Raw genomic sequence first — 144,179 nt, 5'->3', positions numbered from 1 at the left:
TATGTGATGTTTATTCAGTTAGCAATTTTTTATGCTGAAACTGGTCTGATCTTGCCTGATAGAGTTTTGACTGCAGGCACCTCTCTAGATTAAAAAAGTTGTGACTTGGTCTGTTGTAGAAAAACATGCAAACTAGGGAAATTTTTTTCTAAATGGCAACATAAATGCTGGAATGAACTTATTTGCAACCTAGTTGATTTTTTAAAAAATTCATTCATGGGATGTGGACTTCACTGGCTAGGCCAGTATTTATTGCCCATCCCTAATTACCATTGAGGAGGTAGTGGTGAGCTGCCTTCTTGAACCGCTGCAGTCCATGTGGTGTAGGCACACCCACAGTGGTGTTGCTGTTACAGAAGTAGTTCCAGGATGTTAATCCAATGAAAGTGAAGGAATGGCGATACATTTCCAAGTCAGGGTTGTGAGTGGCTTGGAGAGGAACTTCCAGGTGGTGATATTCCCATGTATCTGTTGCCCTTGTCCTTCTAGCTGGTAGTGGTCGTGGGTTTGGAAGGTGCTGCCTCAGGAGCCTTGGTGAGTTTCTGTAGTGCATCTTGTGGCTGGTACACACTGCTGCCACTATTCATTGATGATGGAAGGAGAGAAAGTTTGTGGAAGGAATGCCAATCAAGCAGGCTACTTTGGCCTGGATGGTATCAAGCTTCTTGAGTGTTGTTGCAGCTGCATTCATCCAAGCAATGGGAGAGTATTCCATCACACTCCTGACTTGTGCCTTGTAGATGATGGACAGGCTTTGGGGAGACAGGTGGTGAGTTACTCACTGTAGAATTTCTAGTCTCTGACCTGCTTTTGTAGCCACAGTATTTATATGGCTAGTCCAGTTGAGTTTCTGGTCAATGGTAACTCCCAGGAAGTTGATAGTGGGGGATTCAGCAATGGTAATGCTGCTGAATGTCAAGAGGCAATATTTAGATTCTCTCTTGTTGGAGATCATCATTGCCTAGCACTTGTGTGGTGAAAATGTTACTTGCCACTTGTCTGGATATTGTCCAGGTCTTGCTGCATTTGGACATGGACTGCTTCAGTATCTGAGGAATTGTAAATGGTGGGCTGAACGTTGTGTAATCATCAGTGAACATCCCCACTTCTGCCCTTATGATGGAATGAAGGTCATTAATGAAGCAGCTGAAGATGGTTGGACCAAGGACACTACCCTGAGGAACTCCTGCAATGATGTCCTGGAACTGAGATGATTGACCTCCAACAACCACAACCATCTTCCTTTGTGCTAGGCATCATTCCAACCAGCAGAGTTTCCCCTGATTCCTATTGACTCCAGTTTTGCTAGGGCTCCTTGATGCCACATTCGATCAAGTGCTGCCTTAACATCAAGGGCAGTCATTCTCACCTCACCTTGGGAATTCAGATCTTTTGCCAATGTTTGACCCAAGGCTGTAATGAGGTCAGGAGCTGAGTGGCATTGGCGGAACCCAAACTGAGTGTCAGTAAGCAGGTTATTGCTAAGAAAGTGCCACTTGATAGCACTGTTGATGACCCCTTCCATTACTTTACTGATGATCAAGAGTAGACTGATGGGGCGGTAATTGGTGGGGTTGGATTTGTTCTGCTTTTTGTGTACAGGACATCCCTGGGCAATTTTCCACATTGCCGGGTAGATGCCAGTGTTGTAGCTGCACTGGAACAGCTTAGTTAGGAGTGTGGCAAGTTCTGGAGCACAAGTCTTCAATACTATTGTTGGAATATTGTCAGGGCCCATAGCCTTTGCAGTATCCAGTACCTTCAGCCATTTAAGAACACAAGAACTTAAAGCAGCAGTAGGCAATTCAGCCTCTCAAGCCTGCCCCGCCATTCAATATGATCATGGCTGATCTCATTTCGGCCTCAACACCAATTTCCCACCCTCTCCCCATAACCTTTCAACCCATTACTAATTAAAAATCTGTGTCTCTCCTTAAATTTATTCAGCGTCCCGGCAACCACTGCACTCTGAGGTAGTGAGTTCCACAGATTCACTATCCTTTGAGAAAAGTAATTCCTCCTCATCTCTGATTTAAATCTACCATCACTTAGCCTAAAACTATGGCCTCTCGTTCTAGAATGCCCCACAAGGTGAAACATCTGCTCCACCTCTACTTTGTCTATCCCCTTTAGCATCTTATATACCTCAATTACATCTCCTCTCATCCTTCTAAACTCTAGCGAATATAGGCCTAAACTGCTCAATCTCTCTTCATAAGACAAGCCCCACATCTCTGGAATCAATCTAGTGAACCTCCTCTGAACCACCTCCAATGCAACTACATCTTTCCTCAAATAAGGGGAACAAAACTGTGCGCAGTACTCCAGGTGCCGTCTCACCAATGCCTTGTACAGTTGGAACAACACTTCCCTATTTTTATACTCTATTCCTTTAGCAATAAATGCCAAAATTCCATTTACCTTCCTTATTACCTGCTGTACTTACATACTAGCTTTCAGTGATTCATGCACAAGGACACCCAGATCCCTCTGCACTGAAGCATTCTGAAGTTTCTCTCCATTTAAATAATAAGTTGCCTTTTTATTCTTCTGACCAAAATGGATAACTTCACACTTATCCACGTTAAATTCCATCTGCCAAATTTTGGCCCATTCACCTAACCTTTCCATATCCATTTGTAAATGTATTTCTTCATTGCAACTTACTTTCCCAACTGTTTTAGTGTCATCTGCAAATTTAGCTATAGTACCTTCTATCCCTGAATCCAATTTCTTGATATCACGTGGAGTCAACAGAATTGGCTGAAGACTAGCACCTATGATGCTGGGGACCTCTGGAGGGGGCCAAGATGGATCATTCTAGCTGAAGATTGTTGGAAATGCTTCAGCCTTATCTTTTGCACTGATGTGCTGAGCTCCCCCATCGTGGAGTATGGAGACATTTGTGAAGCATCCTCCTCCAGTGAGTTGTTTAATTGTCTACCACCATTCACGACTGGATGTGGCAGAACTGCAGAGCTTAGATCTGACCTGGCTGCTGTAGAATCGCTAGCTCTATCACTTGCTGCCTATGCTATTTGGTAGGCAAGTAGTCCTGTGTTATAACTTCACCAGATTGATCCCCCATTTTAGTACCATGCCTGGTACTGCTCCTGGCATGCCCTCCTGCACTTTTCATTGAATCTGGGTTGATCCACTGGTTTAGTGGTAATGGGAGTGGGGTGGGGGGGGGGGGAGGGGATGCTGTGGTGGGCGGTGGATATTCCAAGCCATGAGGTTACAGGTTGCGGTTGAGTACAATTCTGCTGCTATTGATGGCCCACAGCACCTCATGGATACCTAGTCTTGAATTATTAAATCTGTTCAAAATCTATCCCACTTAGCATGGTGGCAGTGCCACACAACACAGTGGAGGGTATCCTCAATATGAAGGCATGACTTCGTCTCAATGTGAAGATGGGTTTCGTCTCCACAAGGACTGGGCAGTGGTCACTCCTACTGGTACCATCATGGACAGATACATCTGTGGCAGGCAGGTTGGTAAGGATGAGATCAAGTATGTTTTTCCCTCATCAACTGCGGCCAGTATAGCAGTTATGTCCTTTAGGACTCGGCCAGCTCGGTCTGTGGTGGTGCTACCAAGCTACTTTTGGTACTGAACATTGGGGTCTCCCAGAGTACATTCTGCACCCTTGCCACCCTCAGTGCTTCCTCCAAATGGTGTTCAACATGGAGGAGCACTGACCCATCAGCTGAGGGGGTGCAGAATGTGGTAATCAGCAGGAGGTTTCCTTTCCCATGTTTGACCTGATGGCTTGGGAGCCAAAGTTGCTGGTGAGGACTCCCAGGGCAACTCCCTCTCGACTGTGCAACTCCCTACCATTGGTGCTCTGGGGACCCAGGTTCAAATCAGCTCTAATGGGTCTGTCCTGCCGGTGGGACAGGACACACCCAGGGATAATCATGGTGGTGTCTGGGACATGATCTATATGGTATGATTTCATGAGTATGACTATGTCAGGCTGGACTGGTCTGTGAGACAGTTCTCACAATATTGGCACAAGCCCCCAGATGTTAGTGAGGGAGACTTTGCAGGGTCGATAGGGCTGGGTTTCCATTGCCTTGGTCAATGCCAGGTGGTTTGTCCAGTTTCATTCCTTTTTATTGACTTTTTAGCAGTTTGATACATTTTGCAGTTTGGCATTTAAGAGTCAACCGCATTGCCGTGGAGTAACATGTAAGCCAGACCAGGTGAGGATGGCAGATTTCCTTCCATCAAGAGCATTAGCAAGCCAGATGGGTTTTTACAACAATCAACAATGGTTTCATGGTCATCATTAGACTCTTAATTCCAAACAGTATCCAATTATGACACTTGAATTTGGCAGGAGCTTTTAAACATACCGGCCAAAAGATTCCTGACTCCACAGCAGGCTTCCCTCAAGGTTCACAAACTGAATTACCTGGGTTCTCACAACCTCCACACCCACCTCCAGGAACACACCCACCTCCAGGAAAATAGTAACCTAAGGGAGCATTTAAATAGCAAACCCCACATCACTAAATGAGCCAAAATAGCAAACGCTGGAAAAACTCAGCAGGTCTAACAGTATCTGTGGAGAAAAAAAATAGTTAACGTTTCGAGTCTGTATGACTCTGAAAGAGAGTCATATGGACTCCAAACTTTAACTTTTTTTTTCTCTCCATAGATGCTGTTGGATCAGCTGAGTTTTTCCAGCATTTGCTGTTTTTGTTTCAGATTTCCAGCATCCACAGTATTTTGCTTTTATTGCTAAGTGAGCGTCAGGTCGGGACCCATCACATTTCCCGACTCAGGGAAATTGGCGAGTAGAGCGAATCTGATAAGTATGAAAATGCGGCCTCACACACCTCCCGTTTGATCCTCCCAACATGGATTTGCTCAGTGCTGGGAGACGAAAATTCAGCCAATAATCATTTCCATGTCCATTTGTACGATGTGCACAATTGTACACAGATTCCATTGTCACATAAAACAGTTGGCAGGCCTGCCAGATACCATGAGGAACTGGAGATGAAAAGATGGCGGCAGCAAAATTCTCAGAAATGAGCAGATGGTAGTGTAGTGGTAATGTCACTGGACTAGAAATCTAGAGGCCCAGGCTGATGCTCTGGGGACCCAGGTTCAAGTCCCCCTGCAGCTGCTGGTGGAATTTAAATTCAATTATTAAATCTGAAATTGGAAGCCGGTCTCCGTAATGATGACCATGAAACCAACAGGCTCACCGGTATCCTTTAGGGGAGGAAATCTGCCATCCTTACTTGGTCTGGGCTACATGTGACTCCAAACCCACAACTTTATGGTTAACTCTCAGTTGCCACAGAATCATAGAATTGTTATGGCGCAGGAGGCCATTCGGTCCATCGTGTTTGCACTGGCTCTCCAAATGAGCATTATGACTCAGTGCCATTTTCCTGCTTTTTTCCCTGTAACCCTGCACATTGTTTCTATTTAAATAATCATCCGATGCCCTCTTGAATGTTTCAATTGAACCTGCCTCCACCTCACTTCCAGGCAGTGCATTGCAGAGTTGAACTACTCACTGTGTGAAAGTTTTTTTTCTCTCTCACATTGCATTTGCTTCTTTTGCAAAACACTTTAAATCTGTGCCCTCTCATTTTCCCATCTACTCTGTCCATCCCCCTTATGATTTTGAGCACTTTGATGAAATTTCCTCTTAGCCTTCTCCTCTGCCAGGAGAACACAGTCTCAACTTCTCCAATCTATCTTCATAACTGCAGTTGCTCATCCCTGGAACAATTTTTATAAACCTCTTCTGCACTCTCTCCAATATGTTCACATCCTTCCTAAAGTTTTGTGCCCAGAACTGTTCACAATACTCCAGCTGAGGTCTAACTTGTGTCCTATTCAAGTTCAGCATAAACTCCTTGCTCTTGTACTCTATGCCCCTGTTAATAAAGCCCGGATACTTAAATAAAAGCAAAGTACTGTGGATGCTGGAAATCTGAAAAAAAAAATCAAAAATCAAAATAAAAATAGCTGGAATGTCTCGGATACTTAATGTTTTATTAACTGCTCACTCCACCTGTCCTGCCACCTTCAATGATCTGTGCACATTTCCACCCAGGTCCCTCTGCTCCTGCACACCCTTTAGAGTTGTACCCCTTATTTTATATTGTCTCTCCATGTTTTCCTACCAAAATGAATCACCTCACACCTTTCTGCATTGAACTTCATCCACCACCTATCTGTCCACTCCACCAACTTATCTATGTCCTTTTGAAGTTCTACACTATCCTTCTCTCAGTTTACAATTCTTCTAAGTTTTGTATCATTCTTGAAATTCCTCATTGCAAACCATGATCGAGATCATCAATACATATCAGGAAAAGCAATGTTCCCAATACCAATGCCTGGGGAACTCCGCTACAAACCTTCCCCTAGCCCTAAAAATATCCATGAACCATTACGCACTCTTTCCTATTACTCAGCCAGTTTTGTATCTACGTTGCTACTGTCCCTTTTATTTCACAAGCCATAACTTATCTCAAGTCTGTTGTGCAGCACTGTACAAATGCATTTTGGAAGTCCATGTACACCACATCAACAGCATTACTCTCATCAACCCTCTGTTACCTCTTCAGCAAACTTCAAGTTACTTAAACATGATTTTCCAATAAGAAATCCATGCTGGCTCTTCCGAATCAACCCATTTTCCATGTGACTATTATTTCTGTCCTGAATAATTGTTCCTTGAAGCTTCCCCACCACCGAAGTTAAACTGACTCATCTGTAGTTGCTGGGCTTATCCTTATAACCTTTTTTAAATAAGGACATAATGTTTGAAATTCTCCAGTTCTCTGGCACCTCCCCTGAGTCTAGGGGAGTCTGAAAGGTTATGGCCAGCGGCCCTGCAATTTCCACTCTCATTTCCTTCAATATCCTTGGATGCATCTCATCCGGTCCCTTGTCAACTTTAAGTACCGATAGTTTACCCAATACCTCCTCCTCATCAATTTTGAACTCTTCTAGTGACAGAGTTTCCTCCCATCGCCATGGCCTTGGTAAAGACAGATGCAAAGTATTTATTTAATACCTTGGCAATGCACACTTCCTCCATCTGTAAATCCACTTTTTAGTCCCAAATCAGCCCTCCTTTTTTTAACCACCCTTTTACTACATGTGTCTATAGAAGATTTTGGGATTCTCCTTTATGTTGGCTACCAGTCTTTTTTCATAATCTCTATTTCTTCTCTTATTTGCTTCTTCACTTCTCTGAACCTTCTGTATTCAGCTTGGTTCTCAATTGTATTTTCTACCCAACACCATTGATAAGCATACTTTTTCTTCTTTATCTTAATTTCTATCTTCTTTTTCATGCAGGGAGCTCTGGATCTGTTTGCCCTACCTTTCCCTTTCAATGGAATATGCCTGGACTGTGCCCGAACCATTTCTTCTTGATAGCCTATTGTTACGCTACAGTTTTTTCTGCCAACCTTTGGTTCCGGTCTATTTGACTCAGCTCCATTCTTGCCGCATTGAAATTGGCTCTCCCCCAGTTACTCGTTCTTACTCTGGATTGCCCATTGTCCTTTTCTAACACCATCCTCAACCTTATGATACAATGATCACTGTCTCCTAAATGTTTCCCCATTGACACTTGATTTACTTACCACACCTCATTTCTAAGAACCAAGTCTAGCAGTGCCTCCTTTCTCATTGGACTGGGCACACTGCTGTAGAAAATTCTCTTGAACACCCTCTCAGAACTCTTGCCCCTCTGTCCTTTACACTACCACTATCCCAGTCTATATTTGGGTAATTAAGTCCCCAATGTAACTATTCTATAATGTTTGCAACACTCTAAATTCACTGCAGATTTGTTCCTCTACATCCTTCCCATTATTTGGTGGCCTATATACTACACCAAACAATGTAATTGCACCCTTTTTGTTCCTTAGCTCTAGCCAAATTGATTCTGTCCTTGAACTCTCAGGGGCATCCTCTTTCTCCAGCACTGCAATACTCTCCTTAACCAATATAGCCACCACCACCTCCTTTTCTTTCTGCCCTATCTTTCCTGAACACATTGTACCCAGGAATACTTAACACCCAGTCCTGCCCTTGCTTGAGCGAGGTCTATGTTATAACCACATCATCATAATTCCACATGGCAATCTGAGCCTGTAACTCACTAAACTTATTTACTGTACTCTGTGCATTCATATATGTAGAAAACAGGAGGAGTAGATCATTCAACTCTTCTGGGCCTGCTCCACCATTCACTCCACCATTCATTATGATCGTGGCTGATCCTCTATCTCAACACTATACTCCTGCTCTCTCTCCCCACACCCCTTGGCACCTTTAGAGTCTAAAAATCTATTTCCTCTTTAAATATATTCAGTGACTTGGCCTCCACAGCCTTCTGTGGTACAGAATATCACAGGTTCACCACCCTCTGAGTGAAGAAATTTCTCATCTCAGTCTTAAATGGCCTACCCCATATCCTGAGACTGTAGCCCCTTGTTCTAGACCCCCCAGCTAGAGGAAACATCATCCTTGCATCCAGTCTGTCCAGCCCAGTCAGAATTTTATATGTTTCAATTAGATCCCCTCTCATTCTTCTAAACTCTGGTGAATACAGGCCTAGTCGGCCCATTCTCTCCTCACACAATAATCCTGCTATCTCAGTAATCAGTCTGGTGAACCTTCGCTGCACTCCCTCTATGGTAAGTATATCCTTTCTTAGGTTAGGAGACCAAAATCATACAATACTCTAGGTGTGGTCTCACCAAGGCCCTGTACAGCTGCAGTAAGAAATCCTTGCTCTTGTACTCAAGTCCTCTTGTAATGAAGGCCAACATGCCATTTGCCTTCTGAACTGCTTGCTGCACCTGCATGCTTGCTTTCAGTGATTGATGTACAAGGACACCTAGGTCCCTTTGTACAACAAGATTTCCCAATCTATCACCATTTAAATAATACTCTGCCATTGTTTTTCCTACCAAATTGGATAACTTCACACTTATCCACATTATACTGCATCTGCCATAGATTTGCCCACTCACTCAACCTGTCCAAATCGCCTTGAAGCCTCTTAAAACCCTCCTCAACACTCTCATTCCCACCAAATTTCGTGTCATCAGCAAATTTGGAAATATTACATTTGGTTCCCTTATCCAAACCATTCATATATATTGTGAATAGCTAGGGCCAAAGCACTGATCCCTGCAATACCCCACTAGTCACTGCCTCCCACTCTGAAAAAGACCCGTTTACTCCTACCCTGTTTCCTATCGGCTAACCAATTCTCAATTCATGCCAACATTTTACCTCCAATCCCATGTGCTTTAATATTGCACACTAACCTCTTTTATGGGAATTTATCAAAAGCTCTCTGAAGATCCAAATACATCACATCCACTGGTTCTCCTTTATCTGTTCTACTAGATACGTTCTCAAAAAAACCTCCAATAAGTTTGTCAAACATGATTTCCCTTTCATAAATCCAGATTTACTTTGTCTAATCCCGTTGATATTTTCTAAGTGTCCTGTTATCACATCCTTTTTAATACACTCTATGTCAGATATAAGATATAATAATTCTCATAAGGTTATTGGAATTTATTGTAAAATAGTGGTATCAGTATGTGAGAGACTTAATTGGATTAAAGGCAGCTGGTCTGAAGGCTTTGATGTAAACATGGGGGAAGTTTAGAATGTAAGATGTAAAAGGACATTTGCATTTTTAAATAAACCAGACTAGATTGTTTCCGAAGGAGGAGTGAAATGTGTCACCTAGCCAAGTGAAGTTTAGAAACAGTAGGTTTATTTTCCAAAAGATCACTGGTAAAACTTATCAAAAAGATAAAGTCCAAAGGCATGGTGAAACAATGGCAATTTGCATTCAAAGAGGAAAATATAGACTCAGACATTTACAGCACAGGAAGAGGCCATTCAGCCCATCGTGTCCATGCTGGTCACCAAAAATCTGACTACACTAATTCCATTTTCCAGCGCTTAGCCCATAGCCCTGGAGGCTATGGCAACACAAGTGAATGTCTAAATGCTTCTTAAATGTTACCAGAGTTTCTGACTCAACCACTCTTTCAGGCAGTGAGTTCCAGACTCCCACGACCCTCTGGGAGAAAAAATTTCTCCCAACTCCCCTCTTACCTTAAATCTATGCCCCTGGGTATTGACCCCTCTACTAATGGAAAAGTGCCTTCATATCCACCCTATCTATGCCGCTTATAATATTATACACCTCTACCAGATCCCCTCTCAGCCTTCACTGCTCCAAGGAAAACAACCCCAGCCTGTCCAATCTTTCCTCATAGCTCAGACTCCCCCTGCTCTTGTATTCTATGCCTTGGCCAATAAAAGCAAGTATCCCATAGGCCTTCTTCACCACCTTATCTACCAGCCTTGCTACCTTCAGGGATCTGTGGATATGCACACCAAGGTCCCTCTGATCTTCAGTACTTTCCAGGGTCCTACCATTCATAGTGTAACCCCTTGCCTTGTTAGCCCTCCACAAATGCATCACCTCACACTTTTCCAGGTTGAATTCCATATGCCACTGCTCTGCCCACCTGACCAGTTCATTGATATCCTCCTGCAGTTTACAGTTATCCTCCTCACTATTTATCACCCTACTAATTTTTGTGTCATCCACAAACCTCTTGATCATACCCCCTCATTCAAGTCTAAATCATTTATGTGCACCACAAACAGCAAGGGCCCCAGCACCAAGCCCTGCAGAACCCCACTGGAAACATTTCCAGTCACAGAAACATCCCTCTACCATCACCCTCTGCTTCCTGCCTCTTAGCCAATTTTCAATCCAACATGCCACTTTGCCTTGGATCCCCTGGGCTCTTACTTTCTTGATCAGTCTGCCATGAGGGACCTTATCAAAAGCCTTGCTAGAGTGCATGCAGGCTACATCAAATGCATTACCCTCAACCCTCCTGGTTACCTCTTCAAAAACTTCAATCAAATTTGTCAAAGATGAATTTCCCTTGACAAATCTATGCTGACTATCCCTGATTAATTCATGTCTCTCCAAGTGCAGATAAATTCTGTCTCTCAGAAATCTTTTTAGTAACTTCGCCACCACTGAGGTTAGACGGACTGGCCTGTAATTTCCTGGTCTATCCCTTCCTCAGGATGTTAGCAGTCTTCTAGCATCTCACCTGTGGCCAGGGAAGATTTGAAAATTACTGGCAGGGCCGCTGATATATCTTCCCTTGCCTCCTTCAACAGCCTGGGATACATCTCATCCTGGCCTGTGAATTTATCCACTTTTAAGTTCACTAACCCGCTAGTAGCTCCTCTCTCTATGTTAATTTCCTCTAATATTTTACAGTCCTCCACCTTGATATCTATACCTGTGCCGCCCTTTACCATTGTGAAGACCGATGCAAATTATTAATTGAGAACTGTACCCATGTCTTCTGGGTCCACACAAAGATTACCTCTATGATCCCTAATTGGCCCTACTCTTTCCCTAGTAATTCTCTTGTTCTTTATATATTAAAAAAACCCCTCTGGGTTTTCCTTTATTCTACCCACCAATGCTTTCTCATGCACTCTCCTAGCTTTCCTAATTTCCTTTTTAAGTTCCCCTCTGCACTTTTTATACTCCTCTAAGGGCTTTGCTGTATTGAGCCTTCACTATCTGCCATAAGCTTCTCTTTTCTTATGTATAGAGGAGCAAAGGCTGTGTGTAAGGGCAGGCATTTTTAAGATCTACCAAGTGTGAAAAGCCTTCAGCATTTATGCCTCAAGTTGCTGTTTTCAAAGAACTGAAATTAAGAAAACTGACTTGGAATTCGACTGGTTCAGGATATTGTGTCTCACTTTCCCTGGGTCTTTTAAAATCTTACTGTTGCCTTAACAAAAGTGTAACTGGGCGTCAGATTAAGTAGGGGATTTAGAAGTTATCATAGCAGTAATTCATAGGTCTATATATGTGATTAAAATTATTTCTCACATTAATAAATGTTTAATCTAGTTTTGTAAAAACCTGTAAGACTTGGTAGTCTTATTACTATTGAATTCAAGGCACGCATCCTGAAATTTATACAAATTGCAAAACAAGTTGTGGCAGTTATTTCAAGTTTCTCTTTGGGATTTCAACAACTCAGCATTTACCATTGGCTGTGCCATAACTCTAGTATTTTCCCTACTACTGATGTTAGTCTAACCGGTTTGTGATTCTCCATTTTCTCCCTCCCTCCTTTTTTAAATGGTGGGGTTACATTTGCCACCCTTCAATCTGCCTGGACTGTACCAGAATCTACAGAATTTTGGAAAATGACAACCGACGCATCCACTATTTCCATGGCCACCTCCTTTAGTATCCTGGGATGTAAATCATCAGGCCCTGTGGATTTATCAGCTTTCAGCCCCATTCATTTCTCCACCAATTCCTCTGTCTCACTAGACCCTTGGTTCCCTAGCATTTCTGGGAAGTTATTTGTGTCTTCCTCCATGAAGACAAAACTAAAGTAGTTGTTTAATTGGAAAAACTCAGCAGGTCTGGCAGCATCGGCGGAGAAGAAAAGAGTTGACCTTTCGAGTCCTCATGACCCTTCGACAGAACTTGCGTTCGAGTCCAAGAAAGAGTTGAAATATAAGCTGGTTTAAGGTGTGTGTGTGGGGGGCGGAGAGATAGAGAGACAAAGAGGTGGAGGGGGGGGTGGTGGGGGTGTGTGGTTGTAGGGACAAACAAGCAGTGATAGAAGCAGATCATCAAAAGATGTCAACGACAATAGTACAATAGAACACATAGGTGTTAAAATTAAAGTTGGTGATATTATCTAAACGAATGTGCTAATTAAGAATGGATGGTAGGGCACTCAAGGTATAGCTCTAGTGGGTTTTTTTTTTATATATAATGGAAATAGGTGGGAAAAGGAAAATCTTTATAATTTATTGGAAAAAAAAGGGAAGGGGGAAACAGAAAGGGGGTGGGGATGGGGGAGGGAGCTTACGACCTAAAGTTGTTGATGCTGCCAGACCTGCTGAGTTTTTCCAGGTAATTCTGTTTTTGTTTTGGATTTCCAGCATCCGCAGTTTTTTTGTTTTTATATAGTTGTTTAATTGCTCTCCCATTTCCTTGTTCTCTATTATAAATACTCCTGTTTCCGACTGTAAGGATCTACAATTGTTTTTACTAATCCTTTTCTTTTTACATACTTATAGAAGCTTTTACAGTCCACTTTTATGTTCCTTGCAAGTTTACTCTCATACGCTTTATTTTTCCCTTCTTAATCAATCTCTTGGTCCTCCTTTACCGAATCCTAAACTGCTCTTAATCCTCAGGCTTGCTACTTTCTCCAGCACATTTGTATGACTCCTCTTTGGATCTAACACTGTCTTTAATTTATTTTGGGCCACTTTTCCTGTTGTATTTTTGCACCAGAGAGGAATGTACAACTGTTGCAATACATGCATTTATTCCTTAAATATTAGCCATTACCTATCCATCATCATGCCTTTTAATGAAGCTCCCCAATCTATCTTAGCCAACTTATGCCTTGTACCTTCATAGTTTCCTTTGTTTAGATTTAGGACCCTAGTTTCAGATCGGACTAATTCACTTTCCATCGAATGAAAAATTTTGTATTATGGTCACTGTTCCCTAAAGGACCCCACACAAGATTATTATTCTCATTGCACAATACCAAATCTAGGATAGCCTGTTCCCTGGTTGGTTCCTTGACATACTGGTCTAAAAAAAGTCATTTCATACACACTCCAGGAACTCACCCGCCACAGTATTATTGCTAATTTGGTTTGTCCAGTCTATATATAGGTTAAATTCACCCATGATTACAGTAGCGTCCCGTTACATGCATCTCTAATTTCCAGTTTAATGCCATCCCCAAATTTACCATTACTCTTTGGAGGCCTATAGACAACTCCCACTAACGTTTTCCATCGTTTTTTTAAATTAATTCATGTAATGTGGGCTTCACCGGCTAGGACAGCATTTATTGCCCATCCCTAGTTACCCTTGAAAAGGTGGTGGTGAACTGCCTTCTTGAACTGCTGCAGTCCATATGGTGTATGTACACCCACAGTGCTGTTAGGAATGGAGTTCCATGATTTTGACCCAGCAATAGTGAAGAAAAGGCAATATATTTCCAAGTCAGAATGGTGAATAACTTGGAGAGGAACTTCCAGGTGGAGGTGTTCTCATCTATCTGTTGCCCTTGTCCTTCTAGACAGTAAAGGTCATAGGTTTTGAAGGTGCTGTGCAAGGAGCCTTGGTGAATTCCTTCAGTGCATCTTTAGATTGTTCACACTGCTGCTACTGTGCGTCAATGGTGGAGGGAGTGAATGTTTGTGGATGTGGTGCCAATCAAGTGTCTAATTTGTCCTGGATGGTGTCAAGCTTCTTGGGTGTGATGGGAGCTGCACTCATCCAAGCAAGTGGGGAGTATTTCATCACACTCCTGACTTGTGCCTTGTAGAAGGTGGATAGGTTCTGAGGAATCAGGAGATGAGTTACTCGGCACAGGATTCCTAGCCTCTGACCTGCTCCTGTTGCTTGTTAGCTCTAACTAGGCTGATTTCACATCTAGATTTTCTGAGCCAATGGGCGACGGGCGTGATAGGTGGCGTGAGTGGACAATATGGCGCAATTGGTTTCGCGACTGCAGGAAGACAGGTCGCTGATGGTGGGCACTGTTTCCTGCCATCAGTCGTTGGGAACCTCATTGTAAAACATCAGCATATGCTTTTGCACCACCGCTGGGTCGTCCATCCACGTCGGCGTGCTTTCCTGCTGATGTATTTCACAACAGCACACAGGCGGACGTGCACTCAGCGGCCTACATTTTGAGTGAACAGGTGGTGAGGGCACAGCAACTGGAGAGACCAGGGTCGCCTATTACTTTGCAGGTTTCAGGGGCGTTTGTTGGGGGGAGAGGGGGGGGATGGAGTTGAATGCTGCCCTGCCTCAGAGGCGACTTTTAAGGGGGAGCGGTGGGGGCAAGTGCAACCTTGCCATTGAGGCAACTCGTGGTGGGGGGAGTCAGGGCAACCCTGCCATTGAATATAGTGCACAAGCATTGGGGCGGGGAGGGTAAAGTGGGTGACAGAAGTGGTCACACATTCAGGAAACCTGTAGAAAGTGACCATTCCTCTGCAACTGAGGCAGTTCAGGCACAGCCACATTGATATGATTGGGATCAGGCTCCTCGGTTATCTGCCCACTCATGCAACACTGAGGTATAAAAGTGCCACCAAGTGCTCCAGAGCTCCCCCTACCCAGCACAGACTGCAAATTCATGAGCACTTTAGTGGACTGCAGAGCAGCTGGACTGCAAACGTTGTATAATCTCCTCGCTAAAGCTAACCATGGAGCATTCACTGCTGGAGGCGCTCACAGCTCCTTGCAATATCAGCATCTCGGTTTGGACCAGTCTCCCCCATGGTTCAAGCTAACAGGGCAGCCATGTAGCGCACTAATCTCTGGCCATCCAAGTGGTGGCCAGCACTCTCCGGGAAGCGTTATGAGGTCATCAAACTTAATCAGGGCAGGTTCTTAGTGTATCCGCGCTAACCATGTGTCTCTTTCATCCTGCAGGAGTACAACACCAGGATCATGGGGCCTGGTGAACTAGCTGTATGCCTATGGCTTACAGAGCACGAAGATGATGGAGGGGAGAGACCGAGACTCCAGGTTGTGCAGAGGCAGAAGCAGCAACCTCAGGAGGAAGGGGCAGCTGGGGCTCCCACATACGCCGCCCAAGAGCCATAGCGAGCCGTCACTGGTCAGTGCCTAGTGACACCCAGGGTCTATAGGCGCCGCCTTTCATTCCCGCAGATGACCAAGAACCAGTGTTACCAAAGACTGCGAATGTCTAGGGAACTGGTTCACTCACATCTGCCAGCCGCTGCAGGATTTGGCACTACCAGGATATGGAGGGCATCCACTGCCAGTGGCTGTGAAAGTGACCACGGTGTTCAATTTCTATGCCAGTGGCTCCTTTCAGAGCTCACAGGTGACCTCAGTGGGATCTCTCAAGCCTCCATCCACAAATGCATCCATAAGGTTACAGATGCCATCTTTGCAAGGGCACACAGCTTTGTGCATTTCACCCTGGACCAGGACAGTCAGAATGCAAGAGCGATTGGATTCACCCAGATCTCGGGTTTCCCAAAGGTGCAGGGTGCGATTGACTGCACTCATGTGGCGCTCAGGTCTCCATCGCAAAATAAGGTGGGCTACATCAACCGCAAGGGTTTCCATTCGTTGAATATGGAGCTGGTGTGCATTCTGCAGGTGTGTGCACGGTTTCCAGGGAGTGTGCATGATGCCTACATCCTCAGTCAGTCACAGATCCCTGCAGCCTTCCAGGGTCCACAGAAGCTACAGTGATGGTTCCTCAGGAACAAGGAGTACCTGCAGAGGCCATGGATGATGACACCCATGAGGCTGCCTCAGACTGCAGCACAGCAATGGTATAACGAGGTTCATGCTGCAACTGGTACCTTTATGGAGCAGACCATCAGGATGAAGATGAGGTTCTGGTGCCTGAACCAGTCTGATGGAGCCCTGCAATACAGTCCGCAGAGGGTGTCACGCATTGTCATAATCTGCTGTGCCCTTTACAACTTGCCACTCCAACAGGGAGATGAGCTGGCTGAGGGGGAGTTGGATGAGCTGCACATCTCTTCCGATGAGGATGCCAATGGGGATGAGGGTGAGGAGGCCCTCAGAGGCAACGACGACGGGGATGAGGCCCATGCACTGGCTAGACGAGGCAGGTGCACTTGGGAGGATCTCAATGCTGCTGGATTTGTGGAGGATGATGATGACATGCAGTGAGGTGACCCCATAGTTCCTCACATTGCATTTGTGAATATTTGATACCATTCTGGCTTATGGCAGCGCCAATATCCTGCGAGAATGCTCCTGTCATGGAGACACAGTGGAGGCCCTAATAGTCACTCAATTGCATGAGGATAATGATGATGTGCTGTGAGGACACTCCATAGATCTTCACACAGCCCTGAGAATGTCTGACTCCTGTCTGGCCGAGGGCAGCCCGCTTGCCCCCTTGATCAGGGTCACATCATAGAGATGCAGCCATGAAACTTTAGAAGCATCTTTGCCCGCCTTCAGCACCTGAGCCCTTCAGGAGCGGTGGTGAGCTGGTAGCGATGAGTGCGGGGCTGGCGGCTAACATGATGCAAAGACGGGGTGATGGTAGGTGGGCGAAAGATAGTCCGCCCACCATGGAAATGGTGTGTTTCCCAGGAATGAATAAGAAATGGGACAATGCGGCGTGAAAACCTGTCATCGCCATCAGCAGCTGGAATGCCGCATTTTTCCCACCCACTGCCGCACTTAGTGCAAATTTGGGAAAATTCTGCCCAACATCCCCTCTCACTATTGATTTCATCCTTAACTAACAACTCCACACCACCACCTTTTCTTTTTTGCCTGTCCACCCTAAATACAAAGCACCCCTGGATATTCAGTTCTCAGCCTTGGTCACACTGCAGCCATGTCTCCATAATCGGAATCATATTATACCCGTTTACATCTATTTGCACTGTTAATTTGTCTACCTTATTATGAATGCTCTGTGCATTCAGGTACAGTGCCTTTAGACTTGCCTTTTCAATATTTTTATAAATTTTTTTTGTACTATGGCCCTATTTGCTACTAGACCATTTCCTCTGCCTTCCCCTTTTGACTTCTACTTATGTCTTGCAATCTTTGTGTCCTTTCATGTGTTCCCCGCACAGCCACCCCACCAACCACCCCCCCTCAGGTTCCCAATCTCCCTGCCAGTCTAGTTTAAACCCTTCCCCCTCACAGTATTAGCAAATACCCCTGCGAGGATATTGGTCCCGGTTCTGCTGTGTGTAACCTGTCCACTTTGTACAGGTCCCATTCTTGCCTAGAATCAGTCCCAATGCCTCAGGGATCCAAATTCCTCCTTCGTACACCATCTCTCCAGCCCCACATTCATCTGGTCTATTCTCCTCTTCCTTCTCTCGCTAGCTTGTAGCACTGGGAGTAATCCTGAAATTGCTACCTTTGAGGTCCTGCTTTTTAATTTATTTCCTAGCTCCCTATATTATGCTTTCAGGGCCTCATCCCTCTTTACCTTTGTTGTTAGTACTGGTATGGACGACGACCACAACCTGTTCATCCCCCACCCTTCATAATGTCCTGCAGCTGCTCAGTGGCATCCTTGGCCCTGGCACCAGGGAGGCAACATACCATCCTGGAGTCATGTCTGCGGCCATAGGAACGTCTACCTGTTCCCCTTACAATAGAATCCCCTAACACTGCCACTCTCCCACTCATTTTTCATGGCCCCCTCCCAAGCATCCCACCGCCCCCCCCCCCCCACCCCCCCCACCCCCCACACTCTTTACCTGCAGTTTGACCACTTCACTGTAAGTGCTATCCACAAGGATCTTAGCCCTGCAGATGCTCCACTGCGACTCCAGCCGCAGCTCCAGCTCCAAAACGCAGATTTTGAATAGCTGCAGCTGGAGACACTTCCTGCACACATGGTCACCCTGGACACTGGAAATGTCCCTGACTTCACACATCGCACAGGAGCATTCCACTTGGCTAAGCTGCCCTGTCATGACGTACCCTTAAGTTACTTCTTTCACTTTTACTTCCTCTAGTTTAGAGATTAAGGACGGAAGAAATACTCACCAAGTCCTACTTACCAAGGCCACCACTGTTCTTACTGAGAAAAGGTAGAAAACGAAAGTATCCCTTCTTCCCTCTTCACCAAACTCCCTCTCTCACCAATCTCCAACTGAAGTACTCTAATGCAGCCCAGAGCAGTGCTCTAGCGCAGACAAACTCAGCACTGTTGATGGCTTCCTTTTATGATGCCTGAATCTAGCTACTGAAAACCTGTTTAAGCCAGTTAACTAATTAACTAGCTGGAAGTGGAGCCTGAATAACTCCTATTTTTAAAATGGAGTAAAAATTCACTTCCTCCCAATCTGAAAAACAACTTTTGGTTAGTTGCTAAATTAAAGATTAGACTTTAGATAGAAATTAACCCTTAAAAGTCCCTCTCTCACTAAACTCCACCTGAAGTGCTCTAATGCAGCCCAAAGAAGCAGTGCAGTATACATGCAGGATAACCCTGATTTAGATTTCATTACTTTCTCCATTACTCTGACTCCACCTATTAGCTTATTTTTTTTATTCTAGTGCTATCTGTCTCTCTCAGTATTCTGTACCCCTTGTTATTAGTCTCCAATAATCTCTTCTGCTTTCTAAACCCCTGCTGAGTTAGTTTAAAGCCCCTCCAGCAGCAGTAGCAAAACACTCAAGGAACTCAGTCTCAGCTCTGTTCAGGTGCAACCCATCCAACTTAAAAAGGTGCCATCTCCCCTAGAGCATAACCCAGTGTCCCAGGAATCTAAAGCCCTCCATCCTACACCATCTTTCCAGCCATGCATTCATCTGCCTTATCCTTCTACTTCTCTACTCGCTAGCACGTGGCACGGAAGTAATCCGGAGATTATTACTTTTGAGGTCCTGCTCGTTAATTTTCAAACTAGCTCCCTAAATTCTGTCTGCAGGACAACATCCTCCTTCCTATCCAAGTCATTGGTACCAACGTGGACCACAACCTCTGTCTGTTAACCCAGAAGAATGCCCTGCAGCCACTCGGTGACATCATTGACTCTGGCACCAGGGAGGCAACATAGGCAACATACATTTACTGGAGTCACGTCTATGGCTGCAGAAACACCTGCCTGTTCCCCTAACTAACAAATCCCCTATCACTATTGCTGTTAATTTCTTCTTCCTCCCCTCCCGTACAGCCAAGCTGCTCATGGTGCCGCAAGCTTGGCTCTCACTGCGCTCCTCTGAGGAACCAATGCCCTCACCAGAACGGAAAACCAATTAGCAAGCAGGATCCAAGGGGACTCCTGCACCGCCTGCTTGGTTCTCTTGGGACTACCTGGCAGTCACTCATTCCCTTTCTGCCTCCATGCTCCTAACCTGTGGTGTGACCACCTCTCTGAACATGTGGTCCACATAGCTCTCAGCTTCTCTGGTACACCACAGTGCTCCAGCTGCCACTCTAGCTCTAAAACCCGGAGCTGAAGTTTGTGCAGCTGGCAGTACTTCCTGCACATGTGGTCATCTAGGTGACCAGTAGTCTCCAAAACTTCCCACATATTACAGGACACACATTCCACATGACCGAGCTGCCCTGCCATGTCTTAATTTTACTTCTCTTAGTTAACTTTATTTTACTTCAGTTTATTTATATTACTTTACGTTACTGGCCCTGACTTCCCCTTATTCCTCATGTTTCTTACTTAAATCCAAGAAAATACCTCTTTAAAAATATGCTTTTCTAATTTACAGCCATTTAAAATGACTCCCTAACAACAGTTTCTTACCAACCAATGAACTTAAGGTTTTCCTATGATATCAGTGTTTGATTTTTTTTTTCCAAACTCAGCTCCAAAGGTGAGGTATACACCCACGCCCATTTCTGCTCAGCTGCTCCTGTTCCTGACATAGGAATTATTATATGTATATGACATCTCTTCCCCTGTACACCGAATTCCCACATGAGCCTAATTCATTACTCACTTGGTCTCCGTCTCACTCTGGCATAGTCGCCTGTCTCCTTGCACTTCCCTTACTGACATGTCCTCTGAAACATCCTAGCAAGCCATTCAATTCAAGGACAACATATGTTGACCTTGCCAGTGACACCCACATCCCATGAAAGAATAATCTTTTTTTAAAAAGTCCACAGTATAGTATATGGACATTGATTGTTCAAAGGCAGCCAGCAGCAAAATACAGACTGAGCATCTGCAAGCTTTGGGCACCTACCAAATCTACTGAAATTACTAATAGTAAAGTGCAGCTCCTAGTTCTGAGGATAAAAAGGACTTCAAGGTGTACTCAGAAATCCTTCAACCAGTGGGCGGCTTTAAGTATAAATGGTAGGGCCAAAAAATGTTTTCATGTGTCTTTTTGAAGCTAAAAAGAACTCAAAATAAAGTAAAAAGAGTCAATTGGTTACAATTAATGAGTTCTATAGCTGCCATTATTGGTAGTTAAATTTTACTTAGCCACAAAGTTCTGTGGAACATACTCTATTTCACTCCAGGCTATGCTTGTGTAAGACTTTACAGCCTTCTGGACTGAATATTGAATTCAACAACTTTAGGTCGTAAGCTCCCTCCCCCATCCCCACCCCCTTTCTGTTTCCCCCTTCCCCTTTTTTTTTCCAATAAATTATAAAGATTTTCCTTTTCCCACCTATTTCCATTATATATAAAAAAAACCCACTAGAGCTATACCTTGAGTGCCCTACCATCCATTCTTAATTAGCACATTCGTTTAGATAATATCACCAACTTTAATTTTAACACCTATGTGTTCTATTGTACTATTGTCGTTGACATCTTTTGATGATCTGCTTCTATCACTGCTTGTTTGTCCCTACAACCACATCGCCCCACCCCCCCCCCCACCTCTTTGTCTCTCTATCTCTCCGCCCCCCACACACACACCTTAAACCAGCTTATATTTCAACTCTTTCTTGGATTCGAACGCAAGTTCTGTCGAAGGGTCATGAGGACTCGAAACGTCAACTCTTTTCTTCTCCGTCGATGCTGCCAGACCTGCTGAGTTTTTCCAGGTAATTCTGTTTTTGTTATGCTTGTTCCTTGGTGTTTATACTAAGGAAAGATTCATGCACCTAAATTAAACAGGATGGATTTTTTCCCCCGTCAGTAGGGTTACGTTAAATTATCTGCACAGAAAATCATTCCATCCTTTAACCACTCATAGGATGCTTTGTGTGTCCAATTCCTTATACTTTTAACAAACTTTAGGCAGGACCTACTTGGAAGTCACTCAAACACATAGCGAAGGTATCATATTGCAGTACCCTAATGTGAAACATCAGCAATTACCTTCAACATCACTATACAGGCATAAATGCTGCTCAGTTAACCTCTGGTTCAGAAAATCCCTTGCCTGGGCTTGAACAAATGAGAACTGGAATTCTAACTGCACCTAATTGTGGAGAGGGGCAGATCTGCAGAAAGGGTTTAGTACAGTATGTGGAGGGGATCCTCATTCTACCGGTTTTAAATCTGGTCTTAAATTTTGGAATCTAGGATGGGAATTTAAATTCTGGCAAGTGGACAGAAAGTTCTTGGATCAAAGAGACGTAACTAGGTAAGTTGCAGTGATTCCCTTCCAGGGATGTTAAAGATTTCATACAATATTTGAATAAGAGCAGAAAGTTCTCCATATATCCAAGTTAATAAAACTGCTTTAACCAATACAACCTAAAAGTCAGCAGCACCTGATTATTTGTGGGGAATTATTTATTGATGCAGAATAGTTTCTGTATTTGTCTATATATCAAATTAGCCACTTCAGAATATAATTCACTGTGTGTAGTGTGTTGAAACATTTTGATGCATTTTGAATGAAGCATTATGTGGTGGAGGTCTCTTTGGTGCAGCTGCTTGAGGGACATTTACCTCCACAAGATACTCAAATGCTAGTGAAAGTTTACTATATTTTTCATAGCTTAATTTTCTGTGACTGGTAAATTGGTATTTACGTGACTGACCAATTATGCTGAGCAGTTTAAATTGAAAATTAGGTAACTAGTCTCTACTAACTCGAAATGGTACATGCTTGATGTCAATCAAAACAAAGCAAATAAGATCTAAAGATTTTATATTAGATAAAATCCTCATTCTACCTGGATTCCACCCAGTTTTAAATCTGGTCTTAAATTTTGGATGGGAATTTAAATTCTGGCGAGTGGACATAAAGTGTCCACTTCATGAAGTGAGAAATTAAATTCATCATAGAAAGATGGAGTCTATTTTGGAAATCACAACTGGAAAAGGCGGCTGCATAACCAAACACCATCAGTCATTGTAATCTGAAAGGAATAAAGAATGTGCACTATGTAAATGAAACTACCAAAGGAAGTGTAATAGCAGAATCACAGCATGGTTACAGCACAGGAGGCAGCCATTTGGCCTCTCGTGTCTGCGCTGGCTAATTTACCTAGCACCACTCTTCAGCCTTCTCCCTAGCCCTGCACATTCTTCCTTTTCAGATAATAATCCAATTCCTTCTTAAGTGCCTTCATTGAGCCTACCTCTACCACACTCTAAGGCAGTGCATTCCAGATACCAACCACTCGCTGCATGAAAAAGCTTTTCCTCATGATTCCATTGCTTCTTTCGCCAATTACCTTAAATCTGTGGCCTGTTGTTCTCGATCCTTCCACCAATGAAATCAGTTTTTTCCTGCTACTACTGTCCAGAACCCTCATTATTTTGAATACCTCTATCAAACCTCCTCTCAATCAAAACAGAAAATGCTGAAAAAACTCAGGTCTAGCAGCATCTGCAGAGAGAGAAACAGAGTTAACATTTCAAATCCATACGACCCCTCTTCAAAGCTGAAGAGAAGTGGAAATGTGATGAAATTCATACTGTTTAAGGGGGTTGGAGCAGGTGAAGCTGGATAGAAGGCCACCTCTTCTCAACCATCTCTTCTCCAAGGAAAACAATCCCAACCTCTTCAATCTATCTGCATAATTGAACTTCCTCATCCCCGGAAACATTTTTGAGAATCTTTTCTGCACTTGCTCTAATGCTCAGAACTGAACGCAACACTCCTGTTGAGGCCAGCCATTGTTACAGACAAGTTTAACATAACCTCCTTGCTTTTGTACTCTATGCCCCTATCAATAAATCCTACGATGCTGTATGCTTTATCCACCGTACTTTCAATTGGTTCTGCCACCTTCAGTGTTTTATGCTCCTGTATCACCTTTAAAATTGTGCCCCTTGTTTTATATTGTCCCTCTGCGTTCTTCCTACCAAAATGATTCACTTCATGCTTCTCTGCGTTAAATTTCATCTGCCACTTGTCTGCCCATTCTACCAACCTGTCTATATCTTTCTGAAATAAAAACAGAAAATGCTGGAAAAACTCAGATCTAGCAACATCTGTGGAGAGAGAAACAGAGTTAACATCAAATCTGTATGACTCTTCTTTAGAGCCTTTTGAAGTCCTATGCTATTCTCCACAATGCTCATAATACTTACAAGTTTTGTATTGTCCATAAATTTGAAATTGCATCCTGCAAATCAAGATCTAGGTCATTAATATATATCTGGAAGAGCAAGGGTCCTAAAATCAACACCTGGGGAATTCCACTACAAACTTTCCTCCAGTCCGAAAAACAACCATTAACCACTGCATTCTGTTTCCTGTCATTTAGCCAATTTCATATCCACATTGCAACTGTCCCATTTATTCCATGAGCTAAAACTTTGCTCACAAGTCTGTTGTGCAGCACTTTATAAATGTCTTTTGGAAGTCCACATACATCAACAACATTACCCTCATCAACCCTCTCTGTTACCTCATCAAAAAGCTCGAGCAAGTTAATTAAACACGATTTTCCCTGAACAAATCCAAGCTGGCTTTTCTTAATGAATCTGCATTTTCCCAAGTGATTATTAATTTTGTCCCAAGTTATCTTTTCTAGAAGCTTCCTCACCACCAAGTTTAAACATTGACCTGCAGTTACTGGGTTTATCTCTATAACTTTTTTTTGAACAAGGGTGCAACAGTTGCACTTCTCCAGTCCTCTGACACCATCCCTGAGTGTAAGGAAGACTGGAAAATTATGGCCAGTGACTCTGCAATTTCTGCTGTCACTTCCCTCAGTGTTCTTGAATTAAGTTCATCCAGCCCCATTCGATAACATTCAAAGGCAAAGTCAGATGCAGATTTATCCTTCAAAGAACTGCAAGGAATAAAGGATTTCTTAGCTGGAGACAAAGGACATAGTATGTACTTATTCTGCAGGCTCAGTACTAAGGACAAGTAAGCACAGACTAAACATGGACAAGACAACACAAAATGAAATAACAGGAATCCATCTCTACAAACTCTGTAGGAAGATAGATGAAGGAAGTCACTGGGAAGAATGCCAAAACATACAAAACCATAATTAAGGCTTCACATAGGCAAGAATGGAACTAGAAACAAGCATAACTATGCAAATTACGTGCCATTGCAATATTGTAATAGTAAGAGGGTTAACAAAAATCCATTAACGATGAAGATTTTGTTGAAACTAAGGATGAACTAATAACTAAGTTAGATAGTTAGTCCCTGGAAGGATTCAGTGGAGAGGCACTGCTAATACGTCCCCCAGCATTGGAAGTTCTACAAGTAAATTTAACAGATATTACATACAAAGTGGTGCTAAGTAACATTAAAGATGAACGGCCTATTTGATCATTCTGCAGCACTAGCTTTTCACTTGAAATTGTTATAAACCTTGGCCAGGCTCCCAAGTTGTTGGTGAGGTCTGGTTAGGCACCAATAACATTTTGTTTCAAGTAGACCAAGTTCGTGATTCAAGACACTTGCTCAGTGAAGAAAGCTACAAGATTCCAGGGGTTTTGAACACACAAAAATAAAGTTTACTATACAAAGTTAGAAAGATAAAACAATTTACAATATCTATCTTATACTCTAACATTCAGGGTTATTATGAGATACATATGCATTATAGGCAAACTGTAGACAAGTGAGAGATGTGATCTAAACAGATATCATGGATTTCTCAACAATCCACCCAGATGTTAGTCACACTGAGAGTGAACTAATCTCACAGACTCAGTATCTCTCACATGGGTTTCCAACCTTCAACTTCAAAGCTCTCGCTTTGGAATTCCCTCAAAGTCGTTCCAGTTTGGATGGCTTCAACCTCAGCACACCTCACACGGTTTCGTTTCAATCCCACTTTCTGAGACTCCATTTCCCTGGATTCAAGCATCAACTTACAAGCGCAATTTCAGCTCTTCAGCCGCACCAAGCAGAACACTACTGCTCCAAAGGAGTACCTGAGCCCTAATGCCCTGCAGCACAGAGTCGCCAACCTTCTGCTGCCTTCTCAGATCTTCAAGGCTACCTCTCAGCCCTCTAAGATTACCAGGGTTTCTCCCGAGCCCACTTCAAATAAAGTCTGCTCCCTGCAGCTCGTTTCACTAATTTGAAATTTGTTTCTCTGCTCCTTCCTTTTAGGTGGCCTGCGCATGCGCAGAAAGTCTTAGGTCTGTAGGGAACTAAAGTTCCCAACCTCCAAGCTCAACCAGATAAGCATGAGTGTCATAAAATATACAGCAATGCTATACTGACAAGATCTTACCACTTATATATTCTTTTTGGGGTTGCTTCAGCACTTCAACCGAAGTTAAAGCAGACTAACAAGAGAACATCTGTGGAAATTTAGACCTTAAAATGCAACTGCTGTAACAGGAGCTTCCTCTATGCATAGAACCACAGCTGCTGAGACTTCACCTGGGTAGCAGAGTAGAAACTTTGCCCAGCTATTGCCTAGATGATATCCAAATTAAGTTACTGATATGAGATCAGCAGTTTAAAATCACATGGCAGCTTTCCAAAGTCTGAATGGGCCGCAAATCTGGATAATGAAATGATGCATTTATAACAAATAACAGGAGTAGGTGGAACGTGACATGTGGATGAAGAGTAGACTGTTCGGCCCCTCAAGCCTACTCCACCATTGGATAAGATCAAGGCTGATCTGTTTGTGGTTCTTTCCTGCCCAATGAGTTTTTTTTAGGATTAAGATTCTAAGATAAAGGTATTAAAATTACATTATAAAAGTCCAATTTTATAGGAAATAAAAGAGGATAAAATGTTGTGGTACCAAATTGACCTTTTCACTGCCTGCTTTAGTAAAAGGGTCTTGTGGAAAAGCTCTCATTTTTACACAAAAAAATACGTAAATTCCTCACAGAATAAAATACTTCACCACTTGCATAGTCAGGAGCATGCATTCCACCAAACGACTGCCTCACCACTCTGTCTGCAGTATTTCCAGTGATAGGAATTAACATTTTGCTGTTTCCCCAAAAACCAAATCTCCCATTTAATGAAATAGAAGCTTCTTCAATACAAAGTTGATACCATTTTATGTCTTGTTTGTATAATCCTTGTACTAAATTCATACTTCAGGAGTTGGTTTATGCAAATGCATAACTTGCAATTATCTTCAGCTATTGATTTTTTAATTTAATATCTTGGGGCCAAAGCTCCATATCAGATGCCTACCTGAAGCCTCCACTGTTAACTCTGCTAAGTTCATGGGTCAAATGGATGCCCCTAATTTGCACAGGTCAGGATGACAACTGATCGAGGATTAGAGTTCTAGGTCCTCCAATATTTGGTGGCCTGAAAGGTGACACAGGGAAACCAGGGAATTATAGACTATTTATCCTAATATCTGCTGTTGGAAATTGCTGGAATCCATAATTTCGGATAGGGTGACAGAACACCTTGAAACTTTTCAACTAATCCAGCATGGATTTGTAACTCCCTTCCAAAGGGAGTTGGACTCAAGACATTAACTCTGTTTCTCTCTCTACAGATGCTTAGGATTGCCAACCGTGATTAAAAATATTCCTGAAGGTTTCAGCACATGACATGCCCCCACTCTCCAGCTATTAATCATCTGACACATCCATCCTTGTGCCACACAACCTTCATAGACCAACTGGAAAGCAAAAAGACTTATTACCCATTTGGATGATGCTTGACTGTCAACCAAACAGCCTTTCTTTCCTCTCATTTTCAATATTTTATATCTGGTAAAGAGAAATGTTCAAAGAAAATGACAAAAAAAAGTTATACGCAGCAATGTGCCGGAGCTTGATCTTCAATTCCTGGAGGCTCCAGGCCAACCTTGGAGGGTTGGCAACCCTACAGATGCTGCCAGACCTGCTGCGTTCTTCCAGCACTTGCTGTTATTTATTTTAGCATCTGCAGTATTTCATTATTATTATTATGGATTTGTACAGGGTAGATAATGCCTTGTAAATCTGATTAAGTTTACTTTGAAGCGGTAACTAAAGAAGTGGACAAGGGAATGGCTATAAATGTTATTTATATAGACCTCCAGAAGGCACTTTATATAGTTCCTCATAAGAGACTGTTAGCTAAAGTTGAAGCCCATGAAATTGAAGGCAAATTATTGACCTGGTTAGGAAATTGGCTGAGAGGAAGGAAACAGGATAGGGATAACTCAGATTGGTAGGATGTTACTAGTGGTGTCCCTCAAAGATCTGTAATTTCTTTTCAGAAAATGCTAGAAATAGTGAACGTGTGGTAAAATCGATAGAGATAAAAAGCAAAGTTAATGTTTCAGGTCTATGACCTATCATCAGGTCTGAAATGTTAACCTTGTTTCTCTCTCCACAGATGCTGCCAAGACTTGCAGAATATCTCCAGCATTTTGTTTTTATTTCAGATTTCCAGCATCTGCAATGTTTTGCTTTTGCGCAATTATGTATTGGGGCCTGAGCTATTCACCATATTAACAACTTGGATGTTGGGATAGAAAGCTACATAACCAAATTTGCCAATGACACAAAAATAGGCAGCTTTGTAAGCAGTTTAGATGGAAGCCTAACATTATTCACAGATTAGCCTGATGGGCAAAACTGTGACAAATGGATTTCAATGTAGTCAAATGGGAGGTCATCTACTTTGGATTTAAAAAGCATAGAACAGCGCACTAATTGCCAAGAAGTTAGAAACAGTAGAAGACCAGAGAAGCTTGGAGGTCAAATACACAGATCATGACAATATAAGATGCAGGAAAAAAAATCAAAGGATAATGGGATTTATTAAATATGAGACCTAGAATATACAAGTTAGTCATATTGCAGCTATACAAAGCCCTGGTTAGAACGCACTTGAAGTACTGCGAGCAGATCTACTTAGGACGGAAGCATTGGCTTCGGAGAGAGTGCAGCACAGGTTTACTAGAATGATATCTTGATCCCAAGGGTTAAGCCATGGGCAGAGCTTAAACAAACTAGGACCGAATGCTCTGGAATTTAGATGGCTCAGGGGTGACTTGATTTAAGTTTTCAATTTATTAAGAACATATAGGGTAGATTGAGAAAAACTATTTCTGCTAGTTGACGAGTTCAGTACTGGGGTGCATAAGTCTAAAAACTAGAGCCAGACCTCTCAGGAGTGAAATTAAGACAATACTCTTCACAAAAAGGACGATTGAAGTTTGGAACTGTCTTCCACAAACAGCAATTGTGCTAGGTTAATTGTTCATTTTAAAGCTGAGATAGATTGATTTTTGTTAGCCAAAGGCATAAAGAGAAATGAAGAAAATGTGGGTATATGAGGTTAGGTCATGATATCATTGAATGGCAGAGCAATCTTGAGGGCCTGAATGGCCTATTCCTGTTCTCATGTTCTTATAATGTCTAGTCTCACCAGACTATGCCAAACACAAATTCCCTATCCATCTACGCAACAACAGCCTTGTTTATGACAGGTGAAGACTCCACTCTCAGACAACTGGAGAAATTTAAATGCTTCGATGGAACCAACATAGCTGAGTCCCATCAAAATTTCCTTCCCTTCTGGTGCAAGCCTGCCAGGATTAAGTAGTGTATCAGGAGGATTACTGATTTTCAGCCACCCTTAACATTACCATTCCCAACAGTGCCATTAACATACCTCAAACAAATATGTATTTCTCTAATTAAAGTGATTTATGAAGGAAGAACTTACATGCATGCAGTGCCTCAGCACATGTCAAAGTGCTTCATTGGCAATGGGTGACTTTTGTAGTCACTAGTCATGTCAACAAATGTGGCTGTTTGTACATAAAAAAGTCCTGTGAACCAGCTTTGAGTACTGTTGCATGAAAGAAGAACATTAGGCAAGACAGCAGGATCTTTTGATTCTAGCTGAAAGGCAGACAGGGTACTGATTTAGCATTTTATGGGGAAGTCAACAGCTGTCAATGCACTACTCCCTCAGTACTGCACTGATAGCCTACATAGTGCTTAAATTTTGTGAAGCTTGAATCACAAGGAAGTGCTACCATTGAACTAAGCTGACATGAAAGAATGGGTGGTTTCTGCTTCCAATCACAATGTATTTGGTCAACTTGGTATTGGTGCCAACACTACTACCTGAAAAGCAGAGTTTAAGCAGTCTGTTCAATCATCTGAAATTGATGGGCATGGTTTCATTATCCATTGAAACAAAAGTGCATGCAGAAAGTTAGAAACTAAGAGGAGTTGGCCATTTAGCCCTTCGAGCCTGCTCTGCCATTCAATATGATCATGGCTGATCCTCTATCTCAATACCATATTCCTTCTTTCTCTCCATACCCCAAATGCCCCTAATATCCAAATATTTATCAATTTCTTTCTTGAATATACTCAGTGACCCAGCCTCCACAGCCTTCTGTAGTAGAGAATTGTACAGGTTAACCACCCTCTGAGTGAAGAAATTTTTCTTTATCAATCCTAAAGGGCTTGCCCCATATCCTGAGACTGTGGCCCCTACTTCTAGACTCCCCAACCAGGTGAAACATCCTCCCTTCATCCAGCCTGTCCAGCCCTGTTAGAATTTTATACTTTTCAATCAGATCCCCTCTCATTCTTCGAAACTCTAGTGAATACAGGCCCAGTCGAACCAATCTCTCCTCATACAACAGTCCGGCCATCCACAGTATCAGCCTAGTGAACCTTCGCTGCACTCCCTCTATGGCAAGTATATTCTTAGGTAGGGAGACCAAAACTGCACGTAATATTCCAGGTGTGGTCTCATCAAGGCCCCGTTTAACCGCAGTAAGACATCCCCACTTCTGAAGTCAAATCCTCTTGCGATGAAGGCCAACATACCATTTGCCTTCCTAATTGCTTGCTGCACCTGCCTATTTACTTTCATTGACAGGTGTACAAGGACACCCAGATCCCTTTTTATATTCATATTTTCCAATATAGCACCATTTAACTAATACCCTGCCTTTCGATTTTTCACACCAAAGTGTACAACTTCATATTTATCCACGTTATACTGCATTTGCCACATGTTTGCCCACGCACACTTGTCTAAACCACCCTGAAGCCTTCTTGCATCCTCCTCAACTCACAACCCCGCCCAGCTTTGTGTCATCATATATACACACGGAAAAAGACCCATTTATTCCCACTCTCTGTTTCCAATCGGTCAATCAATTCGCAATCCATGCCAGTACATTACCCCCAAACCCATGTGCTTTAATTTTCCCCACTAGCCTCTTATGTGGGACCTTATCAAAAGCTTATCAAAAATTCTTGAAATCCAAACACACCAAATTCACTAGTTCTCCCTTATCTATTCTACTAGTTACATCCTTAAAAAACTCCAGTAGATAAGTTAAGCACGATTTCCCTTTCATAACCCCATGCTGACTTTGTCTAATCCCATTAATGCTTGCTTTCCAAGTATTCTGTTACTGCGTCTTTTATAATAGGCTCTAGCATTTTCCCCACTACTGATGTTAGACTTAATAGTCTGTAATTCTGTTTTATCTCACCCCTTTTTTAAATAGTGGGGTTACATTTGCCACCCTCCAATCTGTAGGAACTGCTCCAGAGTCTATAGAATTTTGTAGTGAATAAAACAAAGATAGCTACATCCAACTATGAAGTAGAACAAGTCTTCAGCAGTCTTATAAATCACAACCAAATGGCCACATTTGAATTTCCTGTTGGCAGTACACGAATAAAGGTTGCTCCACTGTATTTCAAAGGCCAATAATAGTTAGTTTATATTGCAAACAAAAGATGACTATATAGGTACAAGTTTAAAAGGCATAAATTGTTAAATAATAATCCAGTCTAGTTAGCAGTAAGAACTGGTAACATTATACCATAATGATTTTATACATATTTTGTGAATAGTTTTGCTCAGGCACTAATAATGTTTGTTTAAAATATCAGTTTAAATGGCAGTAATTCTCCAACACAGGGCTAGCTACCCAACTACCAGTGTTTAACATTGCTACCAAAAATCATTTGGCAAAATCTTATAATGTTGCAAATATTATGTAACAGATACCAATCCTACTGTTTATAACACAGTAATACTCTACTTCAGTCATATTAACATAGACTTTGCTCATTTTTGAGTGGGTTTATACAGGACCACTTCAGGTTTCAATGGATACTTAAATGATAAATCCCAATATGTCTCATAATAGTTATATCCAAATAGATACATTTTTGATTTTAGTCGTGTCTTCCATATGATTTAATAGCTTGTCCAAATTAGAAAATATTTGAATTAGTATTCCAATCCCAACCTCTGTTGCTAGAATTTAAGGAGAAGACAATGTACTAAGAGCTGTGCGATGCAAACATAATTGAAAAAAATAAGGAATAATCAAGTCAAAGTTAAGATGTTCCTTGTCTAACCACACGATGTCACTGCTGCTTACTTTTAACACTAAGTGCTGCAAGGACAAACCAAACATGCAATCGATACATCCATTTTAATTTCAACCCATGGCTTGGTGCATCTTTACTGTTCATTTTTAACACCTTAACACTTGAATCATTACTCATCTTGCGTTTTAAAAACAGCTGAAAATACCCTCAATGCAGAACTGACTTGGTGCAAGTTTCTGAAACTATAGAAGGCAACAGAACATAAATATCAGCAGGTCTGGCAGCATCGGCGGAGAAGAAAAGAGTTGACGTTTATATGTCTTTTCTTCTCCGCCGATGCTGCCAGATCTGCTGAGTTTTTCCAGGTAATTCTGTTTTTGTTTTGGATTTCCAGCATCCGCAGTTTTTTGTTTTTATTTAGAACATAAATATGATGTATGTGGTAAGAATGCCAATAGGCCTATTGGGCAACCTCTCCCCACAGACCATGCACAATTTATACTGCTGCTGAGGAAGTAAAAATACATGCCAACAAAGAACACTATCAAAAATTGAACTTAGGTAAAAAGAGAGCTTGTATGCAAAACAACAATGGCTGTGCACAGTTCTTCAAATAGAACATTAATGCCATAGTTGATGAACTTGCAAGTAATTAAGGCACAAGTGAAAAGTACACTCACCTTTGCTTTTTCCCTAATACCTTCAAACCTCTTCATTTGTATCCAGTTAAGGACCTGGTTATATCATTGACTCAAGTCAATGACTTGCCTCCATTCAGCTAAAACCTGTGCTTTTATTGGAGTGGTCTTCAGTTCCAAATCCTCCAATACACCTCCAGCAACAAAATCTCCACATCATCTTCAAAGGGAGTAGTGTTGCCCGTGTCTCTGCTATGCCATTATGATTAACTACTGCACCTTTTTGCCCTCATGGCTTGAATTTTAGAGTGAGCTGCAGCTTTTAAGAGATGATGCCTCACTGGATTGGCTCTCTCCAAACTGTGTGCCACAGGTTGATCTTTTAGGCAAGCTTTTACTGTCAGTAACCTCCTTAAAATTAAAAGGAAGAATTCCCTTTGCAAAATTCAGCATTGACCGCCATCCCTGCTGTACTGACAAGTTACAGATGTGAACTGGACATGCGCAGACTTAATGTTCTGAAGATGACAAAATCAGTGCCATGGATCCAAGCTTACCCTAACTTAAGTTTGATGCATACCTGACAATCCGTTACTTTTACTCCAGAAAGAAGCCAAGGGTACATGGAAACCCAAAAGACGATGCTACTAAAGGTAAAAATTTATTTTCTAGGGTATGTCATCATCCTCCCTTATAAAACCTAAGACTATTGCTCGGTCCCCTATTATTTGTCATTTATATAAATGACATAAATGACTATGTGGGGGGTGGGATTAATAAGTTTGTGGATGACGCAAAGATTGGCCGGATGGTTAACAGTGAGGTTGAGTGTCTTGGGCTATAGGAACATAGAGACGGGATGGTCAGATGGAATTTTTAACACTGAAAAGTGTCAGGTGATATACTTTGGAAGGAGTAATTTGACAAGGAAGTATTCAATGAAAGGCATGACACTAGGAAGTTCTGAGGAACAAAGGGACCTTGGCATGTGTGTCCATAGATCTCTGAAGGCAGAGGGGCATGTTGGTGGGGTGGTGAAAAAGGCATATGCGACGCTTGCCTTTATCAATCGAGGCATAGATTACAAAAGTAGGGAGGTCATGTTGGAGTTGCATAGAACCTTAGTGAAGCCACAGCTGGAATAGTGTGTGCAGTTCTGGTTACCACATTATAGGAAGATATGATTGCACTGGAGGGGGTGCAGAGGAGATTCACCAGAATGTTGCCTGGGATGAAACATTTAAGTTATGAAGAGAGGTTGGATAGACTTGGGCTGTTTTTATTGGAGCAGAGAAGACCAAGGGGCAACCTGATCGAGGTGTACAAGATTATGAGGGGCATGGACAGGGTGGATTGGGAGCAGCTTTTCCCCTTAGTTCAAGGGTCAGTCACAAGGGGGCATAAGTTCAAGGTGAGGGGCAGGAAGTTTAGGGGGGGGTGTGAGGGAAAATATTTTTACCCAGAGGTGCCTGGGGAGGGTGGTGGAGGCCGGTGCCTCACATCCTTTAAAAAGTACTTGGACGGGCACGTGGTACGTCATAACATTCAAGGCTATGGGCTAAGTGCTGGTAAATGAGATTAGGTAGGTAGATCAGGTATTTCTCATGTGTCGGTGCAGACTCAATGGGCCGAAGGGCCTCTTCTGCTCTGATTCTGTGATATTGGAACTATTTGGTACATTTTGGAGTCTACTTTAATTCTGCTTTTCAAGCTAAAGCTTATTTAGATTAAATATGAAAATAGTTATCTAGGCTTCAGTTTCCTTACTACAATTTAGCACTAGTTTTGCAACGATAACTTTTATAAATGTTTTAATTATTAACTTAATTAACATTATCGTTATTTTTCAAGTCGATTCTAAGCTCCTGTTTTATTCATCTTGATCTGTTGAACACAGCAGAGTTCTCTTTAATTCCATTTATCAACAATAAGTATCTGTGTATTGATTAAAAAGGTCAAAAAATTTCAACCAGTAGCTGAAAAATCCATCTTGATGTGGGACAGATTTGTGCAGACTGTCATTATACTCAGCAGTTCACATTGTGGGGAGAAAGCTGCTGCCGTGCAACACAGACAAGCTGTGGTCTATTGCAGTAGACCATATGCCAAGTTGACAGTAAATATCACTTATTCAGAAACTTGCCTCTAGCTTCCATTATTGGTTTGACTATATTCTACCTCCAAATGACAAGCTTGAAACTCAGACTGTGATACCGATTTACTGAGATTCCTTGAATATTTCTCACTCTATGGTTAAGCTTCTTAACGTATCACTGTGCTTCACCTAATAATTTACATGGCATGCGTGCATATTGTAAGATCAGTTTTTGAATAATATGCATTTGCCCCACAAGAACTGAAGACTAGCTGTTAGTTTTTTCAAAAACCACATTCTTAGTACAACATATAGATAGATGGCACCTCAATCTTCATTCTAGTTTCATATGAAATCACACTACATGCTTCATTGCACCAGTTCAATTTGACCTAAATTAATAGATTAGTGAAGTTACAGGGCCTGCACAAATAGTTGGATGGGACCGTGGTGTGGGGAACATAATTCCCCAGGTAACACAGGAGCAAACCAAAGTGGTAGAATTTAGGGAGGGGTAGGTTCCTGCAGGGGGAGTCCTAACACCATCGGCCAGACATATCTGCCAAAGATTTAATAATTTGCTGCAGTCAAATCTAGGCAATAATGAATGGAGGCTTAATACCACCAACTAAAATCTGATTAAGAAATGTCCTGGCTGCAGGCATGGAACAGGTGATATGCTATGTAATCAGTTGTTGGGTTTCTTCCTTGTGGAATGCGCCCAACCATTCACTTAACCTTCTAATTTCTCTTTGCAGCACAGGGGACAAATAATCGAGGAGCCTTCTGAAAATGGGCTGTATGAATATCATCCACTCGATATGCTCAATTTCACTACATATTTGTACATTAATAAATGGTTTTCAAAAAAAAAAGGCAAAATTTTCAACATTCCTAGCTGGAACAAATGGGAAGGGCGGGGAATTAATACTATTATCTCAAACTTCAAATAGGTGGCAAGGTAAATGATACTTTGCAGCTCTTAAATCAGTGCCAAAAATGTGTCTCATTGTGACAAATCATGCATCTATACCCTGCAACATATGGGCTTTAGATATAAATAGAATGATTAACTGCTAAGTAATTTCCAATGCCTGGTTTAGAAAGACAACAAGGATATAAAAATCATCACATAGTTCTTTATTGTCTAGATGAACAAACATCATTCAGGACAGTCTTTACATAACCTTCAAAAATAATTTAAACATTTTTATAGAATTATATAAAAAGTTCAGCAAAGATAAATAAAAGCTTCTGTTAGCAGACTAATACACATTTTTCCAACTCGACAAATTAGATATTTTCAGTTCACCAGTAGTTGAATATAGTCCCCCACAATAGTGTAAATGCAAAACAAGACTTTCACCCAATTCATATATTTGTAAAGAATATTTTCAAGTACACAGCAGTAGCACATGCGATTTCAAAAGCAGTACCAGTGCCAATAAGCTTAGCAAATTTACAATTACAAAAATAAAATATTGAACTAAATATATCAAGATTTTACAAGTTCTACAGGTAATTTCTCCCACAGGTTTTTCAAATAGTTCTAATTACTAATACACAATAAACATCCTTAATGTGGAAAGAAAATCAGATAAGAAATCACATAGCTTTTCTTTCTATTTAATTTTGTTCCTTTTTGGTGAAAAATTGGGATTTAAAAATTACTTGATTTCAGTGTCACAGTGAAAAGACATAGGAGAAAGAGACTTTAGTGTATTCAAAAGATAATGTTAGGAGTGTTTTCATTCTCAGTTTTAAAAAATCTGCGAAATTCAAACTGTGCAACAAGTTTTGATGACTCTTATTAACAAAACAATTATTTGCAGTTGAGTTATTTATTCAGCAACACAAACTACAAATGACCATGAACAGAAAATATTTGCTACTACTATACAGACAAAACTACACAGTCTGATTGATATTCAAGCCAAAGCTTGCATCAAATGTTTTTTTTGCAAAACGAACTTTAAGACAAGCAAACTGCCAAACTAAAGCATGAAAAACCCAATATATAATTAGGCAAACAAAATAAAGCTGCTGCATTTGAAACTATCCATGTCAGTATTTTTTTCCTCAAGTGTCGTAACATCACAGTTATCAAAACAATTAAATCAGCTGTTTGAATTAGGCAAAACCTAACATTCTATAGAAATCCTCCATTATTAATGGCCCTCTACATAAACCTTTTAAACAATTTAATTCTATTATGTACTTTGTTTAAAAACTATAGTAACTAAATGCAGCCAATTATGGTATTAAAATTATTCAAGTTACCATTATTATCAAAATACACTAGAAAGTTACTTGATTGATTTTAAGGGAACATTGTAGAATAAGTCCATCAATGCCTTATCTTCAAGAACTTGTAACATAGAAAGTACCCTCCATAAACTGTAATCATTTTTTTTATATCAAAAGTTACAATTAGTCAGCCTTCCACCAGGGCTGCCACCTTCCCAATTTCCAGGCTGGATTCTTGAAAAATAATGTTTCTTAGTTCAGCCTTGGCATCCAGGAGTTCACTCGCTTCTCACAGCAAGTGGTGGTAGTGGAAGGCAAATTAGAAAATAATCACATTTCAGCACCCAAGCCTCAACAATGGTGACCCCAAATTGAACACAAGCTATTTTACACAAGTGCACAAGAGTATGACATTGGAGGATCATGCAAAGGAGGGACAGCTGTGCTATCCAAAGGACATTAGGTTCAACTGATTCATAAACAGGTTGCTCATCAATATTAGGCACAAATAAGCAAACTGGTAAGAAACAGATGCAAGTGTAGAAAAAAGCTACCAATACAAAAACAAAGCTAATTTTCCATAGAAAATAATGAAAATTAATGCCAACTTTTAAAAAGTATGAATATGTATACAATATTTGTGAAATAAATATTTTAAACCAAATATATTGATGGAAATTATGTTAAGTATATCCTATAAAGGTAAAAACTGCAGAAATACTATGGGCTTAATAAGTGTGAAAACTTTAGATTTCTATACATACTAATAAAATAGAATTTAACAGATGCAGTCTAATTCATTTCTGCAAGTAACCACCACATTTTCACCTTAAATTAATTTTTTTTATGAGCTCAACCTTTGCACTCTCTCCATCAATGCTCAGACCAAGGGTCCTTTCAAGACTTTAAAAGCTATTCAAGCTTTACTTCGAAGCTTTCACCAGTTAAACTGAATGTTCTCTGGGAGGAAGGGAGAGAGACAGAATGTCTCATACACAAAGATTTTCAGGTGAAATACATTTGGTGGATACACAACTGAAAAATACATCTATATCTTGTGTACATATTAAAAAAAACTAAAATTTAATGTAGCACTGCTCTGGTTACACCCAGTGTCAGTATAAAAAGCCTCCAGTAACTTCTGCAGTTCACAATTAGTGAAATATATATTGCACAGGAAACCATTAAAAGATCCGTAATATTCTAACAATTTAAACTTGAATTACGTCAAAACAATTACATTTACTACTTCCTCAATCGAGAATTCAAAAGATTAAGAGCTTAAGAAAAAAATGTAACGCTGCACAGATAAAATATTGATACATATGAAAACAACTTGGTTCCAGAGTTTAAGGACAGGCACTTTAAGCAATATGGGATTTTGTTGCATTAACACACATACAGGCCACAAGTTAAGGATCATACACAGTACAACCTAGAGCTGTCAAGGCTAAGCAAAACAAGGTTCAAGATTTTAACAATGGAAACCCTCATTGTTCTGAATATATAAAAAGACACACCTGTACATTTAGTGACAAGGTACAATCTTTGGGACCAGGACAGTACACCACACTGTGTCCTTTAGGCACAATTTTTTTTAAGAAAGTAGGCAGATAATTGAATACCAAATCAATCCAGATTTCTCTATAGATGCCACAGCAAGGAATTTTCTACAGGGATTTAGCAGACACACTTCACTAAGTACACTAATGAGGTGAATCTCAAAGCAAAGTTTTGAATGCAACAATAGGATAATCCTCTTCCTGTCTTATCTATTCCCATCAGAGGTCCCCTGCAATTACTGATTTGGATGACAAGACTTTTACCTTCAAATTCAACCTTTAGATGTCACTGACAGGAAGACTGACATCATCCAGATCCAAAGGAGCAGGATAACTCTCCTGCATACCATTTTTACCTTGAGGGACTGAATCTTCCTTTGTCATTTTGGGAGCTGGTTTTCGGGTAGAGACAGCCGGGATCTTGTGCTGCCCTGGCTGAGCCACGGCAGAAGGCTTGTGAAGTCCTCGCTTCTCCTGGTTATGTTGGGGATTGTAGTCTGCAGTGCTGCTGGCGGAGGCAATGAGGGGATTATAGATGGCTGGTGCTTTTGAGGAAGATGAGACAGTACTGGATTCTGCTGTGGAAGTGTCAGAAGGCTCCTGTAAAGAGGATTGTTGGTCAGACACACAAGGTCATTAGTGGCATGTCAGTATTTCAGAGTCAGATTTTACTCTCTGTAAAACAAAAGCAGAAAAAAACCACAAAGCAAAGCATCAGCAAAGATGTTAATTAGCATATATGCTGTCCAAAGAAGCAGCAAAGTATTTTAAGCAGCAAAAGGCGGCCAGTGCCTATAACAAGTGATACAATAAGCTAGATGGTACATAAACTTGTATGTGCTATGGCAATGCTAAGATAAAGCTATTGTTAAAGATTGTAAAGAAAGCCAGGGCCCCAAAATTTATGTTGAACTGGGATGCTAATTTTGCAAAAGAAGTGACATGCCATGCAATTCATGCTTTCACCTGACCTGTCAAACTGGTTCAAAGATTTCTCAAAATTTCTAGCATACAACAGCCAAAAATTAAACATTTTGTCTAATTTATCATGATATTGGCTCCTCTCTTTCATAGATCCAAAGGATAAAAATGCTTCACTAATGAAAATAAAATAACTATTTTGTTAGAATACTTATTTTATTTAGTTTAATAGTTATTTTGCAACCATCAATTGTTGTTTACCAGGAATCCAAGAGAGCCATGTCACTCAATTCAATACAAACATAATATGAATGTATATTGAAATGGCAGCTCCTTTGCAATTTAAGACAGTACCTGAAATTTGCTTGGTCCCAGTTGTTTATTGCAAAGTATTTCTTAAACCAGCTTATATTTCACCCCTTTTCTATTTTTCCTTAGTTCTGTTGAAGAGTCATGCAGACTCGAAACGTTAACTGTGCTCTCTTCCACAGATGCCGCCAGACCTGCTGAGTTTTTCCTGGTATTTTTGTTTTTGTTTTCAATTTCCAGCATCCGCAGTTTTTGCTTTTATTTCTCAACCTGTCTGGTTCAAACTGAAGAGTTCATTTGAGGCCTTCAAAGAAAGACAGTCATCCAAAGTTCTTCTTGAAAATGAACTGCCACACATAAATAATAGGCCATCATTTGCTGCAAGAGTGAAATGAACAGGGTCCGCTGTTAGTCAGGCATGTTCAGGTTTTGAAATTTTGAGTGGCAAGTTGCTGAAGTGCAAGCTGAAGGAAACTGGGCAACTGGGACCCAAGTGAACAGGGCAAACAACTTAATAAGCAATTAGATTGTCTGCAAGTTTTTTTTTCTTTAAAAGTACCTTAAATGAACAGAAAAATCACAAGATTGTGAAATTGACAGTGCAAGGACTGAGAAAGAAGGGTGGATGAATTCAATGCCAAAATCAGGTACTGAAGTTGGGAGCGATGTTGTACTGGTTTCTGTAAAAACTGCCATTCTGTGGATAGCAGGCAATGAAATACAACTGTGGTGTGGGGTTTTCAGTCGGACATAGCTTTTCTGTACTTTATTGTATTATTTGCCTAAGTAATGTTTAGTCGCTATTGCTTTTAGTTGGTTTGTTACACTGAAAGTCTTAAAACTTGAAATTTCATTGTGCAATTCCTTTAAGTTAGTCACTGGGAATTCAAATCTTTTGTTTAAAGTTGTCGGTAACTACAGAGGTCGCAACAATTTATTAGCAGTTAAATCTCAAGTCATAGTTGAATAAAGTACAATTTGGCCTTCGGCAACAAGGTAAATCACGTGAAAACAAATAATAAAATCAATAAACTAGAATAAAGGGAAGAAAGTTCTTTGTATGATGCCTGGGCACACGACAGATCACCTAAATATCTGAGCAAGTCAAATGTTCTCTGGGGCTTGCCACAAGGAGTGGTCCGATGTGGGACCCAAAACAGGGTAGCATGATAAATCAACTAACAGAGTTCAATTTTAATTCTGCACGTATTGTGACTATCAAGAATTAATCTGATAAACAATACACCATGAACAGAAATGCTTATTTTTTATCACATGGCATACAGCAATGTTGAAGTAAACTATTTAGATGCAACATGTGGAGTATGAAATTAATTTGGATAGAACATAGCGAACATAGAAATGAGACTTAATGTGAACAGATGCAACTGAACTTTTTGATAGCAAGTAACAAACTAACTAACTTTCAAAGTACATTTTAGTACTGCAGATAAAACTTGCAAATACATTTTGAATAAAGTTTAATTTTCAAATTTACTCATGTTGATAATAAACTCTATTCAAATTATTTCAGTTTGAGAATCCGATTTTTCTTAAAAAATGACAACCTTCCAAGTACAACATTTTATGATCATATTGTCGTTTGAACAATACTCAAGTTCTGTACCACCAAAAAAGAGACATGTCTAAGCTTTTCGTCTTGCACTCATCAGGGCACTTCGCAAGGATACCAATATAAGAGGAAAACAACAATTTATACTATACAAGAGAGTGCTGATTGGTTTGCAAGTGGCGTTGCTATGGAGACTGCACCAGTGACTGACAGTTAGCTGCCAAGCATTGTTTTAAATTTAACCTAGGAAGCTTGACTCTGATTGGTCAAGGCATTGGCCTGAGGAATGAGTCAGCGAATGGCTGTCATTTAACTGTCAGTAACCATCACTGGTGCATTCTCCATGGCAATGCCACTTACCAACCAATCAGCACTATCTTCACATGCAGTATAAATTGCTTTCCTCTTATATTGGTATTCTTGAGAAGTGTCCTGATGAGTGCAAAGTAAAAAGCTTCGATGTGTCCTTTCAGCAATTTTATCAATAATATCTCCCAGAATAAAACTGTTCTTCCAAATATAAACCTTGAGAATGTAAATAACATTCTGAATGCTTCTCAAAAAGGATTTTAAAAAATTTGAACATATATCAGCCTCACTTTTGTTATATTTTATAAATCAATATTGTATGTATTTCAATGGAATTCAGCTAAATTGTATTTTTTAAGATACTTGGTTTTGATGAGCTTTTTATACCAGGTTGACAGGCACAGATGAAACTCTTCAATATTTGGTAATCCATTATTAACAGGTTAATTAGTGTTTATGTAAGCACTTTCAACAGTCTAATAACATGAAATACTTATTAATTTTGTCTCATAAGAAGCACACTTAGATTGAAACTTTGAGGCACTTGTGGATAATGGCAATAGCACTAAACAATTAGAAACAGGCTGATAATATACGTAAATATGCTAACATTTCTCTCTCTCACAGTTCGCATTTAAATGTTTTTGTAAGGCAGTTTTACATTAAGTTTCAGAAAGAATCACCAATTACTATAACCTGTAAAGCCTATTCAAACGTACAGAATAGAGCACGTCTTTACAACTAAATAAACAAAAAAAATGTAATTTCAAATTCAAGATAGACTGCTAATGTGCTCAAATGCTATCAGGAAATTGGGAACAGTGCAGCATCAACTCATCTAGTGTTCACCTAATCAATATGTTAACCAGATGAAGCAAAGAAAACCCTTAAGCAGCAGCAGCATAGATTTTTTTGTAGAATTTGTCCTTGCAGACCATGCTTCAAAAGAAACTACTTCACTATCAATTATGTGATTTGATAACACATCTGAGACAACATTCAGAAAAATATACAATACTGAATTACCACATTTGTATTGAATAAAATACATTATCACAAACAAAGCTTACAAAACCTCAGATAACTATGTCAATTATTTTAAAAGAAAGCTAATACTATCAGTATAAAAAGCATTTTGTAGCCTTTAATGAAGGCCTAAAGAGAGCTTTGAATCTGTTTATTTTGAGGTAGACTGTGTTTGGAACATTATTACATAGGAACTGAGGAACAGGAGAAGGCCATTCAGCCCTTCAAACCTCCTCAGCCATTCAATAAGGCCTTAATTGATTTGATTGCAGTCTCAGCACCTCTTGCATGTCCGTGCCCGCTAAAGCCCTTGACTCCCTTGTTATTCAAAAATCTATCTAACTCAGCCTTGAATAATGACCCAACCTCCACTGTTTTCTGGGGAAGAGAATTGCACAGACGAACGACCCTCAGAAAAAAATTCTCATCTCAGTCTTAAAAGGGAGACTTCTTATTTTTAAACCATGTCCCCTAGTTCTAGTCTTCCCAAAACAAGGAAACATCTCCGTGGTATTTACTCTATCAAGTCCAGGATCATATGTGTTTCAGTAAGATCACCTCTCATTTGTCTCAATTCCAATGGACACAGGACCAACCCATTCAACCTTTCTTCATAAGTCCTTCAACCCAGGAATGAGTTAAGTGGACCTTCTCTGAACTGCTTCTAATGCAATTATATCATATTTTAAATGAGATGGCCAAAAGTACACACAGTACTCCAGGTGTGATCTCACCAAAGCCCTGCACAGCTCCAGTAAAACTTCCCTACTTTTATATTCCACTCCCCTTGCAATAAATGCCAACATACCATTTGCCATGTTAAAACACAGCAGCATACCAGTTCTGTAAAATTGGTTTCAAAACTCACAAAGCACCACTATCTGACCAAAAGATGCAAAAATTCAGTGAAACCAGCAGGTGGTTATGTAAAGTCTTTAAAGTGTGTATCATGACACATATGGTAACTTTTTTTGTATCTGTTAGGTATTAACTAAGAGTGGGATGCAACATTGTCATGAAGCGAGAATGATGCAGGAATGTCAGACAACTGAGAGAAATGGAAACAAAAGCAAGCCTCAAATATTTTGCATCTTAAAATGAATCTGCTCAGATAAAGCAGTTCAAAAGTACAAATCAAATTCTCCTATACATTCTCTTGAAATCAGCAAACAAAATAAGCAGATCTAACCAAATCCAAAAATTCTGCACTTGAAGTAAAATTCAAACTGGCCATCTTATACATAAAGATACATTTCCACACATTACACACCCACACAAAGTGTGCTCATGCAATGCAGTTCTACCACTATGGTCTCATGCGTCAGACTCACACATTCTGGACACATTTAACATGCAAAGACTTGAATACAAATTGTACTTAAGGTCAATGATCAATCTGTTACAAGAATCGTTAACAAAGCATTAACATATAGTCTGTGCTATTGCAGAGGTCAAAGATCAGCTGTGCCATAAATAAAAATGAGGAAATATGAACTCTCATGCAAATTAATCAAAATGGCAACACACCACGGAGGATTATAGGCAAAGAAAATCCCTATCTTTTTCTTGTTGGTTATGTGTTCCCGATAAAGTGGACTACCATTTTTGTTTCTGTTTCTATAATCATAGTGAAGGGACTTTTATACCCATCCATAGTATCAATTCTGAGTATGTTCTAACACTTGCCAAGATTTATAAATTTGTTTTAAGATGTGAACTATAGAATATTTTTCTCCATTCTTCTGTGTCAATTAATTCCACCTCCCCCCCACCACCCCATCCTCACCATGATGAATACAACATATATGCAAGCCTTGCTAAGTCACGAATATGTTAAGTCATAAAGAGGCAAAAGTCAAATCATATTTCTCTAATGTTTCTTGCTTCTTCCTTGTCAGATGAAATATTCTTCCATTGTACCGAACTCTACCTTGACCCCTTGCTAGTAGATTGAAATGAAGGTAATCACATAACCAACCCCATTGGCTATCTGACTGTGCAACTTTGCTTGGCCACGGAAACACAATATTAAACTATTTAAATTTGATGGCACATTCCTAGTTCTACTTGTGGCACATGTTAGAAAGGAATCATAATGGTAGAAATGAATTACATGGATTTCAAATCAACAAGAGATATTTCAATTAATTTGTAGCAGTAGGAGCCAGTTAAACTTATACACTTTGCCCAGCAAGGGATAAAAGTATTAGTTTAAATTTGTGATCATGAATCAGCAACTGAATCAATAGTTTAATGTTCACTATTTAATGCCAACCATATGATAAAATTGCTTCCAGCACATTCAGCAATTGCTAGATTCTAATCCTCCTTAAAAAGCTTGCTTTACATGAGAGCTCACATACGTGCCGCATTCACCAGTTCTTGATGTATACCTCTGTATACAAGGATTCGACAGCCTTCTGGCTTGCCGCATCTGGAAGAACAGTGCAAAGCTCAGATTAGAGTATCCTACACTCATATAAAGAGAGCAGAGAAATAATAGAAAACACAGTCATTTAATTACAGATTAAAATATGTCTTTAATAGCCAATCAAATCAACATATTTCCCAGTTCCAACCTTGTGAATTCTCCAACTTAAATTAATTGCATTTTAAATGTTCTGCACTTTTATATTATATTTCTTTTAGAATCTGGAAACAGATAAACAGAGACACATGACTGTGTAATCTGTAGAGGAAAGTAAAACCAAGAAAGCTACCTTGAGTAAAGAAATAATAGGAAGAAATACTGTAATCCATGTACAGCATAGTTTGTTTACATGAAACAAACTTGCAAAAGCAACTTCAACCACTTAAGCTTTTCTGGCAAAACAGCTGAACATTCAATGTTAAAATGGTGTAAACTGACAACTGCCCATTTAGAATATACAATGCATGCTGGAAGAATCACATTCAATCAGTTAGGATATAGATTTGTGGTTTCAACGTGAACAGAAACTGTTATTTAACCTATTATTAAAAGTGTCCATAGCAAAATCTAAACTGATATTTATCAAACTTTTTCTAGCCACTCCTTTAAATCTTGAATTTCTCATTTTACACAAATGTCAATTTTAATAGCAACCACATTCTCTAAACAGCAACTTATTTGTAATTTTATTTTAAATGTGCTTGACTAACCATAATAACTGGGGATTTTTATTCACTATTATATATTCTAATGAAGGATAAAGGGTACAGAGTAAATCAGGATGAACATAAAAATAATCTGCTGTGGATTTATATAATTGGTACTAGCTTTCCAGACATTATAAATTATTGCTAAACAGAACAAAATAGATATACATGGCAGAAACAAAGAAATGTCTGATTGTGTAATAACTTTGTTGTTTGTGGTGGGGAGGGGCAGAGGGAATGAAAGGAAAGCCATCGTCAAATAAATTATAAAATCATTCACTTTAAAAAAAAAGTAATCTTGCTAATGCTAGCGATTGTAAGCATCTGTGCAAGATATTAACATATAGACATACAGAAGCTGCTGATCTTCCAGGGCCTCGCTGTGCTACTATTGCCCCAGATATTGCCTTGATCCAGTTGTGCATATCTTCAGGACTGTCGGTCTGAAACACAATTAAAAGTCACAGCAGACTTTAAGAAAAAAAATGTATTTATACTATATTGTGAGCAAAGCAGCACCCTGCAGCATTCACCATCTTATCATTATAAACCATTCAATAGCTAGAGTTTACTTCCAAATTAGAGACTACATTATCCCTGCATTCAGGGATAATTATCAAGTGACACAGAATGGGGTTACTTTTATATGGACATTTTCCAATTCTAGTTAGTGCCTAACTGAACGCCAGAGAGTTTGTGATGTATTTTGCAAACAGCCTCAGATAAGCTATTTAGGTTTTGTCACGTTTTAGAATAATTTGACCAAATTTCCAGAAAGGATTTTGAAAAAGAATATTTTCAATAGCACTGCTTTACAAAAGAGATTCAAGACACTAAGTAGGCAAGATGCTCATGATATAATGGTGATGTTTCCCCATACTGCAAAAATAATTCATCAAGACTGCCAGAACAATCAAAAATCTCTCAACCCTTTTCCAATACTAAATGGCAACTGATAAAACAGGGACATGGCAGGGAAGTTTTTGAAACAGAATACTGAGGCGGTCAGGCTACAAAGAGAAAGTTGGGCATGCAAAGTGCAAGAAAGTTGGAGTGCAACGGAGAGTTAGAAATTACTTTGTTTCAATAAGATCACCAATTTATGCCAGAAAATGTGGTTTTTGGTAATTTTGCAAAGATAACTCTTGATGATTGAATTAAGTGGAACTAATCGTAACTACTGCTCTGCATATTTATGTGTGAAATAAAGCTGCGAATTGCATCATCTCATGCTTTGTCTCAAACTCTGCCTTTGGAGAGACTGAAAAGATACAAATGGGAAAATCACAAGCCCAATACACACAGGCCCAAATCTTTTCCAGTCTGATTGTTGGAGACCAGACGCATGACGGAGATGCAGATGGGGACCCCATGAATTTTCTGACACACTGACCTAAGTGAAAATTTCCTAAGTTTCAATTTCCAATCTTTCCGAGGCCGTCCATAAAGGTCTCCAACTCTTGGTTAAAGTCAGAGACTTCGGACAGTTCCAATATACTTACCTGGATAGTTACTCAGGAAAATGTTGGACAGATTAAAACCTAGTCTAACATCTGACCACCAAACCAAAAATCACTCTTACTGACCCCTCCCCTCCATCTCCCTGACTAGCCTACTCAACTACCTTGCCACCTTCCCCGATGAACCTCCCCTGCCCATCTCCCCCCTGCCCCACACCACAAATCAGACGACCCGACTATCCCCGACCCAACCATCCCCCTGACTAACTAGCCTACCCAACCACCCAGCTAAACCCCCCCAACCTGGATATCTTCCTAGCCCTACCCAACTACACCCCCAGACCCACCAGCCACCTCATCCACTCACCCTTTTGCTAACATTCAAACTGGACATTTAAACTTACCATATGGCAGCTGGTACTGTAAAAAGGGGGTGTATCATGTCTTCCCTGCCGATTCTACTCCACTCCATCGAAGCTTTCTGAGGGATGCAGCGCTCCGCATTTCTGGCCAAGCTGGGCTCAGAAGGTCCCGGAAGAAATGCGGAGCAACATCGAGTCGGGGGAATTTTCGAGTAGAGCGGCAATCCGATGATGACTGCTGCTCCTCGGAAGATCCATGCTACTATCATACAAATTGATAGTGAGCAGTGAATGAATTCCCACCAAAATGCTCAGAACAATATGTGAGTAACAGACATCACTGAACAGGAGAAGGTATCTGCAAGTAGACCCGAACTAATAACAGCTTTCCATTACTCAATTTGGATGAATTTGGTGATCGAGAGAAACCTAAACCTACAATGGAAAATGTATCATGTTATGTTTTTTGATTGTCTTGGGTGATGCAAGTTAATATAGTATGAAAATGTGTTTCTACAGATGGCACAGATAGTGCTAGAGGATTTTCTTTTGCCAAAAGTGACTAGATCTGGTTTTTCTCACCAGCACAGAAGGAACTACCATGTTGGGTAAATACACAATCAACCATTGAAATTGATCATATTTAGCCAAATATATCTACCAAGTCTAACAATCTCCAAAATGTAATTAACTTTGGCCTTTTCCACCTCTTTCCTTCAACCATAACAGGTCAATATTTGGCACAATTAGTGCCCAAGAGCTGCAACAATTCCAATGCTGACACCATCAACAGTTCAGATTTATAAGTGTTCCTGGGTCCCATTCACATGTACATTAATCTGAAAAAACTTTATGCTGCTGCTGCCAGTGACTATTGGCGAATGTTGGCACCAGGCCCCAGTGAACTATGTGGGATAGGTCAGTATGATTACGATTTTCCTCAATTCCCAAAAAGACTATAAAAACAGAATTTGAAGATGAGAATTAGTCTGACCACAAATATGGCATTCATCTTTTAATGAATACCTCGTGAGAAAAGAGGTCTGGTAACTGAGCATCTACCAGTCTGTGGCTAGGTGTATGGGTATGATCATGTAGAAGCTATGGTACAAGACAAACAATTCAAGAGACTGTAGGTTCACTTCCCACCATGGCACATTTACTCTCAAATAAAAATACTTGCCAAAACAGAAACGTAATTGAAATATTATACAGTTGGCTGCTTGTAAAACATACAACTGAGATAACTGTTCAAAAGAATCAGTTAATCTTCCAGGTTTCTGGATCAATAGGCTGAAAGAGGATCCTGAATGCAGAAAATTGCAGGTAATTGGTGATGGAAAAAGTAATGATACATCAGTGTAATGCCGAAATGGGCATTATAATAATTATTGTACTGTGTGGTCTCAAAACACAATCTTCAAAAGGAGCTTCAATATTGCACTCTGCACATATAGAATAGTAGTTAAAACTTAAAATGTACAGTATTCAAAAGTTGCAGTTAATTATTATCCTTCATGAAGCAATAAAATCATATATTACATACAACTTTAGATCACAATTTCATCCTATGGTGATGTGATCTTTCCCTCAAATATATTTTAATTTCAACTGAAACAGGCTTAAGCTAATTGTTCACTTAAAAATATGCTTTAATTTTTATTCAATGTGAATAATACACCTACCTGGACATAAAACGTTCTAAAATTAGTAACTATTTCAAACAAGTTATCACGTAACAGGATTTCTCTGTAACAGAAAAATATTGTTTTAAGTAATCAGGTTTCATTTTTCCATCTATATCATTCTTTAGATGAGAAAATAGGCAAATTAGCCTACTCCAAGACATTTACCAACGTCAGCTGATGCATGAAATTATTCATTATTACTTCCCCCTCCTTGAGGGTAAGTACCCAGCTTCCCCTTTTCCAACCACAGTCGTAATTCAGAACTTCGTACAAACCTACACCATACTGCTGCTCTGCACCATATTTTTAAGCACAAAAACACATTTTAAATTAACTGAATATAATTAAATTTGCTTACGTTATAACAGATCTTGTGGGTGACTTGTTTTTTTTCTTATTTGCTTAACTTTTACACACAATACTGTCATTAAGCAAATCAGATGATGGAGCAAAAGCTAGGGGAACACAAAATAAAACCCAAAGTGCTGAAAATACTCAGCAAGTCCAGCACATCTGTGGAGAGAGAAACAGATGGAGGATGTCAGAAGAAGCAAAATGTAGGTGCGGAAAGACTAGACAAGGGAAAAATAAAAGAGTCAAGAAGGGAAGAAATAAGTTCAATGGGACAGGGACAGGCTAAAATGATGGGCATACCAGGACAGTCCTGTTTAAGGATTTTGGGAAGAAGGTAGAAGCAGGCTGTTCAGGTTGAGGTGGGAAGCTCACCCCCAACACTTCGTCCCCTTCCCACGCAATCGCAGAAAGTATAATACCTGCCTTTTACCTCCTCTCTTGTCACTGTCCAAGGACTCAAATAGTCCTCTTAGGTGAAGCAGCAGTTTACTTATACTTCATCCAATTTAGTCCATTGTGTTTACTGCTCATAATGTTGTTTCCTCTACATTGGCAGACCAGTGGGAGATTGGGTGACAATCTTGCCCCATCAGAATTTTGTAGGTTTCACTGACAGTCTCTCATTCTTCAAAACTCCAGAGAATATAAGCCCAATTTACTCAGCCTATCATAGGACAACCCCCTCATCCCAGGAACCACTCAAGTGAACCTTCGCTGCACCACCTCAATGCAAGTATATCCTTTCTTAAATGTGGAAACCAAAACTGCACAAACTATTCCAGGTGTGGTCTAAACAAAACCCTGTATAACTATAGCAAGACTTCTTTATTCCTGTACTCCAATCCCCTTGCAATAAAGGCCAACATACTACTTGCCTTTCCAATTGCTAACTTTCTACATTCCTTGTACAAGCACACCCAAATCTCTGAACGTCAACACTTACAAGTTTCACAGCTTTTAAAAAATATGCTTTGCTATTCTTATGACCAAAGTGAATAACCTCACACTTCCCTAAATTATACTCCATCTGCCATCTTGATATATTACTATGTCTCTTCACCTAAGACATATTTGTCATTTAATCTCTCCTATCATATACTCTGTCCCAGACCTTCCCTTTTGTTCTTCTTCCCCCTCCCACTTTCAACAGCATAAACCCCATCACATTTCTATCTTCCATCAATTCTGAAGTCATATTCAACTTGAAAGGTTAACTCTGTCTCGCACACCACCGATGCTGCCAGACCCGTTGAGTATTTCCAGAACTTTGTTTTTCTTTCAGATTTTGCAATATTTTGCTTTTATTGCCAAAAGAATGTGATTCCCTGACCATCAACAGAACAGAATGGTGCAGAGTTGGTTCATTTTCCTCAACGTTGCACTTAATTCTATGTCAGATCTGAAGTTGGTCTCATGCTAGAAAATGGGGTATCTACAACCGAAAAGTTAAGCCTGAGGCTAAATCTTGGTCATCAAGGCAGACTGCACTGAACAAAATGTAGCATCAGATCTCAAAGTCATGCAATATCAGGAAGCACTAAATAGACATCATGGCTTCAGGTCAATGGAAAAGATCCATGGCATTTAACATAAGCTATTAAACTAGTGCTGCATCATTCAATTACAATACATGGATTTGTTTGGAAAAATGTGTTTTTTTTGTGTTTGAGCAACAAAAAAAATAAGGCTGATATCGATGACAGAAGAACTAGGATTTAATTTTGAGAAAGACCTTGAACACAAATTGAGTGAAGATCACCTGAGCAAAATGCTAGAGCAACAATGAGTTGATATGTGGATGAATTTCAATGTGCAAGTTGGACAATAAAGAAGAATGGTAGAAATAATCTCCAAGAAAACTCTCAAAATAAGACTTGTTACTCATCTAGAATTTTACAAATTTCTATTATATTACATCCACTCTTCAACACAGAACTCAGACTAGAACTGCCAATATAACTTAACTGGTTTATAGATTCCTAATACAGAACCTTCCCCTCTCCAACTAGGTATCTCTACTGCAGTTTCAATTGTTTTTCAATACAAGTCAAAAGGAAAGCAGTAAAAATTCATTTAGTTTTCCTTATTTAACTTGTGCTAGTTTAATTTTACTCAGAATGCACACAGGAACAAAGTAGCAGCAACGTCTGCATATGTGCACAAGTGAAAACTGAAGGACAATATTTAGTTGTATTCTTCAATTGGGAGGTTCCACTGCATTATGTATGTCTATGCATACTGCAGAGGTAATACTAAATGAGTTATCATTTAACATTAGTTCTACCACCAAATACTACACAAGTCACTTCTGAAGACTCACTGAATCATATATATTTAGAAAGATCAGCTAATGCTAGATTTCAAAACTAGGTCATTAAATGCTTAAATTGAAACTTCAGCTTTTGATCTTGTAGAGCAAAGTGGTTGGCTAGCTATAACACCATGTATGGCATGTAACTGCATGAAGTTAGATTGTAACTTGAATTTAATTTTCAGAATTTCCCAATGCCCGACCACTGCACCTAAAGGTTATGCCATTATTATTCCCACTTGATTTCTTCTCTGCTCTTTACTAAGAAAATCTTCCAATCCAAGATGTCTTTCTCCAAAGTGAGTATTTTTCCTTTGCAATTGTCTTGGCCTCATCCCTACACTAACTGCCTTGTTGGCTGTGGTTTAAGGGTATTTCACATGATCTGCCAACAAAGTAGAATCCACCAAGAATGTGCACTACTTTAAATTTAAAAAGGTTTGGCAATCACTCAATGTATGAATGAGCAATCAAGCTGTAATGAACACAACTGCTTCATCAAACACAGGCTACTTCCTGGTCTAAAGCAAAAGGATAATTCTAACCTTTGTTTACACTCCTGAACCTTAATAACTTCTTTAAGTGGTATACTACGAAGCGGCTCCTTATCCTGCGAGAAAAGAAAAAAATTGTTTCATGAAGATGTAAACCATCTTGCCCACCTATCATGCATTCAAAAATTTCAGAATAATTTTTAAGGAAACAAACCATCATTTACAGATGTAACAATTACTGTTGAATAAAGGCTTCTGTAATCTTTTCTAAAATTCCAAAATTAAAGAACAAGTCAATAGATTTGTAATTAGCAATCAAAAAACAGGTGTGTTTCACAGCTTTCAGGTGCCAGGAAGTGGTTAGATTAGCAGCCTTGATTCAATGCATAGTGCAAACTAGAATAGTCAAGTAAAGGGACTGTGCAAACTTGCAAAGCAAATTGTTCCATTTATATATCTAGTAAATACAAAATTAACTTGATGGTGACATCAGTGAAAAAGTCAGAAAACTATTAATCCAAGCAATTCTGCAGCAATTACACTTGAGAAATAGGTCATGAAACATCCGAGCTGCAACCCATTCCGGGTAACTGCAGATTTACAGGGTTTGAAAAAAGACACATCATGATCAACATTTTTGTTTAAAAGTACCAAAATTAGAATTAACTTCAGCATGCCTTTTGCACATCTATGTACAGTTTTATCTTAATATTTTTGCAGAGCTCTGGTGGCATCTTGAGGAACTGGTGCAACATCACTAAGGTGAACAACAGTACAACTGCAGATAGTAACCCACAATGATTTAATTTGGTTCATCTCTCATTCTTTTAGACTTATTACTGAAATCAGAAAGGCACATGTTTGAAATAGAAACTTAAATGAATTAGAAAATGAAGCAGCTTCTATCATAATTCTTTTTAGCTGCTCTGTATGTGTGCGATGGAGAATCCCACTAAGCTGCTGCTAAACTCAATTATAATTTCATCTCTGCCCAAGGTAAAGAGATTTGTCAAAATAGAATGTAAATATTTTAGAAATTTTAATCATAATTTAATTTTTAATTAATTTACTAGTTGGCTTCTTCAAAAATACTGCATTAATTTATGATTTTACCATGCAAAACAAATAACACTTCATTTTTTTCTGTCTAAATCAGATGAATTTTATCAGAAACCCAAAAGGTTTGAACTGGTTGAGGCAATCTGGGGCAGCAGTTTAATGTTTCATGTGTAAAGAAAATAGGATTTTTTCTCCCACAGCTAAACATCTTCCAGCAGTTGTGTGCCAAACTCTAGAGAGTACTAATAGCTTTATTTGCATTATTTCATGCTGAAATTAAACAATCAAGCAGTTTGTTACAAATTGAAGATAGGGATGACCATAAATTCAAACTAACTTCCCCAAGTGGCAGAAAAACTCTGCTTTTGCTGCTAAATTGCTTTTTAAAAGCTACACTTACATGTAGCTTGTTTCTACAGAGATTACCAATATTAAAAGGAAAGGCTTACATTTATATATTGCATTCCACAACCTTAAATGTCCCAACATGGATCACAGTAGCACTTTTAACGTATAGTCATTGTTGTAATATAGGAAACATAGCAGCCAAATTGCACAAGGCAAGGTACCACAAAAAGTAACGATACAGGCCATTAGATAACATGCTTTTATGTTGATCGAGGGATAAAATGTTGGTCAGGACACAGGAAGAACTCCCTTATTAGGTTCATCTAACCAGAAACACTATTTAAAACATGGGTAACATGCCAGCATCTTAAAATAATTTTTTCTCCAAAGGAACTACAGAAAGCTTTTGGACACTGAACATTACTTTCTCATTTAAGTACTCATGGCTGTTGCTGCAAAAAAAGCCAGCAAATTCTAGATTGTATCATATTCAGAAGCTTTATAAGCTTTAGATCAACTACAGATTCAATTATGTTGTAGTTAAAAATGTATCTTAATATATTCAAACAGTTATCAAAACAGTCTTTTTAAAGCTAACTATAGATTGCTTATTTAAATAGGACATGTGTTTTCTCCCTCACTTGTTAACAATGGCTTTAAAAGTGACAATAATATTTTTAATAGGGCACCAAGGAGCTCAAGCGATTCTTATCAGGGAAATAAATCAATGTAAAATTGGTTTATTGATGCCAATGAGAGTAAGATCACTTTTAACTACTGTATGTTATTTATATGGGCTCTCTTTTATTAAGAACATAGATACCAACAAATGCTCCTTTGCACACTGTGGAAAAGCACTTAGCGTTACAACTACCTTATTTTAGAAATAACCCTCATGAAACCTGAAGGTGGGCAAAGCAAGGAAAACCTGTGTTAGCCAGCATGTTTCCTGATGCAATATTTTATGCAACTTTATAAGAGAATTGATCAATACAGCCATGTCAGTGATTCCATACAAGTTAATTTTGTAACTATGTGAACACCCTTTACCAGGGAGTCTAGTGATCACATAAATTAATCAAAAATAAAAGTGATGTACCAGATCAGATTTGTAATAGCTTATAGAATTTTCATCTAGTATGAAGTGTCGTCTTTTCCAGTTTTTCATCTGTAAAGATAAAAACAATAATTAAAAATAAAGCAATTAAGTTATCACAAAAGGCAATCATTTAGGTAATGTTCAGCTAACTAACAATTTTGGCTAAATAGTCACCTTTAGTGGATTGAATAATCACTTGCAAACAGTTACATGTAGTCTTACAAATAGGGCAGCAAACCTCTTTCTCTACATTTGGATTATATTTAATAACTGGCCCAAATTGTTGACCAGGTTACACTTCCTTTAATACATTGTATTCTCCTGTAATAACAACTAAGTACCAATTATTTTGTCATCATAATTCAGAGTTTGAATTGTCTAGAAATAAAATGTGAAAAGTGAAGGGTAGAGGGGAGTAACATGCAAATAAAAAAGGCACAAAAACTTGCAGTAATACATAAATCTTTGTTGCCTTTGTCTGTAAAAGCTTGTTGTATGAAGTTATGGAGCTAAGTTCTTAAATAGAACCTAACAAACATCCTGAGCGAATAAAACATACGAAAGGTTTTAAAGATGAAGCCAAACACAAAACTGCCTAACCAAAGTATAAAAGATAATACATGACTATGTTATTATGGCAATGATCTACAAACAGATGTGGGAGCTCCTCGGCATCAGTGTGATCCAGGGCAAACGTGCCTGCAGCTTGAGGAGCTTCAGGTCAGTGACTGAGCTAGGGTCTGAGCTGCGCACATTACAATGCATCAGGGAGGGGGAAAGTTACCTGGACACTTAAATCCAGGTGGTGGTCACACCCCTTAGGATAGGGTTTCCTGATCTGGTCAATGGCAGTAACACCTTCCTATCCCTGACAAGTGAGGCAGGTATGGGGGTCGAGAAAGTAGGAGTGGAGGGGCCTCAACATTTGCAATTGCCCAACAGGTTCAAGGTTCTTGCAGCCTGTATAGACAAAGCGAGGTCTGCTGAATGATGCTGATCATGGCACTGCGGTTCAGGAAGCCATTCAAGCAAAAGGAGTTAATAGGAGTGTAGTGATATTAGGGGACAGGATAGACAGAGGTATAGACACAGTTCTCTGCAGCCAAGAGCAAGAGTCCAGAAGGCAGTGTTGCCTGCTCGGTACCAGGGTTCAGGCCATGTGATCAGGGCTGAAGAGGAACTTGCAGTGAGAGGGGGAGGATCCAGTGGTCATGGTCCGTGTTGGTGCCAATAAATAGGCAGGACTTGGAAAGAGCTTCTGCTTAGAAAGTATCAGTAGCTAAATTAAAAAGCAGAACCTCAAAGGAAATAATCTTTGGATTATCTGAACCACAGGCAAATTGGTGTAGGGCAAATAAAATTCAAGAGTTAAATGCGTGGCTCAAAGATTGGTGTGGGAGAAATGGGTTTCAATTTATGGGGCACTGACACAAGTACTAGGGAAAATCTAGGTGTACCGTTGGGACGTTCTCCACCTGAATTGTTATGGGGCCAGTGTTCTGGCAAGTCACATAACCAGGACAGTAGAGAGGGCTTTAAACTAAATAGTGAGGGTGAGAGATCAAGTGTGGGAGGATGTGATAAATTAAAGAGAGAAGACAAGGCAAGAGGGCAAAGTAGCAATAAAGGAAGTGATAATCAGAATGTGGCAGGACGGACAGAGCATATAAACATAAGAGTGCAGATAAGTCTAGCGGTTGAGAAAATAGTGAAATGACAGGACTAAAAGCTCTGGGTCTAAATACATGTAGCATTCATAACAAGATGGGTGAATTGAGACTGCAAATAAATATGTATGATCCGATGTCAATGTCTTATTAATTACACTGTTGCGGTTTAATGGCTGTTACATTGTTAAGGTTTAAATGGCAATTATATTGTTAAGCAGGTGATGGGTATTTGTACACCTACCAACGGGGATAGCTGATACACTGGGGGATTTGGAGTAGTGTTGACTGTGAACTAAGTCAATAAACTCTCCCCAGTAAAGAAAATTGCTATCTTAGTTTTAACTTCACCAACCAGTGTGGATGCAGTTAACATCTGATAGTCATTGCAGAGACATGACTGAAAGATGGCAATAGCCTGAATATTCACAAGTACATGATATTTCAGAAGGACAGGAAGCTAGGAAAAGGTGGAGGGGTGGCTCTGTTAATTAATGGTGGTGTACAATGGAGAGAGCTGACCTTAGTTCTAAAGATCAAGATGTTGAATCAGTTTGGGTAGAGATAAGAAATAGTAAACGTAGGAAGTCACTTGGAGCCCTTTTATAGGCCTCCCTAACAGTAACCATAGCATAGGACAGGATATACAGGAAAACATAAAGTGGGCTTGCAACAAAGGTATGGCGATAATCATGGGTGATATCTATCTACGTATGGATTGGATGAATCAGATTGGCTAAGGTAGTCTGGATGATGAATTCATAGAGGTTTTTTGTGGGACGGGTTCTTAAAGCAGCACATTCTATAGCCAACCAGAGAGCAGGCTATTCTATATCTGGTAATGTGCAATGAAACAGGATTAATTAATGGTCTCATAGGAAGGGAGCCCCTAGGCAGCTGTGAGCATAACATGACTGAATTTCACATTCAGTTTGGGGGAGAGAAGAGTGGGTCTAAGACTAGTGTTTTAAACTTAAATAAGGGCAATTATGAGGGTATGAAGACAGAGATACCTAAAGTGATCTGGGAAATTAGGTTAAAGGATAGAATTGAGATGCAGTGCCAAACATTTAAGGAGGTATTTCATAACACTCAGCAAAGATACATTCCGATGAGAAATAAAGACTCTAGGAGAAGGATGCATCAGCCTTAGCTATCTGAGAAAGTTAAAGATAATAACAAATTGCAAAAAAGCGTACAATTCAGAGAATATTAGTGGCTGGTTAGAAGACTGGACAGAATATTAAAAACAGCAAAGAATGACTAAAAGAATAATAAGGAGGGAGAAATTAGAGTACAAGAGAAAGCTAGCTAGAAATATAAAAATAGATAATAAGAGTTTCTACAGGTATTTAAAAAGGAAAAAAGTAGTGTGTCTTGGTCCTTCAGATAGAGTGTCAGGGGAATTAATATTGGAAAATAAGGAAATGGCGGATAAATTGAACAGATATTTTGCATCAGTCTTCATTGTAAAGGATACAAATAACACCCCAGAAATAATCAGTCAAGAGATGAAAGGGATGGAGGAACTTAAAACAATTACAATCACCAGGGAAAGGGTACTGAGAAAATTATTAGAACTAAAAGCTGACAAGTCCCCAGGTCCTGATGGACTTCGTACTAAGGTCTTAAAATAAGTCGCTGCTGAGATGATGGATGCATTGGTTTTAATTTTCTAAAAATTCCCTAGATTAGAAGTTAATTAATGTAACTCCTCTATTCAAGAAAGAAGGGAGACAGAGAGAAGGAAACAACACGCAAGTTAGTGTGACATTTGTCATAGGGAAAATGCTGGAATGCATTATCAGTTATTACTGGGGACTTAAACTTCAATGAAATCAGGCAGAGTCAACATGGTTTTCTGATAGGGAAATCGTGTGTGACTAATTTATTAAGAGTTGTTTGAGGAAGTAACTAGCAACTTGGATAATGGGGAACCTGTGGATGTGCTGTATTTAGAATTCCAGAAGGCATTTGACAAGGCGTCTCATCAAAGATTACTACACAACAGCGAGCTCATGGTGTAGAGGATAACATATTAGCATGGACAGAGGATTGGTTAGTTAAAGGAAGCATAGTGGAGATAAATGGATCATTTTTGGGTTGGCAAGATGTAATGCGTGGAGTGCCACAGGAATCAGTGCTGGGCTCCAATCATTTATAATCTATATCAACGATCTGGATGAAGGGATCGAATGTATACTTGCTAAAATCACTAATGACACAAAGATAGGTATGGAAGTAAGTTGTGAAGAGGGCATAAGGGGTCTGCAAAGGAATATAGATCGGTTAAGTGAGCAGGCAAAAAATTAGCAGATGGAGTATAATGTAGGAAAACTGAGCTTGTCCACTTTAGCAGGAAGATAAGATCTAAATGGGGAGAGACTGCAGAACTCTTTCATGCCAGAGAGATCATGTACTGTTACATGAATTACAAAAAGTTAGTAAACAGGTACAGCAAGTGGTGAGGAAGGCAAATAAATTGTTATTTATTGCAAGGCGAAAGGATTTTTAAAAAAAAAATCATTCTTGGGATGTGGGCATCACTGGCTAGACCAGCATTTATTGCCCATCCCTACTTGCCCTTGAGAAGGTAGTAGTGAGCTGCCTTCTTCACCTGCTGTAGTCCATGTGATGTAGGTACACCCAGAGTGCTATTAGGGAGGGAGTTCCAGGATTTTGAACCAGCAGCAAAGGAACAGCAAAATATTTCCAAGTCAGGATGGTGAGTGGCTTGGAGGGGAACTTCCAGGTGGTGGTATTTTCATGTGTCTGCTCTCCTTGTCCTTCTAGGTGGTAGTGGTTGTGGGTTTAGAAGATGCTCTCTCACGAGCCTTGGTGAGTTTCTGCAGTGCATCTTGTAGATGGTACACACTGTTGCTACTATGCGTCAATAGTGGGGGGAGTAAATGTTTGTGGATAGGGTGCCAAATCAAGCAGGCTGCTTTGTCCTGGATGGTGTCCAGCTTCTTGAGTATTGTTGGAGCTGCACTCATCCTGGCAAGTTGAGAGTATTCCATCACACTCCTCATTTGTGCCTTGTAGATGGTGGACAGGCTTTGGGGCGTCAGGAGGTGAGTTACTTGCCACCAGATTCCTAGCCTCTGACCTGCTTTTGTAGCCACTGCATTTATATGGTATAAAAGTATATGAAAGTAAGGAGCTTTCACTAGAGTTTTACAGGGCAATGTTAGGCCACATCTGGGGTACTGTGCACAATTTTGGTCTCCCTATTTAAAAAAGAACATTGCATTGGAAGCAGTTCAAAGAAGGTTCACTCAACTAATTCCTGGGATGAGGGGGCTATCTTATGAGGAAAGGTTGGGCCTGTATCCACTGGTGTTTAGAAGAATGAGAATTAATCTTATTAAAACATAAAATCCTGAGGGGGCTTGACAGAGTTTCCCCTTTGTGGGAAAACCAGAATTAGCAAAGGACAGCTTAAAAATAAGAAGTCTCCCTTTAAGGCCAAGAGAAAATATTTCTCCTCATCTCTGAGGGTCATGAGTCTGTGGAACTCTTCCCAGTGGTAGAGGCAGGGTTATTAAATATTTTTAAAGTATAGGTAGACAGATTCTTGGCTAACAAGGGAGTCAGAGGATATCGGGGGTAGGCAGGATAGTGGCATTGAGGCCACAATCAGATAAGCCATGATCTTTTGGAATGGCAGCGCAGGCTCAAGGGGCCAAATGGCCTACTCCTGCTCCTAATTCTTATGTATTTTCCTATGTACAGGTGGAGTTGAAAAATATCCAAAGTTGGCACAGATTGTGGTTGCTAACACCTCCATTTTTTAACCTCCCAATCCACTGTTCCATGGTGGATGCACCCTGCTGCATAAAGGCAGAAAAAATGGCATACAATTAATGTGTTAAAGCCAGAAATAGACCTGTGTATTTATTCAGTTCTGAAAATGTAGCATTTGTTGGTTGCAGTAGCCAGGTTTTCGCCAAAGCCAACAGTGCCACTGAATGGTTTCCTGTCACTGTTCTGTCCCTCTCGCTTTCAAAGATTCTACCAATACCACCTTAAAGGATCCATTTCTGAACCCTCTGTTCCTTGCAAATTGCCACCCAACTTAAAATGACCATGAATTTATCAAATCCATATTTATCTTTTCTGCAACCACCTTTCTGAATCTCTCAATAAAATTTCTCACCACAGCACCAAAATGGTCACGATCAGTCATAAATTACATCCTCTGTGCCAAGGGGCTTTGTCCTTCCTCATCCCCTGTGAAGTGTTTGGCATGATTGACCACACCATCCACCTCCAAAGCCTCTCCTGTCGTGTCCTCAGTAGGATTACCTTCATTTGGTACCAATTTTGCCTACCCAATTATACCCAGAGTATTTCCAACAATGGCTTCTCATGCCACTCGAAGTAAATTGAAACCTCAAAAGAAACTTATCCTTCAGAATCTCCTCTTTCTTACCTACATGCTGCCCATAGGCGATATCACATGCAGACTTTGGTCAGGTCTCACATGTTGGTTGACAATCAGGTCCCTAGCATACAAGCTTTGTAAGGAGGCATGGTACACTGTCCTTATACCTGCATCATCTGCTGCATCATCTTTCTCAACTCCTCCACAGTCTCTGTGATCTAAATTGCTCATCTGATATTTGACAAGCCACAATTTTCTCCAATTAAACAGTAAAACTAAAACCCTTCATCTCCAGCTCTGCCACAAACTTCATCAATTTTCACCAATTCCTCTCCATTACAAGAACTGCCCAGTTCCTCCACTGCTAACATCACCCTCCTCTGTTTCTGCTTTTGTTTGCTGCTAAAACTCTGATCTATGCTATCTGGCTATTTTAATTCTCTCCTAACCATTCATCTATCCTCACGGTCCATAAAGTTTAGCTTACCCAAAACTCTGCTCCCTGAATTCTAACCTGGATCAAATCCTGTAGATCCATCACCCCTTTCCTGCTGTTGTTTACTTTGGCTTCTGGTCCAGCAATGCCTCAAATTTAAAATTCTCAACCTTGTTTTTGAATTCCTGCAAGATCTTGTTCCAATCCATCCAGTAACTTTCTCCAGCTCCACAATACCCCTGACCTTTCTGCTCCTGACACTGGCCTCCTATACATTCCCGCATTCCACAAGTGTGGTTGGGCCTTCAACTTCTTCTGTAAACCCTTCCTTACCTTCCTTGAAGCCCACCTCTGACTAAACTATTAGTTATTCCTCCTAAATCTCCTTGAGTCCACTTTTCGCTTGAATACATCTCTGTGATGCACCTTGGAACATATTTCAACATGAAAGCCATTAAATTCAATGCAAATTGTTGTTGGCTATTTCTGTTTTCCCTAGTTCCAAAAGGCAAGGAAGAATTCAGGAGAAGGAACTTAGGAAATATCTGAACAGTTTTTTTTCTCAGTTGATGTGAAAGCACTACCTAGTACCAAAGCTCTGTAAAAAAAAAATTCCTTTTTAATTCCTGTATCCTGACAAATTTCACATACCATATGAAGAGGAGGAATTTCTCCGATTAATGTAAGGGACAAGCTCATTCTATATGCAATAAAGTCCCTAGTATACAAACTTTGTAAGATGGCAAAGGGGGCATGGTAAACTGTCCTTATATCTGCATTTAGCTTAAATCCAGCACAGGCAATTAAAATGTTATAAAAGCAAAATACTGAGGAGCATCTGAAATAAAAATCTTCTGAAAATACTCAGCAGATCTGGCAGCATCTGTAGAGAGAAACCAAATTTAAGTCAAATGTTACCCTTCAGAACTGCTTCTGAACTTCAGTTCTGATGAGGAGTCATTTTCGACTCGAAATGTTAACTGTTTTGCTCTCCACAGATACTGCCAAACCTGCTGAATACCTCCAGCACCTACAATTAAAATGTCGTTCCTCTGATGCAGAAGTCCTATATAACAGGAAGGATAAGACGGATAAGGCTAAATATGAATCAGAAGTCAGAACTTCATTTAGAGAGGCTATAGGATTGCTGATTTGCGGAACCCCAAGGTTGATATGTCACATCCTATTGATGCACAGTATACACGAGCCATGCTATACCTAATCTAAGCAAATTTATTGGGGAGACAGGATGCTCAATGTGTGTCTAATTGTTCTACTCACAAGCACTGACATGTCTCAGCTTTATAACTATCAACAAAAGAAAGAAAAAGGCTAAGTTAGTTCATGTACAGTTTTTAATCTCTCAAATGAAGAACATTTATCAAAAGCGTAATGGAAGACTTGCAGCGGGGAAAAAAAACAACAGGGTATGCACTTGATAAATATTTCTATAAAACAGTATGTAAGCTCCAAATAATATCTTAAAGCTTCTAATATGGTGAGCACTTTTCCAGATGCCGGTTACTCACCACTGCTCCTTGTTTAACACAGTAACCACTTTTAATGACTGCTTGATCAGGTGTAGATTTGCCAATAAAATATGCTAACTGACTTTGCGAACGCTTCAAATTACTTTTCTCAATTCCTTCAAGATATTCCATCCCCTCCTGTTAAACAATGATTTAAAGTCATTAAAGGCATAAGGAATCAGTACTAAAGTCCATTCTAACATTATGAGACATTAGGTAGAGCCTTTCAAAATACAAGGCACTTTCTAGACAGCTGATTGGTCATACTTGCATAAAACATTTGACATATTTAAGAGTTAACAGATTAAGAATATTTGGTCAGCATTTGAAAGCCACCTTCCAGACTAGATTGGCTTGAATAAATTGTGAGTCTAGACTCCAAGACTGGTCTGACCAGAACTATTAACATAATTATACAGGTTGTTCAACATTTCAAGGAACATGTTTATTTCTGTAAATTAGCAACATAGATAGCAATGTTTTATTTGTTGGGAGGAACATAATTTTGATTACAAAAAAAAAATCAGAATGAACCATCAAGGTTCACATCAATAACAGTGACATAACTTGTGGTAATAGGAATTACTTCCATATGTTTTCAAGCGACAAAAATGGAAAGGTTTGAAGCAAGGCCATTTCTGAAAACTTCTGAATAATAGTGAGCATAACTGTAGTAATCCAAATGCAAAAACAGATCCACCCTCAAATGTAATTGCTATTTCAACACCCACAGGATGTCACATATAATGCTTAAGTCAAACTCATAGATGTGCATAGATCATTTAAATCCATAATATATATATATATATATATACCAAATCGTTACTTCAATTCTATAACTAAAATATTATAGATGCTTCAGTTTGCAAATTGACTAAGATTAATTTAATTAATACACTAGAAACAGCAGCAGTTCCCAGCAAAGAGAGGGAGGATAATAATACTCAAGTAGTTCTAACATGCCCATAGCATCTAGCTGCAGGAAACATCTGTAATTGCCTGGGGGAAGGGTTAGAAACTGGCTTTTCAAATATCAGACAAGGCAGGCAGTATAAACATGGAAAAGCAGAAAAAGGGAAAATCTTAACCAACAAGTTCACAGAAGGAAAAATCTATTTTCTGCGTTTTTTTCCCCCAACTATCCAAGGAAAAATTAAATATGAACTTAAAAAGTGTGTAAAGGTAAGGACATTAACCCAATTTTCCATTCAGTGTAAAAGTTTAGCAATCACACAGTATGCCACAGAGTTCTTTGTTTTTACTTCTTAAAATGGCTAGATTTTGCAGTCAGTAGCTAACGAACAGTATGAGCCAATCATTTGAATTGTACCTGCCCATAGGCTTTTTATGGTATTTGCACTGGTCATACCAACAATCCAAAATGTACAGCACCCTCTAGAGAGCTACTGAGACCTGTGCGAACAAGGAAAACAACTGTCTATCTCCTTAACCAATTAAACTGAAGAATCATAAATGAGCAGTGCAGAATTTGAACCACTAAATGTCAGAGTATTTAATTCAGTGTCAAATTCGTTAGAGGAAATGAAATAGAGAGGGGAGGAAGATTAGGTTGAGAGAGGAGTGTAAAAAAGAAAGCAATTGCTTAATTTTCTTAAATCTCCAGCCATAATTTGAAAATTAATTTTCAATGCCGGACAGGCTGTTTGACAGTAATTAAGATTTACCACATTATTACAAGGGTATTTACAATGCAATGGGCAAACCCCAGCTTTTTTCTGGCAAGTTCAGTATTCACCTTTGTGGTCAGTACTGTAATTGAATGGGAAGCTAGATGGCCTGACTCAGTTTTCGGGAAGCTTTTGGTGGAACATCCCATGTTGGATAACAATTTCCATATCTGACTATAAATTTGAAATCACCAGAAGTTGCTGTACGATTTCTACATAAATAATGGGAAGCTCTGTTAGCATCACTGATATTTCTACCGCAAAATTGCACCCATTATTTCTCAATTGTGTTTTAAAATGATTCTAAATCAATTTTTACTCACTTATATTTGAAAACAGATCATCACCACCACAAGGGCTGCAATGCTCAAGACAATTGAGACCACATGGACATGATTGTCATCTTACCAGCATCACTCAAAATCAAAGAACAGTTTTTAATCATGAGACAGTTTACATGTTTTTAAGTTTCAAGAGAGTTAGTTACACATAAATAGCACGTGGAGATATTATGGTGTTTTTGCTGATGTGACAGAAATAAATCTTCTAATCAGAGAACATAAGTGTACAGGGAATAGGAGCAACAGTAGGTCATTCTGTTCTTTGAGCCTGTTCCATCATTCAATAAGATCAGGCTGATCTTCTACCTCAACCCCACCTTCCCACACAATCTCTTAGTAACTAAAAATTTATCACTCTCTTAAATATACTCAATGGCTGAGCAACCACAACTTTTTCAGCGAAAAATTTCTCATCCCAGTCCTAAGTGGCTGACTCCTTATTCTAAAACTCTGACCCTTAATCCTAGACTCACCAGTCAGGGAAACATTCTCCCATAATCCACCCTGTCAACTTCTTGAAGAGTTTGATATGTTTCAGTAGGGAAAATCCATGCCACAGAGGTTGCTATGTCTTTGCTAAGCAACCTTCTTTGCAGTTCACAGCAAACATCGCTTCGCTGCTGACTGCTAAATTTGGGCCGTAGAATTCAATTTTGTTATCCTAGACTTTAAGAAGGGAAAATTAAGTAACAACTCTGATGGCAAGTGCATCAGGCAGTTGCTGAAAGTTATGCAATCCACAGGGGCCCCTGGCTCAATCCCAGATGAATTATAAGTTATTCAGCAGGAGCACTAAATTAGTTTCAACGCCCATGTTTTGAGATTAGGTTGAGTAAGTGAGACCCCACTGTCAATTGTATCCAGTGAGGGAATGCCTGGAGGTTCATGTATGATGAATGAATACTTCAACATGAACAGCCTGTTGGATACCGTATCATACGTTCAAGAAAGGACAGTGAGGGGTGGAGATAGAGTGGTTGAAATCAAAAATACTGAGCAGAAACTTAATATAAGTATAAATATAATATAAATCCCTTGTTTTCCTGGCCCTCAACAATATTCCTCAACTTCAGTTAGATGATCACCTTTACCTCCCTAGTCTATTTCCCACATCACTATTGCATTAACTTATTGGAATATGGATCATTTTCATTGAAATTATAACAGCTTTGTGTTGCGACGTGGCAAAATTAATTCCATTTATAGCCAAGGATTCAGTATCCAATTAGTTTAGTCAAAAGTATATTGTATAACTTTTTTAAAAATTTTAACATATATTCCTTCCCATTCTTTTAATAAAGTCTGAACTTTTAGCCAGCTGTAAGATTGACATGGACATGACTGTCATCTTACCAGCATCACTCAAAATCAAAGAACAGTTTTTAATCATGAGACAGTTTACATGTTTTTAAGTTTCAAGAGAGTTAGTTACATATAAATAGCACATGGAGATATTATGGTGTTTTTGCTGATGTGACAGAAATAAATCTTCTAATCAGAGAACATAAGTGTACAGGGAATAGCAGCAACAGTAGGTCATTCTGTCCTTTGAGCCTGTTCCATCATTCAATAAGATCAGGCACTAATACATTTTGCTTCACTACCACTATAATTTGCCAGGTATGTTAGCATATCATTTTGTTTTTCACCTGATTAGTCTGTGTAATAATTGGAACACCACCAATTATCTCTGTCTTGTATGGCCCTGGCTTTCTTCCACATGGCCCCTCCATTAGACAATTTTGGTTATCTGTGTTCAGTTGAACATCTGATGGTTTTGGTACCTATTTTAAAACAAACAATTGTGATAGCAATACAATTAGTAACAAGTGCATTGCATGACTCACATATTACAGTTTTTTTTTTACCTGGTACTTAAGAAATTACCAGCAAGATTATCCAAGGCAGTTGCATTAACATGATTTTTTTTAAATTAAACCTTTTCAGAAAAACAATTAATCTAAATATTCTCAGATGACTATGTGACCTCTTACTAGTCACTAAATGTTGTGCAGGGAAACCTCACTAGGAAATAATAAATTGTTAACAGAATTAAATAGCATATAAATGTATTTCAGTATGTTTTTTAACACCGAATTTATTAATGAGGTCATATTCATAAAAGATCAATTTGCAATATTTCATTACCAATCCTAATACCCAAATAAATAGGGTGTCAACACCAGTGTTCCGCAACATGCCTGCAGTTAATTTTGAAAGCAAAATTTCATTCACAGCAGAAACATATCCCAAAAGCTCAAATAAAACTCCACTCTAGGCCACTTCAAAAAATAGTTAAGTATCAACCAGATTGCTGTAGGTCTGCAGTCACATGTAGGTGAGACACAGTAGAAGCCTCAGAATTCCATTGCTAAAGAATATTAGTGGCTTAGATGGGGTTTTAAACAACAATCCAACAAACTCATTGTCATTTTTACAGATTTTTGAGGCTTTAAAAAAGACAATTTAATTTCGCAAACTTCTATAGGTGTAAGACTTTTTATCAGGTCTGGAAAATATTATTAGAGCCACAATAGCAAGTGGCTAACTTCTATTTCTCCACAGGTATTTGAACACATTTTTTTCTCTGGATTATCACCATTTGTCAATGGTGGCATGAAAGGCCAGAGTCAACATAGCAAAAGGATTGGGGAGAGTTTGAAAGTGCTTGAGGAGGCTGCAGAGATATTGTGGGGTGAGGCCATGAAGTGAATCAAATATGAGAATGAGCATTTTAACTTGTAAGAGAACAGTAATTTCAAACTTGCATTATTTCAATGTTCACTGCTTCTCTTGCTAGTTAAACTAAGAAAGCAAGGACATTACTAGTTACAATGTCTGAAAGAGATTTGTTGCCTGCTTTGAGCAATTGTGGAATCAGGAGCCAATTGTACACCAGCAATTTCTGGGGTGGAATGTGAGCGGAACCTGGCAATGGATAAAATACAGATAGCAGAGCTTTGGGTAAGCTGAATTTTAGAGGTGGCAAATGCTGTTCACCAATAATATTTTCCAGTCCTGATAAAAAGCCTTAAACCTATAGCAAGTGGCTGACTTCTACTTCTCCACAGGCTCCAGTCTTTTCTGTTTTAGTTATTAGATTTCCAGCGTTTGCAGAATTCGGTTTACATTTTGTGTCATGTTTTGGGTCAGTGTGAAGCAATTTAGGTGATTTTCAACACAAAAGTGGCAGTGCAATTCAGGAAGCAAGTCAGTAATTTAAGTAATGAAAACAAAAAATGCTGGAAAAACTCAGCAGGTCTGGCAGCATCTGAGAACAGAGAAACAGAGTTAATGTTTCGAGTACGTATGACTCTTCTTCAGAGCCAAAGTAGAAATATGATGGATTTTATACTGTTTAAAAAGGTAGGGGAGCAGGTGGAGCAAGATAGAAGGTCAGGGATAGGTGGATGCTAAGGAGAGAGATTGACAAAGGTGCCACGGACACAAGACAAAGGGAGTGTTAACGGCAATGGTAAAGACTAAGGAAGGTGCTGACAGTGGCATAAAGATAAGTGTTTAAAGATAAACGCTGAATTGAACTGGAAAGCCAAAATGTTGTGCATCTGACTATTCTGGTTTGTTAGCAAAATTTGAAATTTGTTCAATTTTCCACGTTAAAAGCAGAACATGGGTCAGTGCTCTGTGAAAACACCACATAGAAACAAGGTGACAGATGGCCTTGTTGGGGACTGGGGGAGAGGGGAGGGTGGTGGGTGGTGGTGGTTGGGTTGGGGGGGTGGGGGAAGGATAAAATAACTAAATAGAAAATGAAATTAAAAAGTAAAATAATAAAAACAAACCGAGAAACAATTGGATTAAGAAGTATGCGAAGAATAAGAAATATGAGAAGAATTTTTTCTGAGGGTAGAGTGTTCTTTGGAATTCCCTTCCTCAAAAAGCATTGGAAACAGGGTCTTTGAATGTTTTCAAGGCAGAGGTAGATAGATTCTTGATAAACAAAGGGTGAAAGGTTACCGGGGTAGGCAGCAGGATCCACCATGGTCTTATTAAATGGCAGAACAGGCTCGAAGGGCTGAGCAGCCTACTCCTGCTCCTAATTTGTATGTCATTTTACAGCAGTCTTAGATGTCAAAAGAGCATTACTAGCGAAGAGTGGCAGTATGATTTTGCTAACCCATAACCTATGATGCTCCATATTTTAATGAGAATACAATCTATAATGGAGTCCTTGGATGCCGAACTACACAAATTCATTTGGGAATTGTTCACTGTGCCAGCTGTTTGAATCCCTAAGGAATCTTGAGAGTTTGGGTCAGGGATTTCAGAATCATTGTATGTGTTCACAAAGTACAAATTTTAGAAATCAGAAATCTACATAACTTAAGCAATAATATTGACAGTTGAAACTAGTAAAATAGAACGTCAACTCTTCCCTCCAAGAGCTGAATTCTCGAGCTCAAACACAAAATCAAGGTCATTAGCTGAAATTGATTTTGTTAATCTTGAAAATCCCAATCACTTAGCAAAGACAAAGAAAAAAATTCCAGTTGCTTTTTTTTCAAAAATGGAAGAAAAATCACTTTTATCTCCAAGTTGGAACTTAAGTCAGGTCTCCTTCCCAGCTAGCTCACTCAGATGGCATATGTCAGGAAACTGACAGCTACGATGTATCTGAGAAATCTGTTCCTAATTTTGAACAAACGGGAAATGAGACAATGTAAGTCAACAACTTCAGGGATAAAGAGAATGTATTATATTCAACTAATTCCAAAATTCAAGTGTGTGGGTGTTGCTTTTTTTCTGTTGAGACAAAGTGCCTCTATTTTTCCACACGCGTGACAAAATTTCAAATCACTTTTATTCTGTTATTTTGAATATATATCCCACCAGTTTTTTCCAACATTAACGTAACATTGGCAAAACTGCCATAAATTCAGCAAACTCCTCTGTAATTCAAAATTTCAGAGAAAAAAATGCAGAAAATGAATACATTTCCAAAAACAACGTTTAGTGAAAAATTGCCACCTCTCTAAAATAAATCCCTACAGCAAATTGTGAGGCATTATAAAACTGATCAGGATAAATTTATTCTAATGCCCACAAAGCTTTAAGTTCTAATCACTTCTAATTATCCACTTAAATTAGTTTAACTTGAATTGTGAGTTTTTATTTGAAAAAAAAAGGAGAAACAGCAAAACTCAACAAAATCTAACTTCACTGACTTGAAATATTCAATATTACAAAAAGGATATCAGCCAATACATAAGCTGTACAAATCAGAGAAATATGAGAATTATCACTTTCACCCCAATACTCTTGGCAGGATTCAAACTAAGTAGTAAGACAATAATGTTCTAACTTGCCCAACCCTTGCGAATGCCAAAGATAGATATTTCCTAAAGGTAAACACTAAATTGAACTGGAAAGCCAAAATGTTATGCATCTGACCATTCCAGTTTGTTTGCAAAAACTGAAAATTGTCCAATTACATTTCTGAGCAGCAACATAATTGACATCATCTGAATGCCCTAGCTGAGAACAGGACCTGACTGAAGGTTTTTTTAACTCAAGGATAAAATTGGAATTGTTTTCATTAAAAAAACACTGACAAATTCCCGAGAATACATTCTCTCTTCCCCATCACCCCCAGATAAAGCTGGATATTATGAACTAACTTTTTTTTTCTAGACATTATTTGCTCTTTAAATGCCTTGAACAAGACTTTCATTTTACTGATGACTTATAAAACTAAGTCTTCAAAACTCTATTGACTTGTTTTGTGGATTTTTTATTTGATCATCGGGCCAAAAAGCATTTTCTCATTTAATCATCCTATACAAGTATCAGGTTTAACATTGTCAGACACAAGAAAGATTTTTTGCTACTCTCCTCAATAATGCACCCTAACCTCAGAATAGCACTCACTGAGATGATTTCCATTCCCAGATTTTAGAAGGCAAATAAGATAAGCTAAAATCCTTCAGTCTTCCAATGATCTAAATTTACAGATCATAATGGTGAAACCATCTTTAAAAGTGGTTTCAGGGTAGGTCTGAAATAGTACATTGCATGCCAGTTAACAATTTTATTTATGTCGCTCAAAGGCAAAAATAATTATTTTTCTATCACAAATTTGTATTTTTAAACTATATATTACTTCACCTTGACGTGAATATTGCTGAAGCTGCAAAGGACATGTTTAAACAAATGAATCACCTAGTTAGTACTTAAATTGCATGCTACTGAGCTGTTACATGACGCCAAATTTAATGCCTCATGTATGCAGTAATTATTTTAATTAAGAGAACACTCATGCAAACGATAGCAAGGACAAATAAAAAATACATTTTTAAAAAATATATTCTTAACACAATTGGAAATTACTTGAAATTCTAACATAGCAATGAAAGAAAAGAATTGAGGTTAAAACAGAATATGTAAACATCAGTTTATATTTGTTCCTCTGCATCACACAAACACCTGAACGAGCTTTACTTACTGTGATCTTGGTAGCTTTGTTCAGTATATTGACCCACTCAACCAAGTCCTGCTGATCATTGGCTTGCAGGAAGTATTTTCTCATTCCTGCATTAATGACTGTTAAGACACAAGTCAGGATCATGATTTTAGACCCATTAATGAAGCACCACAATTATTAAAACATTAACTACTGACCAAATGCATTTCATTTTAAAAAGCATAACTTTTTTGTCTCGGAGAGTAATATCTAATGAGTATCCATCTATCTGCAAGTACATATTTTTAAAAAAATTGCTCAAGGAAATGTGCACTTTGGAGTTGATAGATGTGTGACCAAGTTAGACATAATTCAGAGACTGATATTACCATATAGGCCATTCTCTTACACAATCACAGTAAATACCTCCATTACATAATGAAGAGATCTTGGTAAACTCTGAACAGAACATTTTAGGTCATCTTGCTGGACATCATCTTACCACTACAAACTCCATGCCCTAGCTTCTGACTCCATCCCTCCCTTGGTAATTATTCAAAACTGAACCAGACCATTCGCAACCTTGGTGTCCTCCTGGACCCCAAGATAAGGCTACAACCATATATCTGCACCATCACTAAAAACTTCATAATATTACCTGATTCTGCTCCTGCATCACTTCACTGGCTGACAGAGCTCTTATGCATGCCTTTATCTCTAAACTTGCTATTCCAACATACTCATTGTTCATGAGTCTCAAAGTTAGCATGTAGGTGCAAACAATTACAAAGGCAAGTGGTACGTTGGCCTTCATCGTGAGGGGATTTGAGTACAGGAACAAGGGGAGCTTGGCCTAAACAGCCAAGTGGTTATGGTACTGGGTTTGTAACCCCAAGATCAAGAGTTCAAATCTCACAATGGCAAACTATGAAGCAATGTAACTTCATCTGAAACAGATGGAAATGGGTTTGTACTCGAAAGAGTTTAAAAGATTATCAAGAGTTCAAATCTCACAATGGCAAACTATGAAACAATGTAACTTCATCTGAATAGGAACAGATGAAAACGTGTTTGTACTCGAAAGAGTTACAGGAACAAGGGTGTCTTGCTGCTGTTAAATAGAGCCTTGGTGAGGCCTAACCTGGAGGAGTATCAGGCACAGTTTTGGTCCCCTTATCTAAGGAAGGATATAGTAGATAGACTGCAACAGAGGTTCACCAGATTAGTCCCTGGGACAGCAGGATTGTCCAGAGGAGAGATTGAGGAGACTAGATCTGTCGTCCCTAGAGTTTTGAAGAATGAGGGGTGACCTAATAATTAGTCTTACATGGCACGACCAGCTGGATGTAGATGTAGATGTTTCCTCTGGCTGGTGAGTCTAAAACCTGGGGGCATAACTTTAGGATAAGGGGTAGACCACTCAAGACTGAGACGAGGAGGAATTTTCACTCGGAGGATGGTGAATCTTTGAAATTCTCTACTCAGAGAGCTGAGCATGTTCAAAACTGAAATTGATAGATTTCTGGAGACTAATGACATCAAGAGATATGGAGATAATGTGGGAAGTGGCATCGAGGTAGATGATCAGCCATGATCTACTTAAATAGTGGAGGAGACAAAATGGGCTGAATGGCCTACTCATGTTCCTATGTTCCTCCTGTCCAGCCTCCCACTTTGTTCTTTATCTAAACCTGGTCATCCAAAACTTTGCTGCCCAAGTTATGACTCAAACTATGTTCCATTTACCAGTCACTCCAATGGTCTCTGACCTGCAATGCCTCAATTTTAAAAATTCTCATCCTTGTTTTCAAATCCTTTCAAAGCTATGCCCCTCCCTATCTCCAATCGCCTTAGGCCCACAATCCAAAGATATCTCCATTCATCTAATACAGGCTTTGAGTATACAATTTTAGTTGCTCCACCACTGGTAGTCATGTCTTCATCTGCCTAGACCAAAACTCTGGAATTCCCTCCCTAAGCTCCTCTAACTCTGTCATACAAGATTCTGGAGTGGCTTGACAAGGTGGACATTGAGTTGCTTCCCCTGGCTGAAGAATCTAGAACACAGAGGCACATGCACTCAAGATAAAGGTCAAATCATTAAGGTTGATCATTTAGGACTGAAATGAAGAGAAATTTCTTCATTTGGAGGGTTGTGAATCTGAAATTGTCTACCCCAAAGTGTTGTGGTTCATCACTGAGTATATTAAAGGATGGAATAGATTTTTGATTTCTCAGGGAATCAAAGCAGGCAGGAAAATGGAGCTCAGGCACATGATCAGCCGTGATCAAACTAAAAAGCGCAGCAAGCTCCAGAGGCCGAATGATCATTTCCTGTTCTTATTTCATATATTATATTCTTATATTCCTCCTTTAAGACATTTCTTAATTCTTACCTCTCTGATCAAGTTTTCAGGCCATCTTCCCAAATAGCTCATCCTACATCTTCCTTTTATGTAGTTCAGTGTCAAACTTTGTAACACTCCTGTGAAGCATCTTGATATTTTTTACATTTAAGGTGCTATTTAAACACAAGTTATTGTTGTTGAGAGCCCATCATTGCAGTTCCCTCAATGACTGAGATAAGCCAATACAACATGTGATGTGTTGAGTTTTAAAATGCAAGGAGGACCCAAACATGTTTCATCTCTGGTCTTTTTGAGCTAATGGATCTCAACTAGGATATGGGGAGAAAAATGTGACCTCAAAATCCCCTGGAAACGGAGAGCAAGTGGGAAAGAGAACTACGTGCTGCAGCCAGAATTCCTGTTCCTGATTGCTGGCTGAGAACTTATGTTAAATGTGCGTTTCTGTCAGGCTTGTCTCTGAATTGTTTATAACCAAAAAGGAACCATCGTGCATCATCGGCCAATTAGATACGTACAGTTAATTTTACCATCCTTCATAAAAAATTGCAAATACATTTGCAACCCACCTGCTTACAACTTTACGGTGTTCTGACATCAGTGTTAACCTTAAAAAGGCAAGTAGAATGATTCATATGGAATCATGGAGTCCAAGACTTCCCACCTAAAGTACCTCGTAAACATGAGGCATATGTATGCAGTCACAAATCATATTAGAAACATCCAGTGATTCTATGGCAATTTCTGACCTATATGCACTTTTCTTCATATAATAATCCTCCAGAATGTTGAAAGCAAATCACTTGACATCATAAACCTTTCCTGACAATTCTGTACATACATGGAGTGGCTGGCAATAAAAGACTAGGAGAGTTTAGGATTGACATTGGAGATTGATGATGTCCTGGCATTTATGCAAGAGCGAATAATGTTTTTATTATTAAGTACTTCTAACTCAGACTATGCTGCAAAATAATTTTTGAATGTTAACCTGGCATCCAGTTAGATGTTGGGAGATTTCTTGATGCAAAAAATTATAAAACTTGACTTAATTAGTTCTTCCTAGATTCATCCTGTGGTACTTGACATACAAATTGCAAGGCTGTTTATATCAATTCCACCAAGCGAAAATAAAACATTCTGAATATTTTAACAACTGAAGATTCCCACTCAGGAGTTAGTCATTATTACAGACTGAGCCATCTAATTGAACTCCTATAATTGCAGGCAAAACATGATACTTGCACAATTTATAGGGCTTCTGTTACATCTATGAATCATCACTGTTCAATGCAGCCATAGATCTCGTGACAGCTAGTCATTTCTGCTCCCCTACCCACTATCAACCTATTACTTGTCTACATTCTGTCCTTGAATGCTACCAGACACATCCTGAGGAGTTCATCCTCCACACCAAAATATGCACCATTTACATATACATACATACATACATACACTTACATAGGTTGTAGATATATATCTCATACAGATCATACTGCTACACCAACATATTACATCTCTAAGCAGCCCACTGCAGGCTTGTTTTTGCGATCCTCCAAACGTGCCTGAGCTCAAATTATCAGTATTGGCGGGAGACAACTTAAACATTTGCAAGTCTTACTAAGGGTCGCTCTTGCACATCGTAGTCATCAGTTTCAGATCATCATCATTGGTGGCATGGGAGCAAGTTAGCAACGATTTGGCCAAAAATAAGATTAAGTGGAAAATCTGAAACCCTTTGCTATCAGAAGAATACTTCCAAAACTTAGTTTAGCAAAATACAAACTATTTATTGGACACCAACATTGCCTTTATGACTTAGTTGTTTACTCATACCAGATACTCTACTCAAGCACAGGTCAAATCCTCATAACACACCATAATGCACACAAGGTCTCACATGGTCGGGGACAGGAATTTCATCCCAAAATATTTTTAAATTGTTCAATTTCAAGAATCAGAACATCCAAAAAATTTGCATTTATCAATATTAGTAACTAATTGCTCAGAATGAGTTTTATTTCTATAATCACTATTTGTAAAATTTAAACTGCATGTTAATTTCACTATATAAATTTCTCCAAATTTCCTAGTAATTGCAGTTCAAGTTTCAGAAAAAAACATCTTTTTTCAGAGTGTCAGCTGTTTGAAAGGAGTGACAGATTAGAAAAGGTATTCCTAAATTTCACAGTTTCAAGTCAGTGGCTAAAAGTTCCAAAATTATGAAATACTGATCAAATTTGATGCTTTTCAATTTTAGAGCGAAGATTAGCAATTATAACATCCAATGGGTAAATTCTGCTTCAGAAAAAGTAGACTGCACAGCTTCATACAGTACAGGGAAGGCAATGGCCTGGTGGTATAGTTTCTGGGCTAGCAATCCAGAGACCCAGAGTAATGATCTGGGGGCTCGGGTTCGAATCCCACCATGGCAGATGGTGAAATTTGAATTCAAAGATGACTGTAAAAACCTATCTGGTGTCCTTACCTGCTCTGGTCCTACATGTGACTGCAGACCCACAGCAATGGCCTAGCAAGCCACTCAGTTGTCACCACCACCTTCTCAAGGGCAACTAAGTATGGGCAATAAATGCTGGCCCAGCCAGCGAAGCCCACATCCCAGGAATGAATAAAAAAAAGATAGCTATGAGTTTCCATAACAAGACAACTGTGTAACATTTTACCATTGTAATTTTGCTAATTACATACTTTATTTGCTGGTAGCTTACAGCTATATTTATAGCTCTTAGAGTCCAATGTTCATTATAATTTCCAGAGCTAGAAGAATGAGATGCTAAATTTTTCAAGTGTACTTAGTTCCCGCAAGCATACTGCAATAATGTCCTTATGTCACACCTCATATCGTCATTGCAATTGGGTTAGTCAGGTTCCCATATTGGCTACAAGTAGCCAATAATAAGACAAAAAATGCAAAAAAAAATGGAGTGGAATTATTAAGAAATTTGAATGAATGCTTGGCAAATCAAGGCTTGAATATTTGAAAAGGCAAGATTCCAATTTCTAAAAGAAAATGCATACAAGCTGACTGAACATCCAGAACAGATGTGTGTTAGTTACTATTCTGAAATGCAACATATGGCTGAAAAGGTTGTAGATAGAAAATGAAACATTTCTGTTTAATCTAGTTAGGTGCCATTTTCTTTCTGTCATAGCTCGATCTCAGAAAAATACGTCCTAGTTTATTTTAATATAATAGTTATAGAATTCTTCTTCCTTTGGCCTACAAAATAGAGACCATGCCACTGAACCCAAATACAAGCATATTATAGGATTCATTTGTGTTAAGAATATGAGGTTTTATAAGGTGCTTATATTTTAATTGTCTTTTTTTAAACGCAAGAGCATGTGGCTTCCTGCTAGTTCTGCCCGGCAATAAGCCGATGTGGCCTGATGACTGTGTGGACAGGAGCCAGGTGAAGTGGTACTGAATTGCACCTGCCAGGTTCAACACCTGAAAACAAATGACAGAGTAGTGGGCTTTACCATAGTCATGGATAGATGTACAGACACTCAGGCAGCCTGTTTGAAAAACAGCCTAGAGAGAGAGAGCGAAAGAATGTTCAGGAATGCTAAGGTTGAGGGAAATCACTTTGGACTTGAGTGAAACAGGGACAATCGAGCCCACTGGAAGCTGGGAATGACTTTGGACTGATTTCTAGAAAGATTGTTATTGTGCAGAGAGTAAGGCATAATGTATAAACATGGTGCGAGGTTGTCAGTCATAATAAGAAACTAACAAAAGATAACTTTTTTGTAGTTTAGAGTTTTAGTTACCTACTAAGTAATGTTGATTTTAGTTTGTTACATTAAAAGTCTTGAAATTTTAAATCCTGTCACGAGATTCCTTTAAGTCAGTCACTGGGAATTCAATATCTTTTGAAAAGTTATCAGTCTCAAGGGTGATCGTAAGATTTGAATATGTTTTATTGGCAGCTCTTTGCATCTGGTGCGATTTAAATTAGTTTGGTTCTCGGCATTTTTTGCAAAGTACGTCTCAGCCAGTCAAATCAGGGAGCCCATATGAAACTTTCCAGAGTCAGGCCAGGCCAGAAAGGTTCCAGGAGCCTGAGAGAGAAAAAAAACTTCAAGATGAATGTACATTATAGTTTAGGAAAATAGTGACAAAGATATAGTTTTCTACTTCCTCAAGGAGATTGTGTTTCTGCTGCTGCCCACGTTTTCCAATTTCACTTAAGTCATTGTCTAATAGAGTAAAGGACATGATTTAAAAAAAACTGAAATACAGTGAAGAATGCTCTTAGTTGGAACTCTGACTATACTACAACTTCCTGAAAACTTGGGCAAGTAAAAGCTTTCTCTGAAGTGGTCTGAGGCACTGAACCAGAACAATTATATAGTGTAAAAATCCACAAAGTCTAACAGCGGTCTTTGAGTCTCAGGGTAAATCCATCCCCCCAGCTTTATCTTAGTTTGTCTGTATGGCTGCCATAACTGTTATCTTAGTTTCCAATTTGTCAGCTCCACATTCCCGTATACACATACAAACTCAAAAACTTGGGATATTTGTGAAAAATGAGCAAGTCAAAATCAATTCGAATTTGTGCGTTTTTGTGTGCCATTACGATTCAATCCATTGCTTCCATAAAAAACATAAATTTGTCACTTTGCACATTTACAAGGCATTATATGGAGGATCCATAAGTGATACCACTAGAGGTCACCAAGGGCAATTAAAACAAAAAACATCACTTAAGAAAAAAAACAATCTGGTCACTGTCACATAGCTATTTCTCAGACCTTGCTGTGTCCAAGTTGGCTTCCCTGTTTCCTACAACACTACAGCAACTTCACTGCCAAAGTACTTTGCTGGCTGTAAAGTGTTTTGGGATATCCTGAGGTCATGAAAATATAAGTTTTCTTTTAACACTGACTATGCTTGGAAGGTATGGAATGTTTTGATGCTGTGATAATGTACAGTTAGTACATTATTTTCATTGAATGCTTCAGGAGTGTTATATAATTCAGTAAATACACCTACCTAAAGCATAATGAAATCATTCGTGGCACCAATTAATAATCATTTAAGCCAAATAAAATCAGTTTTGGAAGAGACTTACCAAAACAGTACTCTGCTTTTGGTCGTTGCTTTGTTGCATCACTGACCTAGTAAATCACAAGTAGTAAGTCAACATGCATGTGAAATGTTACACGTTCTACTTTCCATAAATTTAGTTTTAAACAGGCACCGTCAGATACTAATCAAATGCAGGGAAATAAATTTAGATATAAGTGCCCTCAGAATGAGTATCTAGAACATAACACTATGACAAAATTAATCTGTTTAAACTCAGAAAATAACTTTACAATATAATCATGTGCTTCTTTCCTGCTGCACTGGATTCCAGATATGATTGTTATTACAATTGGACACTGATAGATATTGATAATTAGAAATTAGAAGGAAAATTAGGACTATGCAAAAATGAACTTCATTAGACAAAGTACACAGATATCTTTCTCTAACTTTTTTTTGACTCAGTTGGTAGAATGCTTGTATCTGAGATAGAAAACTGTGGTTTCAAGGCCCACTGAGACTTCAGCATATAAAAGCAGACTTGACACTAGTGCAGAACTGAAGAACTGCTGCACTGGCAAAGGCACCACCTTTCAACCCCAGTCCCATCTACTTGCTTTGGCAGTCATAAAAGATCCAAAGTTTGAAAAAGAGGAGGGACTTCTAGAGTTCTAACCAAAACCCCTGTCTCAACCAAAACAAAAACACATTATGCTGTCATTCATTCATGTGTTGTTTGTGACATTTTGATGTGTGTAATTCGGCTGCCACAAAGAACAAAGATGAATTAAAATAAATCAGAATGGAAAGTCACTAAAAACACTTGCTCAACAAGCAACACTGGCATTCACAGAATGGCAAGTCACAAAATGGCACAGAAGTCAGATAAGAAGGCAGGCAGATAGGGAAGCACCTAAATTGGAGTTCATTAAGAATTGAAGAAATAAATCAATGCTATTCTAAACATACAAAAATGTTAGAATTTTAAGATAAATTAATAAATATAAATAATCAGTTGTAGAAATGACTTACTAAATAAAAGGTTAGCATACAAAGTTGATTTCAATTATTCACTTGAATATGCCACACTGATATCCAATAGGAAGTTCTGAGTTTTATTCTAATTCTAGTTGAAGTGCACAGATCTTTAAAGGTATACAAATAATGCCATAAAGCTGAATTCATAGATCAATACACTACAAGATGAGACATACTATTTTGTCCTCGTACAGGATCTTGATCAGGCCTCACATCAAATACTGTGCCCAGCTCAGTGTCCAGATATGGTGTGTGGTATTGAGGTTTTGAAAAGGGTGCAAAGGATGGCCTCCAGACTAATTACCAGTATCTAAGTTTCTTAGGTTATCAAGGTAGGCTAAGAGTTGGGACTCTGCACTTTAGAGAAGCATAAACTGAGGACTAATCTGATTGAGGTCTATAACATCATGAAGGAACACATTGGGTGGGATTTTCCACACCCACCCACCACAATCTTCCTGCCGCAAGTCAATGAACTTCTGGCTGGGGCACCTCCTCACCTGCAGCGGGTCCTGCCTGCGATGGGGCTGGAAAATCCTGGCCATTTTGTTCCAGCTGACAATTTGTTCCAATTGAATGGGGTAGGGAGGATCATGGATCAGAATCTTATGCCAGATGTAGGCTAGATGTCAGGAGGTGGTTCTTTCCAGAGAGACAGGTTGATGGCTCTCCGTGAATGTTCGTAAACCTTGGTCAATACTGTCTTCAAAAACACTTTTCTGAAGCAATTTCTTATTTTAAGGCTGGGTTACATCACAAAGTAGATTTAAATCTGTGGGTTTGTACCTAGCCAGAGAAGTACTTTTGCAGAGATATACAACAATCGCTGATACCAAAGCACTTCATTGACACACGGAATGCAACCTTGAGTTACCTGTCAGGTACCCTAATTTCGTCTCCATTTTTTCTGCACTGTGAAACGCTACCATTTTGATTTTTCCATTTATTAGGGCAAACAAATCCCACCAAACCAATAATTACCTTCGAAATGTATGTAAGCTTAAGTGCCCCAACGTGTGATGCTCCTGACGGCAGATTCTAAAAATTAAGCAAATAAAGATGCAACAGTAAAAATGAGAGCAGCTGCAACATTAGCCTTCAGATAATAACTTTATCTGGTATTAAAAAGAGGTCTACTGCATCCAGTTATTAAACCCTTTTCTAACAAGATTTCCTTCAATCAGCTACTAATGTATGATCTACTAGAAATCAAATTAATGAAGTGAATCAGCATTTTCCAATACACAAGCTAATGTGAATAGAGACCATACCATTTTTAAATCACTGATCAACAAATAAATATAATGTTCTCATTACATTTCATGACATGAAACAAATTAAGATAGGTTTTATACAATAATTTCAAAATGGTGTCAAGCCTCATTAAAATATGAATTGTGCATGAGTAAAGTATTCTTTGCCATTATTGAAAAACATACTTTGATAAAATTTGCATAGAATGACAGCCGAGTTTATATAATTAGCTTTGTTTCTAGTACTGAACAATTGCTATCTTTAGGTTCACGAATCAGTAATGAATTGTTAATGCATACTCACTCACCATTAAAATATAATCCAGAATAGTACCATATCAGCAATTTACATTAAATTTTACTCAATTTTAATATCCAGCGCAGAACCACTTCCAATATACAACAGCTGCAAGTTACACGGTATGGTAACCATAGGACTTTAACGGAGTTGCTAACAATGCAATATCAAACACTGACCTGTGGATTGTCCATATACCATAGCAAACTGTCTGCCCGAGTGTCCAGTATAAAGTATCGACGTAGAAATTTTCCACTGTTTTCATTTTCTTCAATGTCGAGGAATCCACAAATGCGATTCTGTCGATCCACATAAGGCATTTCTGATGCTCCACATCACACTGCAAGAGAAATAAATTTGTCTCAACTAATGTCTCACATAAACTGGCATAATTTGGAATTCAAAATGACTTTGTTTTTCCCTTTAGTAAAATGTTTTGACCTCAAAGGTAAATGTCTCAGTTGTGGAGTCCAGCATTGAATTTCTCAAAAGTTGAGCAATGCAATTCTCAGTGTGCAATGATTTGTTAGACTATTTTTTTTTATTTGTTCATGGGATGTGGGCACTGGCTAACTGCCTATCCCCAGCTGCCCTTGTTCAGAGGGCATTTTTTAAAGAATCAACCATATTGTTGTGGGTCTGGAGTTGCATGTAGGTCAGACCAGGTAAGGACGGCAGATTTCCCTCCCTAAAGAGACATTAGTGAACCAGATCGGTTTTTACAACAATCGACAGCGGTTTCATTATCGTCATCAGACTTTTAATTCCAGATTTTTATCGAATTCAAATTTCAGCCCGGGGATTCGAACCCAGGTTGCCAGGGCATTAACCTGGGTAACCAGTGACAATACCACTATGCCACCACCTCCCCTTGGAACTACTATGAAAGCACATTTGCAATAAAACGATAGAGCTGGCATAAAACCATATGATTGATTCTTTTGGTATAGTATTTAATATTTACATATGCAAGAACATGAATGAGATTACAATCCCACCATAAAGCATGCACTGGAAGATTTCTTTTCCCCGAGTTAGCCAAGTTCCGAGGGGGTGACATAGTACTTACAGCACAGAAACATGCCACTGCTGCTGTTTATACTTCGCAAAAACATTTCCTGCCTTACTTCATCTCACCCTATTAAACTTTCATTCTATCCATTTCTCCCTCTTGATTTAATCTAGCTTCCTCTTTTCATGAGAAAGGGGACACACACATATTAAGAAAACTAAAGGTGAACAGCACCCCTATCTAATCTTTGCACTATGTCTTTTGTGAATTCTGTACCCTCGATTGAGTGGTCAAGTGAGCTAATATTTCTCTGCACTATCGGTTGGACAGTTCAGGGGAGTGCAAAGAAGACTTGTTCTCCCCATTGTTCCCCCTCCTCACATGCCCAGAGAAGCACTAGGGGTTCGGCTCAGCAATTCCTCATATCAAATAGCATAACTTTGGGAGCTTAAATAGAATTAAAGTAAAACCACAGCCCACCATTCCATATACACCACACTGGTGCTCCAGCAGATGAACATTCGTATTTTCCCATTCTACCAGCCTGAAGAAAGAAATCACCAAAGGGCATAGTTATGCCTTAATGCAAGGCAAAGGAAACTCCTGGTCCTCAATATTGATGTTACTGTAGTAGTATATAAATTCAGGCAAAATATTAAAGCGAATGTGTACAAGATCTTGCAAATGATCTTGTACAGATAATTTTAATAGCTTAAGATGACAACTTTTACAGTGCATCATAAGCTTTTCAAAACTGTAATTCAGCACTTAAAATCATCTAACATGAATGTCATTGCCAAATGTTATACAAATTAAGTTTTGAGCTATTTGTAGTAGAAGGTTAAAATATTTCAAGTAAATAACACCAACTCAGTAGAATCCAAGAAATATTTGTACTGCACCACCCTTCCACCAGTCACATTCAGAAAATCTGCTCAATTCTGGTCATAGTTAGTGTCTTGAAGTCACCGAGGTTCCAGTACAGGGTCCCAGAGAGTTTGTGCATCAATACTGGATTTTAATCTTGCTCACCAAGTAAAACTTGATAGACTGAATCTTATTTCACATGCCTGACTACCAATTCATTTTTCATTTCAACCTTGCTTAATGACAAAGAATGCTTGCTATAGGTTACCAACATGCATTGTAAATTACTACAGTCAGAGATTCAAACTCAAAAACCTGAGTCTCACTATATACAAGGCCAAACAATAAACATATTTTATTCCAGCTGCCATGTATCAACTAAAACTAAAAACAATTTTGTTTTTACATGCATTCTATAAAAAAATCTTATCTGAAAATTCTTCATCTGGTCAGTACTTCTTGGCTAGTTTGCATTTTGAGATTGGGGGAGGAGAGAGAAGCTGTATGCACTGTACTTTATACTAGTATAAAAAATGCATCCACATAAAATTATCAAATCACATTCATGGTTTTGCAGGTTGTAGAACCTGGTACCAACCCAAGTTATACAATAGATGGTAATGTGCTACATATATAAAATACTTAAAGCAACCATTTCCTGAAGTACAATGTTTCTACTGAGATTGGATTCTGCACATGCAGGAACGGTTCAGTCTCATTAAATTCAGGCTAATCGTGTTATTAAAAGACAAAGCTACTCTAGTTGCTGTATTCACAACTGCTTTGAGAAAAGCTGAAACATCCAAATGTTTATTAGGTATACAATGATATTCAGCTAAACCTATTTTACAGAAGGATTAATGGAAATACCATTATAACAAATGCACAATTTTCCAGCAAAGATTAATGTACAAAGCTTCAAATTTCCTTTGTAAATTTTAAAAACTGTGTTTTACCATTTAAAAAGTACTGTAAATTACCAGCTCTGCTTATTTATAGATCCACATTCCCTTACAAAATTAAACTGCAAGCTTGAAGTTGTGTGTGAAAGCCTTCCGAACTCTCCAAGGGTTAACCAGGGCCTTATTTATTTAAACTTTACGGGAATTCTGTGACTAATTTTAAGCCAACTAGAATAGTTTCCAGTAATAATCACTGCTGACATTTTTAAAAAAATGTGGCATTGCTCTATACACATCGAAAGGAAATAATAAATTACTTTGTTAGTCAGTCATTCAGTGAGCTTTGAATACTAAATCTCCTCGTAAAGCATTCAAATAACCTATAAAAATGCAATTGCATGCCTGGAGAAATGATAAGAGGACTAAAACAAAAGTATGCCTTATTAAAGTAAAATATACAGCCCAGACCAACTAGTTTGTGTTAGCGTTTATACTTTGTTTGGTTCTCAAACTGGGGTCCACAGACACCTGGGAGTCCATTTTCTGGGGGGTCTGTGAAATAAGGTTCAGTCCACAACTAAAATGCCCAAGTAATGGGAGCCATTGGTAGCCGGGCTAATGAATGGCCACTGGGGCAATGGGTCTCCCGTGAGCCAGAGCAAAGCTAGGATGCTTTGGGTATGATGAGGAGGAGCAATATTGGTGATTGCAGATGCCGTGAACAATGCTGGAAGCATTCAGGCTGAAAGTTCTGGTGCTGGCTTCTGCAGTTTCAGTTTGCATCAAACACAAATCAGCGACAATCATCCCTCCCTTCCTCCCTGGAACTGTCAAATATTGCTGAGTGCGCACACAAGAACAAGCTGCTGGGCCACACATCAACCTCCACTATCACTGCTACTTCCCTCAAGAGCCCGGGTTTGACATGTGGGAGCTGATATCCCTTTGTTTCTAAACACTGTTGACAAAAGTTTTATTGATGAATTTCCCAAATCCCAGGACCAATGTTCTGTCGAAGCTGCATGGGTGCGTTACTGCACAGAACAAACAGGCAGCAGATAAGCAGCGGTCCCTTTAAGATACACACAAGAACAGCCGTGTGCCAATCTTCAAGGGGCCGCAAAGTGCAACAAATGGATTGCACAGAGTGACAGGAAATTAAAGGGAACACTGCCAACAAACACTCTTCTTCACATTTGCACTGATTGTTTGACAGTGCTGTATTTTGTATTGCATCAAATCTTAGCCATTACTTTAATATTTCTGATCACAGTTCACCTAACTGGTATATCAATGGTACTACGGCCTGTTCTGATAGAATAGTAATTTAAGATTTTACATGTTCTTCCATGAAATATTTCAAAAGTCCATTGTCAATAGATTTAAATCCATAATTTGAGTGGATAAACAGAAGAGGAGCTGGTGAAACTCCAGCAACCATCTGCTGAAAATTAAGTTCTAGAAACTGACATTTTGGAAATCTGTTCTTACAGAGTACCCAAAATTGGTAAAAGAAGCAATTAAAGTACTTCTACCTTTCCCAACAACATATGTTTATGAAACATCATTTTCTGCTATGGCAGCAATGAAGACAAAGTGCAGATCCTGTCTTGAAGTGGAGAATAATTTACGAGTGTCATCCTCAATCAAAAAAACGGCGGACTCTAGTGAGAAGCAGGTTCCTGGTTTATTAAAAAGCATTATTAAAACACACTTTACATGCAGCACTTGCTCATTTTGAGTATTATATAATATTGAAACTTAGATGGTGGTCAGAGATCACTAACCCATTTAAAAAGGGATCCGTCAACCATCAGCCGTGGCTCAGCTGGGAGCACACTCACCTCTTGAGTCTAAGGTTCTGAGGTCAAGTCTCACTCCAGGGCTTGAACACAAAAATCAAGGCTGAGCATCCACAGCTCTCTGGGGTAGAGAATTATCAATATACCCTCCAATTTGGTATTATCTGCAAATTTTGATCTAGTTACTTATTACCTTGTCCAAACCATAAATGTAAATGATGGTCCTAGCACTGATCCTCTTGGTTTACAGCCATTTTACTTTTCTCCAATCTGAATTACTAACCTTCACCCCTACTTTCTGCGTTCTATTTTTAGCCAATTTGCTGTACAGCCATTTTGCTCACACAACTCCAAATGACCTAAGCTTCATTCGTTAGCTTGCTGTGAGGTATTTTAAAGACAATTCTATCAAGTTAGTTAAGCATGACTTGGCCTTTTAGAATACATGCTGACTAATTTGTATTTTTTTGTCTCTAAATTTTTTTTATTGCTTCTTTTCATGCAGATTCCACATTGTAATAAATTATAGTTACAGTAAGTTGATAAGGGTTTCAACAAAGGGGCTTACCAGAAATGACAATTTTAAAATTGCATCACTTCACACAGCTGTTTCATACAATTGCATTATCAGAATGAACTGTGTTTGAAGATGATGATAGGAGTTAAATCTGAATAATAATGAAAATTAAAACGCATGGCGATGAGAAGTTTACAAATCAAGTGACAATCCCTCAACCCAAATCAGAGTTCAAAATGTATCCAGAATGCTTGGGACTTACATTAAAAAAAAGAGGTACCTAAAAAAAATTTTGCAAATGTATTGTGTTCAGTAAGTATGAGGAAAACAGTATTTATCAATGCTGGCCATCAGCATTTAATGAGTTCTGGCAGCAGCTGGCCTCAGAAGTCACTTTTTTACCAAATGCCCCTCAGTTGTAATTACATATGTAATCCTAAATTCATACGTGCATAAATTCATATAGATAACACACAAATGGAAACAACATGGGCTATGCACAAAGGTGTCAGTTATTGATACACATATGGACACTGGAGATAGACAGATTTATAACCAGAAGGGAATCAAAAGTTATGGGAAAAAGGGTGAAAAGTGGAGTTGAAGATTATCAGATCAGCCATGATTTCATTGAATGGCAGAGCAAATTCAACTGGCCAAATGGCCTACTTCTGCTCCTTCGTCTTATGGATTCACATGATCAAAAATCAGCAATGTTCAAGAATTTGTAGAGTAGAGAATATTAGGTCAGTCCCATGCTGGCTCAACAAAAACTTGCATTTATATAGCGCCTTCAATGTGGTAAAATTTCCCATGGTATTTCAAAAACAGAGTTTGACACTGAGCCACATAAGAAGAGATTGCATCAGGCCAAAATCTTGGTCGAAGATGTAGGCTTTAAAATGGAGAGAGATAGCAAAAGGCGCAGAGGTTTAGGGATTCAATTCTTGACAGCAGATGGATTAGGGCTGATGACTAGGGTGAAGAAACTACTTCTTATTTTGTCTGAAGGTTATTAAGGACAAATAAATGATTGGAAATGGGGCAAGCATAACAAGAGATAGTCCAAGCATTACCCACAGGAGATCCTGGGATACAGGTTGCTTTACAAACACATTTCAAGGACCAAAACAAAGCTTTCTAATCAAAATACACTCCCATAGGCTCGCTCATGTAATTCCTTGATTGACATTTGAGGTGGCACACTAGAACACCACATGGAGCACTCCTGACAATTCTTCAGTTATTTGATAGTATTCATTCCCAAACTGGGAATGGGAGGAGTGAAAGAGTACCATCAGCTTTAATGAACTGGTTTGGGGGAAACAGTATTCTGTGGCATGGAGTTGGAAAGAACATCTCAATGGAGGGTTGAATGGGGGAGTATCGTTGTTCAATTTCCCACACCAGTTTCACAGTCCACATTGTGGGTTATCACTTACTCTATTCCATTCACTTACATATCTAGCTTATTTATTTCCCTGGTTACCAGTTCAACACAAATATTCTCTAGCTTAATGTCATCTGTAAATGAGACCACTTGTCTTCTTGCTTCTGAAGCCATTAACACATGTTTAAAAAAATTAAAAAGTCCCAACATCAGCCCTAGGGCACTCCATTCAGTACTCTCTTCTTTCTCTCCCCCCACCCCACCTCACCCTCCCACTCCCACTCTACACTCAACAAGTAACTGTTGCTTCAACCAATTTCTTATCCATTGCTGTGTTCTACCTTGACTTAAACTTTAGTAGCTTTAAAAGTTTTACCTAACAAAAGAACGCTTAGTTAAATGACTGTTTTTACATGGAGACAATTCTGGAAAAAGTTACAATTTAAACTGAACCAAGATACTGTAACATCTTCCACTTAGTAGGTGCAAGGTGAAGACTAAAGATCTATATTTTTCTCTTGCAATTTGGAAGTGTCCAGTGCAGGCTGATTAAGTGCGATTCCAAATCCCCTTTCAAACTTTAATTGGGTTTTCATGCATGGGGTATGATGGAAGAGCATAGCTTCAAGATATAATGGTATGGGTGAGCCATGTGTGTTTTTCAACTGATACGGGTTCATTACAGTCAATATTTTCACAACCATGGCCTAGATTTCCTCCTCCGCAGCAAAACTTCAACGCTTACCATTGACTGCCCAAAGAAATCGGTTTATACCTTGTCCGTAGGCTGCAGTGAAAGCTTCCTCTTCTTCCAGCAGGGCTGATCGCTTGAACAAGAAGCAATGGAGGGGAAAAAGGGAAAATGTAGAGGAGCAGATATTGCAGGGGGAATCATGAAAGTCATTTTTATTCATAATTGCCAACCATCTACTTATTTTGTGAATGATAACAGAAGCATTTGAGGGCTGAATCCCTGATTTATGTCTGTGATGATCAGCCCTAACTTTTTGAACAGGAAATCCATGCAAGTTGAAGGCAAACAGGCAGTTTTTGAACTGATGGTCCCTGCCGCTTTAAGAATAGGAATGGCAGCATTGTTGGTGTGGATGCCTCCAGAGCACATTCAGGCACATCGCAACTTCCAGATTTCAGTGCAAATGAGATCCCTGCAAGTAGTGTGCCATTGCCTTCCACAATAAAGGCAAACTTGACAGCACTCACCACTATTGAGAAAGCAAAATCCAAGCCATCGTTCCTCCTCTCTTGGGGCTTTCTAAGATTCATTCAATGACATAGTCCACCATATTTTACAGTTTTGTAGTCTTCTTGACATTTGATACATCAACAGATACTCAGAATTTTTTTGTATCAAGATATTTCTGTCATGATACATGAGATTTAATAGCCTAAACCATTCTGAGATGTAGTCAGACTGACAGGTTCTGAACTTTTAATCATTTTTCCACATAAAGGCTCCAGATATGGGTTATATTTAAATACACTTAAAAGTGAAAGCTTGCTTTAGCGGGGTTCAAATAACATGATGGCAAGGTTGCTAAGCATGCATTAGATTTCAAATGGAGCATTTGAAACCAGTATTCTGCGGATGATAAGGATAATGATATTCTGGTGACCAGTCGCACTCATTGCTGCTGCAACAATCTGTCATTTGAACTCAGCAGGGATCATTATCAAGTTAGGCTGCTCCACTTGGGCATCTGCTTTGACTAGCAGGCAAGGAGGGATGGCTTGTCCCAAAGAGAGATTTAGACAGGAAGGCGGCAATCTGCCACACTCCTTAGGTAGACAGCAAAATGTTGCAGAGAAGTGAGACACAAAATGCAAAGGGATTATGCTGTTTAAGAAAGGCAAGACACCAAAGCTGAATAGCATAACTTTAATTTCGAAACAAAATTTAAATATAAAGGTACACTCATTCATGCCTCTTTTACTTCTAGACTTGACTATTCCAATGTACTTCCTAGTAAACCAATGGTCTCCCACATTCCACTCTCCGTAAACTTGAGGTCATCCAAAACTCTGCTGCTGGTATCTTGACTCTCACCAAGTGTCGGTCATCCATCAACCCTGTGCTTGCTGACCAACAAAAGATCCCATTCAAGCAAAGTCTTCATTTTAAAATTCTCATCCTGGTTTGCAAACCCCCTCCCTGGCCCCGCCTCTCCCAATCTCTTTAATCTTCTCCAGCCCAAACCCCTCAAATATCTGCCCTTATCTAATTCTGTCCTCTTAAACACACCCAATTTTAATTGCTCCACCACTGGTGACCATGTCTTCAGCTGCTTCTGCCCTAAACTCTGGAATTCCCTCCCTACACTTCTGTCTCTCTACCTCACTTTTCTCCTTTAAGACACTCCTTCAAACCTACCTCTGACTAGGCTTTTGGTCATCTGATCTAATATATTATGTGACTCGGTCATATTTGTTTATAATGCTCCTGTGAAGCACTTGAAATGCTTTATTACTTTAAAGGCATTATATCAAGAGAGCTGTTGTGCTGATTGAACTAAGTGACTCCCATTATACCTAATGTGTTGTGATTCCCCTTGTAAAATAAGGAAACTTACAATTCAAACCAAACTCTGCCTCATCTTTTAATTCAGTCCACCTTAGAAAGCACTGACAATTGTGACATGTGGGTCAGTTGAAATATGGTACTATTATTCCCCCCAAGTTATGCACTTCATATGGCAACCCTTTTATCCCAGAAACCAATCTAATGAACAGGCATGCTACAACTTACCTAGTGAGCAAGGAGACACATTCTCAGACACTGGGACTGGGGACTCCCCCAGTGAATCTGAAACTCTGAACTGGAGAAACATGTCTCCTGAGAAAAGTGCATCTCAAGCTAAAAATGTATTGTGCCCAAAAGATTCGCGAAGTTGGTCTTCCAAATCGACATTTGATGCTTTTACTGGGTTAACACACAGCTAATCCTTCCAGCTACTTTGGATAAATAGTTATTTGGTGGTCCAAAACTTCAGTGTTGCTGATCAAAAGGATCATGTCAAGACTTTTCACCTTGTACTTATCAGGACACTATGCAAGAATACCAATATAAGGGAAAAACAACAATTTATACTGTATGTGAAGAGAGTACTGATTAGTTGGCAAGTGAACTCTGATTGGTAGAGGTATTAACATGGAGAATGCACCAGTGATGGTGACTGACAGTTAACAGCCAAGCATTGCTTGAAATTTAAACCAGGCATTTTGACCCTGATTGGTCAAGTCATTGTCCTGAGCAATGAGTCAGCAAATGGCTGTCACTTAATTTGTTTAGCTGAAACAGGTGCAATGTGTGTACGTATTCTTTCTGTCTGAAAAGAATAGGGCCCTGTGTATTAATATATGTAGCTTCCAGTACACACAAATGTGCCAAACTGTGAGCCACGACTGAATCTTAAATTGGTTGTCAGCCTAATTCTTAGCACAATAAGGATTATTTAGCAAATGTCGTCCAAATCATTTTTAATGTTGGACACTGTATTTTGAGTTTTGCAAGCATGGGCTGGTTGGGTACGATCTGTATCTTGCCCACTATGAACAGCGGCTGGGACACACTGTTTGATACGATCCACCAGTCTTTGGGGCATATGGCCTACATACCTAGCATCAAACTGGCACTTAAATTCATATACCACATTACTCATCTGTGAGATAGACAGAACGTCTTTTTGGCTTGACAACAGCATCCTGTTTGTGGCGAATACCATTCGTGTTGCTACTACATAGCAGCAGCATGAAACAGCTAGCTTCACCTGTTGCTCAAATTTTTGAGATGCCGTGCCCTTCCAGGGTAATCTGAGGTAGACTGGGTACTTTTCAGGGGCTGAAGAGGCGGCATTAGGCCATTTCATGAGTTTGCGTGATACACAGCGTGAAATGATCTGATCAGGGTACCATTATCCTGCTGGATGCCTTTGATGCGACCTACTTCAGCATCAAGCTTGCATGGTGAGCAAATGGCTCGGGCCCTATTTACAAGGTTGCCGATAAGACCAATCTTATAGCGTGTGGAACCGTAAGGATCCCAACACATGTATTGACCAGTGAAGGCAGGATTGCAATAGACTGTGGTAGAGAAACTCCTGGTGGATTTCTCAACTAGTACGTCAAGGAAGGGGAGTTCATTTGACTGCTCCATTTCAAAGGTGAATTTAAGCACAGGATGGAGCCCATTAAGGCATGTAAGGAATTATTACAAGCACTTCAGATGTAAATATAGCAAACAAATCATCTACATATCAGAAATATGCAAGAGGTAGGAGGTTCGATGTCATTCCATCGAAGACATGTTCCTCATGGAACCCAACAAAGATGTTTGCAAGAGCTGGGCCTAGAGGGGATCCCATGGCAACATCATCTATTTCAGTGTACTTGCTGTCATTAAAACTGAACTCATGAATTTGGCAACTTGCATAATTGAGTTCAATTAATACTGATTTGCGCAATGGTGGCGAACACCATGAAATAGTACTGCCGCACAAATTATGTATGGCTTCCTTAAGTGGAACATTAATGAATCGGTTAGCAATGTCAAATGAGCACATAAACACGGCATTGCTATCAATATCAAAAACAAAATTACCTGGAAAAACTCAGCGGGTCTGGCAGCATCGGCGGAGAAGAAAAGAGTTAACGTTTCGAGTCCTCATGACCCTTCAACAGAACTGGGTGAATCCAAGGAGAGGGGTGAAATATAAGCTGGTTTAAGGTGGGGGGTGTATTGTGGTTGGGTGGGGGGAGAGAAGTGGAGGGGGGTGGTGTGGTTGTAGGGACAAGCAAGCAGAGATAGGAGCAGATCATCAAAAGATGTCACAGACAAAAGAACACAGAGGCGTTGAAGTTGGTGATAATATCTAAACGAATCTGCTAATTAAGAATGGATGGTAGGGCACTCAAGGTACAGCTCTAGTGGGGGTGGGGGGCATAAAAGATTTAAAAATAATGGAAATAGGTGGGAAAAGAAAAATCTATATAAATTATTGGAAAAAACAAAAGGAAGGGGGAAGAAACAGAAAGGGGGTGGGGATGGAAGATGGAGTTCAAGATCTAAAGTTGTTGAATTCAATATTCAGTCCAGAAGGCTGTAAAGTGCCTAGTCGGAAGATGAGGTGCTGTTCCTCCAGTTTGCGTTTGGCTTCACTGGAACAATACAGCAAGCCAAGGACAGACATGTGGGCAAAAGAGCAGGGTGGAGTGTTAAAATGGCAAGCGACAGGGAGGTTTGGGTCAATCTTGCGGACAGACTGCAGGCGTTCTGCAAAGTGGTCGCCCAGTTTACGTTTGGTCTCTCCAATGTAGAGGAGACCGCACTGGGAACAACGAATGCAGTAGACTAAGTTGGGGGAAATGCAAGTGAAATGCTGCTTCACTTGAAAGGAGTGTTTGGGCCCTTGGACGGTGAGGAGTGAGGAAGTGAAAGGGCAGGTGCTGCATCTTTTGCGTGGGCATAGGGAGGTTCCATAGGTGGGGGTTGAGGAGTAGGGGGTGATGGAGGAGTGGACCAGGGTGTCCCGGAGGGAGCGATCCCTACGGAATGCCACCGGGGGGGGGGTGAAGGGAAGATATATTTGGTGGTGGCATCATGCTGGAGTTGGCAGAAATGGCGGAGGATGATCCTTTGAATGCGGAGGCTGGTGGGGTAATAAGTGAGGACAAGGGGGACCCTATCATGTTTCTGGGAGGGAGAAGACGTGAGGGCGGATGCGCGGGAGATGGGCCGGACACGGTTGAGGGCCCTGTCAACGACCGTGGGTGGAAAACCTCGGTTAAGGAAGGAGGACATGTCAGAGGAACTGTTTTTGAAGGTAGCATCATCAGAACAGATGCGACGGAGGCGAAGGAACTGAGAGAATGGGATGGAGTCCTTACAGGAAGCGGGGTGTGAGGAGCTGTAGCCGAGGTAGCTGTGGGAGTCAGTAGGCTTGTAATGGATATTGGTGGACAGTCTATCACCAAAGATTGAGACCGAGAGGTCAAGGAAGGGAAGGGAAGTGTCAGAGATGGACCACGTGAAAATGATGGAGGGGTGGAGATTGGAAGAAAAATTAATAAATTTTTCCAAGTCCCAACGAGAGCATGAAGCAGCACCGAAGTAATCATCGATGTACCGGAGAAAGAGTTGTGGAAGGGGGCCGGAGTAGGACTGGAACAAGGAATGTTTCACATACCCCATAAAGAGACAGGCATAGCTGGGGCCCATGTGGGTACCCATAGCCACACCTTTTATTCACTGACCTCTACTTTGCGGAGGCCAAGCGTCAACTCGCAGACACTTCCTCCTACCTCTCCCTGGACCATGACCACACCACTGAACATCAAACCATTGTTTCCAGGACTGTTGCTGACCTCATCTCCTCTGGAGATCTTCCTCCCACAGCTTCCAACCTGATAGTCGCCCAACCTCAGACGGCCCGCTTCTACCTCCTACCCAAAATCCACAAACAGAACTGTCCCGGTAGACCGATTGTGTCAGCTTGCCTCTGCCCCACGGAACTCATTTCTCGTTATCTTGACTCCCTTCTCTCTCCCCTTGTCCAGTCCCTTCCCACCTACATCCGTGAATCCTCTGACACCTTGCATCACATCAACAATTTCCAGTTCCCTGGCCCAAACCGCTTCCTCTTCACCATGGACATCCAATCCCTCTAAACCTCCATCCCCCATCAGGATGGTCTGAGGGCCCTTAGCTTCTTCCTCGAACAGAGGCCCGAACAATCCCCATCCACCACTACTCTCCTCCGTCTGGCTGAACTTGTTCTCACACTGAACAATTTCTCCTTCAACTTCTCTCACTTCCTCCAAATAAAAGGTGTGGCTATGGGTATCCGCATGGCCCCCAGATATGCCTGTCTCTTTATGGGGTATGTGGAACATTCCTTGTTCCAGTCCTACTCCGGCCCCCTTCCAAAACTCTTTCTCCGGTACATCGATTGCTTCGGTGCTGCTTCATGCTCTCGTCGGGACTTGGAAAAATTTATTAATTTTGCTTCCAATCTCCACGCCTCCATCATTTTCACGCGGTCCATCTCTGATACTTCCCTACCCTTCTTTGACCTCTCGGTCTCAACACCTCATCTTCCGACTAGGCACTTTACAGCCTTCCGGACTGAATATTGAATTCATCAACTTTAGATCTTGGACTCCCTCCTCCATCCCCACCCCCTTTCTGTTTCTTCCCCCTTCCTTTTGTTTTTTCCAATAATTTATACAGATTTTTCTTTTCCCACCTATTTCCATTATTTTTAAATCTTTTATGCCCCCCCCACCCCCACTAGAGCGGTACCTTGAGTGCCCTACCATCCATTCTTACTTAGCACATACGTTTAGATATTATCACCAACTTCAACACCTGTGTTCTTCTGTCTGTGACATCTTTTGATGACCTGCTCCTATCACTGCTTGCTTGTCCCTACAACTACACCAACCCCCTCCACTTCTCTCCCCCCTCCCAACCTCTCTACCCCCCCCCACCCCCAACCCCAAAACCAGCTTATATTTCACCCCTCTCCTTGGATTCACCCAGTTCTGTTGAAGGGTCATGAGGACTCGAAACGTCAACTCTTTTCTTCTCCGCTGATGCTGCCAGACCTGCTGAGTTTTTCCAGGTAATTCTGTTTTTGTTTTGGATTTCCAGCATCCGCAATTTTTTGTTTTTATCTCTTGCTATCAATATGCAAGTCCTGTATGGTCTTCGTAAATGTGAAGGTGTCCTTTACCATGTGATTCCATGATTGGACATTTGCAGAATAATCCTCAGTGTGCTAATAATTACGCTGACAAGCAACTTAAGATTGTCAGCCAGGCTCGCAGCGTGGTGTATTTGCATGTACTGCTTGGCAGTTAACTGTCAGCCACCATCACTGGTGCCTTCTCCAAAGCAATGTCTCTCCTAGAGTGCACTTGCCAACCAATCAGCACTCTTTTCACATACACCATAAATTGTTGTTTTCCCATTACATTGGTGTTCTTGCAAAGTGGCCTGATGAGTGCAAGACAAAATGCTTTGACACATCTCTTTTTTTCAGCATTACTTTTGATAATCAATACCAATATTTATCCAGTAGGGTCGCCCCAGACATAGCACTTCATATCTTTAACTTCCCTTTCTATTCTTCATAGAATGAGTATTTTTTTAAAGCTTTTTTTAAGCCCATCTAGGGCATCAATCTCATGTACATGAAAATCTTAAAATCATCACCAGCAACACTGTCCATGCCTTTCCTGGTAAAGGCACGAAGTAACCATTTAATATATTAGCTTTTATGTTCCTCGGTTTTAGTTCCACTGTTTTTAAAAGTCTTACTTAACTATTGTCACAAGTGCAAGGTTTTATAAGATGGTTATATTTTAAATGGTCTCTTTAATTGAAGGTAAAATGGAGTAACGAAGAATCATGTGTTCTGCCCAACAACAAGCCTGTGTGACTTGTTACCATGGAGACCAAGGGGACCCAGGTTGAGTGAAATGCAAATACCTAAGACCTGAAAACAAAGATAGAAGCAGATGCTCTTAATATTGCAGACTTTTTTGTGGCTACTTTAAAGGGAAAGAAAAAGGGGTTTTTGGGGGGGGGGGGTGAAGAACGGTGGTGTCTGGGAAAAAGAGACAGAGACAACAGTTGCTGCAAGCAGCAGGGAAAAAGCTGTTCTGTGATAGCCGTCAGTGGAATGCTGATGGCATCTGGTCCTCTGGTCGAGGAGAGGAACTTGGCAAGAATTTAAGCAAAGATTCATCCTGCAGTGGCCGGGGGAAAGAATCATCAGGGTGAGCGGTGCTGCTGGAGGTCATTTTGGGATTTCTTGGAAGGAAATGGTTTTTGACAGATGCTGGATATTACAATTAAACGAAGCAGAGAGAAGTGAACCTGTTGGAAGCAGAGAGTAACTTTGGACTATTTCCTGAAAAGACTGCAATTCTATGGAGAGCGTGGTGTTAAGTAAATGCAGCTTGGGGCTATTCGGTGTGGTAAAACATTGATAGGGGATTTTTTTTGGTAGTTTAGAGTATTACTTGCCAACTCAGTGATGTTGCTTTTTAGTCTGTTACAGTAAAAGTCTTCAAATGTGAAACCCTGTCATGCAATTCCTTTAAGTTGGTCGCTGGGACTTCAAATTTTTTTTAAAGTTACCAGTTGTTAAGGGATTTATTATGAGGGAGATGGAGCATAAAAGTAACAAAGTTTTTCTTTCTCCCTCTTTCCTTGAATAGTGGTGTTACACTTGCGGTTTTACAATATGCCATGACCTTTCAAGAGTCTAGGGAATTTTGGAAGATTACAACCAATGCATCTACTGTCTTAGCCGTCACTTCTTTTAAGTCCCCAGGATGCAAGACACCAGGTCCAGGGTGCTTAACAGCATTTAGTCCCATTGTTTTCCTAGTACTTTTTCTCCAGGGCTCATAATTGTTTTAAATTACTCTGTTCTTTTTGCCTCTTCATTTTCTACTACTCTTGGGATGCTTTCTATGTCTTCTACAGTGAAGACAGGTACAAAATACTTGTTCAAAATCTCTGCCATTTCCTGGTTTCCCATTATCGATTCCTCAGTCTCACCCTCTACAGGACCAATACTTACTTCAGCTATCTTCCTTTTTATATACTTGTAGGAGCTTTTACTGCTTGTTTTTATATTTCTTGCAAATTTACCCTAACACTTCAATTTCTCCCTCTATTTTTGTTTAAGTCATCCTTTGCTGGTTTCTAAAATGTTCCCAATCTTCTTGGCTACCACTAATCTTTGCAGTATTGTACATCTTTTGTGTCAATTTGGTACCATCCGCAACTTCCTCAGTTAGTCATGGATGGTGCATCCCTCTCATGATGTCCTACTTTCTCAGTGGAATATGTCTTTATTGAGAGTTCTGAAATATCTCCTTAAATGTCTGCCACTGCTTCTTTACCATCTAACCTTTTAACATATTTTCTGATTCCACTTTAGCAAACTGTTTTCATATGTTTGTAATTGCCATTACTTAAGTTTAAGACGCTAATTTCAGACCCACATTTCTCACCCTGAAACTGAATGTGAAATTCTATCATGTTTTGATCACTAGAGAATCATTTACAGTGAGGTAATTACATAACCATTTCAGCATGGCACTATCTACAGGGGATCTGCAATCTAAATGAGCAGGACAAGCAACAGTGTGTCTCTTCAGACTATCAGATTGAAGAATCCTCAGTGAGACAAGCAGAATCAAAACCAGGAAGTATAAGTTAGAATAGTTCATTTGATGTCAAACAATGTACAGAATGTGAAATATAGAGAAATGAGATTGAGAGATAAAAGAGCCAAGTGCAACAAACAGCACTGATTGATTTATAGCGGACTAGATTTTGCAAAGAGAAAAAAAAACCCTGCTCTTCCAGAAGCTCAGAATATCCTAACACACTTCATTGTCAATCAAATATTTCTAAAGCATAACGGCTATTACCAAGTAGGGGGAAAAAAATTTAGACAACAATCTTTCCAAAAAGGATTTAAGAAACAGTTTTTGACATTCTTGTTACTTTAATCCACCCACTCTGCAACCTCTCAGCTTTCCTGGTTACTTTTGAGTCTCCTCCCCTTCTCTTGCTCCGCAAGTTGTGACCGAGCCTTCAGCCACCCAGCTCCCGGTGGTCTGGAGGTCCCTCCCTCTCCTCCAAGATCCACCTTCAAATCCATCTCTTTGACCAAGCTATTTTCCCCACCATGTCTCCCCACCAGAATGTCTCCTTCTTTGGCTCAGCTTGCATTAGAAAAACCTCCTATATCACTTCAAAAGGCACCACATGAATGCTCTATTTTGTTTTCATGTACTACAGATCAAAATCCTTTACTTTTATCCTACCCAACAGAAGTAGAATAGAATGATGCGCAGATTGACATGTATTACAGAGGAAACTGAAAATTTTACACAAGGCAGTTGTGTACAGTTACTCTAGTGCTATTATTTGGATCTGGCAAGCTGATTGCACCACATTTAAAGAAAATAAATCTTCTGCTTACTTCCATCATCCAGTGCACTGTAACTTTAGTATTTTCAAAATATATGAACAACAAGACTGACTGCTTTATATTATGGTAATTATTTTTGAGCAACTCTTCACATTGTATTAAAATTAACCCCAGGTTCTTTAAAATTTTCATGCACATTTTATACCACAGTTATCGTATAGGCTGCCCATGATACAGTGTCTAATCTTACTTTACATTGAAGCCAGTGGAAGGTAGGGTGAATAAGCAGCAGGTAACTCAATATTGCCCATTTTACATTATCGTCATAAAGCTTAAACTACTTTGAAGATTCACTGTTTGAATATGCACTCATTTTCTACATAGAAAATTTGCATTGTATTTAAATAGTAAAGAAAGCCAATATGGCAGGACTATATATAGCACTGGAAGCAGAAGTCAGGAATTAAGGAAATCTGGAATAACAATATGGCATGTGCAATTAAGTCACAAGGTGCACAAACTTCCCCCAATGGGAATTAATGGTTTGGAATGTGACCAACAATGTGAGGAAGATCTTTTTCCCCTTCCCAAAATAACTTTGTTCGACATTTGGGAGTTCAGTTGGTTTATTCTGAAAACTAAATGAATCTTGAAGGTGTTTTCCTAGTTTGTTTATACGTCACACATATGGCTTTAATATCCAAAAAGTTTGTCCAAGAACATTATATAATCACAAACATAGCAAGAACAAGTGTTATAGGCTCTCCAAAAACATGTATTATTTTGTATTGCAAACAAGTCTGTATCAGTTACTTGAATGGAGATAGTGATGTTCTGTTTTTAACACAGAAACAGCTTGCTTACTGTGTTGCAGTCAGCAAAAATACAGCTTCTAGAAATGTTTAGAAACTTCAATAATCCAAACAGATTTTTAGTCTGTTAATAAAAGTAAAGTGAAAATTTCAATTCAGGTTAAAACGACTGTAAAAACTTAAGGATTTAAACTTAACTTGCAAGAGTATAAATAACAAGAAACAAAACACACAAGGCATAGATCTTAAGAGAGCCATGAAAACTTCAATATTAAAATAGGGTGGTGAATAATATTTTTAGCCACTAAATCCTGATAAAGCTGTTTACATTGCTCCAAGTAAAGCATTTGCCATGCATTCATTTTTTGTAGTGTCTACAATAAGTTTATCATCTTCAGAACTTTTCAAAGGCATTCAGAATCATATGCAACAGGGAATGGTTCCAAAGTACCTACAGGCTTCTTAAAACTTTTAGTAATACTTCTGTGCAATAGTGACACATTTATATCTGGGAAAGCATTGGATTCGCTTACATGATTTAAAAAAAGTTTAAGTATGAGGTTCACATCAGAGTTTCTTTTCCTCCTAAAATTTAAACAGTCAGCTCCAGCTCAGGGGAGCACATCTGAGTCAGAAGGCTGTGGGTTCATGTCCTACTCCAGAAACCTGAGCACAAAAATATAGGCTGACACTCCAATACAGCATTAAGAGTCTGTCGTCTTTCAGAAGAGACATTAAACCACCTGCCCTCTCATTGGATGCAAAAGGTCCCATAACACTATTTGAAGAACAGATTATTTGGTCATTATCAAATTAGTGGAAGCTTGCTGTGTGCAAATTGGTCGCTGAGTCTCCTTTCTTTATTACAACAGTGAATTACACCTCAAAAGTACATCATTGGTTGTAAAGTGCTTTATGATGTCCTGAGTTAGGGAAAGACACTAAATAAATTCAAGTTCTTTCCATTATTTTACATATTTTCTTTTGTTTCAAATAAAGTGCTGATAAGTATTCAAAATATTTCAACCCTTGAATAGTACTTTCTAAAGTAATATATTGACAATTTTTATTAATATTTTAGAAATAAATAGCTTGTATATTCATCACTCTCTATTGTTGTTCATTGAAGCCAGTAACTATGCCTATGAACCCAGATATAATTTTATATGGACCATTAATCTCAATCTTCAGTATCTTAGCTACTTCCTCCTATGCCCTAGAATTCCAATTGAATTGAAATGCAATAGATTATAAGCAAGGCATTCTCAGGTAAATTGAGACCCTGTACAGATGCAGATAATTGGAAACTAGTTAAGCACATGGAAAGAAAAAGGAATGGAAGGATATGCTGATAGGGCTCGTGTGGAACATAAACAGCAGCATTGTCCAGTTGAGTGGAATGCTTTTTTCTATGCTGTAAATTCCAATTAAGAAATATCAAAACATCATTTCCAAAATCTCTAAGCACTCATGCAAAACTGTTCCTAACTGTTAACGCTGTATTCTTGTACAAAGTATTTTGTTTTACTAATCTGTCAACACAGCAAAGGTAGTTTGAAACTGAAAAGCAGTTTGTTCACTTTTCTGAATTTGTTATGGCATTCAACAATTCAATTACAACTTATGATTTAAGAGAATTAGCATATATTGCAGCTTGGTAATCTACCAGTGTTCCTTTATCTTCGTCATGCTTTCCAAATGCTCTCAATCAGTCCCATGATGCAACCTGCTCACATCTCATTACCCCAGGTCATATAAGTGCTTTAAAGCCCAGAGAATAATATCAAAGGCCAACAACAAATCAAATAATTTCCAGTTATCAAGCTCTACTACCCAGAACTACATCACAATCAATTAACTTTAAATGGTATAATCAGCTTATTAGAAGGAATTTATTTTCAAGATACCTAAGAAACGAGACAATTGCTTAAATTTATATGCAACTTTTCAGATAAAAATTTCAAGACACTTCACGGATAGGGATAAAACAACAGATGCCAAGCCTTGAAAGGAAAGATATGAGGATGTAATGATTGGTCAAATAGAAATGCTTTGAGAAAATGTTTGAAGGTGAGTAAGAGTTTAAGCAGGGGGTTTGAAAGCCAGCAATGGTGGGACAAAAGGAGACACAAGGACACAAACAGGGTCAGAGTCTGAAGTACTGAAGCTGTGGTAGAGGCGGGGTGGGGAAGGCTCAAAATATGGCTTGGCATTAAGGGCTTTGGAAACAATTGTAATTTGGGCAAGCAGTGGAATATGTACAAAAGCAAACTACTGCAGACGCTGACAAGTCCTGACAAACAGTCATTGCCCTGAAATGTTAATTGCTTCTCTGACCTGCTAGGTAGTTTTTTTAAATTATTTATCTAATCTATTCATGGGATGTGGGCATCACTGGCTAGGCCAGCATTTATTGCTCATCCCTAATTACCCTTGAGAAAGCGGTGGTGAGCTGCCTTCTTGAACTGCTGCAGTCCATGTGGTGTAGGGACACCCACAGTCCTGTTATGGAGGGAGTTCCAGGACCCAGCGACAGTGAAGGAATGGCGATATATTTCCAAGTCAGGATGGCGAATGGCTTGGAGGGGAACCTCCAGGTCGTGGTGTTTCCATATATCTGCTCCCCTTGCCCTTCTAGATGGTAGTAGTTAAGTTTGGAAGGTGCTGTCTAAGGAAGCTTGGTGAGTCTTTGCACTGCATCTTGTAGATGGTATGCACTGCTGCCACTGTACGTTGGTGGTGGAGAGAAGGAATGTTTGTGGATGGGGTGTCAATCAAGCAGGCTGCTTTGTCCTGAATGGTATCTAGCTTCTTGAGTGTTGTTGGAGCTGCACTCATCCAGGCAAGTGGAGAGTATTCCATCACACTCCTGACTTGTGCCTTGTATATAGTGGACAGACTTTAGGGAGTCAGGTGAGTTACTCACCACAGGGATCCTAGTCTCTGACCTGCTCTTGTAGCCACAGTATTTATATGGCTAGTCCCGTTCAGTTTCTGGTCAACGGTAACCCCCAGGATGCTGATATGGGGAATTCAGTGATGCTGATGCCATTGAATGTCAAGGGCAATGTTTAAGTTCTCTCTTGTTGGAGATGGTCATTGCCTGGCACTCGTGTGGCACTAATGTTATTTGCCACTTGTCAGCCCAAGCCTGGATATTGTCCAAGTCTTATTGCAGTTGGACAAAAACTGCTTCAGTATTTGAGTCGTCGCGAATGTGCAATGTGCAGCACCAATGATCAGTGAACATCCCCACTTTACAACGGAACAAAGGTCATTGATGAAGCAGCTGAAGGTGGTTGGACCTACGACACTACTCCGAAGAACTCCTTCAGTGATGTCCTGGAGCTGAGATGATTGACCTCCAACAACCACAACGATCTTCCTTTGTGCAAGGTATGACTCTAACCAGCAGAGAGTTTTCCCTGATTCCCATTGACTCCAGTTTTGCCAGGGCTTCTTGATGCCTCACCCGGTCAAATGCAGCCTTGATGTCAAGGGCATTCACTCTCACCTCGAGTTCAGCTCTTTTGTCCATGCTTGACCCAAGGCTGTAATGAGGTCACGAACTGACGCCTGGCAGAACCCAAACTGAGGGTCAGTGAGCAGGTTATTGCTAAGCAAGTGTGACGTGATGACATTATTGATGACCCCTTCCATCACTTAACTAATGATCGAGAGTAGGCTGGTGGGGTGTTAATTGGCAGGGTTGATTTGTGTACAGGCATACCTGGGCAAATTTCCACATTGCGGGTAGATGCCAATATTGTAGCTGTACTGGAACAGCTTGACTATGGGCGCGGCAAGTTCTGCAGTATAAGTCTTCAGTACTATTGTCAGAATGTTATCAAGGCCCATAGCCTTTACAGTATCCAGTGCCTTCAGCCATTTTTTGATGTCACATGGAATGACTCGAATTGGCCGAAGACTGGCATCCGTGATGCTGGGGAACTCCAGAGGAGGCCAAGATGGATCATCCACTTGGCACTTCTGGCTGAAGATTGTTGCAAATGCTTTAGCTTTACCTTTTGCACTGACGTGCTGGGCCTCACCTTGATTGAGGATGAAGACATTTGTGGAGCCACCTCCTCAAATGAGTTGTTTAATTGTCCACCACCATTCAGGACTGGATGTGGCGGGACTGCAGAGCTCAGATCTGATACGTTGATTATGGAATCACTTAGCTCTGTCTATCACTTGGTGCCTATGCTGTTGGGCTTGCAAATAGTCCTGTGTTGTAGCTTCAGCAAGTTGGCACCTCCTTTCCAGGTATGCCTGGTGTTGCACCTGGCATGCCCTCCCACAGTCTTCACTGAACCAGGGGTGATCCCCTGGCTAGGTAGTAATGGTAGAGTTGGGAATATGCCAGGCCATGAGGTTACAGATCATGATCGAGTACAATTATGCTGCAGTTGATGGCCCACAGCGCCTCATGGTTGCCCAGTCATGGGTTGCTCGACCTGTTCAAAGTATCCGATTTAGCACAGTGGTTGTACCACACATGATGGGTTGGTGGGGGGGGGGGGTGTGTGTGTGTGTGTGTGTGTGTGTGTGTGTGTGTGTGTGGCAATATGTGGTAATCAGCAGGCCCATGTTTGACCTGATGCCATGAGACGTCATGGGGGTCCGGAGTCGATGTTGAGGTTTCCCAGGGCAAGTTCCTCCCAACTGTATACCACTGTGCCACCACCTCTGCTGGGTCTGTTCTGCTGGTGGGACAGGGCATGCCCACGGATGGTGACGGTGGCTTCTGAGACATTGTCTGTAAGGTATGTTTCCATAAGTATGACTATATCAGGCTGTTGCTTGACTAGTCTGTGGGACACGTCTCCCAATTTTGGCACTAGCCCCCAGATTTTAGTAAGGAGGACTTTGCAGGATCAACCGCACTGAGTTTGCCGTTTCGTTTCCTGTGCCTAGGTCAATGCCGGGCTGTCTGCCCAGTTCCATTCCTTTTAGGCTTTTTTGCGGATTGATACAACTGAGTGGCTTGTTAGGCCATTTCAGAGAGCAGTGAAGAGTCAACCATATTGCTGTGGGTCTGGATTTTCATGTAGGCCAGACCAGGTAAGGACAGCAGATTTTCTTCCCTAAATGACATTAGTGAACCAGATAGGTTTTTACGACAATCGACAATAGTTTCACGGTTACTATTAGACTTCTAATTCCAGATTTTTATTGAATTCAAATTTCACCATTTACAGCAGTTGATTCACCCATACAGAATGAATGGGGCAAAATAGTTGCTAAGAACTGAAGATGAGACAACTTGACTTATTGCTGTAGAGGCAACAGTAATATGGGGAAGAGGGCCAAGAGAGGCAGAAGGTTCATTCAAGAAATTTAAGCAGGTGAGAAAAACAGTACCATTTGGAAGGATCAAAAGAGACACTGGGTTCAAGGAGGAAGGGTTTGGCCATAAGCAAGTGAAATGAAGAGAGAACAAAATGGATCCAGAAACAACCAAGAGAAGGAGGTTAGAGAGGTTATGCTTCCAATATGCACATGCAAGTGAACAGAGAAATTGAAGTACAGCAATTCAAGTTCATAAACAAGGTACTTAATATAATGTCATGGTTGTTTTATGAGGTAATTCAAATCCTTTATCCTGTGGGAACACCATCACAAGGATTACAGCAGTTCATCCCCTTGTCAAAGCAACTGAGGATGGGCAATAAGTGCAGTTTGCCAGCATAGTCCACATTCCAAAAATAAATTAAAATAGTAGCACTAAACCAGCTATTAGGAGTGCAAGAGCAGCACTCTGATTTTCTCTCTCCACTTGTGGCAAAGCTCTTGGCTTCTACTCAAGTCCTCGTCAACAGAGCCAGGATCAAACACCTGCCACATGAAAAGTCCTGGATGAAACTTTACAACATATCACTATGTGGAAAGAAAGGAACTGGAGCACTAATTTAGTGCTCTATACAGAGTGCCTGTTGAAGTTTTAAATTGACAAATTTTAGCAATACTTTCAATTAAAGTTTCCTTTAAAACCAACATTTTATGCGTCAATTAGGATATTTAACTTTATTAGTCTCTATTAGCCCAACAACACACAATTGGAGAACGTAGATCAAAACACAAACATTCCCATGCATCCTAAGAATCTGATTTGGTATAAATCTTTTAAAGGTTTAACATCATATTCTACCCATGTATTTATAATGTTTGCAAATACAACGTAACATGTGCTAAAAACTGTTCCAAAATTATTTTGGCTGTTTACTATAAGAATAGCAGAGTATACTGCAATGCTTCAATGCAGAACAGTCAGAGATTAGATTGGTTGGCCCTGCCCAAATTTAATTATGCGTCAGTTAGTAGACAGCCATAAAATAAAATCAGTAAAACTTACTGTTGTGGCGCAAAGGTCATATGGAACTCAAGTAACTCAATCAGCATAGAGATGAATGTTAATCACAAAACAAACAGATTTAATTATTTTAGTGAGTCTCATCTGTGGAAAGAAAAACAGTTAATATTTAAGGTTGGTGTCTTTTCATCAGAACCCGGGAAAGAGAGTCTGAGGTGGAGCAGGTTTTAAGCAAGTAGAGGTAGGGAAAAGGCGGAGGCAGAAGGGAGGGGAGGGAGCGGGAGGAAAAGAAAGAAGGAAAGGTCTGTGATAAATTGGAAGGCAGTAATGATTAAATGACAAACAAGATAACAGTACAAAGCAAAAAGGAGTTGTAATGGGGCAATAAAAGATATGAGTTGGAAGGAGCTGAAAATGATGAGGGCCTTTACCAGGAGCTACTGTTGAGACCATTTTTGACCTGAAAGCGGTGCAGTCAGGAAAATTTGTAAGTTATTTAAAATGTTAATGGAATCTTTAATTTGTTTTAAGAATGTTGAAAAAAGACTTCATTTGGGAGTCGTTTGGTAAATTTGGCTTATAGTTCCCGCATGGGGATTGCAACACTCTCCCCAAAAAATTCAGGCAGAGGTTACGATTTAAAATTGTTAAACTCAATGTTGAGTCTGGAAGCCTGAGAAGTGCTGAACTGAAAGATGAGGTGCTGTCCTTTCACTTTCATTACAACATTACAAGAGGCCAAGGATAGAAAGGTCAGAGTAGATTGAGGCAAAGGATTAAAATCACTAGTGAGTGGAAGCTTAGTGTTCCGCAAAACGGTCACCAATCTGCATTTCGTCTCCCCAATTAGAGAAGAACGCATTATGAACAGCGGATACAGTATACTAAGCCGAAAATACAACCAGATCAGTGTTTCACCTGAAAGGAATGATTGGGGCCCTGGATGGTGGAAAGGAAAGAGTTAAAAAAGGCAGGTGTAGCACATTCTGCACTTGCATGAGAAGGTACTGAGAGATGGGGAGGGAACCAGAGTGAACGAAGGCAACCACCCCCATCAAAATGTTGAAAGGGGTGGGGAAAATGTCCTTGGTGGAGGAATCATGCTGGAGATGGCTGAAAGGCACAGAAAGATCTGTTGAATGTGGAGGCTAGAGGGGTGCAATGTAAGAACAAGGGGGACCCTATCTCCATTCTGGGGAGGAGGTCAAGAAGTGAGAAGTGAAGTGCAAAAAAATGGGATTGGCACGGTTAAGAGCCTTGCCAGCATTATTTCTGCAAAATTCTTCAGTTTACATTTAATCCATGTAGCCAAGTAATAAAATTTTCAAACTGACTATCCCTGCAAGTGCAAGTGGAATTTGACAAACCTTACGAGCCAGAATAATTTTACCTCTGGCTTTCTCAAGCAGCAAATGAAGAAATCCTATCCACCACCTGTTTGGCTCCTGCCGTCAGTGGTTAAAGCATTCTACTCCCGCTGTAAATGCAACTAGTTGCAAGGTTATTGATACTGCATCGATTACAAGCCAAATCTTATGCAGTCTACCAAAATAAGCACTGAGATATAAAGGAAACGGAAACTCTTTCAAAGTAGTATAACACTTTGTCATAAAAATGATTTTGTAGTCAATCATACATTCTGCTTTTACCCTCAAGTGTTTCATTTTCAGCCCCCCCACAAACACGTTTTCAGTATTTTTGCTCTGGTGTTGTTTAATTGTTTTCTTTCAGTTAAAGTCAGGAATCAAACAGTTACTCATTTAGTCAGAGCATGCTCCACTTGTCTGTGTATCACATATTAATCTGCTTCAGGTTTTAAAACTTCTTTAGCTAGGAAACTTGCACAGCAAATATTTACTTTTGGAGCACATACTCTATCACAGAACTTCACGCCAGCATAACTTGCAATCTATAACAACAACTGGCATTTATATAGTGCCTTTAAGGTGGGAGTATAGCTCCTGCAAAATGTGCTTTGAGCTCATCAGGCAAAAATCATCACTGAGCCAACGGGTGGCTGAAAACTTGTCTGAAGAGGTCGCTTTTAAAAAGGAGAGGGAGTAAGAGGTGGAAATTTTAAGGAGGGAATTAGAGTCACAGTTATAGAGTTAAACAGTACAGAAACAGGCCCTTCAACTCATCATGTCCATGCCGGCCATCAAGCATCTATCTATTCTAATCCCATTTTCCAGCACTTGGCCCGTAGCCCTGTATGCTGTGGTGTTTCAAGTGCTATCTAAATACTTTTTAATTCTAGAGCTCAGAACCTCGAATGCTGACAGCATGGCATGAATGGAGGAGTGAAATAAGTAGGGGATTCACAATAAACCAGAGTTGGAGAAAAACAAAAAAGGGCCAACAAAAACAGAGGTCTACCACCAGATGTGGTAGAATATCTTGGTGACGAGAGAACAAAAGATGGTTAAAGGGGCCTGCCTTTTTTTTATTTATTCATGGGATGTGGACGTCTGTGTGTCACACATTAATCTGCTTCGGGTTTTAAAACTTCTTTTAGCCAGCATTTATTGCCCATCCCTCATTGCCCTTGAGGAGGTGGTGGTGAGCTGCCTTCCTGAACTACTACAGTCCCCATGGTATGGGTACACCCACAGTGCTGATAGGGAGGGAGTTCTAGGATTTTGACCCAGCAATAGTGGGTTCATTCATTGACTTGTATTTAGCAGTTTGATACAACTGAGTGGCATTTTAAGAGTAGGCCAGACCAGATAAGGACGGCAGATTTCCTTACCTAGAGGACATTAGTGAACCAGATGAGTTTTTATGACAATCCGCAATGGTTTCATGGTTTTCACTCTTAATTCCAGATATTTTATTAACTTCAAATTCCACCATTTGCCATGGTGGGATTCGAACCTGAATGCCCAGAGCATTACCCTGGGTCTCTGGATTGCTAGTCTAGTGACAATACCACTACGCCATCACCTCCCCTTTCCGTTGTGTGCTCCATTGTCGGTACATTTCCTTCCATTCACTATTCTGTGCCTTTCTAAATGCAGTTAATCTGTATTGTATTCCAGTTCTGAGGAAGGGGCTCTACTTGAAATATCACCCTTTACTCACTTTACAAAAACTGCAGTTTCTGTTTTATTGGCTTTATACGTTAACCAAATGCCTTAGGTGAAGGCACAATTAAATTCCCAATATTTTATCTGGATTTATATTATTAACTGCTTATTTTTGCATGCGTGTGTATGCTCTATTGCTGTACAATCCCTCCAATCGATTAGATTGTTGGGGTCCAAATGCTCCTATTCCCCCAAAATGAGCACTGAATTTCACTAAATCTTCTTGCTTGCCTTCGTTTCAACCAGGTACATCCTTAACTTACTGAAGAATACCATGGGAGTTCTAGTTTGTGAAAATTCAGAAGTAGAAAATTAATTAAACCCAGAGAATGTGGCATTACATATTAAATTCTGCTCTGCCCCATCATTTAATTTTTTTAAAAATCGAATTTGGATTTTTTTTACATGCTATATTCAACTGAACGCGTTAAAACATTCTAGCAATTTCAAAAGGGGCAGTAAGCTTTAACGAAGCACATCTTCAAATATGGATGATTCAAAAAGGACTGAAATATCATACATTAAAAAAAATTAGATTAAAATCAATGATAAAGAGGACTACTTTCAGGTTGCAATTCTTTCCACAGAAATAACCAATTTTTCGAGGCATTTAATTTCACTATCCCCTGGTGTACTGTTAACACTCTAGCACCATTCTTTTACAAACTTATGTATCTCCAGGAATCTACCTTAGAGCCCAGTGCAGACTGGGTCATTAAATATATTTAAGGTTGAGCTAGGCAGATTTTTGATCTACCAGGGTGCCAAGGGTTATGGAGGCCAGGCAGGAAAGTGGAGTTGGGGCCACAGTCAGATCAGCCATGATCTAACTGAATGGCAGAGCAGGCTCAAGGGGCCGGATGGCCTACTCCTGCTTATGTTATGCTATGTCAGGAGGATTGAAGCATTTTTATGGCACCAATTTTAATATTCACTTTCCAACACAATTTGTCTTAGGAACTAGCTTAGTCACCTAAAGAGAAGTTACATGCATTTCTTTGTGTTTTTAAAATGCAAACAGGTATGGTTTACATTGTCTAAATGTAAAAGAGGGGTTTGGCAAACACTTAACAATGCTTCCATAACTATTTAAATTTAAGAATTCATGAAAGGAGCTTTTTAGTTAAATTAGTGTGGTACTATTTCTCTCAGCCAAGGTTTAGTTGGTAGCACTCTTGCCTCTTGAGTCAAAGTTTTGGCTTCAAGTCCGACTCCAGGACTTGAGCACAAAATTCTAGGTTAATATTCCAGTCCAGTGCTGAGTGTGGTACCTTTAGTTGTTATCTTTGAGATGAGGCAGGTGGCCTGAGGCCCCATCTGCCCTCTCAGGTGGACATGAAAGCTATGTATGGTATCAAAGCCACTATGTATCCCTTCATTAACACCACACAGATTATCTGGTCATTATCACATTGCTGCTTGTGGGATTGTTCTGTGCAAGTTGCCTGCCACATTTATAATAAAAATGACTATGCTTATAAAATACTTCAATGGCTGGAAAGTACCTTGGGAGGTCCTAAGGTCATGAAAGGCACTATATAAATGCAAGTTTTGCCTCCGTTTTCTGATGGAGGCATTTTTGTGCAGTATTTTTTTTTAAAGAACAGTCAACTTAGGTTATCAATATGACACACCCTTGCAAACACATTTGCAATAGGCGATGCACTTTAATAATGGTTAATATAGAATAAGCACAATTCACATAAGAGAACCCAAAAATACTGCTGTACATACTTTTATTTAAAAGCACTAATTATTTCTGTAACAAAATATTACCTTCCTGAAATAATTTACTGAATTTGGGATAGTTTCATATTCCAAGACTGCACAAGATGTTACTTAACTAGGAAATAGCTTAAACAAGTCCAAGCTCGTTTGGGTTTTATTTTTCAGCCAGAATGTTCACCGAGGGTCAATGGTCCCACAAAAATCTTAAAAGAAACGGATTTCAACAAGTGGGTGCATGTTTCTCTAACCACAACCTTCCTGTAAAACGGAATTTAAAATGTAATAAAATGCTTAAGTTACATCTAATGGCATTTATAAGAACACTGTCAATAATTTCAATTGAAAATATACAAACCAGGCCTAAATATAAATCTGGTCTGGCATTCTATGTGTCAAGACAAGCCATTGACAATGAGCGTTTAACTTATCAAATGTACCTCAGAGGCAAATGAAGATAGACTCATCAAATACAATATACAGAAAGTTTCTCCAACAAAGTGGTTGCAAACCAGGCTAAATACAAGTACAATAAACAAACAAGTCAGCAAACATATCTACAGTTTGACTAGTGCTGACAGAACAGTATCTGCTGTGAACTAGAGTTGTATATTACTTGCTCTACAATTTGAAAACTAGTCATTGCATAGTTGCTAGAATTCAACGCGCCAAAAGTATATCATTGCAAAATTTGAAACTTGTACACCTAGCATTTTGTCAATGAAGTTTCAATGGAGTGGATTTTGTAGAAAATGAAGAGGGGGGGGGGAAATGTTACATTCAAACATAAATTTCCCTAATTTAGTACATAAACTAGCAAGTGCACACACTTTCTGATAGTCATACTACTGTAAGATGCACCATGCAGAGGTCCATTTTCACATCATCAAGCTTCTCCTCAAAAGAGAATGTGCTATCTAGCGGTCTGGGTAAAGACAGATGAAGTCAGTGGCATGAGTTGAACAGAAAACTGCAAAAGCAAGCACTGCAGCTGCTACTCCCGACCTTGTAACTGGAATTATTTATATTGGTAAGCCATACTTGTACATAACCATATTTCAAGCACACTTCCATGTTTACTTACTGTAAACAAGCATATCAGAAACCATCACCACCTTTTGTTCCTCTACCTCATATAATCACATTCATTCATTTAACATGCAGCTTCTCACCTACAGAATATTCTTTCCATCCAGCAAGGAATATAAACTGATTACAGATACCGCCATCACTTACAATTACAAGAAATAACAATACTTTCCAGAAATCTGGGGTTCAACCAGAAGATTTTAATGATAGCTTCTCAACAATTGAGCTAAAGGTTATTGCGCTTTAACACATCAAGAACTACAATAGCCCATCTCAAATCTCTGGTAAGATCCTTACGTAACAAACATACCTCCTACAAAATGAAACTGCTTATGTCACTTCTTCCTCCACCTCTTGTCAGAGTGTCCTGCAGAGTAACGCATCACAAACATGCCCAAATGGATAGGTGTCTGACAACTGTACACCCCCTTTAATTACAGGCTCAAGAAAAATACATAAATTAGTAAACTACAAAGCCATCAGCCGAGCCTGTTTTTCTCATCCTAACTAAACACTTTGTAAATTGGTAATACCTTGTTAGCTTGCAATGAAAGAAAACTGCAGCGGCTGGGAACTTAGGAACAGGAAAAGACATTCAACCCTCAAACTGGTTCCACCATTAATTAGATCAAGGCTAATTTCCAGGTCAACTCCATTAGGTGACTTCTGTCCGTCCTTCAATTCCCTTAAAATTTAAAATTTGTGAAACTTATTCTTGAAAATTTCAATTAGCCTCTCATTCCTTAAAAAGGCTATGGTGCAAGTTCCAAATTTCCCACCAGCCTTCATGTGCAAAAAAACGCTCTCAATACACCACTAGATGACCTATCTTCAATTTTAAGTCCCTTTGTTCTGGGTTGCACCAGTACAGAAAATAGTTTCGCCGTATCTGTCTGACTGAATCCTTCATTGTTTGAAATACCTCAATTAGATCACACCTCAGCCTTCTAAGGTAAAAGGAATACAAGACAGGTTTATGCAACTTTTAACAACTGGTATCATTCTGATGAAACTGTATTTCTTGCAAGGTCAATAACTCTTTTCTGGAGTTTTATGCACCACGGCACTACCTCCCCCAACCACACCTCACCACCACCTCTTGGCTGGGAAAAAAACGTATTCCTGATGGAGTCTGGTCAAAGCTCCATACATGTGAAACGTTATATCTTCACTTTCAAATTCCACTCCTCTTCAGATAATGTGCAACATTCCATTAACCTTTTTTAATTACTTTTGTACCTGTGCAAACTGATTTGTGTACATTGACACATAACAGCCCTTCTAATCATTAATACCCCAACTTATCTTTCTCTGATCTAAAGTAGATGATCTCATACTTCCACACAATGAATTCCATCCGTCATGGTTTTGCCCACTCATTTAAAACTGTCGGAGTGTGGCAAGATACAGTCAGGATAATGGGTAGGTACTCTAGTTGGCAGGATGAGACGTCCCACAGGGATCTGTGTTGGAGCCTCAAATATTCACCGTATTTATTAATTTCTTAGATTGCAAGGTAGAGACAAACATATCAAAGTATGCTGATCACACGCCGATAGACAGCATTGCAAGTAGCGCAGTTGGAAGCATAAAATTACAGGTATATTAATAAATTACATGAATAGGAAAAACTGCAGCAAATGGATCGCAATGTCAGCATGTTGGAGATCATTCACTTTGGACCTAAAATAGATTTCTAAATAGTAAAACATTAGAAAAATTTTGCTGTCCAAAGAGACTTGTTTTTAGGTCTGAGTACCAAATCTGAGGAAGGCCTTGGAGGAAGTGCAGCATAGATTTACTAGAATATTTACTTGGTACTGCAAAACTTGTACTTCAGTGTTGCCTGAAAAAGAGAAACTGCTGTTGAAGCTTTTTCTTTTGCACTCATCAGGCCAGATTCACAAGAATACCAAATCTCAAAGAGAGCAACAAAAAATTTTGCATGAAAAATGGGTGTTGGCAAGTCAACTCCAACTGGTCAAGATGCTGGCACGGAGAATGCACATCAAAACTACTGTCCTCCCCACTTTTGTTTAATTTTTTTTTTAATTACTAGAATGATACTTGAATTTCAAGGAATAAACTGTAAGGAGCAATTATCCAAGCTAGGGTTGTATTCTCTGGAATTTAGAGGGTTAAGGGATGATTTGATCAAATTTTGAGAGATAAAGGGAAACAGATGGGGTGGGTAGATTTGAGAACTCAGGGGATATAGTCTAAAAATTAGAGCCAGGCCTTTCAGGAATGAAATTATGAAACCTTCCTACAAAGGGAGGCAGAAGTTTGGAACTCTCTTCCACAAATGGCAGTTGATGCTGAGATTAATTGTTAAGTTTTAAATCAGAGACCAATAGATTTCTGTTAACAAAAGTTATAGGGCAAAGGCAAGTATATGCAATTCAGTCACAGATCAGCCATGACCTCACTGAACAGCAGAACAGACCCAAAGGGCTAAATCATCCACTCTTGTCCTTTTTACGCTTTTAAATCCAGGTCTCCAAGTTCTTGACAAGTCAAGCAGCATCTCTGGAGAACTTAGTCTGATACAAAAACAAAAATAGCTGGAAAAACTCAACAAGTCTGACAGCATCTGCGGAGAAGAACGCAGTTAAACATTGTTTTGAGTCTGTATGACTCTTCATCAGAACGGATTTAGTCTGATAAAGGTTTTGCACCAGAAACATTAATTCTTCTGTTATATCCACAAACACTGCCTAGCCTGTTGTGGGCTTCCAGTATTTTGTTTTGTTCCATCCATTATCATCTATCCCCCTAAAAATTAATTCCCTTAATCAGATTTGGTACAATTTTTTTTAAAAAACTTTGTTAAAGCCCTTCACTTATAATGCTTAGACAAGTATAAAGCTCCTAAAAAAGAGAATACTGTACCACAGATGCTGAAAATTTGAACTAAAAACAAAATGCTGGGGAAAAAACTCAGCCAGTGAGGCAGTGTTGAATTCGATATATGAACCTGGCAAACTAATCCAAGGTAGCTCAGGTCCTAATATCCATTTGGGGCAAGATTTAACAATGTCACTAATAACCAATAAACCCTGTGGCGGAAAAATATACAGTTGAAGAACAGAAAAAAGTGACAAACCACCTGTCTGTACTTTCCTCAGCTAAGTAAATACAGCAAGATAGAAATATCCTAGAAATAAGCAAACATCCCCCCAGTCCCCAGCAGCGTTCTTGGACTGAACACCTCTTTTGTGGGGGTTATTTGCTGGTGCAGGTTGTGATTTCGGTGCTGTGGAGAAGGTGTGAGCGGCAGCTCTCCAGCACCACATTCCCTGGGCGAGAGAGCGGCTGGGGAGCTCGGGTTTGGAGTAAATGGGAAAAGACAGCCGCCCGCCAGGGTGTGAAAGGCCGAAGCTGCGTCTCTCGCCCCCAGCTCGAGAATTAACAACTCAGACCGGGAGCACCCTCAACGAAAACAAGCAACCACCGCCACCAGACCCAAACCCGCTCGGTGCGGCTCACCAGCCCGCCTGAGCCCGGAGCCGCAGGCCCGGCTGCTGTCATACTCACCCGTGGGGAAAGAATGAAGAGAGCGGCCCCGGTTTAACGACGCTCCCCCGCCGAGCGAGCTCCAATCACCAAACCACCAGCCAAACTGCCCACTGCCAAATTCTCACGCTCCATTTCCGGGTCAAACAGCACCAGAGATCGCCGGATCTGACGTCAGCTGCCCCGCGCAAAGGCCTCTGGAGATTGTAGTTTACACCCCCCCCACTTCCAGAACAAAATGGTACTGCAAGCACTTGGTAGAAAAACCACCAGTACCGTAATGTAGGAAAAATTGGAAATCCCATTCTTGGCCTGAATTGAGTGTGTGTCTGTGTTACAGTTCACTCAGGGAGCCCACGATGCTGTGGCAATATGCACTTTTACCTGCATGTTGTAAGAAGGGTCATGAGGACTCGAAACGTCAACTCTTTTCTCCGGGTCTGGCAGCATCGGCGGAGAAGAAAAGAGTTGACGTTTCGAGTCCTCATGACCCTTCGACAGAACTTGGTTCTGTCGAAGGGGTCATGAGGACTCGAAACGTCAACTCTTTTCTTCTCCGCCGATGCTGCCAGACCTGCTGAGTTTTTCCAGGTAATTCTGTTTTTGTTTTGGATTTCCAGCATCCGCAGTTTTTTTGTTTTTAACTCTTTTCTCCGCCGAAGCTGCCAGACCTGCTGGGTTTTTCCAGGTAATTCTGTTTTTGTAGCTGGAACTGTAGATGGTAGTGACTCCAATCTTCTTTCCACCACCAGGAATCTCTCCCTCTTACCATCTGCTATTGACGTATGTTAACTGGAGGGATTTGCAAGTTGATTTTCAACCTGTTTGGCCATGATATGAGCACCCCTTAATTGGCCATCATGTCCTTGGATTGGACTTGAGCCTGGAACTTCTGACTCAGATGTCAGGGATAGAGTTGAACATACTCTAATGGAATTGGACCAAAGCAGTGCTCATCTGAGGAATTTGGGATCAAATCGAACAGGCCAACCTGGAAAATTATGAAATGGTGACAACTCAAAAACAATACAGTAAAACAATGGCAACATATACAGATGTTGGAAATCTGGAAAAAAAAAAACAATGCTTTACACAAAAAGTCAGGCAGCAACTGTGGGGGGAAAAAGTTAACATTTCAGGTTAACATTTCAACGCGTTCTGATTTTAACTCAAAAATAGCCCAGAATATCTTTGTATGATTTGCAGTTGCTCTGAAAATGCAGATGAGTGTAGGCTTGTCATTATGATGCACCAGGACCAAGCATTCCTGCACTAGTATTGTTGATTGTGACAAAAATTGTAGGGCTTGACCCTCATTTCATGAGGGAAAATACAGACTATTGTGCATATGTATTGATACATGGTGTTGTTAAATGGGGAACTGGGAAAATAGTTCCAACTTGAAAAAATGGTCAGCAAGGAGAAAAGTTATAAAACGAATGGTGTGTGTGCAGTGGGCGGTGGGTGAGGGTGGGGGAGGGAGTGGTGGTACAGTTCCTGAGGCGAAGGTGGGCCATAGGTCAGAATCCAGCATGGGGCATAACTCAGTCATGCCTTTCTTTGTAAAGCAAAGCCTCTGCACATATGCCTGAAAATTCTCATGTCAAGTACCCTGTGGGTGGATGATACGTATCTTTGGTGCTGTCTCCCCAGCTTGCTATCTCCCCATTATTTTCAAAAAGCAAAGATGCAAAAGAATTCCCAATGGGAAATCCATCATGTCTGGTGTGAACTGATGGGAGAAACATGACAACACCATAGCAAATGCACAAAGGCTACAGAAAAGAACTTTTAAAAACCACACCAGCAATTATTTGTAAATAGGATGCAATGAAAGTAGTTATAAGGTTTTTTTAAATCTCCTTTGTATCTTCTTCATAGTAATTGGCAACAAAGGATTATGTAAGTGAGTAAAAATGAATCAAAAATTATGCCAAATGGGGCAGATAACCACAAAATATAATTCAACTTAATTTGCGGTATTTCATTGTCAACTCCTCACAAGACACATCCACAGGAGGTGACCTTTATTTTATTCATTCACGGGATGTAGGCTTCGCTGGCTGGGCCAGCATTTATTGCCTATCCGTAGTTGCCCTTGAGAAGGTGGTGGTGAGCTGCCTTCTTGAACTGCTGCAGTCTATGTGATGTAGGTGCACCCACAGTGCTGTTAGGAGGGGGGAGTTCCAGGATTTTAATCCAGCGACAGTGAAGGAACAGCAATATATTTCCAAGTCAGGATGGTGAGTGGCTTGGAGAGGAACTTCCAGGCGGCGGTGTTCCCAACTATCTGCTGCCCTTGTCCTTCTAGATGGTAATGGTCATGGGTTTGGAAGGTGCTGTCTAAGGAGCCTTGGTGACTTCCTGCAGTGCATCTTGTAGATGGTACACACTGCTACTACTGTGCGTCGGTGGTGGAGGGAGCGAATGTTTGTGGAAGGGGTGCCAATCAAGCAGGCTGCTTGGTCCTGGACAGTGTCAAGATTCTTGAATGTTGTGGGAGCTGCACTTTTCCAGGCAAGTCGGGAGTATTCCATCACATTCCTGACTTGTGCCTTATAGATGGTAGACACGATTTGAGGATCCAGGAGGTGAGTTACTTGTCGCAGGATTCCTAGCCTCTGACCTGCACTTGTAGGCACAGTATTTATACGGCTAGTCCAGTTCAGTTTCTGGTTAATGGTAACCCCTGGGATGTTGATAGTGGGGGATTCAGTGATCATAATGCTATTGAACATCAGGGAGTGATGGTTAGATTCTCTCTTGTTGGAGATGATCATTGCCTGGCACAAATGTTAATTGCCACTTGTCAGCCCAACACTGGATATTGTCCAGGCCTTGCTGCATTTGGACATGGACTGCTTCAGTATCTGAGGAGTCACGAATGGTGCTGAACATTGTGCAATCATCAGCAAACATCCCCACTTCTGACCTTATGATGGAAGGAAGGTCATTGATGCAGCAGCTGAAGATGGTTGGGCTGAGGACGCTATCCTGAGGAACTCATGCTGTGATGCCCTGAAGCTGAGATGACTGACCTCCAACAACCACAACCATCTTCCTCTGCGCTAGGTATGACTCCAACCAGTGGAGAGTTTCCCCCCTGATTCCCATTGACTCCAGTTTTGCTAGGGCTCCTTGATGCCACACTCAGTCAAATGCGGCCTTGATATCAAGGGCAGTCACTCTCACCTCACCTCAGGTGTGCAGCTTTTTTGTCCATTTTTGAACCAAGGCTGTAATAAGGACAGGAGCTGATTGGCTCTGGCGGAACCCAGACTGGGTGTCAGTAAACAGGTCATTGCTAAACAAGTGCTGCTTGATAGTACTGTTGATGACCCCTTCCATTACTTTACTCATGATCGAGAGTAAACTGATGGGGCGGTAATTGGCTGGGTTGGAATTGTCCTGCTTTTTCTGTACAGGACATACTTGGGCAAATTTCCACACAGCCATGTAGATGCCAGTATTGTAGCTGTACTGGAACAGCTTGGCTAGGGGCGCAGCAAGTTCTGGAGCGCAAGTCTTAGTTCTATTGCCAGAATATTGTCAGGCCCCATAGTCTTTGCAGTATCCAGTGCCTTCAGCCATTTCTTGATATCACGTGGAGTGAATTGAATTGGTTGAAGACTGGCATCTGTGATGCTGGGGTCCTCTTGTGGAGGCCAAGATGGATCATCCACTTGACACTTCTGGCTGAAAATTGGTGCAAACGCTTCAGCATTATCTTTTGCACTGATGTCCTGGGCTCCCCCATTATTGAGGATGAGGATATTTGTGAATCCTCCTCCTCCAGTGAGTTGTTTAATTGTCCACCGCTATTCATGACTGGATGTGGCAGGACTGCAGAGCTTAGATCTGACCCGTTGGTTGTGGGATCGGTTAGCTCTGTCTTATCACTTGCTGCTTATGCTGTTCGGCACGCAAGTAGTCCAGTGTTATAGCTTCACCTCATTTTTATGTATGCCTGCTCCTGGCATGCCATCCTGCAGTCTTCATTGAACTAGGGTTAATCCGCTGGCTTGATGGTAAAGGCAGAGTGGGGGCATATGCCCAGTCATAAGGTTACAGATTGTGATCAAGTACAATTCTGCTGCTGCTGATGGCCCACAGCGCCTCATTAATGCCAAGTCTTGAGTTGCTAGATCTGTTCAAAATCTATCCCATTTAGCACGTTGGTAGTGCCACACAACATGATGGAGGGTATCCTCACTGTGAAGGCAGGACTCCGTCACCACAAGGACTGTGCAGTGGTCACTCCTACCGGTACTGTCATGGACAGATGCATCTGCAGCCGGCATGTTGGTGAGGATGAGGTCAAGTATCTTTTCTTTACTTGTTGGTTCCCTCACCGCCTGCCACAGACCCAGTCTAGCAGGTATGTCCTTTAGGACTCAGCCAGCTTGGTCAGTATGGTGCTACCGAGGCACTCTTATGCCTTTGCCACCCTCAGTACTTCCTCCAAGTGGAGGAATAGTGATTCATCTGCTTGGGGGCAGGTGCGGAGCAGTATATGGTAATCAGCAGGCGGTTTCCTTGTCCATGTTTGACCTGATGCCATGAGACTTCATGGGGTCCAGAGTTGATGTTGAGGGCTCCCAGAACAACTCCCTCCCAATTGTATATCACTCTGCTGCCACCTATGCTGGGTCTGTCCTGTCAGTGGGACAGGACATACCCAGGACAGGACATACCCAGGGATGGTGGTGGTAGCATCCGGACATTATCTGTAAGATATGATTCTGTGAGGATGACTGTGTCAGCCTGTTGCTTGACTAGTCTATGGGACAACTCTCCCAATTTTGACACTAGCCCCCAGCTGTTAATAAGGAGGCCTTTGCAAGGTCGACAGGGCTGAGTTTGCCATTGTCGTTTCTGGTGCGTTGGTCGATCCCGGGTGGTCCATCTGATTTCATTCTTTGAAGTCCTTTGGTTAAGTACTTTGTTTTTTATCTGCTTGCAGTTTTCTCTCTGTTTGCAACCTTAAGAATATCTCACCTCCTTCCTGATTGCCTTGGAAGACTTTTTGCCATTGTGATTAGCCTTTGTGACTATTTTGTTCCCATGTTTCTATTCCTCACTGTTCCCTTGACTAACATTTTAACACGTTAAATTCATGTTAACATTTTAACAAGGATCCCATATTCTTCCCATTGAACCCTTTCACTTTTCTCCTAGCCTTAATAAAGCTTATTATTCTTTCTTATTTTGAGATATAGGGGGTATTTCTCTGACATGACGAGCAGTACCTCAGAGTCATTGCCAGCCACACACTCTGGTTTTGAATATGGGTAAGGCATTGGTGTCCACAATTGCTCAGCTCTTACTTATGCCTCCAGCAGCAGGTAATGCACACCAGCTGGCTTAAGACCAATATATAGCTGGAGCTGCCATCTGAGATGCTACACAGGCATCCTCTCTCAGTGAATGACATCACTGTGAAATATACTTTGCCTTGGCTGACGAGCTAAACTAAGTGAGGGCATCATCAACTTTTTCTGGTGTAGATAGGCTAGCACAATAGAAGAGGCAGGTTATCTTAGCAAGAGGACAATAGAGCAGAAAGCAGACACAAGCATGATGTGTGATACATCCAGGACACTCACCTGATGAAGTGGCCTTGTAGCCAGCCACCTCAGAAAAGATTGGGACCTTACTGAGTATCATTCCATAGTTTGCAATGAAACCTAGTCACAAAAACGATGTTGTTTACAGTAGAAAACGACTGCTGCAACATTGCATCCAACCGTTGGCAAGAGGAAGGAACCTGGAAGAAGAAGAATTTTACTTCAAATGCATTTATTTAGGCTATGCCTATTTAGCTTCAACTTGCTAGTGTCAGATGTATATTTGCCCTAGAAATTCTTCAAAATGCTTTGAAAGGTATTGTTTTATTCTCTGCTGTCTTGTTAGTAAACAATTTCCTTAAGTCAATTTCTAATTATTTCCTAATGATCTTGAAGTTTTTCTTGTGCAGTGAATCTCACTCCAGTTTTTTCCATTGTCAGATCAGATCCTGACTGCATAGTCGGGTTGCATTTACATACAACAACTGCAGTGTCAGTGGGAAGCAAAACCTCAGCAATGCTATAGTTGTAATGTGAATGCATCCTAAAACTGCATTATGAGTTGTTGGCCCTCAATAATGATGAATTTTAGTTCATATTAAACTTTATCATGCTGTGGTCACTATCACCCACATGGTGCAAAAACCACCGTTCTCTGAATGATATCATGCTTACCAATATCAAATCAAACTGAGAGCAGCTTCTTAGAGTTTCACTTATGAATTGAGTTATAAAGCAATCATGTATAAGATTTGCAATTCTCCTTTAGTAGAACCTTCATGTTTTTATAAGTCCTTTATTTCCTTAAAGTATAGAACACCCCACTTCTTGTTCTGACTTGGTGATCAGCAACAAATTTCAAATATAATTTATGCTGTCTTTGCAATATAATTATTCTGCCTCACTTTCCGTATGATTTACTTTATAACCTCTCATTTGTCCCTGACACATAGAGATTAGTACTGCTGTTAGGTTCAATGACATAATTGAATCCTGGTTAGCAGATGTGGATCAGGATCCTCAGTATACGACTGCTTACTCCAAGAAATGAATGCTAGCAATGAGCAGATAAATGCTCAATGCATCCATATGTTTGTTATTCTGATATGACATTAACTTGTTTATCTTAAATGGGTTAATACCTCCAAAAAAGAGATATCACACAACTGGGGCTAAATTCAATAGTCCTGAAATCCAGCCTGAGGATTGTACTGTGTAATTAACTCATGCACATTGACTGCAACCCAGGCAGCGCACAAACTTCATGAATGGATCTTCTGCAGAGTAAAGGGTTAGTTTAATAAGAGTATACTGATCACGTGCAAAAGAAGCTAGGTCACAGTGATGTCAGTCACTGAGAGCATGCCTGTGTAGCATCTCAGAGGGCAGCTCCAGCTATATGTTAGTCTTATTTAATTTTGTAAATAGTTAGCATGTAAATAAATATTTTTTGAACAAAGACAATTGACTCCAGCAAGATCTCTTCTGCAGTAAGAAGCTAATGAATCTCAAGACAAACCCATCATAACAAATCTTCAAATACCTTATCCTGCCGATCACACCACTCACCTCAGACACTCCTCAATCCACCACACCCAAATCACTCACCAACCAACGATCTCTATCATCAGGCCTCATACCTCACATTCATATGCCACACTGCACCATCAGCGCAACACTTTTGCAAAGCACACACCCATATCTCACAACTTACATGCACTGTGAACTATTCAACCATGACAGCCACATCAGCCAAACAGATTGCACGACACTCACTAACACAGTTCCCTCTCTATTGTAGGACAAGGTGACACAAAAATAGAGATAGTAGGAGTTTACGAGTGTGTACGCAGATTAGAAATTCCACATGAAAATGGAATGATGAAAATTCAGAACAGAAATGAAGTGCGACCTGAACAAAGTGCTGGTAGTTTGGGGAGTTGAGGACGTTCGGTGAGGAGAGGAGGGCGGAGCTTCTTTGCTTTTTCCTAAGTTTTTCACCATGTAGGATTGGTTCTACTAAAACTTTAAAATTAAAATAAAATTGAATAGTTAAAATAAACACCTAAAACACATACCTAAAACACGTTAAGAAACATCTAACTTTTAGTTGTCAGCAGTACTAGCATCTAATAAGCACAGTAAAGTGGTGGCATACAAATGAATTACTCTAAGTTAATTAAGAAAGTAAGTAAATTAAATTAACTAAATAACATAAGAAACAATGGCAGGTTGGGTGTTATGTCACAGCTGTGGAATGTGGTATCTTTTGAACAGCAAAGTGATCCAGGACAAGCAAATCTGCAGAGAGTGTAAGTAGCTAGAGGAATTCCGGATAAGGATTATTGATCTGGAAGCCGAACTTCAGACACTTTGAAGGGGGTGGCGACGGGAATATGTGGACACTTTGTTCCAGAAGATCATCACACCTCTTAGAATAGGGTCATCTTGGTCAGTGGTGAGGGACAGGAGGATGTGCCCATGAGTGAGGCAGGTAAAGGGACCGAGCAGACAGTACTGAGAGATTCAGACCTTGCAATTGTCAAATACGTTTGAGGTGCCCACAACCTGTGTGGATGAAAGCGAGGTCAGCAATGTGGATGAGCAGGCTGGCCATGGCACCATAGTACAGAAAGACATTCAAGTGGGGGGAACCAAACAGGAATGTAGTTGTAATAGGGTCCAGACAGCTGTTTCCTGGAGAGGAACTTACAGTGGGAGGGGGAGGATCCAGCTGTCGTGGTACATGTAGGTACCAATGACATATGCAGGACAAGGAAAGAGGTTCTGAATAGTCAGTATGAAGAGCTAAGCACCAAATTAAGAAGCAGAATCTCCAAGGTAATAATCTCTGGATTATTACCTGAGCCACATGAAAATTGATATAGGGCAAATAAGATTGGGGAAATGAATGCGTGGCTCAAAGACTGGTGTGGGAGAAGTGGGTTCAGGTTTGAGATGGGAGGGGAGGCACTGGCATCAGTACTGGGAAAGTAGGGGCTGTACCATTGGCTTCTGCCTTCACTATAGAAGAGACAAAAACATCAGTAATAGCTGTAAATCAGCAGTGGAAGGGAGAGAGGAACTTGGTGAAATTACAGGCACTAAGGAAGCAAGACTGAGCAAACTGATGGGAGCTGCGGGCTGACAAGTCTCCGGATCCTAATGAACTTTATCCTAAGGTCTTAAAACAGGTGGCTAATGAGATAGTAGTTGTGTTGGTGTTAATTTTCCAAAATTCACTAGATTCTGGAAAGGTTCCATCAGAAGTAGGAAGGGAGGCAGAAAATAGGAAACCATAGACCAGTTAACTTGGCATATGCCATGGGGAAGGTGTTGGAATTGATCATTGAGGAACTGGGCACTTAGAAAAACTCAAGATAATCAGGAAGAATCAGCATGGCAGAAAACAGAGAGTATGCATAAATGGCTATTTTTCTGATTGGCAGGATGTGACGAGTGGAGTCCCGCAGTGGTCTGTGCTGGGGCATCAACATTTTACAATTTATATCAATGACTTAGACAAATGGAACAAAGGCATGGTAGCTAAATTTGGAGGTGACACAAAGATAGGTTAGAAAGTATGTTGTGAAGAGGGCATAAAGAGGTTGCAGGCAAATATAGATAGGTTGAGTGAGTGGGCAAAAATCTGGCAGATGGAATATAATGTAGGAAAATTTAAAGTTGTTCACTTTGGCAGGAAGAATAAAAAAAGCAAAGTATTACTTAAACAGAGAATGGCTGCAGAATTCCAAGGTGCATATGCATCCAGGTGTTCTAATGCAGGAGTCACAAAAGGTTAGTGTTCAGGTACAGCAAGTAATTAAGAAGGCTAATAGAATGCTATTCTTGATTATGAGAGGAATTGAACATAAAAGTAAGGATGTTATGCTTTAATTGTACAGGGCATTATGAAACCACATTTCGAGTACTCTGTGCAGATTTGGTCTTCTTATTTAAGGAAGGATGTAAATGAGTCGGAGGCGGTGCGGAGGAGGTTTACTAGACTGATACCTGCAATGACAGACTGGGTTTGTGTCCGCTGGAGTTTAGAAGAGTGAGTGGTGACTTGATTGAAGTACATCAGATCCTGAATGGTTTTGACAAGGTGTATGTGGAATGGATGTTTCCTCTTGCAGGTGAGTTCAGAACTAGGGGGCACTGTTTTAAAATGAGGGTTTGCTGTTTTAGGACGGAGATGAGGAGAATTATTTTCTCTTAGAGATTGTGCGACTTTGACTCTCTGCATCAATATGCGACGGAGATGGGGTCACAATATTTTTAAGGCGGGGCTAGATAGATTCATATTAGACAAGGGAATCAAAGGTTATCGGGGGTAGATGGGAATCTGAAATTCAAAACATAGATCAGCCAGGGTTTCATTGAACGGCAGAGCAGGCTTGAGGGGCCGAATTGTCTACTTCTGCTCCTATTTCATATGTTCGTAGGAATAGCAGCTTAAAAAGGCCATCCATGAAGCACTATGAGCCAAAAGCAGAGGTTGAATTGTATTCTACTACAATCTGTAACCTCAAGGCTTAGCATATCCCTTATTCTACTATTACCATCAAACCAGATGATTGAATCTAGTTCAATAAACATAGAAGAACATGCCAGAAACAGCACCAGGCATACCAAAAAATAAGCAGGTCTGGCAGCATCGGCGGAGAAGAAAAGAGTTGACGTTTCGAGTCCTCATGACCCTTCGACAGAACATTTCAAGATCTGTCGAAGGGTCATGAGGACTCGAAACGTCAACTCTTTTCTTCTCCGCCGATGCTGCCAGACCTGCTGAGTTTTTCCAGGTAATTCTGTTTTTGTTTTGTATTTCCAGCATCCGCAGTTTTTTTGTTTTTGTTTTTATACCAAAAAATAAGGTGGCAACCTGCTAGAGCAAAAAACATGACTACATGCTTGTTAAACAGTGAAAGCGGCATGCTATAGACTGAGCTAAACATTTCCACTACACAAGTTTCAGGCGATGGCAATCTCCAACAAAAGAGAGGCTAATCACATGCTTTTGCTTTCTGAAGGCATTACCATCAATGTATTCCCCACCATCAACATCCTGGGGATCATCTTTGACCAGACATATAACTGGACAAGCAACATAAATATTGTGGCTACAAGGGCAGATCAGAGTCTTGATCTGCTGTGATGAGGGACTCCCCAAAGCTTTTCTACTATCTACAAGACGCTAGTTAGGGGTGTGATGAAATGTTTTTCACTTACATGGATGTGTGCAACTTCAACAACACTCAAGAAGCTTGACATTATCCAGAGCAAAGCAGCGCACTTGATTGGCACCACTTTAAACATTCAGTCTCTCCATCACCACACAATGTGACTAAATTGTGTACCTCGGCAAGATGCAATGTATCAACTCATCAAGGCTTCATCAACAATACCTCCCATTTTCGATGTTAACTGCTACCTAGTAAGACAAGGGAGCAGACACATGGGAATTCAGCTACATTCATATTCCTCCAAGATTTGGAAATAGATCATCGTTCCTTTAGGTCAAGATCCTGGAACTCCCTACTTAACAGCACTGTGAGAGTACCTTCACTGCTCGGATTGCCAAGGTTCAAGAAGGCATCACAACCTGTCCAAGGGCCATTAAAGATAGATGATAAATTTTGACCTTGGCAGCAACACCCACTTCCCATGAATGGAAAAGAAATATAGAGGGAACAATTAGATTCATGATGAAGGGCCTTAAATATTTTCATCTATACCAAGCATGGAACTCTCTCTCAGCCAGAGTATTCAATTTATAATCTTGAGATCAATTCATCACTGCCAATTTAACTGGAAAGTATCTCTAAGAGCCAAAGTGCCTCAGAACCCATTATGAAATTTTGGATATGGAAACCTACTTTTAGGATTTCTGACCTTGAGGAATTTTTTTCAATGAGTACAACAGTAAAAATCTAAAAGAGTGAAAAGCGTTTGCTGGGAGAAAAGCATTCAATCTCTGTTCATATGCAGTAAAACCTTCAGTTTCATTGCACAAAATAGTAATGCTAAAACGTTGTTGTACAATTTTTGTGTTGGGTGTATAGCTCAAAACAAACATTATCAAATTGGCAGCTCATTTCACTGCCAGTCTGATTTTCGCCACTCTTCCAATACCCTATATTCAAGTCCTTATTATCTATTCATTATACTTTCATTGCTGTTGACACTTTGCTTTCAAAATATTTACACCATCTATTTCCATAACAAAGACTTTCTGTACATCTTAATCTTTAGGGAAACAAAACAATAGGCAGGGGGCGGGTAAAATGGAGTTCCACCCACCAATGAGAACAATGGGTTTTCACGTCGCATCTTCCCGAGCCCACCTCATTATTTATTCATTCCCAGGAAACACGCTGTTTCCATGGTGGGCAGGCTCTCATTTGCCTGCTTGCCATCACCCCGCTGTTGCATCATGCCGGCCGCCATCTTTAAAAGGCAGCCGCCGACAAAGCACTCATTGCCACCAGCTCACCACCACTGTCCGGGAGACATGGCCAGCAAAGGCAAAAAGACTGCAGCCCCCTAGCTTCATTGAGGGGTCCCTTGAGTGATTGCTGGATGCTGTGGAGGCCTGCCAGAATGTGCTCTACCCCTGCTCTGGCCAAAGGATGGGTAGCAATGTCACCAACCCGGCTTGGGAGGTGGTGGCAGTGGTGGTCAGTGCCAACGCCCTGCAGGGGACGACGGCCACCCAGTACCTCCATTCCGCCTGGATAAGTCACTTTTTTCATTACCCCCAACTCACATACTCACAAACCTATCACACATCCACAGGGCCCTCGCTCACAGCCAGTGCAAAGGACTCACCATTCACTCTTTCACACACATTGTCATTGTCTTCATCCCGTCCATGGGACCACTCAGCATCCACACAGGCCAGGTATACTTATCACCTGGCCCAGCAGGAATCCTGGTACACTCTCCCCATCTTTATCCATGCAGGACAGACTGGCTCACAACAGGAGGGAAAGGTCGCAGACAGGCGGAGGGATGCCGGAAATCAAAGTTCTGACAGAATTCCAAAACAAAGCCATCCAACTGGCTAGTGATGACCGGGACCGGTCCTGTGCTGATGTTGAGGTCGGCGCTGCTCTACCAAGTGAGGATCCAGCATTGCAACATCTATTAGACAACCATGCCGTGAGTGATGTGTCCTCTTTCACAGGCCACTGCCATGCACCAATTATCTCCCTTTGCTTCCGCAGGCACATCTGCCAAACGACCGACAGAGTCCATGACCCAGGGCTTCCAATCAAGCTCTGAAGAAACCTCTGAAGAGGAATTTGAAGGCACCCTCCCTGAAGTCCCGTACAGTGCTTACCCACACCCTCCAGCAATGCAGAGACACACACTTTGGTGGGACCTAGCTTTAGACTAGCTTTGGGATCACAATCTAGTAAGCACACCACACTTTCTGATCCACAGCAGGCGGAGGCAGTGACTTCCCAGCTCCCCGACACTCAGAGGACTGCTGGAGGCCAGAATGTTGCTGATCCTGAGTCAGATGACCAGCCTCTGGACTCCGTCATATCTCAGTTGCTGGAGCTGCAAAGGCAAGCTCGGGAACATCAGGAAGGGATGTCCGCTGCACTCCTCAGATTGCAAGGCACAATGGAGGAGTCCATCCGTCTTCAGGCTGAGGTGATAGCGCCGGAATTGCGATGCACCGAGGTCAACACTGGCAGGATGGCGGCCACCATGGAGATCATGGTCCAGGATGTCACTCCTGCAGTGCTGCATAGAGTTAACTCCATCGCTGATGCCATAGTTGGCCTCCAACAGTGTGTACGGGGGAGGGGTGCCGAGCAGCTTGATCTCAGTGCAGGTACCCCTTCCACTCACAGAGTCAGCCAGGGGCCCTCGGACACCCATGGAGAGGAGGATCAGCAGGTGCACACTCCGGGGCCATCCACCCAGGTGACTCTGGGAGAGTCTGACTCATCCAAATCCTATCTTCTTGTGATCTCCACCAACCCAGCTTCACAGGCTGAGGAGAGTGCTACTGCCACACAGCAGGACCCCGAAAGCAGGCCTGGGCCCTCCAAGTCTCAGCCCTCCAGAGGACACCCGCCAAAGTCATCACAGACAGGGCATCACAGTCAGCAGGCTGCCCCCACCTCAGCTGTGGATGTCCAGGCAGCACCAAGACATAGCAGCAGGGTTAGGAAAGTTAGATAAAAGTAGTTATACCGCCTGACCATGGGTTTTGATCAATCGTACATACTGTTCACTATTGTCAATAAACTCCTAAGACTGTTACCCTGCCTGTGGCTCCTTGTTCTGCTGAGCAGTGTTCTTGTCACTCAGAATTGCAACCTTTCTGCACAAGATAAAAGGTGTCTCAGTCCAGGGCCTCCCTGTGCTCTGTGTAGCCCTCAAACCACAATAATGGTCCAGCCTCACACTCCCTGGAAACATTACTGATGCCTGCACCTCAGCAATGCTGGTCATTGCTGCCAGAATGTCCTGGGCAGGGGCCACAGAGTTCTCTCATACTCTCTGTATGCTCTCAGCACCTTCAAGGTGGGGCTGGCCCCCATCACAGCAGCATCTGCGACCAGCGATGCTGTACACCAACTCCTGAAGGGCTGAGGTGCTGAAGGCAGACACAGCATCAGATGCGTCTAAAGTTTCATGGCTGTGTCTCTGAGATGGACCTGATCATGGAGCGCAAGTGAGTTGTCCTCGGCCAGACAGGAGTCAGACAATCTCAGAGGCTATATGAAGATCTATGGAGTGTCCTTACTGCATGTTGTCATCATCCTCCTGCAATTGAGTGACTGTTAGGGCCTCCACTGCATCTCCATGACAGGACCATTCTCACAGAGGGTATTGGCACTGAGATAAGCCAGACTGGGGTCAAACATTCACAACTGCTATATGAACATCTATGGGGACAGCTCACTGCATGTTGTCATCATCCTCCAAATCTGCGAGCTATAAAGGTCTCCCGAGTACGCCTGCCTTGTCTAGCCAGTGCGAGGGCCTCATCCCTGTCATCGTCACCTTTGAGGTCCTCCTCACCCTCATCCCCATCAGTGTCCTCCTCATCAGAGGAGACGTGCAGCTCCTCCAAATCCTCCTCAGCCAATTCCTTTCCCTGTTGCAGCAGCAGGTTTTAAAGGGCGCAGCAGACGATGACGATGCATGACACCCTCTGGGGACTGTATTGCAGGGCTCCACTAGACTGGTCCAGGCATTGGAACTGCATCTTCAGCATCCCAATGGTCTGCTCCACCAAGTTGTGAGCTGCCTCATGAACCTCATTATACTGTTGCTCTGCTGCAGTCTGAGGGTGCTGCATGGGTGTCATCAGCCACAACTTCTGTGGGTAGCCCTTGTCTCTGACAAGCCAACACTGCAGCATCTGTGGACCCTGGAGGACTGCAGAGATCTGCAAGCAGCTCAGGATGTAGACATTCTGCCCGGAAAGCGTGTGCATACTTGCAGGATGTGTTTCTGGTGGTCGCATACCAGCTGCACGTTCAATGAGTGGAAGCCCTTGTGGTTGATGAAGTCCACTGAGTGTAGCAATGGAGACCTGAGTGCCACATGAGTGCAATCAGTCGCACCCTGCACATGTGGGAATCCTGATATCAGGGCAAATCCAATGGTCCCTGCATCCTGGCTATCCAGATTCCGGGCGAAATGCACAAATTTATGTGCCATGTAAAAGATGGCATCCGTGACCTCATGGGTACATCTGTGGGTGGCTGATTGTGAAATCCCACAGGGGTCAGTGGTGGAACCCTGAAAGCAGCCACTGGCATAGAAATTGTGTGCCATGGTCACTTTCACAGCCAATGGCAGTGGATGCCCTCCATGTCCCCTTGGCACCAAGTCCTGCAGTAAGTGGCAGATGTGAGCCACCAGGTCCCTAGACATCCGCAGTCGTCAACAACACTGGTTCTCAGTCATCTGCAGGAATGGCAGGCGGCATCTATAGACCCTGGATGTCACTAGGCGCCAACCAGCCAAGGCTCGCTGTCGCTCCTGGGCAGCATGTGTGGGAGCTCCTGCTGCCCTTTCTTCATGAAGCTGCTGCCTTTGCTCAGTCAGGCATCTCAGTCACTCTCTCCTCCATCTTTTACGGTCTCTGTAGGCTATCAGACATACAGCTAGGTCACCAGGATCCATGATCTTGCCATGGTCCTTCTGCAGCATGAAAGAGAGAGAGAGATGCGATTATCATGGGTGTACTTAGCACCTTTCCTTGCCCTGTATGACCGCCCCTTAATGCTTCCCAGAGAGTGCTGTTCCCCCTTGGATGGCCGGAGGTGAGTGCGCTGCAGAGCTGCCCTATCAACCTGCAACATGGGAGAAACTGGTCCAAACCAGGATGGTGAGATTGCAAGGGGCTGTGAGCATCTCCAGCAGTGACTGCTACATTGCCAGCATTGTCAAGGAGATTGTACAACATGTGCAGTCCAACTGCTCCGCTGTCCAATAAAGTGGTGGCGGACTCAAAGGCTGTGCCAAGGGGTAGGGGGCAGTGGGTGGGGTGGGGGGGGGGGGGGGGGAGGGGGGGTAAGGAGGGGGAGGAGTGTTTGGTGACCCTTTGGTGCTTCCGCGTTTCTTGCAGTGGCGGGCAGGCTAGGAGCACCTGATCTGTCTTAGTTACAGAGGCATGGTCAGTTTATACAGGTGTCCCTAATGCGTGGCCACTTCCCTCGCTTATCCTGACCCCCACTTCGATTGCCTGTACATGGGATGCAGTGCCAGGGCAGCACTTGACCACCACCTCCTGCAGCAGTCGCCTCTGAGGCTGGCCAGCACTTGCCCCTGGACACCATCCCACCCCGTCAGTAATCGCCTCCGAGGTTGGCCAGCACTTGCCCCTGGACACCATCCCACCCTCTCAGCAGTTGCCTCTGGGGCCAGGCATCAGTTGCCCCTGATCCCCAGTGCCTCTGAGGCCTGTAAACAATAGATGATCTGTGGAGAATGCTGCTGCTCACTCACCTCAGTTCCCCCAAAGTGAAGGCCACCAAGTGCATGTCACCTGCATGCTGTTGTGAAAATGTTGGCGTGCTTTCCTGCCAATGTGGATGGACGATGCGGCGGGGTTCCAAGAGCCTGGCGGAATGGCCTTTTAATTATAAGCTAATGTATTACAATTAGCTCCCCGCCAACCAATGGCGGGAAACGCAGCACCCCCCTCCCCCCCCACCACCCCCATTGACGGGCTGAGCAGATGATCACAATCTGCCTTCACACCATAGTGAAGCAAGTCACACCATATTTTCCGCTCATGCCACCTATCACACCCGCAGGCTCAGAAAATTCCACCCAATGTTTCTGGATTGAGATTATGGTGGACAATCCATTAGCATTGCACATCAGTATTTGAAAATATCAATCATTACTCTTGCTGTGCACTGTATTACCCTTGCACTCAGATAGGATATAAGTAAAAAGAAATTGTCATCTGGTAGATGAAACTCCACTCTCCAACCAGTCTCTCCTTGTCACGTCATTTCTTGTCTTTCTTTATTTTGTTGACATAACTATGACCAATGCACCTTTGAGCATTCCTCTTTTGTTGCTCATCAGCTGCAAAATATGTTGTCCTACATGTTTTTCATCCTGCCTTTGTCCTCGCTCTGTTGAAATCTAGATTCTTTATGCAATCTGTGACACTAACTCATTCATTAGCAGTACATAACAGCGATAAAGCTCCTTCCCTCAGTCTTTATTTCCTCCTGCTATACTCAAGCTTTTAGAATCCAAGTTTGGCATCATCTCTTCACTGTTTCCTGATATCTTGCAATATGAGGCTTAGTCTTTCATGTTGGTTTCCTATTGAAAAATGCAGCACACTCCAATTCACTCAAGCCATCATTCAAGAGACCATACAGCAACTTGACATTTTCTAAACCTGTAGGTTCCCCTAACAGTTTCGCACAGAATCTGCTGAAATCCAACATAAATGATGTGCTGGAAATATAAATGTATGTGTGTTGCAGAACAGAATACTTTAACAAAATTTATGAATTATAATTCTTTGCCAATGGAGAAATAAACACATTTATAAAGGTGCAACAATTCTGGCATAAAATGGCATTTTTGTTGCCAAAGGGCCATTGAACCAACAATGGTTGATATGTCAAATATATTGGAACTTAGTGGCACTGATTTCAAGCCAAGAACAACAATAAAACAGTTTCTGCAATTATTTGTTTCACAAGTAGTGACGTGTCTTTCAGGTTTGAGTAACAACAATGTGTAATAGCTTTTGTGTGCAGTAATACTTCTAAAGTATGAGTAGATGAGCAGTTCTTAAAAAAACATTTTGATTTATACAACAATTGGACTAAAACTTACACTGAGTTTGCCAAAAATCATGTAGTAATATAATAAGGACAATCAAAATACTAAGCTTAATTGGTTATTAATTGTACTATTTAAATGGTAATAAGTAATTTGGAATCTACTGAAGATTCGCAATCAGTATTACATTATCCAGCAAAATTTAAAATACATACACACTTTAATACTTAATTATTTAGTACCAAAAATATACTAAAACTTCACTTTAGAGAATTTAGGAATTATTCATAAGTGATCCAGGATTTGCCATTGTGTTGTTATTTTTTCAAAATGTATATTATACACAGCGTGTTCTGTTTCAGCTTTCTGCGCCTGTGACTTTTTTCCCTTTGGTGGATCTGTTTGCTAATTAATCTGTTTTCTTATCGTCCCCCATCAGCACCCACCCCCGCACCCTCCCCACCAACAACATATTTTTTTCTCTGCAAATGTAGCCTCTACCTTTGTGCTTGTCTGTTTCTCTTTGTAGCAATTGCCATTTTTACAAGAATTAGTTGAATCATAGAGTTGGACATGAGTAGTTAAAACTAATGTGAACTTTTCAGATGGAGCAAAGCTAGAGATATGGGCAATAATGGATCAATGTGGGGAATGTGAGAGGAAGCAGTAAATAGGAAAGGGGAGAGAAGAGGAGAGAAAGAGGGTAGGTGGGAGGGGAGTGGAAGATGGAGATGCAGGGGGGAAATGGAACTTGGGAAGGAAAGGGTACAGGAATGGTGCAAGACACTAGTGGAAGGTGAGGGGAAGGGGTGAGGAAGGGAATGGGGAGGTGTTTCATGAGAGGGATGCAGAAGGAAGACGTGGAGGGAGGAATGGATAGCTGAGGAAAGAAATTGTGAATTGGGAGCAGAGAGATTATAGTACCCAACAGCCAGCCTTTAAAGAGGAAAAGTACAACCATTGAGGGGAGGGGTGTTGTGTGGGTGGGAAATGCAATTGAGGGGTTCACTGTCATTGCAGAAATAGAGTAGGGTAGGGATAGCCTGTGAGAAGTAACTGCAGCAAGTAGATTGTTGGGCAGAGAGGAGGTGGTGGTGATTGGCAACCAGGCAATATCAAGATCGGAGAGTGGAATTGAAATCTAATTCGTCGTGGGGGGCAATGGACAAACATTACTTCAGAATTTCTATTAAGACTAACCAAATGAAAATCATATGGTCCTTAAAAAGTAATGATGCGTATCAATGGACTGAAAAATGTTCTATCTTATTATTAAATTAACATCAGTGTTAATTATTAATATTTTCCCAAGAGCTTGTGGCTTATAAATAATTCATTCTTTGAAAACTGAATAATGAAACAAAATACACTCTGAGGGAGCTTTCCTTTATTAATTTACCTGTAATTTTATTACTGCAGAGGACTGACTAGAAATACATATTTTTATTTCATCAATGTAGAAATGAAAGATTTATTATGCACCTATATAACTTGCATTTCAGATCAGATGGGTAAAACAACCCCAAGTAAAATACATACACAGGGGCAGTATTTTTTGAGTGGCCAAAAAAGTCAGCAGGAATGCAGCCCTGGAGCCATTTAACACTCCGTGGAGCATTAATTGGCTGGAGACGAGACCTCTGCCCCTCATTCAGGAAGAAATCATTCCTTGGAGAGTTGCCAGCCAATCCGATTGGCCAACAGCTCCATATTCCCAGCAGCGCCACTTGGAGCTGGTAGGTATGGGGTCTCAAGGCGGGCACTAGAGGGAAGGCCCTGGAGGATGGGTGGGACAAGGGGGGTCAGATGGAAAGGCCACGAGAGTAAGGAGCATCCAGGGGGCTTGGGGATGGCTGGGGGTGCTATCAGGAGAAGGGCCCATGAAGAGGTGCCTCTCCCATGCTTTCCTGCCTGAGATCTATGTAGGCCAACATAGGCTTCCCCACCAGATATACTCCTCCCAACCCCAGGTCCTTGACCTCTTCCTGCCAGCCTCAGAATTGTGGCCAGGTGGGAAGTAGCCTTTAAGTGGCCATTAATTGGCTGTTTAAGGGCTTCAATGGGGGCAAGGGAAGGTGGGCTGCCCCAGGCCTCATTGCCCTCCCCATGCCCCTCCACCTTTGTACAATGGCAGACAGATCGGGAATGGGCGAGCAGATAGGCAGCAAGAAGGCCACCAAGGGAGTTTTATATTCCCCCCATGCCAAACACCCCCAATCTGCATTGGGGGTCCATAAAATTCTGCCCCATATCTCTCCAGGTAAAATTGCAACAAATTGGAGCAAAGATCTAGGTGAGCTCTAAGACTAATAGTAGGGAAATATATCCACTATAAAGATATTAAAAACAAAATGTCAGTGTTCAAAAGTTAGAAATTTTATATCATATGAAGTCATTGGTTCAAACCATCACCAGGGGCAGAATTTCCCCCCCTGTTGGGTTGGATGTTCAGGAGCGGGCGCTTGGAGGTTTGTCTCCGATCAGCACCCCCAATTGGGGGCACGCTGCCATTTTATGTGGGCGGACCAATTAAGACCCATCCAGCATGACATCCGCCAAGCAGGCGTGTGAAAGAGCACACTCATCTCCCTGAGGCTAAGTGCTGCCTCAGGGAGATTGGCTCTACATTAAAAAATGTTAAAAATAGAAAACAAAATTTCCCTGACATGTCCCCTCATGTGATGCTGTCACATGAGTTGGGACATCACTTTTAGTTACACTTTTATTAAAAATTAAAAAACCTACGTGAAACCTCATCCCACCCATGGATGAGGTTTCATGCTTTTCCTTAAGCAGGCTCCTGGCCTGCCCGCCAACCTTAAGGGCTGGTCCACTAATTACGTTAATTACTTTGTCAATAGGCCATTGACAGGTCAGCGGGTGCACAGCTGATTTGGCTGAGCCCCTGCCGACCTGAAAATTGAAATGAGGTGGAGTGACATTAGGAGTTCCGCCCGACATCAACCCGCATCATTTTACACGTCAGTGAGCGGGCCCCCCCACCCGCTCACCGACTGGGAAATCCTGGCCCAGGTATCACTGAAACCATAAGCCCTGGAATTTCTCCCCTGATGTGGACAGAAGATTTAAGTGACTGTAATAGGGTTTCTGGTACTGTTTAGCTTGAGCTTTGAATTCAGCATTCATTTTTCCAAACTGCACCCAGATCTTACTTCTCGTACCTTGTTAGTGTGCTCTAAGGATGCCAATATTGAAGATATCTGTGCAGGCATCCAGAAAGCAATCAAGGCAAACAACATCAAGATGGTCAATACAAGCGATATAAGAACACCCTAAAAAAAAGGCTTGCAAACTGCATTACAGACCACTTCTCTGGGGAAAACACTGCAATTGAAAGGTCCCTGTGGAGGGAAGCACTGAAATTTGATTCAACATTTCAAGGACCATCTACGCGAAACTCGTAACATCCCATGTGACCAAAGGAAGGCCAGTTCTCTGGACCGCTATGTCGATCGTATTGGACTCTTTAGTCATGAGAAGAACACAGAAGATGATGAAATTGTTTATAGCTTGGGCATATTCAAATGAAGAGTCTACCACAATCTATGGCTCGTAGATACAAGATTGGCCTGGATGTCCATACAGCTGGCAATTTATATGATTGTCATTGGTGCTTGGGGAACTTCTGCAGCTGCACCCCTTCTGGCCTTCCTTTGGTCACTTCGGATGTTGTGAGTTTGGTGTAGATGATCCTTGAAACATGCTGAATCAAATTTCAATGCTTGCCTGCACATGGACCAGTTAGCTGCAATGTTTTCCCAAGAGATGTTGTCTGTAATGCAATTCATATACAATAGTAATGACTCTAAAACTGTCAGTGATCTCTGTCATTACTTCTCTGAAACTGACAGCAACTCGTGAAGTCCGCACATGCCCAGTTAAATGGGGAAATCCAGAAATTGCTGTCAGTGATGCTATGCTTCTCCATAAGGTGCACTGTTCAAGTTCCCCCAGATTGCAATTAAATAGAAATCACTGAAAAGATGAGATCCTGCCTGATTATGCTTTTGGTCTGGCTGCAAAAACCCTTGAAAAAGTTAAACCTTGATGAATGAGGTGTAACTGAATGTTTACCGGAGTGCTAAGTTCATAATTACTGCAGAGTAGCATAATTGGCCCTAAAAAAAGCTAATTTTATATTTGTGCAATGTCAAATTTATGATAAAATATTATGATTTAAAAATCATATTTTTAAAAATAAAGTTTGATATTTCTACCTTAATCCCGCGTGTTTGTCTCAATTATTTATTTCGCTCGCTGTAAAGTTTAAATAAAAGCGAAGGATACTCAGTGCATTTTCGTTCTTGGTTGATGTCTGTGAGAATACTTGTATGTGATTGGCTGTTTACCCCGCTTGAAGACATCAATGTTGCTGGACGCCTGATAACCCCCTCAACTTAACACTAGATTCAAACTGACATCAGGTAAGGAAAGATCCATGCCACAGAGATCACGAGATCTTTGTGAGTTGCTGACTGCGCTATTGAGCCTATATTTCAATTTTTTTGTTGACGTGTTTAAGATTCTTAACATTTACCCTGATGCTTGAATAGTATTGGTTAAGTGAAACCATCCTGCCCTGAAGATAATCTGCAGGATTTATTGTCCAAACTTCTGTAAGGTGGAGAAAAAATGAAATTCTCATGGATGACATGAATGCCATGAAGCCATATAAAGGTGATGACTATTAGTAGCTGGACCCTGTTGTTCATTTGGAACAACATAACAAGAAACACACAGAGAGTGTTAACTGAAGACAATGGACTGGCACCTTTTTGAAAAACCACCCCTGTGTGAAGATTTAGCAAAATGCACTTTTCAAAGTGCAAAATTACTTTTCATCTTTATAAAAAAGGATAGTGCAGGGGTGCGGAAATCCCTTGTGCATGAAGCTATCACATTCAAAAGGAGAAAGCTAGACATGCTATGTCAATGGAACTCACAGAGACAGACTTCAGTGTGGTTTGACATTGATCCAGTTGATCAGCAAAGGAAGGTGTAAATGGAACCTGCAAAAAGTCTTTCTTATAGACTGTTGCATTTCCAATGTATTGGTTATTTCAGAAGTAAAAAATGTTATTAAAAAAAATCTCCTGGAAAATACTCTGTATGAGTCCATTTTCTTCCTTTACCAATTTGGGCAATTTGTAATGAAAATTCTGAAAGACAGCTGATTAAAAAAAAATAAGCTTCTGTCAGCTTTTGTTCCATAGTCCAACTAGAAGAACTTTAGACCACCCCCACATCTTTCATCAGCAAGAACCATTGTGTTTTCAAACTTATAAACTAAGATAGAGGTTTCATTGTAAAGCTGGATCAGTTCACTTATTAAGAGCTCAAAAGTTCTTTTTGACATGAACACCAGAATAGTCTGTATTCAGTATATTTCCAGTTGCTTTTATTACACAAAAGCCTAAAAGGATGCATTGTTCTCTTTATTCATATGAAAAATAGATGTGAAATTCTTCAGTTTTGAGCCTGAGCAAGGAAAAATTTCTAAAAAACAATAAACAGCCTTGAAATATAGTGTTAAGTAGAGTTCAAATTTGAAACTTAGGCTTGTTTGCTAAAATGGATTCTTCGGTTTCTATGATCTGTGCTTTGTTATTCAAATGCCAAGACAACTGAGAAAAATAAGGTTCAGATTATTTTTGTCTGTAGGCCATCTGATTTGCACCCAAAGACAAACTGAAAATTCCCTAGTGTGGAACTTTTCTGGTCTCATAGAGGTAGCTTTCGAGGTGGTCAGGTGTGGTGTTTTAGAAATGAAAGTATCAGGCTGGCTACCAGACGTGTTCCTGCTTCCTCCTTCCTCCTCCTTCAGGAGCACATCTGTCAACAGCAATGTGCGCAACAGAAAATGGCAAGGCTGTTTCTTCCCATCTCACAGCCTTGCCTTAGAGTGTGGAAATCATAGAGACGGAAATCTCCAATTGTCATACTTCATAATGTTTCAGCTGCTCCCTTGATGTTGATGGCGGCTCCAATACTTCCCTGCCACCCCTGGTTCTTGGGCCTCAGCAACACTCACAATGGTCATACAGTGCCAGCCTCCCTTACAGTGTGTCATGATGTCCTGAGCTCCCACCTCCGGAATCTACCTTCTGTCTATAATTGGATGGCGAACGCGAAGATGGCCTTTTAACTGGCCACCGTTAAATTAGACCAGGGGGCATATTACTGAAACACACGGGCTTGGGACTCAGAATTGCCCCGACTTCAGGTTCTTGATGCCTTTAAGAAGATTCCTCGTTTTCCTATTTTCTTCAGTCAGTTGCTTCTTAGTGGTTTGAAAGGTACTATTGCTGATTTAACAAGATACTATGACATTAATTTACAATGTAAATACAGAAACATTTAGGTTTACATCTCAGCAAGTTACCAGAAATTCACCAGGACTGGCTCTGTTGGTTAATTCACTGCCACTCAGATTCTTGACCTTTTGTAATCATGATAATCAAAAAAATAAACTCCATGAACATGTGTGAGCTCCACACATGATCCTACATATTTGTTCAATCTGCAAGTGAGGAACCATGGATTTATCTGTTTACTCAAGGGCAAAGTGAGCATTTTTTGCTTTCATTTTTGGCAAAACTCAAGGCTAAAATCCTGAACTGTTGAATGCAAGGCTCTGTTTTCAAATACCGCTTGAGTTGGGGACAGGGGATGCACACATCATCCATTATGTTAGGAAGCAGCTTCTAACCATTCTTAAACTTACTGTCAGTACACATTACACAGACTATGATCCCTTCCCAACTCACTCATGCTAGTTTCCTACCATTGGAGTTGAAGAAAAGAGAAACTAATAATTTGATGTGAGCATTATTATTCGGTGCAAAATCCGAATCTCTCCAATACTTCAGTGTGAAAATTACCTCAACATGTTAATAAGTTTGAAATAAAAATCAGATAATACTGGTAATATATAGCAGATTAATCATTTCCAGCATTCTCCATTTATGGTTCATATTTCGAGCATTTGGAGATTTTATGTATCTATGCCATAAATTTTCTGATAAAACATCCACACCTGAAATAGTTACTTTGTTCTCACCACAGATGCCACCTGGCATACTGTTTAGCATTTTTTGTTTTTGGCTCAGGTTTCTCGTGTTCCCTAGCTGGCACTTCAGGTTACTGTCTTCTGCAATTAAAATGCTTTACCATTCAAGTTTTGTGTCTTGGCAAAATAAAAAAGAAAGTTCACCACAGTTTTGCAGGTCCACTTTTACTAACAGAAAACTCACAAAGGTAAACTGAAATTTACATCCTCTCTGAGGTGAAATTTTCAAACCAAATAATTGTTTCTTAAATAATGGTGGTCCATTCATTCATTATTCAACACACTGGGATAGTTTGTTTTCTGTTACATTTTAAGATACAGGAAAAAGAAGAGCAAAGGTCACATAAACAGGCATTGTTAGTCCAGCCAACGACAGGACCTGAGGAAAACATAAGGATCATTAATTTTCTTTGACACAAACAAATTATAAGAATAAGTCATTTATAGGAGAGTACAAAAGCTGTTTTTATATTGTGGCCTTTGTTTTGCAATCGTACACCAACCTTCCTGTAAGCCTGCTGCATTGTGAGGGCCCAACACTGCATGTATGCACTGGCTGCCCTGACATTTTGGCCAGTACAGATCATGATATTGTATAGTTTGTGTGTCACAACATCAAGAGGACACCAACAAAACATGCTACTGCTGCATTAAGATTGGCAGGAAGATCCATTGAGAAACAGATCCTCCTCACCACTTAAAAAATTGTTGGGTATACATCTGCTACAGTGCAGGTGTGGATGGCAGAAGGGTAACATCCATTGTATCACAGAATGGAATATTACTTCATTAATTCTTAATGATTAAGTTAAATTTCTATAATTGTCAGCAGGATTTGAAAAAGTAGCCCTGTGGAAAATCATCATCAAAGACAAAAATGTCCGTATGACTCTCCTTCAGAGCTCTCAAAATGTTAACTGTCTTTCTCTCCACAGATGCTGTCAGACCTGTCAGATGCTGAGTTTTTCCAGCATTTTTTGTTTGTTTCAGATTTCCAGCATCTGCACTATTTTGCCTTTATCATCATCAAAGACATTGAAATAATAACATACCTGACTTTGGCTGGACTTTTTGGTAACACCAAATTTCTGGCATATGTAACCAGTACTAAAGACTTGCCATTCTTCATCTACCATTGCCTGTACTTGAATCTCATATTTCACGTCACGCCCCTGTCGTAAGCTGAAAGCATTGTGTTCAGTAACTCCAAAAGGTATACTTGAGTCCGCAGGATTCATTCTCTGAAATTAATTAATTAATTAATTTAATAGAAGCGAAACCAGGAGGAATTATCTTCAAGACTTGCACACTCTTTTTAGTGCTAAAAGTGAGGGAGCGAGTTAGCAGAGGTTATGGTATAGGGAAAAACCTGGGAATGCAGCGGTCCTGGCAAATTTAATGACAGATTTTCATTATCATTTTTTAAATTCCCTTTTCTGCCCAGCAGCAAAATTCACAGAGTGGGTGGATGGCAGAGTCAACAGGAACCAGGTAACTACATAGGCATGAGGGCAGATTTGGCCCTAGTGGACTGGGCAGGAAGACTACAAGGTAGGACAGTTGATGAACAGTGGCAGATATTTAAGGAGATATTCAATTCCTGCCAAGTAAAATATATTCCAAAGAGGAAGAAAGATAGTAAGAGAGGAAGTTAAATCTAACATAAAGGCAAAAACTAAGGCATACCAAATTGCAAAGGTCAGTGGCAGGCTGGAAGATTGGGAAACTTTTAAAGATCAGCAAAGGGTTACTAAAAAAAATAATAAAAAGACCAGAAGTAAATTATGAAAGAAAACTAGTGCAAAATTAAAAACTGATAGCAAAGGGTTCTACAAGTATATAAAAGGAAAGAGAGTAGCTAAAGTAAATGTTGGTCCCTTGGAGGATGAGACTGGGGAGTTAATAGTGGGGAACACAGAAATGGCAGAGACGCTTAATCAATATTTTGCCTCAGTTTTCACTGTGGAGGACACTAGTACCACCCCAATAGTAACAGGTAGTGCAGACAATATAGGGGAGGAACTTAGAAAAATCACCATCACTAGCGAAAAAGTACTGAGCAAACTATTGGGATTAAAGGGTGACAAGTCCCCAGGACCTGATGGCCTACATCCCAGGGTCTTAAAGGAAGTGGCAGCGGAGATAGTGGATGCTATAGATAATATTCCAAAATTCCCTGGATTCTGGAAAGGTTCCAGTGGATTGGAAAAATGTTAAAATAAGGCCTTTATTCAAAAAGGGGGGGAGGCAGAAAGTAGGAAACTATAGACCAGTTAGTTTAACGTCTGCCATTGGGAAATTGTTGGAATCCATTATTAAGGAAGTAGTAATGGGGCATTTGGAAAGTCAAAATGCAATCCATCAGAGTCAGCATGGTTTTATGAAGAGTAAATCATGTTTGACTAATTTGCTAGAGTGCTTTGAAGATGTGACAAGCAAAGTGGATAATGGGGCTCCTGTAGATGTAGTTTATCTGGACTACCAGAAGGCCTTTGATAAGGTGCCACACAAAAGATTAATACACAAGATAAGATCACATGGAGTTAGGGGTCATATATTAGCTTGGTAGAGGATTGGCTAACCAACGGAAAGCAGAGAGTCGGGAGAAATGGATGGCAAGCTGTAACTAGTGGGGTGCCATAGGGTTTGGTCCTTGGGCCCCAACTATTTACAATCTATATTAATGGCTTGGATTCAGGGATAGAAGGTACTATAGCTAAATTTGCAGATGACACCAAAATATGTGGGAAAGTAAGTTGCAATGAAGAAATAAGAAATTTACAAATGGATATGGACAGGTTAGGTGAATGGGCCAAAATTTGGCAGATGGAGTCTAACATGAATAAGTGTGAGGTTGTCCATTTTGGTCAGAAGAATAAAAAGACAACTTTTTATTTAAATGGAGAGAAACTTCAGAATGCTTCAGTGCAGGGGTGACCTCGTGCATGAATCGCTGGAAGGTAGTATACAGGTACAGCAGGTAATAATGAAGGCAAATGGAATTTTGGCATTTATTTCTAAAGGAATAGAGTATAAAAATAGGGAAGTGTTGTTGCAACTGTACAAGGCATGGATGAGCCCGCACCTGGAGTACTGTGCACAGTTTTGATCCCCTTACTTGGGGAAGGATGTGGTTGTATTGGAGGCGGTTCAGAGGAGGTTCACAAGATTGATTCCAGAGATGCGAGGCTTGTCCTATGAGGATAGATTGAGCAGTTTAGGCCTATACTCACTAGAGTTTAGAAGGATGAGAGGAGATCTAATTGAGGTATATAAGTTGCTAAAGGGGATAGACAAAGTAGACGTGGAGTGGATGTTTCCCCTTGTGAGGCATTCTAGAACAAGAGGCCATAGTTTTAGGCTAAGGGATGGTAGATTTAAATCAGAGATGAGGAGGAATTACTTTTTTCAAAGAGTCGTGAATTTGTGGAATTCACTACCTCGGAGTACAGTGGACGCCA

General features: G+C 40.5%; 1 protein-coding gene across 10 annotated transcripts; it reads right to left on the bottom strand.

The window, feature by feature from the left end:
* Window positions 1-36,139: 36,139 nt before the first annotated feature.
* On the bottom strand, window positions 36,140-115,919 carry plekha1b (pleckstrin homology domain containing, family A (phosphoinositide binding specific) member 1b). Of its 10 annotated transcripts, none has more exons than XM_041209415.1 (13): window positions 115,789-115,919; window positions 81,940-82,100; window positions 81,191-81,247; window positions 79,215-79,260; window positions 71,792-71,889; window positions 66,978-67,112; window positions 63,300-63,437; window positions 55,281-55,349; window positions 52,826-52,890; window positions 49,613-49,676; window positions 46,459-46,548; window positions 45,315-45,401; window positions 36,140-39,429 (listed from the first exon to the last, which is right to left on the bottom strand). In XM_041209415.1, the coding sequence occupies exons 2-13, from the start codon at window positions 82,078-82,080 to the stop codon at window positions 39,109-39,111; spliced, it is 1,311 nt and encodes a 436-aa protein (XP_041065349.1). In that variant the 5' UTR covers window positions 82,081-82,100; window positions 115,789-115,919; the 3' UTR covers window positions 36,140-39,108. The 10 variants fall into 10 exon arrangements, 8 of the variants coding, with proteins under 8 accessions (XP_041065349.1, XP_041065350.1, XP_041065354.1 ...); XM_041209416.1 differs by having other exon boundaries at window positions 45,327-45,401; window positions 115,789-115,905; XM_041209419.1 differs by having other exon boundaries at window positions 39,074-39,429; window positions 45,361-45,401; window positions 115,789-115,905.
* Between the last annotated feature and the right edge of the window lie 28,260 nt (window positions 115,920-144,179).

This window comes from Carcharodon carcharias, chromosome 17 (assembly GCF_017639515.1).
Source record: "Carcharodon carcharias isolate sCarCar2 chromosome 17, sCarCar2.pri, whole genome shotgun sequence".
NCBI lineage: Eukaryota > Metazoa > Chordata > Chondrichthyes > Lamniformes > Lamnidae > Carcharodon > Carcharodon carcharias.
Note: the sequence above shows the minus strand (reverse complement) of the source record. Positions and strands in the feature narration are given on the sequence as shown.

Bases quoted from the DNA above. Each gene is read 5' to 3' on its own strand.
- plekha1b (XM_041209415.1), bottom strand. From the start codon at position 82,080: ATGCCTTATGTGGATCGACAGAATCGCATTTGTGGATTCCTCGACATT. The intron at 67,113-71,791 runs GTAAGTAAAGCT...GTTTTAAAATAG, and splicing joins ACAAAGCTACCAAGATCACA to GTACCAAAACCATCAGATGT. The intron at 55,350-63,299 runs GTGAGTAACCGG...TTATCTTTACAG, and splicing joins GTGTTAAACAAGGAGCAGTG to ATGAAAAACTGGAAAAGACG.